The sequence below is a fragment of the Drosophila montana genome, unplaced genomic scaffold, assembly GCF_035044405.1.
Source record: "Drosophila montana isolate Dmon_TW-CO22-7 unplaced genomic scaffold, ASM3504440v1 contig_2669_1, whole genome shotgun sequence".
In the NCBI taxonomy this organism is placed as follows: Eukaryota; Metazoa; Arthropoda; class Insecta; order Diptera; family Drosophilidae; genus Drosophila; species Drosophila montana.
In genome coordinates this window covers 375,595-508,758 of record NW_026997536.1, presented here as the reverse complement: position 1 = coordinate 508,758, position 133,164 = coordinate 375,595, and the positions used below count along the sequence as shown (strand labels likewise).

The 133,164-nt window shown below is 41.2% G+C and overlaps 17 protein-coding genes and 1 non-coding gene across 27 annotated transcripts; 8 read left to right on the top strand and 10 right to left on the bottom strand.

Moving 5' to 3' along the window:
* The first annotated feature begins 224 nt into the window (after nt 1-224).
* LOC135429721 (major heat shock 70 kDa protein Ba-like) lies at nt 225-2,602 on the top strand. Its single transcript, XM_064684162.1, has one exon. The coding sequence runs from the start codon at nt 588-590 to the stop codon at nt 2,511-2,513; it is 1,926 nt and encodes a 641-aa protein (XP_064540232.1). The 5' UTR covers nt 225-587; the 3' UTR covers nt 2,514-2,602.
* Nucleotides 2,603-3,098: 496 nt separating this feature from the next.
* Nucleotides 3,099-9,472, bottom strand: LOC135429718 (dipeptidyl peptidase 9). Of its 2 annotated transcripts, XM_064684158.1 has the most exons (9): nt 8,301-9,472; nt 7,655-8,231; nt 7,355-7,586; nt 6,727-7,283; nt 5,973-6,588; nt 5,498-5,809; nt 5,210-5,432; nt 3,781-3,973; nt 3,099-3,719 (listed from the first exon to the last, which is right to left on the bottom strand). In XM_064684158.1, the coding sequence occupies exons 1-9, from the start codon at nt 8,692-8,694 to the stop codon at nt 3,518-3,520; spliced, it is 3,306 nt and encodes a 1,101-aa protein (XP_064540228.1). In that variant the 5' UTR covers nt 8,695-9,472; the 3' UTR covers nt 3,099-3,517. The 2 variants fall into 2 exon arrangements, with proteins under 2 accessions (XP_064540228.1, XP_064540227.1); XM_064684157.1 differs by having other exon boundaries at nt 7,655-9,472.
* Nucleotides 9,253-10,256, bottom strand: LOC135429727 (acylphosphatase-1). 2 transcript variants are annotated; one of them, XM_064684169.1, is made up of 5 exons: nt 10,231-10,256; nt 9,930-10,087; nt 9,848-9,864; nt 9,680-9,789; nt 9,253-9,625 (listed from the first exon to the last, which is right to left on the bottom strand). In XM_064684169.1, exons 1-5 carry the CDS (start codon nt 10,239-10,241, stop codon nt 9,502-9,504), a joined length of 420 nt encoding a protein of 139 aa, XP_064540239.1. In that variant the 5' UTR covers nt 10,242-10,256; the 3' UTR covers nt 9,253-9,501. The 2 variants fall into 2 exon arrangements, with proteins under 2 accessions (XP_064540239.1, XP_064540238.1); XM_064684168.1 differs by lacking the exon at nt 10,231-10,256 and having other exon boundaries at nt 9,930-10,116.
* A 30-nt stretch (nt 10,257-10,286) lies between these two features.
* LOC135429724 (uncharacterized) lies at nt 10,287-12,024 on the top strand. Its single transcript, XM_064684164.1, has 3 exons — nt 10,287-10,515; nt 10,599-11,015; nt 11,134-12,024. The coding sequence occupies exons 1-3, from the start codon at nt 10,362-10,364 to the stop codon at nt 11,805-11,807; spliced, it is 1,245 nt and encodes a 414-aa protein (XP_064540234.1). The 5' UTR covers nt 10,287-10,361; the 3' UTR covers nt 11,808-12,024.
* LOC135429723 (ubiquitin-associated protein 1) lies at nt 12,014-14,189 on the bottom strand. Its single transcript, XM_064684163.1, has 2 exons — nt 12,688-14,189; nt 12,014-12,228 (listed from the first exon to the last, which is right to left on the bottom strand). Exons 1-2 carry the CDS (start codon nt 14,035-14,037, stop codon nt 12,103-12,105), a joined length of 1,476 nt encoding a protein of 491 aa, XP_064540233.1. The 5' UTR covers nt 14,038-14,189; the 3' UTR covers nt 12,014-12,102.
* Nucleotides 14,190-14,484: 295 nt separating this feature from the next.
* On the top strand, nt 14,485-17,213 carry Pbp95 (proximal sequence element A Pbp95). The gene is made up of 3 exons (XM_064684161.1): nt 14,485-15,067; nt 15,138-15,702; nt 15,759-17,213. Exons 1-3 carry the CDS (start codon nt 14,606-14,608, stop codon nt 16,970-16,972), a joined length of 2,241 nt encoding a protein of 746 aa, XP_064540231.1. The 5' UTR covers nt 14,485-14,605; the 3' UTR covers nt 16,973-17,213.
* LOC135429717 (HEAT repeat-containing protein 5B) lies at nt 16,993-31,064 on the bottom strand. 5 transcript variants are annotated; one of them, XM_064684156.1, is made up of 8 exons: nt 30,922-31,064; nt 25,174-25,584; nt 23,462-25,114; nt 23,125-23,398; nt 22,973-23,005; nt 18,495-22,290; nt 17,861-17,875; nt 16,993-17,571 (listed from the first exon to the last, which is right to left on the bottom strand). In XM_064684156.1, exons 2-8 carry the CDS (start codon nt 25,509-25,511, stop codon nt 17,243-17,245), a joined length of 6,438 nt encoding a protein of 2,145 aa, XP_064540226.1. In that variant the 5' UTR covers nt 25,512-25,584; nt 30,922-31,064; the 3' UTR covers nt 16,993-17,242. The 5 variants fall into 5 exon arrangements, with proteins under 5 accessions (XP_064540226.1, XP_064540221.1, XP_064540223.1 ...); XM_064684151.1 differs by lacking the exon at nt 30,922-31,064 and adding an exon at nt 27,263-27,435; XM_064684153.1 differs by lacking the exons at nt 22,973-23,005; nt 30,922-31,064 and adding an exon at nt 27,263-27,430.
* ImpE3 (Ecdysone-inducible gene E3) lies at nt 28,427-30,223 on the bottom strand. The gene has a single exon (XM_064684103.1). The coding sequence runs from the start codon at nt 29,487-29,489 to the stop codon at nt 28,497-28,499; it is 993 nt and encodes a 330-aa protein (XP_064540173.1). The 5' UTR covers nt 29,490-30,223; the 3' UTR covers nt 28,427-28,496.
* A 101-nt stretch (nt 31,065-31,165) lies between the features above and the next one.
* Nucleotides 31,166-32,290, top strand: LOC135429725 (probable 18S rRNA (guanine-N(7))-methyltransferase). The gene is made up of 4 exons (XM_064684165.1): nt 31,166-31,298; nt 31,355-31,392; nt 31,450-32,015; nt 32,073-32,290. The coding sequence occupies exons 1-4, from the start codon at nt 31,260-31,262 to the stop codon at nt 32,258-32,260; spliced, it is 831 nt and encodes a 276-aa protein (XP_064540235.1). The 5' UTR covers nt 31,166-31,259; the 3' UTR covers nt 32,261-32,290.
* Nucleotides 32,280-33,210, bottom strand: LOC135429726 (dnaJ homolog subfamily C member 30, mitochondrial). Its single transcript, XM_064684167.1, has one exon. The coding sequence runs from the start codon at nt 33,051-33,053 to the stop codon at nt 32,358-32,360; it is 696 nt and encodes a 231-aa protein (XP_064540237.1). The 5' UTR covers nt 33,054-33,210; the 3' UTR covers nt 32,280-32,357.
* A 61-nt stretch (nt 33,211-33,271) lies between these two features.
* Nucleotides 33,272-36,568, top strand: unc-45 (unc-45 myosin chaperone). 2 transcript variants are annotated; one of them, XM_064684159.1, is made up of 3 exons: nt 33,272-33,434; nt 33,503-34,793; nt 34,856-36,568. In XM_064684159.1, the coding sequence occupies exons 2-3, from the start codon at nt 33,518-33,520 to the stop codon at nt 36,421-36,423; spliced, it is 2,844 nt and encodes a 947-aa protein (XP_064540229.1). In that variant the 5' UTR covers nt 33,272-33,434; nt 33,503-33,517; the 3' UTR covers nt 36,424-36,568. The 2 variants fall into 2 exon arrangements, with proteins under 2 accessions (XP_064540229.1, XP_064540230.1); XM_064684160.1 differs by having other exon boundaries at nt 33,491-34,793.
* A 20,025-nt stretch (nt 36,569-56,593) lies between these two features.
* Nucleotides 56,594-115,825, top strand: LOC135429674 (box A-binding factor). The gene is made up of 4 exons (XM_064684085.1): nt 56,594-56,717; nt 57,065-58,595; nt 114,651-115,073; nt 115,142-115,825. Exons 2-3 carry the CDS (start codon nt 57,505-57,507, stop codon nt 115,021-115,023), a joined length of 1,464 nt encoding a protein of 487 aa, XP_064540155.1. The 5' UTR covers nt 56,594-56,717; nt 57,065-57,504; the 3' UTR covers nt 115,024-115,073; nt 115,142-115,825.
* Nucleotides 115,826-116,822: 997 nt separating this feature from the next.
* On the top strand, nt 116,823-121,900 carry DNApol-alpha180 (DNA polymerase alpha catalytic subunit). Its single transcript, XM_064684082.1, has 7 exons — nt 116,823-116,967; nt 117,027-117,221; nt 117,279-118,276; nt 118,336-119,374; nt 119,436-120,960; nt 121,027-121,505; nt 121,572-121,900. The coding sequence occupies exons 1-7, from the start codon at nt 116,952-116,954 to the stop codon at nt 121,766-121,768; spliced, it is 4,449 nt and encodes a 1,482-aa protein (XP_064540152.1). The 5' UTR covers nt 116,823-116,951; the 3' UTR covers nt 121,769-121,900.
* Nucleotides 121,753-122,826, bottom strand: Jhbp16 (Juvenile hormone binding protein 16). Its single transcript, XM_064684084.1, has 3 exons — nt 122,587-122,826; nt 122,223-122,520; nt 121,753-122,144 (listed from the first exon to the last, which is right to left on the bottom strand). Exons 1-3 carry the CDS (start codon nt 122,807-122,809, stop codon nt 121,874-121,876), a joined length of 792 nt encoding a protein of 263 aa, XP_064540154.1. The 5' UTR covers nt 122,810-122,826; the 3' UTR covers nt 121,753-121,873.
* A 2,797-nt stretch (nt 122,827-125,623) lies between these two features.
* Nucleotides 125,624-125,730, bottom strand: LOC135429728 (U6 spliceosomal RNA). The gene has a single exon (XR_010436453.1). It is a non-coding gene; the product is annotated as a U6 spliceosomal RNA (small nuclear RNA).
* A 171-nt stretch (nt 125,731-125,901) lies between these two features.
* On the bottom strand, nt 125,902-126,695 carry LOC135429691 (uncharacterized). The gene is made up of 2 exons (XM_064684109.1): nt 126,429-126,695; nt 125,902-126,368 (listed from the first exon to the last, which is right to left on the bottom strand). Exons 1-2 carry the CDS (start codon nt 126,524-126,526, stop codon nt 126,008-126,010), a joined length of 459 nt encoding a protein of 152 aa, XP_064540179.1. The 5' UTR covers nt 126,527-126,695; the 3' UTR covers nt 125,902-126,007.
* Nucleotides 126,696-127,409: 714 nt separating this feature from the next.
* Nucleotides 127,410-132,964, bottom strand: LOC135429689 (terminal uridylyltransferase Tailor-like). Of its 3 annotated transcripts, none has more exons than XM_064684106.1 (7): nt 132,840-132,964; nt 129,132-129,422; nt 128,872-129,075; nt 128,557-128,796; nt 128,325-128,489; nt 127,726-127,924; nt 127,410-127,661 (listed from the first exon to the last, which is right to left on the bottom strand). In XM_064684106.1, the coding sequence occupies exons 2-7, from the start codon at nt 129,139-129,141 to the stop codon at nt 127,511-127,513; spliced, it is 969 nt and encodes a 322-aa protein (XP_064540176.1). In that variant the 5' UTR covers nt 129,142-129,422; nt 132,840-132,964; the 3' UTR covers nt 127,410-127,510. The 3 variants fall into 3 exon arrangements, with proteins under 3 accessions (XP_064540176.1, XP_064540177.1, XP_064540178.1); XM_064684107.1 differs by having other exon boundaries at nt 129,132-129,220; nt 132,840-132,858; XM_064684108.1 differs by lacking the exon at nt 127,410-127,661 and having other exon boundaries at nt 127,757-127,895.
* Nucleotides 130,737-132,250, top strand: Ass (argininosuccinate synthase). Its single transcript, XM_064684105.1, has 3 exons — nt 130,737-130,960; nt 131,026-131,271; nt 131,331-132,250. Exons 1-3 carry the CDS (start codon nt 130,790-130,792, stop codon nt 132,165-132,167), a joined length of 1,254 nt encoding a protein of 417 aa, XP_064540175.1. The 5' UTR covers nt 130,737-130,789; the 3' UTR covers nt 132,168-132,250.
* Nucleotides 132,965-133,164: the final 200 nt, after the last annotated feature.

The following is a 133,164-nucleotide window of genomic DNA, read 5'->3' as shown; positions in this document are numbered from 1 at the left end:
ATAAAATACATTTATTAATAGAAAATCGTTAAGTATAACAAAACAATTTATTTTGCCAACAATCTCTAAGTTCGTGTGAATTTTCTAGAATCGAAAAAAGGTAAATACCAATTGTTGCTGTAGGTCAAGTCGAACACACACAGCCGTTACTCTCAGTCCCTCTCGCTCTTTCTTCAAAACAATAACAAACCCAACCTACTAGAAAAATCGAAACATATTCGTGGTACAAGCTGTTCCGTCTCCCTCTCGCTCATAAGCAAACGCATCGAATGTACGCGTCGTTCGACGCGTTTCGAGAAGAGAGCGTCGAGAAATTTCGAAAAGAGAGCGCCGGGGTATAAATACGGCTGAAATTTTCTCTTCGCCACAATTGAATTCAAGCAAGCGACGTGATAACATCACAAACCAAAACAAGCGACTAGCTGAACAAGCTAAAAATACAAACTAAAGAGTTTTAACGATTTTCAACAACAGTTTAAATAAAATCCAAGTGAAAAGTAAAGTTTAAACAAATTAAGAAAGAGATTTCCACAACAACAACAAATAAAAGCGATTCATCTCGAGCGAAGAATCAGAGAACACACAGAATGCCAGCCATTGGTATTGATTTGGGCACCACGTACTCGTGCGTGGGTGTCTATCAGCATGGCAAGGTGGAGATAATTGCCAATGACCAGGGCAATAGGACGACGCCCAGCTATGTGGCTTTCACAGATTCGGAGCGTCTCATTGGCGACGCGGCCAAGAACCAGGTGGCGATGAACCCCAAGAACACAGTATTCGATGCGAAGCGTCTAATTGGACGCAGGTACGATGATCCCAAGATAGCGGAGGACATCAAGCACTGGCCCTTCAAGGTGGTCAGCGACGGAGGCAAGCCCAAGATTGGCGTCGAGTTCAAGGGGGAGCAGAAGCGTTTTGCGCCCGAGGAGATCAGCTCGATGGTGCTGGTGAAGATGAAGGAGACGGCGGAGGCGTACCTGGGCCAGAGCATCACGGACGCGGTCATCACAGTGCCCGCCTATTTCAACGACTCGCAGCGCCAGGCTACCAAAGATGCCGGCCACATAGCCGGCCTGAACGTGCTGAGGATCATCAACGAGCCGACGGCGGCGGCACTGGCCTATGGCCTGGACAAGAATCTGAAGGGCGAACGCAATGTGCTCATCTTCGATCTGGGCGGCGGCACCTTTGATGTCTCCATTCTAACCATCGACGAGGGCTCACTGTTCGAGGTGCGGTCAACGGCTGGAGACACACATTTGGGCGGCGAGGACTTTGACAACAGACTGGTAACCCATCTGGCGGAGGAGTTCAAGCGCAAGTACAAGAAGGATCTGCGCTCCAATCCTCGCGCCCTGCGCCGCCTGCGCACTGCGGCGGAGCGAGCCAAGCGCACGCTCTCGTCGAGCACAGAGGCTACCATTGAGGTGGACGCGCTGTTCGAGGGCCACGACTTCTACACGAAGGTGAGCCGTGCCCGGTTCGAGGAGCTGTGCGCCGATCTGTTCCGCAACACACTGGCGCCAGTGGAGAAGGCGCTCAACGATGCCAAGATGGACAAGCAGCAGATCCACGATATTGTGCTCGTCGGTGGCTCGACACGCATTCCCAAGGTGCAGAGCCTGCTTCAGCAGTTCTTCGGCGGCAAGAGCCTCAACCTTTCCATCAATCCCGACGAGGCGGTGGCCTATGGCGCCGCAGTCCAAGCAGCCATACTTAGCGGCGACCAGAGCGGCAAGATCCAGGACGTGCTCCTGGTGGACGTTGCGCCCCTTTCATTGGGCATCGAGACTGCCGGCGGCGTCATGACCAAGCTGATTGAACGAAACTCCCGAATCCCGTGCAAGCAGACGAAGACCTTCTCAACGTACTCTGACAACCAGCCGGGCGTCTCCATTCAGGTGTACGAGGGCGAGCGCGCCCTCACGCAGCACAACAATTCGCTGGGCACGTTCGATTTGTCTGGCATACCGCCGGCACCGCGTGGCGTGCCCCAGATCGAGGTCACCTTCGACATGGACGCCAATGGTATCCTGAACGTGACGGCCAAGGAGATGAGCACCGGCAAGGCCAAGAACATTACCATCAAGAACGACAAGGGCCGCCTGTCGCAGGCAGAGATCGACCGCATGGTGAACGAGGCCGAGCGCTACGCGGACGAGGATGAGAAGCACCGGGAGCGCATCACGGCTCGCAACAGCCTCGAGAGCTACGTCTTCGGCGTCAAGCAGGCCGTGGAGCAGGCCAGTCCCGACAAGCTGAGCGACAGCGACAAGTCCTCCGTGCTGGAGAAGTGCAGCGAGACCGTCAAGTGGCTCGACGCCAACACCACAGCCGACAAGGAGGAGTTCGAGTACAAACTGAAGGAGCTCACTCAGCACTGCTCCCCCATTATGACCAAGCTGCACCAGCAGGGACAGCCGCAGGGCAACGCCAACTGTGGTCAGCAGGCGGGCGGCTTCGGTGGTGCCGGTGGCTACCAAGGACCCACCGTGGAGGAAGTCGACTAAATGCATTCCCCCAGCTTTCTAGTATTTAGTTTTAGCTTTATGTTCTTCGGACTGATTAAGATTTTTGGTTGAGATATATCCATTAATTTTATGCCAAACACTCACTAGTTAAATTAAAACTAATTGTTAAACTAATCCTAAGTTAGCAACAAATTTTAGAATAAACCGATTATTTATTATTTGAAAAAGAAAGTCAATTGTCTTTGAATGGACCTTGCTGGAAAGGGCTAACTATGACTTAGGGGAAGGGTTAATATTGGGATATATATAAATGGGATATATTTAAATGGGAATTGCAATGAAATCCGACTTGAACCATACTGTTTTAAGATTTAGCTTTTCTTTTTATTTGTTGAACAAAATATAGCGATTTATTGTATTATTGTTTAAATGAAATGCACAAGCACAGTTCTAAAAGTATGTGTTTCAGCCAAAGGTTTCTGATTTTTTTGTTTTGTTTTTCATTCTATTTAAACTCATTAAAAATATACACATTGCAAGTTGTTTATCGATTATTAGGAGATATAAAAATTTGCATATATATATATATATATATATATATATATATAAAGAAACTATCATTATTTGATGGCTTGCAGGAGCAGCATGAGAGATTGTTGGTGCTTTTTGTGAGGAAGAGGACACTTCTTGGGTAGTGGAGAGGGGCATTTAAAAACGAAGACGAGAAATTTACGACTTAACTGGTTTTTTTTTTTCATTTTAAAAAATTTACAAATAAAAGTAAGAAGTGTGTGTGTTAAAAAATATAATAATAATAAAGATATAGATGATAAATGAATAGAAATAGTGAATTAAAAGTACTTACAATGAGTAGAAGAAGCATTGAACAGAGGCAGGCCAAAAGTTGATGTTGTTTCGTATGAAATATATTGCAAATTGTTTAAATATTGACGTTGACTTTGTAAAAAAAAAAAAAAACTAAACAAGAATTACGATACAGCAGGTAATTAGAATAGGGTGTGTTAGTGTCTGCTTGATGAATCTCATAAGTTTTGCAAGAACGATAATAATTTCGTTTCGTAGTTCTTGTTCGATTCCAAATTGCGCAACGAATGCCGCTCCTCCGGAAACAAATGCAACGCATACGGCTTGTTTGCCTTATTCAAAGCGCTGATCAGTCGTGAGGTGTGATTAAAGTGCACATTCTCATCGATCAGACCATGAATGAGCAGCAATCGATTATCCCTAGGGAAAGTAAGGAGTTTATTAATTACGCATATGATTAAAATTAATTTGTTGGACTCACTCATCGGGAAACGCATGCACATAGTTGAGCACCGAACCAGCCGTGTAGCCCGCCTCATTGGACTTGGGCAGATCCATATAACGTTCCGTATAGCCCGTATCATAGTATTCCCAATTTGTCACCGGTGCGCCCGCAATGGCCACCTTGAATATTTCCGGAAACTGCACCAAGCCCATCAAGCTCAAATAGCCACCTGCAGGCAAATGGTATTTAGGAATTAGGAATCGATATAATAGTAGCGGGCATTACCCGGTCTTGCTCGGGTAAAGTTTTTGCTTTCAATCTCTATATATAAAACTGTTTGTCCTGACTGACTGACTGACTGACTGACTGACTGATTGGTTATCAACGCACAGCCCAAACCGTAAGAGCTAGGAATCTGAAATTTTCACTGTAGCTACCTTATGTGATGTAGGTGCACGTTAAGACGGGGTTTCGGGAAATTCCACCCGCAAGTGTGGAAAAATCGCGAAAAACGTGTGTATGTAACTTTTTTGTTTACCATCCGATCGGCCCCAAACTTATTTTCAAAGATCTTTGTTCAAATTCATTTAAGGGGTGTTTCACACTTTTAGGAAAATCCGTTCCTCCTTGGTGGAAATGGAGGTCAAAGATTTGGTGAGTGACGTTTCGCGCTGAAATTCATTTCTAGAGATCTATAAGAAAAATCATTTGATACGCGTTTCACACTTTTCGCAGAATTCAAACTTCTTCGGGGGGAATGCGATTTAAAGATTTTTTGTGCGAAGTTTTAAGTTGTGTTCGATTTGCTTCAAACTTATTTTCAAAGCTCTATATAAGAATGTAATGAATACGTGTTTCACCGATTTGGGAAATTCCACTCGCAACAGTGGTAAATTGGCGGAAAACGTTTGTATGAAAGTTATTTGTTTACCGTCCGATCAGTTTCAAAATCATTTCAAATTTGTTTGAGAACATTGATTTTATAACATACGTGCCACGGGCAAGGCCGGGTTATACCCGCTAGTTTTAGATATAACTTAACAATTTGGATATTTAATTCTAACCATATTAACTTGAACTCCCCGACTCACTTTACATTTTACACAGATAAATGAGTTCGAAGTCCAACGACTTAAGTAACAAAAATTGAAAGTTGTTCGCCTATTTTAGTTTGTTGTGGTAAGCTTTAAACCGAAAAGCAAATCTGTGACCGCTATATCCACCAAGGAGGAGTGGATTTTGCGTATTGTGTGAAACACGTGCCAGTATAAAGGCAATCGGACTGTAAACAACAAATTTTGACAACCTTTTTCTGTGAATTTTCCACACATGTGGAAATCCCTCGCAGCGTGCACTTTTAAGTGCAATACAGCTTCCTAGCTCTTACGGCTTGGACGGTCCGTTGATCGCCAGTCAGTCAGTCAGGACAAAGAGTTTTATATATAGTTTAAAAAAAAAGACGCACCATAGGACCAGCCATGTATGGCTACGCGTTCCATATCAATATAGCCCAGCTGATCGGAGAGTATGCGCAGCGCATCCACCTGATCGGTCAGCTCTACCTGACCCATGCGACCGCGTATGTGACTCTCGAACCGTATGCCACGATGCCTGCTGCCACGCGAATCAATGCAGATCACACAATAGCCCTGAGCAGCCAGCATGTGCATGCGCAGCTGATGTTTGCCCTGTTTAGTTATAGAAACAAACAAGATTAGTTTTTATGGGATTGGTTAAAGGCCGCAGCACTTACCTTGAAGGTATTGTTTACGGTTTGCACCTCGGGTCCGCCGTACACATTAAGCACCGTCGGATACTTGACGCCCAGCTGGAAGTTATGCGGCTTAAAGACCATGGCATAGACTACTTCACCCGTTGGCAGCTGCGGCCGAAAGATTTGCGGGCAATATTGTGGCTCCGGTTTGCCGCCCTCATGCAGAAACCCAACCAACGAGATCTGTATGCCATTGACGCCGCCATTCTGGCAGGTTTGCGTCACACGCATTACCTTGCAGCTGGGCAGGCGTTGGATATTGCAATAGACGAGCAGCATCAGTTGACATTGCTGCAATAAAGTAGAGTTATTTGTGAAGACGGGCATATATAAACTGGCCTAACCCGTTATCTTGCAAGTTATCTTGCAAAGCAATTAAGTTTTTTAACAAGAACTTATTTTTAGGCCGATCGTTCCTTAAAGTTTTGTATAGCGAGCAAATTCTATTACTTACATCATCAAACTCCACCAGATAGGAATAGCCTGGCTCGGTTAGCAGGCGTATGTGCTCGGGTCGCTGCAGACTGACCACATAGAGATGCTTCTCCAGCGGCGTATCGCGCAGTCCCACAAAGTAAACCAGTTGATTAGCCTTGTCCACCCACAGATTGCGTGCCAGCACCTCCCACTCACCGCTCGTCAGGGCCACCTTGTTGACAATGCGCGGTTGAAGTGCTGCCGCTTCCACAAAACTGGGATGTTGAGCAGCTGCCAATGCGGCAATCGCATCCGTTTGACAGCCATTGACATGAGTCAGAAGCAAACTGGACGTGACTAGATATAAATGCCTGAAGCCCGTCTCCTCTGAGGCCCAGAGATAGGTGACAGTCAAATCGTTTAGCTCCAGAAAATATAGCATATCATGCACATTAATCCAGCTCTCCGATTGCTCCGTATAGATGACCTGCAGTGGGGTTATTGTGCGATTATATGGGCTACGCCAGCTATGATCCCCAATGGAATCTGTGGGCGTGGACACCTGACTGCTGTACGACTCGCAAAAGTTGTCCAGCGGTATGAGCATGACATCCAAGCGCTGCTGCTTGCGGTTGAGGCCCTGCAGCCAAACACTGAGAATTGAAAAAGGGAGTACTTTAGCATGGAATTTAAAAGATTTGAACTAGAGCCCTGCATCGCATCAAACGAAAAGCAATTTGGATACTCTAACAAATATTTCGAGCAAGTCAAAACTAAATTTGGGAGCTTACTAGTTGGCATCCGGTGTCCAGCCGACGCGTACAATGTACTCTAGCCAGGGAAATACAGCCGAAAGAGAATAGGGTAAATCCTTGATGCTAATCTCAGTAATAAGCAACGCCTCGTTGAGCACAAATTGTACAAGCTTTAGCTTGGATTTTGCGTTGGGCGTGCCGCTGCGTGGAAATCGATACTCATCCACCTCGCCCGGCACAGCCGTCGATGAGGGGAATGTGTATAGGGACACATCCGTTTCATCCACCTCCTCGTAGACAATGCGATAGACGCCATCATCCGAGTGCGGCTGCCACCAATAGCCCTGGTAACGACTGAACTCCTCCTGCATTACATACGAGGGCACACCCGCACTCAGGGCATCATCCGCAAACGTGCGACGACCGCTTCTAGTGTACGTTAAACGCTTCTCATGGCCGCTAAGCGTGTGCGTTACCCAGATATCACAGTCACTGATGTGTGCAATCAGATCCGAGTTCTGAGGGCAGATTTGCGGATCCAGTGCAGTCCACTCGGGGCACGTGCGCAGTTGCGTGGGAAACAGCAGGCCAGACTGTGCCAAAAGAAAGCAAAATTAATTAAGATTTGATTGATGCACAGGCTGACAGCATGTTCTATGCTCACATTGTAGCCCGTGTCCAAGCACTGATACAGATCGTTGAAGCAGGGAAAAACCAGTTTGCCGCTGGGCTTGTGCAACTCATATGAAGTAATGCCCCATGTGGGCAAACGCTTGCGCTCCTGCAGCAACTGAAACTCCCGGGCATATGGACAGGCGCTGCCATTGCCGCTGACAGTGCTCACGCTCACATGAGTGCTGGGTATGGGTTGCTGGAGCAGTGACTGCCAGGTCAGCCTGTTGATTCAAGAAATGATAGGAAGAAATTACTAATTGATGACAGCTAGACAAGCAGCTAATTCCACCTGGGCTTGGGCGGTGCACCAAAATGAAACGTTGGCAGGTTAATTGTGGGTGATGCGACGCCGCCGCTAGGACTGCCAACATTGACTGCTTCAATGTCGCCGCCACCGAGCTGCTGCTGCTGGTGCAGCTGCTGTTCGTCGTGCTGTCGCAGATTGATGTCCGCGAAGAGCAACGTTGTTTCCCACGTGTGCGGAGGGGTGCTCAGAAAATAGCAGCGGGCACGGCCATCGGACAGATGACGGAACTGCACATTGGTGGGCACCATCGTGGACAGATTAGACAGCTCTTTGCGTATCTCTTGCACAAAACATTTGATTTCGGCCCATGATTTGGAGGGTGTGGGCGCCGCCATATGCCCATCATTATCGACAGCATCATCCTCATCCTCCTCCTCATCGTTATCATCGCAGTCCTCATCATTGTTGCTCAGCAAGTGCGGCGGTGTACTGCCGCCGGTAGGTGAACTCAAATGATTTGTTATGGCCGATGCAGCGGCTACCACCACCTCCGTGGTTGTGGCTGTTGCCGCCGCCGCTGCTGCCGTTATGGGCGATGTTAGGGAATTGATAGCGCTGCCTATTGAGGAGTAAAATGCATTAGCTGTGGTACCCAGCGAGCCCATGCTCGTAAGACTAGCTATCGAACCGGCACCAATGCCGCCACCCACGCCCACTCCAATGCCAGAATGTGTAGAGCTGGGCGTGCTAGCTGCACTGTGACTGCGCTCCATGGCGGTGCTATTGATGCTGCTGGTGACGCTCACAGCTGTCGAAACACGCGAGGTGAATCCATCAAAGAGATTGACAAAGGATGTGGCCGCTGCGTTAGTTATGCTATGGCTGCGCTGATGTCCATTATTGTTTTTGTTTTTGCTATTGCGTTTGTTGTTGCTGCTGCCTCCCGCCGCGCCGCTGCTGTCCGTGGTTGATGGTGCGCTGGCTTCTGTGGAGCTATTGGCGTTTGGACCGCCTAGATTAACAACAAGCGGTGAGCTTCGCGATGTTTGTTGTTGTTGTGTCGTTTGTATTCTGCTGTCCATGTTGCTTATTTTGCTTACTTTTAGCGCGCAAATGCAACGCAGTTTTCGTTTTCACTCACAATTTCAAATTGACCCAAATTAGTACTCCACGTACGCACACATACACACACAGACAGACGAAGAAGGCAGACAGACAAATAGACAGTCAGCTTTTTGGTTAATTTCCTTTCCCTTTGCACACACTTGCACACACACACACGCACATACATGCCCAATCGCTCACTCACACAGCCATGCGATTAGTTTTGTTATTGTTGTTATCGCTGCTGCAGCTGCATTTCATTTGTTTATACGCAATTATTTACTATTTTTAACAAAATATCTATGTCGCCTCGTTTCCAGTGGGTTTGTCTAGCTTTGCTTTTGTCTGTCCGCTCGGATTTTCATTTTCCTCTTAGGTGCTGCTGCGCTCTCTTCGTGAGACGAAGTGTCGTTTGGTAATTGTTGTTGTTTTTCTATTTTTTTTATTCGTCTCTTTGCAAAAAAGTGAAAGTCTTGCGCGTGTTTCAACTGGCACCCAGCTCGCACATGTGCTGCATTTAATGCATCAGCGCACACTTAATTAAATGCCGTTTTATTTTTCTTCGTTTAGGTAAATAAATTTATTTAAATCAGTTGTTTTTATTGTTTGTCACGGGCCACAGTGAGTGATATGATTTCCACTGCAATGCCGTTTGTTTTACTTGATTGTGTACCACGCAGTGTTGCAGTTTAGCGAAACAGTGTCACCATCAGACGGTTTGTAATATGAAACGGTCACACTGCACAGATGTGTGATAAACCGGCTTTATTTATAGGACATTGGCATCAGGGCTTTTTTTTATATATGGTAAAGTCAGCGTAGGTAAAATTTTGCAACTCCTCGATTGGGCCAAAAACACATTTATCGATGCGGCTAGTGGGACTGCCAGTATATTTTAACCAAATACGCCTGAAAAATAAATTTTAATTCGAACCTCGGCTTGTTTTTTGTTTGACAACATACATAGCCTCGAAGCTTTTTTGGTATCCCTGAATTAATCCAATAACTGTGTTTCTATCAGTATACATGCACCAGCCACGAACCCCAAGTTTTTGAGCCCGTCGCAAGGTATACTAAATAAATTATCAACACCTAAAATGAAGTTTGCTTTAAGGAATAGGTAGTCCTTACATGTCGAAACGAAACGTCTGCAAAAGAATAATTTATTTTGAATTCCCTTTCACGAAATATACATACGTTGGCCATGACATACCTTGCACAATTCCAAATATTTCAAATTCACAGCCCTGAATAATTAATTTTAGGACGTCTTTGGGATTTTTAATTACCGAAGTTTGCTGAGCCACTGCTTTTACCTTGGATTTATTATAAAGCTTTCTTAAATGTGATCTATCCGTCTGGGTTTGGACACTTTGAGTACCCATTATCAAAAAAAAAAGAAGAAAAAAAAAGAAAACAAACAAAAAAAAACACAAATTTTGAAACTTCTTTGAAATCAGTTGATTACGACTTGGCTATTGTCAGGTTTAAAAAATAGAGCAACACTGGCCTACCTGGTAATCATATATATGGCTATCGTTAATCGTTAATCGCTACGCACTTTGTTTGCGAGACACAACGAGACGCAGTTGAAAATTAATTTCAAAACAAAATAGATAGAAAGCAAAAAAAAAAAAAGTACAACATGACTACGAATACTGTATACGCTGGCGTGCATGTTAAAAACAAACTAAGCGACTTTTATCCAGTCCACAACATTGATATGGAACAGAATGTGGCGTACTTGAAAAAAATCATTGCACAGCAGCTGCAGTTACAGTTCGATGCCGACGAACTTGGTGTGTATATTCGATATAGTATATACACATATTTGTTTATAGTATAGAAATAATGCCAACTCATTGTGCGCTCACCTATACAGATATATGCTATCTGGGCAAGGTGCTCAGCGACGACTCTAAGCTCTCCAGCGCTATGAAACCGAATGCAATCGTCCATTGTTTCCGCAAAATGAAGGGATATACTCCATACGAGCCGCCAGCTCCCAGCGACATTAATACCAAGCACATACAGGAGCTCTTTTCGTTGACCTCGCACTTGCAAATCAGCGTCACGTCACGTTTTAACATATTGCAAAAGATCTTAGCCGAGTATCCGGAATTCCGACGCAATTTGGGCGCACAGGCTCTGATACGTGACTCGGTGCTGTTCAATATGCTGCATGAACCGGAGGTGGTTCAGAATCTGGTGCGTGATTATCCCATAATATGCGAGGCAGCTTCATTTATAGTCGATACCATACGCAAGGAACTGGCACGCAATAGTTCTGCCACGCAATGTAAGTCTTATTCGTAGTGAAGATTAAATTGGAGCTGGGTGGGGAAATAAGCCCACCTAGCATACTCCTTGCTATGCCTTTGTTCATCAATGCATGATCTCATGATCTCTGCTTGCAGTTCAAGAGCAGGCTGCCTCGGAGTCAACGACCTCGTCGGAGGAGGAGAACTCTTTAGGCGCCGGCAGCAGCAGCAGTGGGGGTAGCAGCAGCACAGCAGCTGCCAATATGGCTGCCAATAGACGGGATGAGCTAGCCAACATACGGCAAATAAGTCGCCAGCAGCTGGCCAATGCATTGGCGCGCGTCGACATGAGCTCCTTCAACTCGCTATCCAACATAGCGCAGCGCAATGTGGACGAGGCTCTCAGCGATGAGCGACCACGCTCCAGCACATCATCTGCCGCCAGTAGCATAGCTGGAGCTGCCGCTGGAGGTGCTGGTAGTGCTGCTGCCATCTCTTCGGAGCTGTTGCGCAATGAGTTGGCGCGCGCTTTTCAGTCGCTGCAGCAACAGCCATCTGTGGAGAGCATGGAAGTGGAGTCAACGGCAACGAGTGCAGCGGCCAGTGAGGCGGCTGTTGTGGATGAGCCAGAGGATGATGATGACGATGCTGTTGCTGGCGATGATAGCGATGTTCTGCCGCGTTGCTATCGCAGGCACCGCTTTACCGAGCAGCTGCGCACCATGGCTGCCATGGGCTTTATAAATCACACCCAAAACGTTAACTACTTGACGCTGGCCGATGGCAATGTGGAGCATGCCATTAATCTGCTTATGTTGGGCATGAACTGAACGCGATGCGGAAGCAGCTTAGCACTAAGCACATGTATTTATTATGCTGCTGCGGCGGCTGTCGTCATATAAATATATGCATATATATAAATACTATATATACTTATGTACACGTAGGCGATTTAGCATTATGTTTTGTAGCTGCGTTCCTCAGCATATGCAAACACAATAAGCTCCAAGTTCTCATAGAAATAAACAAAAATATCTTTGCATGTAACGTGGGGCGCTTGTATTGGATATGCGCCTTTAGCAGCTTGGAGCGCCGGGGGCGGCCGACATATCATATTGAATTGCACTACTTAATTAAATAGTCTAGCGCTTTGTCCTTATTGTTATTAAATTTCAAAAGCGCCGCCGAGATTTTCGTTTCTTCAAATCCGAGATCCATTAGCTCGCCCAGTGGAATGAGATGCTCGATTATCTAATGGAGAGAAAATGACATTTAGATCTTAATCAAATCTTAAGCAAATCTTGGTTTAAAAACAAGTTCTCTATAGGTTTCCGTCCGTGACGAATACGTTAAACAAAAACAGGGAAGATTAAATACGCTGGATAAAATTTTGGCAAACAAAAACTTAATATTCGACCGATTATTCTTTGGCAGCTACATGATACAGTGGCACGGTTAAGCCGGATTCGACATGGGGAAGACAAGCCTAGGCCTTAAAGCCGAAATACTTGTGTCCATACATCCACTCGGCTATTGAAACTAATCAAGAATATATCTACTTTATAGGGTCGGAGATGTACTCCTTCTGCAAAGGCATAAAAATGGGTTATGCCGTTTACCTTTCACAGTTGGCGCTCATCAATCAGACAGTCAATCAATCAGTCAAGGCAAATAGTTAAATCTATATATTGTCAAAGCGTACTCACGCACCTTCTTGTCATCGACGCCACACAGGCTAACCACCTTGGCCACACGCTCCAGCGGAAAACCCATGCTGCTAATACGCTGCGCTAGTTTCTGTGCTGGCACAGCCAGCTCCTGGAATATGTTGGCATTGCTCGGCTGTTGGCTGTTGGGCTGATGTTGCTGTGGCAGGGTCAATGCTAACGTCTGCGATTCGTTCTCATTGTGGCTGTGCAGGCGGGTGCGACGCTTTTCCGCCTGCTGCAGCTCCGTTTTCAGTTCGCGTAGTATGTCAGGCACGCTCCTGGACTTGGCGTCAGCGTCCTGAGTGTTCGCTGACAGAAAACTAGTAGGCGGCAGCGGAGGCAATTGAGTGGGCGAGGCATAGCCATTGGCAAAGCTATGCTGCAAGTAATTATGATTTGGGTAAAGCTGCTGCTGGCTGGAAAGCTGAGGATAATAGTGCTGATTGTAGACCATGTGTGGATAAACGTGCTGCTGTGTTGGAGTGTTGTATAAGGGTGTTGGGTACATGGCTGGAATGTCTTGGGCATCATCACAGTGTACTTGAAAGTTGACGCTGTCAAGCGTCGCTTTGGTTTCCGCCAGCGTAGTAACAGCCAGCTCCAGTGCCGGCTGCTGCGACTGCTCCACTTTGTTCTCTGGCTCCCTCTCTGGCTCTGGCTCCGGCTCCGGCTCACTTGTTGCCTGGGCCGTTTGCGTCAACTGCGTCTGGTGCAGCACCTGCGCCAGTATATCCAAATCGTTAATAGTTTTCATCTCAATGTTATCGAATGGTGTCGAGTTCATATTATACTCGAAATCTGCATAGTTCAGTGAACTGTTCCGTTTATGGAGTGTAACCACCGGTGGCGCTGCTGCAATGCCACTCAAAATGGTGGGTTGCAGTATATTATAGAAATTGCATGAGTTTATTGACTTTGGTTCGAGTTGTTCACGTGACGCAGCGGCGTTAATTGATGTTGTTGTCGCTGCTGCTGATGCTGTTGTTGTTGTTGGTGACTCCACAGCTAACTGCTCATCATCGTCGCTATCGGAGGACAACTCTGCTGCACTAGGATATTCAACAGCGCCGAGCATCTCCTTTTGCTTTGCCTCCAGCGCACGCTGGCGTTCCTGTTTGCGCTGCTCCTGGCGCATCTGACGCGCCTGATGCTGCTGATGACGCATGCGACGCCAGTGCTGGCATTTGCTGAGCACACTACGCTCCAGTTGGTAGTCATAGTGATATGCCTGCTCTTCCGCATAGTAGTTGGGGCTATATTGGGCCAAACGGTTCGCAATAGTCGGGGGCAATTGGTAAACTAATGGTGGTGGTTTATAGCGTTCGACTATTTTGACGGGGACATCATCCATATTATTTGGCCAGCACTAGACATATGCGCATACACGACGAATTTTATTTATTATAACCTACGCACTTTTTATTTGTGACTATCCGTGTTTTAGTTGTTTTTGCTGTTCTTACTTCTCTTTTGTTTTTGCAAAACGATATTCAGCAAGCAGCAATCGATAAAAGCTTCTTTGTTGAGACATATTAGCCGTTTAAAATATGTGTGCACACTGATTAAGCCTATCGACTATGTCCGTTAGGAGTACCGTAATAATAGGAGTGTTTGAATAATAACATAAGCTTTATTAAGTATGAAATTACTTTAGCTTTTAATTTGGCTGAAAAATACTGCTAAAACAGGTGAAAACAATCAGGACCTAAAGAATGATGGTAACTGTCGATATATCACATTGTAAAAGTAAACTACTTCGATATCAAAGGCGATAAGTAAATAAATCGCTTGGATAGTGCCTAAATTTCGACAAACGCGTTTCGTTTTGTTATTTTTGTGGAAAAGGCATTTGCAAAATTCTTGAAGACATTTTGCATATGCAGGAGCTCAAAGAATAATTTTGCTTGATCAGCACCAAAATGTGCGATGTAGATAACCTAAAGCTGAGCCACCAACAACTGCTGCAGGAAATCACAACGCTGCTGGCAGCCAGCGCCGAGCCATGCGATACAATTGCCTTGAGACTGAACCAGGAGCTGCAACGGCGGCTGGAACAGGTGCGCCGACGTATGCTGGAGCTTTTGGAGCTAGTACGCGCTCGCTACAAACGCAACGAGCAGATACTAATACGCCGTCAGAAACCGCGCTCAGCGACCGGCGGTGAAAGCGTTGGCCAGAGCGGCGCAGTGCTGCGCGGCGGAACGTTTCGCTTCAAGGGCAATCTATATTTTCGGGATGTGGACGGTCGGAGTTGTCCCAACAATGAGGACTATGAGAGCCGCTGCGACACCGAAATGTTTCCCACTGATTTCGATATGCGCTCCAAGCACGTCTGGACGGTGCTGGACAAGAAAAACGTGGTTATGGGTATTAAGCAGCAGGTAAGTGGACACGCCTCTAGGAGCTGGCAGAAAATTTGATGACTTCCCATTTCCCATTCCAAACTAACAGCTGGTGGATCATGCTAACTATCAGACCAAGGCAGCGAAAGCCGCGTCCAGTCACGAGCGCAAACGCAGGGGCATCGATCTACACGTCCAAACGGTGGCCAGTTTGTTAGATGCCGCCGATAGCAGCTTCAGCATTGATTGGAATCAGATTAGCACACTGGATCTAGAGCATCGTCATTCGTCATACAGCTGTGAGGCCATGTGGTTGGTTTACTTGCAGCCACAGCTTAAGCGCGACGACTGGACGACCGAGGAGGACAATGCTTTGCTGTTGGCGGCCAAGGCCCATAAACTGCAAAACTGGCAAGCCATTGCTGCTACAGTGCATCAACGTTCCGACTATCAGTGCTTTGTGCGCATGCAGACAACGCTGCGCTTTCATATGGAACCAACGAACGCTCTCCGCTGGGGGCATGAGGATAATGCACGTTTGCGCGCCGTTGTCGCACAGAATACGGTGAACGGACTGACCGACTGGTCCCAGGTGGTTGAACATTTTCCGGGTAGATCACGATCCACACTAATTGGACGCTATATGTATGTGCTGCATCCCAGCATCAGTCACGGTACGCTCACAAACACAATTGCAACTTCATACAATTCATATTTTAATCCTTTCCAGCGCCCTTTACGCCTAGTGAGGATCTGATGCTATTCGCAGCCGTTGAGGAATATAATGGCAAATTTAATTGCTTTCCGCGCACATTGTTTCCCAATCGCTCACTGGCCCAGCTGCGCACACGCTATAACAATGTGCTGGCACAGCGCAATAAAACCGATCCTTGGTCCATGGAGGATGACACAAAATTGATGAGCTTCGTTACCGAGCACGGCACTTCGCAGTGGGTTAAGTGCGCCAGCCATTTGGGCAATCATACGCGCACCAGCTGCCGCACACGCTTTCTGGTCATCAAGCGGTTTCTCGAGCAGAATCCGCAGGCGACAGTGGCTGACATACCACGTCGCAAAACCCACAAAAAGACTCAAGTAACCGCCGAGAATTGGGCGCAACGTTTGCAGGAATGGCAAGCGGATCCGGATTCACTGCTTATCAATCCCACCCAGAAGCCAAAGCCAAAGAAACCCAAACTGGACTCGAACGTCAATGGCAATTGTTTGGTGCCATTGCACGGCATGGATTTACACGTCTACGAGTATTTTAAGTATTCCTATAATCTGCAACTGGATGCGCCACAGGTGCCAATGCCGCTGCCACGCAATGAACGTAATTTGTATGTGGTGGCCAATGCCCTGCGCTTCAAGCGCCCAGCGGATGCTGTCCTGCTCGTTCAGAGCATTGCACTCACCAAGCAGCTGAATCGATGCTATAGCAAAATGTTCCGTCAATTGCCGGCATTGGAGGCAAGTGAATCGGCTGGGCAACCATTGATGCTCCTGCCACCCAACTGGTCCACAATGATGGGCTTTCGAGCTATATGCATCCTGTCCGTGCATTGTCGCAATCATGCCAAGATTGCGACCGACCTGAAGCCTGCCATCAGCTATGACGAATCTCAGCCGGCGGTCCAGCTGTTTCGGCAACGCTTACGCACTCTCTTCTATTACACAACGCTTCTCAGCCGCCTGGAGCCGCCATCGTTCGAACAGCTGCCAACTGCATTAACGTCAATGCCGCGTCCAATTGTTAATTATGGGTCCTCGAAGAGCTCAGTGCCGCCGCCGCCGCAGCCAGCCAAAGAGTTGAGCGGCCTGAGCATTCAAGAATTGGCGCGTAGACAAATTGAGGAATTGGATGGCATAAAGCAGTCGAGGCATCGTTTGAAAACAGTGTTTAAAGATGAGCTAAATGTTAAACAGGAGCTAAATTTCGATTAGAGAAGTCAACAATATTAACATTGTTTTAAATAGCTTTTATAACTTATATCGTTTTTGTGTATATATAATAATAATAACTAACAATATGTTGCATTCCCAACAAAACCAGAAATCGTGTGTTGGAGTACCCCTTATAATTTATATACGTATTTTAGATTAGGTTCTTTAGGTACTTTTTACGTTTATAGCAATAAAAGCAGTTTCTAATAAATCACGCTATTAGCAGCATTATATATATGTATACGTATGTGTGTGACGGTTTATATTTATTTATTGGAAGTTGCTAAAGTCCGTTTTCAACTTGATCGTCGGCTTCTGCGGCTTGGCCAGCAAACCACTGCGCTGCGCCTCGCTGGCCTTCTGGGCGAGATTAATTGACTGCTGCTGGCTGCGAATGGCCCCTTCCAGTTTCTGGCGCAATTCCGGCTTTTGGCACATCAACGCCTTGAACTCCTGCGGATATTTGGGTCCGATCTTGAGCAGCCAGTTAAGGGATTGCTCATGCAGTTGGCGCTGGTATTTGGGCAACGCACGCAACTTGCTTGGCTCGGCCAGGTACCCAATGAGCACCGGCACCAGCAGCGTTAGCATTTGTATATCTGTGAAATGTGCAAAGAAAAATTGATATATGCAAATTCAAAATTTGCAGACAGGACAATTAACGTAGCATAAGGGTGTGTAAACACTGTTGCGTACTTGTTATCGATATCGATGACAGCAACAGTAATTGCATGCAGTGTGCAACGACATTTAAAGCGCAATTATGCAAATTTGCAGCTACAGCTATTATCTACAACGCTTTAATGTACATATTTAACAAATGCATATTGAGGTGCTTAAACATTGAGAGTGCAAACAAGAAACAGGTGAATGGGCGCATCTATTTACCTTGTAGCAAGTTTCCTAACGATATTTTTATTTTAAAATTATGTGTGTGTAATGAATGAGTTAAGCAATTGAAAGAGAAGAGACGTAGAGAAAAAGAGCAGAATATAATAATAAAAAAACGGTACTATTTGACGACGCTTACAAACTGTGCGCCATGTTTGGCAGCTCTATATAATATTTGGAAACGGACTGTGTGTAGCTGGGTAAAGGAACGCACTAGTTGCGCTTTTTACAGGTCTGTCCCGAATATTGGACAATGCTATTTTCATAAACATATGTGTAACTACTTATCAATTTCAGATGAAATCTTTTAGATGGTCTGCTTAAATATATGTTTTTTAAATTATGTAGTTTTTTGAAACTTGGAGAACCGGTTTAGATTTCAGCTAGTTGAGCTGAATCTTTTTAGCCTATTTAGGAACTTCTGGAATGAAACATTCTTCCTAACCTTCAAATTTGTAAGCTTAATTTTATCACCGATATTCTTAAATGTAATAAGTTCTCAAAAATGCTAAAATGCTTGGAATGGGCTTCTATTTTCTGGAGTGGAACCTTCAACCCAACCTAAAACTGTTAGTAGACCAATTCGGAACAGACCTGACATTTGAAATAACTGTATATGACTGCTACTTACGATGCTGCGGCTCGGCAAGCTCAATGAGCTGTTCCACGGTCACAATGCTCTCGAGGGTCACCTGAAGCTCCAGTTCGCTGGTTGGCATCTTGCTGGACTCGGCATAAAGGGATTCAATAATGCGCGGCGCCAGCGCATGGATGTAGGGCGTGGCCGTCTTTAAGTCCGCCTGTGTGAAAATGGAACGCGTCGTCTCGATGCACTTTAATTTTACAGACAAGTGTTCCGATTGCAGGCACTGCCGAAAATGATTGATGCACGGATATTGCAGGGAGGGCGTGGCCACCACGGAGGCGGGCGTATGTAATATGAATACAGCAATGGCCAGCAACATGGTGACCTCGTCCACCTTACGCTCCTCATTATCGCCAGCGGTCTTGGTCATGTCAATAATAGTGGCCAGAGCGCTTTGGAGCAGCTGCTGCCAATCCTCCTGGGTGGCCGCTTGGTGTGCCCAGCGATGCACACAGACAGAGCGCAGACACTTCAGCGCTGCCTGCACGGCACAGGTGTTGGCCAGTATGCTGCTGTCGATGGCCGACTTGTTGGCTATCTCCCGCATAATGCTCGTGGTCATGTAGAGTATGGTGGGCAGTATGGTCAGTGCGCCACTGGGCGTGCACAGCTCCAGCAGCTGTTCGACGCACTGCAGCCCGCTGGCGACCAGGCGACCATTGTCATCGCCAAGCACTGAGAAGAAGGAGGCGGCATTCCGGGCATACGCATAGTCCATCTGTAGGCTGCTCTGCTTGCTGGGATTCAGGCTGGGTATTTGTCGCACGAAAAGGCACAGACACACCTCCAGCACGGCATATACATGCGAGCTGCCCGGCTGCATGACGCTACCCTCGCCCATCTCCAGTTTCTCACTTTCATTCTGATTTTCATTGGCATTGTCTGCGGGCTGCTGCTTTTGCTGTTGGGTGTCGCGTCTTCTTTCTAAATCTTCGCGTGCCGCCTGTATGGTTTGCTTGAGTATCTCCACGCACAGCATCTGGACGAGCAGCTCATCGCGTGTGAGTATCTGGCGATGCAGCACGTGGCATAGCTCAATGGTCAAGGCACGATCCTTGATCAGCTGCCGGCGCGCCCAATCCGAATCAAAGATGCTGTGCAGCGCCCGCAGGCAGCTAACAATGTTCCGGGGCTTATCCGAGCTGCGCATGCTGCACAGTGCCTCCATGCAAATGCCGAAAATCATGTGGAAACGATCTGCCGAGAGCGAGCCATGGGTGATGTGATTATTATTATTTGACTCGGGCTCGGGCTGCGTGCTGCTCGGTTCCACTTGGCTTTGAGTGTCCACATGCTTGGCAAAGCCCTCGTCGCGTAGCCAGAGTGCAGCTGCATATAGTATGGGCGGCCAGCTGGTCATGTAGTGCGGCTTGGACGAGTTGATGGTGTCTGTGGTGTAAAAGGAGCCTCCATCGCGAGGCAATTGTGACTGAAACTCGACAGGCAGCAGCAGCAGCGCATGATCCTTCATGGCTGCCAGCCAGTGATTGGATAGATTATGCAGCTCCGGCTGCACCAGACCCAATAGACTCTCGCCACGATTATCCGTATCCAATTCAAGCCCGGTGACCAGTTCTGTGGCTGCACCCGTAGGCGCAATGGTTAGCAGCGAGGCGGGCGCCTTGCCGTTGCCCAGCATGGCCACAATGTAGACCTCCGCCCAGGCCTTGAGTATGCTGAGCTTTTCCAGCGTTGCCATCGACTCGTTATACAGCTGAGTGCTGCTGTTTGTCTTCGTGTAAAGCTTGTTCAGCGAGCTGACCAGCAGCTGATGCACCCGCCGCAAATCGCTAATGTCACGCGCAACACCAGAGCCAATCCAGGCGGAGCACACCTCACAGGCGGCGGCGGTCACATGGGAGGGCGTGTCGGGCGCAAAAGCCGGACGTAGAGCAGCGCCGACCTGTGCCTGATACTGTTCGAGCAGCAAATGACCAGGAAACTCGGGCTCCGGCACATTTGCAAATCGATCTATTATCTCCTGCAGCGTGCGCAAGCCCTCCAGCCGCAGCTGATCCGAATCTGAGGTAGCGGCCATAAAGGACATGCGTATAAGCTCCGCCAGATGCAGAATGAGATAATCGCCGCTGCGCGACTTGATCAGCTGCTGCTCCTTGGCCTGCAGCAGATCGAAATGCAGCGCATTGGCCGCCTCACAGCTGGCAATGATGCGGCGCACACATTGGGCGGCAAAGACACGGGTGGGCCACCGTGGCTGTACGGCTGGATGCGTGGAGGTGTTCTCCTCGGCACGATATTCGGTCACATCGTCGGCATACTCCTCTTCCTCATCATCGTCGTCGTCGGTTTGCGTTGACTCGCCTGTGCCGGATTTGCTGCCGGCATCCCCAGAGCCGCCAGCCTGTGCTCCAGTTTGCTCCTCGCTGGATGACCCAGTCTCCACGGCGACGGTTAGCACCTTCTTGCAGAGACTTAGCCAGTTGCTCAGGTTATCAGCTGCCAGCATTTGCAGCATTGAAGTCAGCGTATCGTGTATGTTCTTGAGCATCTCCGCGTCCGTTTCCGTGTCCAGCATGGAGTAGAGCAGTCCGGGCAGCCCATACTCTGTAATGACCAAATCCGGACATTGCTCAGGCGTAATGGCCAGCGCCAGTTCGCACACCTCACGCGCCTCTCGATGCGCCAGCTGACGCAGACAGGCGACAGCCGCTTTGCGTAATATAAAATAATTACTGGCCAGCATCTTGACCAGCGTCGGGACGAGCGTATCCAGCTGCAGAGATTTGCAGGCAAACAGATGCAGCTGCTGCAGGCAGCCAATGGCCTCGGCTTGCACCAGGGGATCGGCGTGCGCTTGCAGCAGTGCCGCAGCGCACAGAAAAGAGCTGCGCATAGCACTTACGGCCGTATTGTTGCCCTGGAGTTCCGGTCCGACGGTGGTGATCAGTGCGTTGACCACACGGCCCACACACTGATGCACATCCACATGGGCATGCGGCACGCTCAGTAGCAGCTTCAGCGAGAGCGTCAACGTGGCCTCCACATAGCCACGGAACATGGGACCGCCGGAGTCGGCAATCTGTGCCAGCGCATAGAGCGACCAGACCTGCACCACCGGCGAGGCGCTGTCCTGACCAAGAGCAAGCAATATCGAGACACTGGTATTCAGATGCTGTGAGCTGCCCATGCCGCCCACATAGCGATGCAAACAGCCCAGGGCATGCGAGTGCCCGGTGCGTGTGACCACATCCCGGGCCGACTTCAGCTTGTCGAAACTGTTCTGTGCCAGCTCGGCCGTAAAGTGGGAATCGGCAACCACCTGGGCCAAACGGCCGAGTGCTTCGCCGGCGGCGCAGCGTATGGTTGAATTGGTACTGGTCAGCGAGGCGACTATCAGGCTGGTGGCACTCTTCTTGACATCCTCCTGGCCAATGGTCGTCTTGCTGTCCGTCAGATTCTTCAGCGCGTAGAGCAGCGCGGTAAATATGTTCATCTGGATTGCCTCCTGGCGGTTGCTCTTTGCCTGCTTGATGCACTCGGCAAAATGGTCGAGCATTTGCAGCCGATGCTTATTGGCCACCTTGGGGAAAATGGTGCCGTACAGCGTCACGGACATATCGATCACGGCCACGCCCAGGGGCAAAGGTCCCGGGCATTGTTGCGCCTTGTTAATCAGCTGTATGTTGTTGTTGTTGCTGTTGCTCGAAGTGCTCGAGTTTGAGCTGGCATTGCTGCTATACTGGGCCGACCAGTTGGGGCGATACAAGCAGCAGGGATCGTGCTCCAGGGCGCCGGAGCCAGCAGCGCTATTCGGCTGAAGCTATGCATTGAACGGAGAGTGGGATACTAGTTAGTAAATGTTAAAAGCTATAGTGAAATATAAGAAACTAACGAGTAAATAATTAAAAGAGTAACGAATAACAAGTCAAGAGTAGACAACAGTCGAACTATCGCTGTATTTGTTTCAAAAGCAGACAACGAGAAAGAAATTAAAAGAGACGAACAACAGGCAAATAACAGATTAATCGCTGTATTGCAACGAGTAAAACACATGCTCGCTGGTACTCAATTAGCATTGTGAAACAGAACAGAAATAAACAACGGTCTTTTATATATCTGCTTTAAATCGAAGTTAAAAAGTAACGAGTATAATTTAAAACCCAACGATATAAAAAGAAACGAGTAAAAAGTATAGAAGTTCGACAAAGGTAACAACAATATGAAAATAGCTACTCGCTAATGCTTGAAATTATCAACGATCATCTATCTGGTTTAACTCGAACGATTAAGCTAAAATGTAGCGAGTTATCCAATAAAATGAATAGCAAACAATAGATTATTTGTAGCAAAGGGTAACGAATAATAATAGCAGAATAACGAATGGAAGAGCTACTCGCTTGTTTAGCAGCGAGTGGGTAAGGTTACGAGTTATTGCGCATGCAAACCAAAATCGTCAACGAAATATATTTTTATCGTTTAAGGGGCACAGGGGCAACACTTACATGCTCGCCATCGACTTTGCGATTGGGCTCCATCTGATTAATGGGGGAATAGTTTAAGAGGTAGAAGATAGTTTCGGTTATACAATTATAGAGCTATTGAAAATTACCCTAGCCTAACCCTAGCTTTTTTAAGTATTGGGTTCGGAGCATACCTGATCCTCGATGGTGCGGTGATTGGTCTCCTGAAGCCAAGTGCCCAAAATAATGGAATCATCGCCATGGCAGAGCGTGCGCAGCAGAGAATTCGTCGTATTGGCCGCATTATCCGACAAAGTAAACTCCGAGACGAGCATGCGCAAAAGATGCGTATAGGAAGCCTCCATAGCAGTGGGCGGCAACAGGGTCAGTGTCCCAAAGAGACGCAAACGCACCATGGCAGCAGGTGCCTTCAGCTGTGTGCCATAGCTCTTGAGCACAGTGGCCAAGCTGGCAGCGAAAAATAAAACAACAGTTAATATAAAGATTGAGTAAGAACCACATTTGACTCACTTGACCAACATGGCGAGGGCGCTTTCGATGGGCGTGAGCAGACGCCGCGTGATGTCCTCACTGACCAGATCCGGGCAATTGAGCAGAAAACTATGCATGACCGACAGAGCGCCAGCACGTCCCTCGAGAGTCACCTGCCAGGTGAAAGCATCGCCGCGCGCCTTCTCCGATTCGAGCTCCTTGTTGGAGCGCGGAAAGGAGTTGCGCCATAGCAGTAGCATGCGCGGCAACAGGCCCTTGACCACCGGCGATCCAAGCGTCATGATGGCGCCAATTAACAGCCAGCCGGCCTGGGTGCGATGCAGCGACATGCGGCTATTCTGGGAAGCGGAGCGTAACAGCTCCTCGGCACAATTAAACACCACCTTGCCCTTGGTGTGCGGTATGCCCAGGGGTGAGTGGCGAGCGCTACCCAAAATGGCCGCCAAGGCGCAGCTATAGCCCGCAATGGCCTCCGGCGAGGAGCGCATCTGCTCAATGGCATCAATAAAGCGATCGATGAGCGGCGTTATTTGGCTGGGCACCGCAATGCAGCAGCTGCGCAGACACCAGGCGGCGGCCAGACGCGCCGCAGCACACGGATGCACCAGCACCGCGCAGGTGGCATCGATGGCATTCAGGGATTGATCTGTCAGCAAATTTTGGGCCGTTGTGCCCAGTCCAATAAACAGAGAGCTGAGCTCCTGCAGGGCGCATACCAGCAGGTGCTGACTGAACAGTGTCTCCTGGTTCGAGTCCTTGGCATTCTCCGGATTAAAGTCAATTGAGTTCATTTGCTTGGCCACCAAATGGATGAGCTCTTTGCAGGCGGCGCTTTGCGCCTTCTCACCCAGCATCTTGCCAATGGTGGAGCGCAATATAAAGTTGATGCACTTGCGTGAATAGACGGCATCCACATGCGAACAAGCCGCCTTCGGATTGGCCACCAGATCCAGCACATGGGCAAGGAATGTGCCCAGCTGTCGCTCCAGCCAAACGCTGCCCATGAACTGCACGAATACCACATAAGCATGGGTAACGCCAACGCGCACCTCACGATTGACGCCGGAGCTGCCCTTGATTATTTCGCCAGTGCCCTTCAGAAAGGAGGCGCCACCACGCAAAAAGCCAGACATAAGTATGCCCAGCGCCTCGTCCAGTGAGACCAGACGCAATGCGCCGCCTTTAGCAGCTTGCAATGCGGCGGCCGCAGCTTGGGCTTGAGCGGACTTCTTGTTGCTCGCCGCTAGCTCGGCCAGCTGCTGTGTGTAGGCGAGCAGTGTGCCCAGCAGCTGGGCAACGGCGCAGCGCACTTCATAGTTGCTGCCGTCAAAGGCGCGAAAGCACAACGTGCCCAGGTTCTCCAGTTCCGTCTGGTACAGAAACGACGCACTGTAGATCATCTTGAGTATGCAACGAGCGGCAGCAACGCGTACCGCCATCACGCGATCCAGCAGGCAATGCTTGGCCGCCTTGTATATATCTTTGTGCACATTGGCGATGGCGGTGCCCATGCCAGCGCTAACCTTTTCCAGCGTGTGCATGATCTCGATGCGTGCCTGCGACTCGGCGTTACGCAGCGTACGTATAAGGATTTGCACGGTGTCCTCATAGGTGCGACCCATCATGCGTCCGAGCTTCTCGTACATGGAGCCCAGCACGCAAATGGCGGCACTACAAATGAAAGAATTGGATGGGCTGCTTGGGATTGGATATTTATTATAGCTACTTACAGCTTTGTGGGCAAATAGCTGGGCGAATCATCCTTGTTCTTCAGTATATCATTACAAGCGTTGACCGAATCGAAGAGCATAAAGGTATCGCCCACGGAGAACAGTGTGGCCAGTGCGCTGGCTATCAACTTGCGCATGGGCGGACCTGGAGCGCCCTGTATACGCTCCAAGAGCTGATGCACGAGCTTCTTCTGTCCCGTCTTAATCTCATGCTTGGGCATGTGTGGCAGCGACTTCTCCAGATAACGCAACCATTCCAGCTCAAAAACTGCACGCTTATGTTCCGGCAGCTGCTTCACTGCTTCCTCGTTGAGTGTCAAACTGTGGGCGAGCTCCATTTCGTCGCGTGCCGCTGTTGTGTCTTCTGTTGGCTTGCCGGCTGCTGCGGTGTCGTCACTGTGTATAAATGATCTGCAATGCGAATGGAATGTTTTTAATTAATTAAAATACATGTAGACGTATATAGAATTGTGAGTGTGCACACATGGTGTGGGAATGATGATCAGCAGCCGTTGATCTCATTTCAAATGCGTGCTTCTCAATTTCGACAAGAGTTGATCAACATTGGCGTGACAGTGACTGACGAATATGTATATTGTGACTTATACCGATATCGGTAAGTTCCCATCTGATTGACAGACCGATTGACTGATTGGTGATTAGCGTACAGCCCAAACCGTAAGAGCTAAAAATCTAAAATTTCTTTAGTAGCTAGCGTATGTGAGGTAAGTTCCCAATAAGATGAGGTCATGGAATATTCCTTGTGAAATCGGCAGCATATAGCCACTGTGTATATTGTTTTTTTTTTTTAGATGTGAGTGTTCATTAAAAGTGCATTTCATGATTTTCAACTAATCCACCAAGTTGAGAATAAAATTGAAGACCAAAATTAAACGGAAGTTACTTCTCGTTTGAGCGGTTTTTAACATGTTTTGAAAATCTAATAGAATATTTTAAAGTATTCTACGTAGTTATGTGTTTTACTAATTTTGGACATTATCGTCCAACATATTTATAATAAACTCAAAATACATAATACACACAGTCGCAGTCACTGACATTTTGAAGTCACAGTCACAATATCGCTCATAACTGCTTCCCACTCACTCAATCGCCCACTCAAACATTTCGAAATCCGTGCGATCAATTTTCATTGGCTGCTTATCGATAAATTGCAGCCTATGTTTGCCATTGACCTTGTGCCAACTGTCATAAAAAAATCTGACAAGGTCACACTGGCGCACTAGTCGACCAATTGAAAATGTTATGCATCACTTAAGCTAAATAAATGCGATGACTCTTGCTAAATATTATATTATAGAAACACATAAAGGGAAGCTGTAGATAAACCCACACAATCACAAGTACAGCAATATATGTATGTACATACAATGTACATATAAAATGGATAAGTGTGCGCTATCGCCTTTGGCGCGATAAAAAGCAACCGTTGACATACATAGCGCACATCCTACACAAACACACATACACACACACATATATATATATTTATGCATTGTACATATGAAAAGTCAAGAGGAGCCAAATTCTAAAGAGGGTGTCGGCTCAAAACAAAGACATGAAACGGCAACCCCTTTGTCTTGTTCTGTACAAAATTATGTTCACGCCGGTTGTGGGGCAATGGTTATGGCTATAGATATGGCTGCTGCTGCTTAAAGTTGCAACACAATGGGGCTAACGGTTTAAGGACTGCTTTTGTTCGCAAATGTTGCATATACAAAAAGAAAAAAAATCAAAGCCATGCAGAACAATTGGCTACGCCAGGCTCGGGTTACATAAGACGCCTTGCAACTGTAAGTGCCGCCACTGGGTTTGAGGTCGTGCGGCTGGCGTCAGTTGAGCGTAAAAGGAAACAAGTAAAACCTGTAAGGTGCAGCAGGAAAATAAATATACGAAAAAAAAAACTTAGAACTGCAGCACAGACAATTACAAACTCCCCACACACACAGCCCACCCCAAATTTATCCCGTTTCAGCTCGTCCCGTACAGACTGCAGACTTGAGTGTGTTATTGTTGTTGGTGGTGGGTTTTGTTTTTATTGTTGTCCGTTGCGGGCAAATTTATTTACCTGCGCGCCTCGTTGATGACTTTGCGCAGAAACTGCGGCGTGCGTGCAAAGTTTAAGTTTTCCATTGTGCAATTTACAACTTTGATTTAAAAAAACTTTCTTTTGGCCAATTATTTTGAGCAGCGGCGCCGCCACCGCTTGCAACTTTCACACAAATCGATAAATTTTGTTCATGCCACAACTATTTGAGTACAAAAGATGAGCATTATTTTAACTTGCTTTTTTTCTTTACTACACAGATTACAAGTGGTTAATGTTAATTGGTTGTCTTTTATTGACTGTAAAATAATTGCAAATTTATTTTACTACTTAATGCAAATTAATTGGAGGCAACAACGCAAAAAACGGCACTTGCTACGCGCTCCAAATACAAACGGCAACTGGAACCAAACAGCGGCAGCAGAGAGCGGCATAGCCAACGGCAAGCACAACGCCGCTTGGGCATCACAACGAGAGAAAGAGATAGAAAGAGACAGATTTGCGAAATGTTATGTGGTGAGCACAAGTGTGTGACGTCACATGCGTTATTTTGAATATGCATTTTCTAAAATTTTGATAGGTCTTAGCAAAAATACATATTTATAGAATAAAAATTCCGTTTTTTATTGCTAAAAATTTGTGGGTATAGCGTTCACTTGTAAATTGGAATGCCGTAAATTCAGAGGACTTTGTATATTGAAGTTTACTTTATATAAATTCTTGGCGAATATTTTAATGGAATATATATTAAGCAGATATTATATGTATTATCATATAGTTAGTGTTATGTTAAATAATAAAAATCTAGACTGCTTTATGTTTGACATATTTCAATTAATGTTCAAAACTTTGAGACGTTATAAGCGCGATTTCGTGCGTAACCTTTTAATTACGACAAGCTCGGGGCATACACGACGCGCGGACTGCTAACTAAAATAAAATAAAACAAGAGAGCGAAGAGCGCGCCTACGTGCTTCTCTTGCGGAGGGTCTTATATACATACATATATGTGCGTGTATGTGTGTGTGGGCAAGGTTTATTGATGACGTCGTCACAGCTGTTGACAGCCGCCGTTCGTGCAACAAATTGGCCAGTCGTTATCGATAACTCACACACACACGCACACGAACATATCGAAGTTGGTGGGCGGGCTGTCCGAACTGTGTCAATGTGTCAAACGCGCGATTTGAAATGAATATATTATGAATTAAGAATTTATTATGTGCTCGATGAATGGACAAAAAACCCTTAAGAACTAGGGCAAAAACTGCATGCTGGGTATGTGAACGAGCGCCTTGGACGTGGGGCTATTCGGATTGCCCAGATCCTTAAGAATGCCCTGAACACGGGCCACCACATCGCTGCGCTGTATATCGCCACGGTCCAGCATGCGCTGGAACAGGGTGTGCAACTGCCGCGTGGAAGAGGCATTCGACAGCTCGAACAGCTGCTGCAGCAAATCGTCTGAGTAGCCCTCGTATTTGCTCAAATTCGCCGCTTTGGCATCACGCTTGAGCAGATCGTAGACAAGCAGAAAGTCCACATAGGGCTTGGTGGGCGGCACACGTTTCTTGCCCGCCGTCGATGTGCTGCTCCAGCGATCCATGGCCGACTCAACGTCAAAAGCGGCACGCCCATAATTATCATCATATAGACGCAAGAAGTTATCCAATGATTCCACATCGTTGGTGAAGTCATCGTGCAGCGCCTCCGTCTGTATATCACGGATCAGCGAGAGCGGCAGCCTATCAAAGTCCGTATCATCGTGAATCTCATCGAACAGCGCCTGACCCTCCAGCGGCACAGGTGCTCGCCTGCCTCCAGGTGGTGCATACAGCGCAGGTCCATGTGGCGGCGTTGGCGCTGCTGACGGTTTTGCCGTGGTTGTGGTGCGTTGCGGCGTCTCCCACCAGCTAGGCGGCTGCCACCAGCCGCTGGTGCTGCCGGTGGGACGACGCGTTGTGCTTTCGGGTCTAGCAGCAGCAGCAGCAGCAGCTGGCTTTGAAGTGGAACTGGGCGGTGGCAGCGGGCTGGTGCTCGCATCCTGCTGACCCTCAGCACTGAACGGCGGCTCCGCCGTGGTGCTGGACAGCGGCTCGTATTGCAGCAGATCGATGTAGTAGGCCAGCGCCTGCATGGAGGCGGGCAGATAGCTGTTCAGCAGATTCGCCGGCTGGCCGGGCGAAAGCAGACCAAGCAGCAGCAGCAGCTCCAGCCGCAGACATTTTCGCGTAAAACAACTGCGCATTTTAACGAAAGATTTTTATGTTTTATTTGAGTTTTTTAGTCGGGGTTTTTCAAGCGATTTGCGCGGCAGAGAGACAGTTTGGTAACTGAAAGTTGGCAGACGACAGCAAGAATCTTCAAGAGACTGAAGCTGGTTTTACGAATTGGATGCTCAGTTAAAATTTTTTTCTAATACCCTGTAGCCAAAGAAATGGCCAAAAAGTGTTTGATGCAAGACTTTTGTAGACGGTATAAAGTAAAATATAAAAGCTTTAGAGCTTCTTTAAAACATATAAGGCGATAGTTATGATCATGTAAAGTATGTATATATATATCGTTGCTGAGGTAGGTGGAGAATAAATCCAGAAGCTACAGTTTTAATAGAACTGTCTTTCTGATGAGCTGAACAGTACAATGGAAGCTATTCTGATGGACAGCTTTCTTGGCTTAATCTTTTAATCCATATCTTAATCCTTTGTCTTTTTTTAGCTACAAATGTATGGAAGTAGAAAATCTGGAAACTGGAAAGTTTGTGAATTTTTTAAACCAAAACCGTAAAATGCCAATTTCAACCCTTTGGAAAAGAGCAAGACATAAATTTGAAGCAGTCATTTACAGGGTATCTTGCTGTCGTTTACTGTGTATTTTAATGTTTTTTTTTGTGTGGCAAACTTGTTAAACAGAGGCCAGCGACCGCATTTGTGTTGCGTCAAAAATATGTATTTTTTTTGGTAATCGTCGTTGTCCTCACGCTTTGTTCTTGGAAAGAGTGAAAGATTTTTGAGTATGCGCCATAAACCAGTTTCAGCATGGGCGAAGGCAGCTGTTAAATATTCATAAGCCGCAAACATATAAACCTGAATATCCATATATACATGTATAAATTTTTTTTTGGTAAATCACGAGAATCACATTACATCAAAGTGCAGTTTGAACTGAACTGCATGGTTGGGGAGCAATTGATAAATGCATACGCATCCGTTATCGATCAATTTAATCGAGAGCAGGAACCGCAGCAGCAGCAGCTGTTGGCTGGCAAGAGAGCGAGAGAGCGCAAACCTGTTGAGGCGGCCGTCGTACTCTCCTGTTGTTGTTTTTGTTGTTCTTGTCTAGGCTGTGTTTTCGCTTTCTCAAGCAACAACAACAACTAATATTGGGACAAGGTAAACAGGCCAACATCAGTCAATAAACCGGCGGAACATAACGGTTAAGCAGGCCGACACCGAATTATATATAATTATGCAGAGTATATTAGCACACAAAGGTTTTACTGTTCTTAGCACTCGTGTGGTACAAAAACCTATAATTAATGCTGTCGTGTCGTGTTGTCGCAGTCTCAAATGACAGCGCAGCACCCACACCCGCAGTCATACACACACGCACACACACGTTGCGTGCAAGCACAAATGTTTGCATTGCACTTAATTAATAAGCGTATCGTAATGCAAACTTACCGTTAGATAGTTTGCGAGAACTTTAGTACACTTAAATAGCCACTATCACATGTTTATTGCTTTTAATTTAAACAAATAAGTCGATTTTTCACCAAATTTAATGCAGATACCACTACGCGTTGATATGTGTTTGTGTATGCGTCAAATCGATAACTGGACCTATTAGTCGTTGCTAGGCAAAACGATAGTAGGCACGATATATCGAAAGCGAACAGCTGTTTTTAACTATATGCACATCGATAACATTTGATTGCACGTGTTGCAATGTTTGGTTTTGTTTGATAGTTTGATTTTTATATATTTCTATTACGCTCAGATAAATTAGAAAAAAAAAAACAATGGCACGCAGACCAGAGCACTCGGCACCGCCAGAGATCGTAAGTCCAACGTTTATAAAATTAACATTTAAAATTACTTTTACTCTGTTTTACAGTTCTACAATGACGATGAAGCCAAGAAGTATTCTACAAAGTGAGTTTCGGTACTTTTTTTATCTGCGAGTCATTTGTTTATTTGTTTCCTTATTAGCACACGCATTATTGAAATCCAGGTGGAAATGGCAGAACGTGCACTGGAGCTGCTGGCGCTGCCGGATGATGATGAACCCCGTCTTATTTTAGACATTGGCTGTGGCTCTGGACTCTCGGGCAGCGTGCTCGAGGACAGCGAACACATCTGGATTGGCATTGATATATCCAAATCTATGCTGGATATTGCCGTCGAGCGCGAGGTAGCCGGCGATGTTATATTGGGTGATATGGGCGAGGGCATGCCCTTTAGGCCAGGCACCTTCGATGGCGCCATATCCATATCGGCTCTGCAGTGGCTCTGCAATGCCGACAAATCCTATCACAATCCACACAAGCGCCTATTGAAATTCTTTAGCACATTATTCTCCTGCCTGACGCGCACGGCACGCGCTGTCTTTCAGTTTTATCCCGAGAATTCGGATCAAATTGAAATGGTGACAGCGCAGGCCATGAAGGCGGGCTTCTATGGCGGCCTAGTGGTTGACTATCCTAATTCGGCTAAGGCCAAGAAATACTATTTGGTGCTGATGACGGGCGGCTCAGCGGAACTGCCGAAGGCTTTAGGTAAATCGATATCCCTTCAGAATGAGTCATTTGTTTCATTTGTAATTTCATTGTCAGGCTCGGCGGAGGAGGAGCGCCGCATTAACTACATAAAGAAGCGTGATGCTTGCCGCGATGCACGCGGCAAGGCGCCCAAGAAATCACGCGATTGGATACTGGCTAAAAAGGAGCGTCGCCGTCGACAGGGCCTGGAGACGCGTCCAGATACCAAGTACACGGCGCGTAAGCGCAGCGGGCGATTCTGAGGATTGTTAAATATACAGCTTAATGTACAATTTGCGTATTTATTTTTAACAGTTAAGCTTAAACCTATGTTAAAGTGAACTAGACTCTGCTTTTTGGCTACACCTCGTCAGTTGATGTGGCAACTGGTACTGCCTTCTGATCCTGATCGGACTTGTAACGCTCCTCTGCCCTGCGCTTGGGCGTATCATATGATGTCTCAGCCACAAACATCAGGTACACGGCTATGCCCGCAAATATAAAGGCAAACATAACTAGATCATTTTCAATAGATATTCTACTCTGCTCCTTTTGCATACGTAATCGCTCGTGCTTGGCCTGTGTCGCCTGGCGTCGTTCAAAGCTTTTGCCATAGTGTGCCCGACTCCATTCATCGAAATCGTAGATGGGCGTGCGTCCTTCAGCATCGGCAACCTTGGACTTCTTGAAGCGAGACTTATAGAATTTCGTCTCTGCGTCATCTTCGACATTCACTTCCACATCGGGTATATCCTGCGCGTACTGGGACCCGGCTGTGTGCACAATGCCTTTGTCGTAAAGGCGTCGCAGCCGAAAATTGCCCAACACCTCATAGGCCTGGCTGATCTCACGAAACTTTTTGGCCGCGCTTTCGCTGCCCTTGTTGCGATCTGGATGGTAGATCATGGAAAGCTTATAGTAAGCCGCCTTAATTTCGTTCTGTGTGGACCGTTTGCCAATGCCAAGGGCATCGTAATGGTTGAGCTGCCATTGAGCGTGATTTGTGTGCAGGCAGCGCGTTAGCAGGCGGCACAGCAGCTGGCCATGATGCAGCATGACTTGTAGGGACGCACGATAATAACTTGTTATTACTTGTTATATCACATTATTTTGGTCAGCCAAACAAATACACAGCTGTTTGCACCTCCGCTCGATAGGTCCTATCGATTAACGATAAAGCACGATAACAGCTGTTTTTGCGGCGTAAACAGGCGAATGGCAATTTGAAAACTGTTGCTGCCGCTCGGTTCGTTTTTTTTTTGGTTTTTCCTTTTGGACGTTATTTATATATAGAACGTTGGAGAGGTTGCTTGAAATTTTCAATACAGCGTGCTTGTTTTTCACATGTTTGTGTGTGTGTATGTGTGATCGAGAAGTTTCTGCAGCAATTGATTTGAGGCCAAACGGTATAAAAGAAGCGCAAAACAACCGAAAATTGTGAGTCACTCGCATTGCTATTAAAGCATCTGCACTGTGCATAGCTAAAATAATAGTTTTTCATTTAGAAATATTGTATAATCATGACCACAGACGATACCACCGCTGCCGCCGATGCCATTAGTCACAAAGATAAAGGTAATGAGGCTTTCAAAGCCGAAAAATGGACGGATGCAGTGCAGGAATACAGCGCCGCCATCAAGCTAGGCGCCAAGCATAAGGAGCTGCCTGTGTTCTATAAGAATCGTGCGGCTGCATATTTAAAGCTAGAGAAGTACACGGAGGCTGTAGAAGATTGCACCGAGTCTTTGCGTCTGGGACCCAATGATCCCAAGGCGTTGTTCCGGCGCGCACAGGCGTACGAGGCATTGAACAAACCCGAGGAGGCCTACAAGGATGCGACGGCGCTGTTCAAAGCCGATCCAGGCAACAAATCTGTGCAGCCCATGCTGCAGCGCCTGCATCTGATTGTACAGGAGAATGCGGCGCGTAATGCACAAACTGCAACAAAGGTGAAGCAAATGATGGATTTGGCCTTTGACTTTGCTGCGCCCATCGAGAAGCGGCGCTCGGGCGCCAATAATTTGGTAGTTCTGGCCAAAGAGCCCGCAGGCGCCGATTTGCTGTACAAGGAGCAGTGTATCTCAAAGATAGCCACGCTGGCCAAAGTGGAGAAGGACGAGGAGATCTACTTGAATATGGTGCGCGTGGTGGCCTCGCTGTGCGAGAACAGCGTGGAGCGCACCAAGGGCGTGCTCACGGAATTGGGCATACCCTGGTTTATGCGTGTGCTCGACCAGAAGCACGAGGATTGCGTCAGTACCGCACAGTTCTGTTTGCAGACCATCATCAACTCGCTGTCCGGCCTCAAGAATAAACCGGACGCCAAGCCAAACAAGGAACTGTGTCAGCGGCATAACCGTGAGATTGATACGCTGCTCACGTGCCTGGTTTACAGTATTACGGATCGCACCATTTCGGGCAAGGCGCGAGATGCAGTCATTGAGCTGCTCACACGAAATGTCCACTACACGGCCCTGGAATGGGCAGAGCGTTTGGTGGAGATTCGCGGCCTGTGTCGCCTGCTGGAGGTGTGTTCCGAGCTACAGGACTACAAGTACGAGAGCGCCATGGATATTACGGCCTCTTCGAGCACGATTGCCTCGGTGTGTCTGGCCCGCATATATGAGAACATGTACTATGATGAGGCCAAGCTGCGTTTCACCGAACAAATTGATGAGTTTGTTAAGGATAAGCTGCTCTCGCCCGACATGGAGTCCAAGGTGCGCGTGACCGTGGCCATTACAGCGCTGCTCAATGGTCCACTCGATGTGGGAAATCAAATTGTGGCCAGAGAAGGTGCGTATACCACCTCTTACTACTCTTTATTTGATATTCAAAAATGTCTTTTTTTCTTTTAGGAATTCTGCAAATGATCTTGGCAATGGCTACCACGGATGATTTGCTACAGCAGCGCGTAGCGTGTGAATGCCTTATAGCAGCCTCCTCGAAGAAGGACAAGGCGAAGGCCCTGTGCGAACAGGGCGTGGATATCCTCAAGGGATTGTATCACTCCAAGAACGATGCCATACGCGTGCGCGCTTTGGTCGGACTGTGCAAGCTGGGCAGCTATGGAGGTCAGGATGCGGCCATAAGGCCATTTGGCGATGGCGCCGCTTTGAAGCTGGCCGAGGCCTGTCGCCGCTTTCTCATCAAACCGGGCAAGGATAAGGACATACGACGCTGGGCTGCCGATGGCTTGGCCTATCTCACGCTCGATGCGGAGTGCAAGGAGAAGCTGATCGAGGACAATGCATCCATACACGCGCTCATGGACTTGGCTCGCGCTGGTGATCAGTCGTGTCTCTACGGCGTCGTTACCACCTTTGTGAATCTGTGCAATGCCTACGAGAAGCAGGAGCTGGTGCCCGAAATGGTGGAGCTGGCAAAGTTTGCCAAACATCACATACCCGAGGAGCATGAGCTGGACGATGTGGATTTTGTGAACAAGCGTATAACAGTGCTGGCCAATGAGGGCATTACCACAGCGCTCTGTGCCCTGGCCAAGACCGAGAGCCACAATTCGCAGGAGCTGATTGCGCGTGTGCTGAACGCCGTCTGCGGTCTGCAGGAGCTGCGCGGCAAGGTGGTGCAGGATGGCGGTGTGAAGGCACTTCTGCGCATGGCGCTGGAGGGCACAGATAAGGGCAAACGGCATGCCAGCCAAGCGCTGGCACGCATCGGCATCACCATTAACCCGGAGGTGGCATTTAGCGGTCAACGTTCTCTTGATGTCATACGGCCGCTGTTGAATCTGCTGTATCAGGATTTTACGGCGTTGGAGAACTTTGAGGCACTGATGGCGCTCACCAATTTGGCCAGCATGAATGAGAGCGTTCGTCAGCGCATTATCAAGGAGCAGGGCGTCTCCAAGATCGAGTTCTATTTAATGGAGGATCATTTGTATCTGACACGGGCCGCTGCCCAGTGCATATGCAACCTGGTCATGTCCGATGATGTGGTGAAAATGTTTGAGGGCGAGAACGATCGTGTCAAATTTCTGGCACTGCTCTGCGAGGATGAGGACGAGGAAACGGCCATGGCCTGCGCCGGCGCTCTGGCCATGCTCACCTCCGTCTCTACCAAATGTTGCGCCAAGGTACTAAACATTGCCAGCTGGCTAAATATCCTGCACACGCTCATCGCCAATCCCAGTCCGTCCGTGCAGCATCGCGGCGTTGTTATTATACTCAATATGATCAATGCGGGCGCCGAGATCGCCGCGAAACTCTTTGAGACGGACATCATGGAGCTGCTCAGCGGTCTCAGCCAGCTGCCCGATGACGCTCGTGCCAAGGCGCGTGAGGTGGCCACGCAATGCCTGGCGGCTGCCGAACGCCAACGCCTCATCGAGCGTTCCGATGATGCCGAAATTCCGGACGTATTTGCCGAGAGTGCCAAAATCACCGAAATCGTGGATGAAGATTGAGTTGCCTTTTACAGTAGCTTTTAAATCTCATCTACTCTTTCATCTAACACTTCACCAGCGAGTCTTTCACTGTGTCATTTTATTTATTTTCGAATCACTTTCTTATAGTGTACTTAAGCTTAACGTGTTTTTAATTCTGTACGAATTTATAATAAATTCAAAAAAAATTTTCGTTTAAAAAAAATGTTTTTTTTTAGACGGACTGGCAACAGGTTCTGTACTGAATCGGTTCGAATTCGGAATCACAAATATTTTATGTAAACATTTTATTTAAATATAAATATTTAAAGAAATTAATGATAATTTTTATTTATTTTCAAGTAGAACCTTTTTTGAAGCTGCGACAAGTTTTAACGACTTTCTGAAATTAAGGAAAAATGTTTAAACTATTCACAAACAGGTTTTGTACTGTACACTGGCTCGAGCTTGGAACAACAAATATTTGATTTAAAAAAAAAAATTAATTAAATATTACAAATTTAAAGTAATTTCTGATTATTTTTTTATTTTAAACACGAACTTTTTCTAAAGCTGTGACAAGTTTTAACGACTTTCTAAAATTAAGAAAAATGTTTAGTCTATTTCTATACGTTGACAGTCCCAACGATCTCAATTTGGTATGTAGGCTCTTTTATGTATAAAGACACATAATATAGTATACTCTGCCAGTTAAACAATCTTAATATTATTATTATTTCTACATGATCAAAATGTAGTTTTATTGTGTACATACTTGAAATTCATATTTAATTTACTTGCCATAAATGTTAATCACAATTTAGTTGAACACAATTTTTGGGCAGACACTTTATAAATACTGTTAGATAGCAGCCCTCCCCGCAAGCTGTAGAGCACTTGCTCCAAACATTTTGGTTTGCTTTTTTTGGCTCCATTGAGCAACTGCCGCTGCGTGGGCTGCCATTTTGGGGCAGGCGGCTGTTTTAATTTGATTTAATATCGACAAAGCCCCACCACGCCGCCAACGTACATATATTATATGCACTTAAGGACTTGGTGCGCATTTTATGCATTGTTAATGGCTGTAAGTCTTAAAGCAATAGCGATCCATGTGAGTTCAGTTTGAATTGAGTTAAGAGCTCTTCAGATATTTTCCCACATTGCAGCTGGCTGACTGTCTGTCTGACTGTCTGTCTGACTGGCTGGCTGGCTGGCTGGCTGGCACTTGGCTGTATTCATTCCAACACTTAAACTGACATTAGCCAGCCAGACTCGGAAGAAGTTCTAATGCAGAAATAATTGCACTGGCTGCCGCCAGTAGCTGCATCCTCCAGCCAGCAGGCATTCAGTACTTTTGTACTCTCAGCACTTGGTTCTTTTCAAAATTGCTCAATTTCAATGAAATATTATTAAATAAATTAATGTAGCGTTAATTCATTTTGCTTTTCAAAAGAAAATAGCTGTAGATCTAGCTGCCTGCTGTGCAGCAGCATCCCCAATCCCAAGCCCAATTCCCAATCTGGGCATTAAGTTGTTAACTCAACTTGGGCTTAACGGCACTTAGCCATTGTATACTATATACATATATACATATATAGGCCCATATGACTTGGCACTTGGCCACACAGCGCCTGTCAATGGGATGAGTCCATGTCAAGCAAGTTGACGGATCTATTGCAGAATGCCGGACTAGGCGATACCCTGCACCCAGCGTCGTTTCTTACTAACTTCGGTGTTTGTAGCTCGATCTTTATGACATTTTCAGGGCATAAAAGTGACATCAAAGAGTGTGTAAATATCAAAGCTCAAGAATATAGCTCCATAAATTTTTATAAATTGCTGAACGGGTTTAGGTATAGCAAAAGTAAAATATTCCAGATACAAAAGCTCTGAGTTATGCTCATTAAACAGGATTTCAATATCGATACTTATCGATTTCTTGGAAACATGGGACAAACAGTCGGTATTCTGACACGAACTTGATTTGATTTTGTTATTTCTCCTGCTATTATAGCCTCTAAGAAGAACGGACGTACAGACAGACAGACATGGCTAGTGCCAGAATATATATACCTACTTAATGAGGTATTCTGCCTGTTACATGCAGTTGCACAAAACCAATATACCCTTTATAACCATATGCAATGGGTTCAGGGTATTAAAAGAGATTGGCAGACAGGTGCCGCATTAACCCAATTGGACCTTTTGTTTGGCTCTGAGCCCTGGCTTGCCATGTGACAACTGATGGACTTGATATGCTCCTCTAGGCGTGCCACACAATGCAAATGAAAGTGCAGCAAAGAAACCAGAAACCGTTTTAGCAAATCACACAGAGCACGTACTTTGATTGGCAGATTGTCATATCTAGGCTATGGAAGATATAATAGATATGGGTTCTACTTAAGTAATTCGATTGAATACTGAAAAACACAAATGTGGAGAGTAAAGCATCAAATTCTAGAGTTAACTCAGCCATATTTAATTATGATCAAATTCCAATTTCCAACCGCATGTGTGGAAAAGTCGCTGAAAACAATTTCAGAAAAAGATCCATAAAGACTTTATAGAAATATAGAAATTTCACCCGCAACTATGCAAAATTGGTGGATTAAGAAACATATTTTCAAAAATCTTTACGAAAATTCGCTTTTAATTAAACTGACCCTGTTTCAGTAAGATCTCTTGACACATCTTATTGGTCTACTTTCAGCTATCCTTTAGATCTTTCTCCGCATCTCTTGCGTGCTCTCCACCTCTCGGCAAGGTGTCAGTGCACTCATATTACCATGCTATTCTCGTCGGCGATTGGGTGTCAACAGGCCGCACTCCCCGATAATTAGCATGTGTTTAGTTTGACGGTGAACAAAAACGAAGGAGAGTGATACCCATTAAGATGCTGGTGATATCAGCGCCCAGCTCCATAACGATCTTACATCAATTGAGCGTTCCGGGGGCGATCGATTGGACCGGACCACTTGCACTTTCAGCCCGTGTGCGCTGGAAAAGCATTCTACTCGAACAACTTTCATCATGGTCTGGGCCACACTTTCGTCTTCCAATCGGTCAGCCAGCCAGTCAGTCAGTCAGCCGTTCGCCCCGGGGCCTGGCCAGACGATGCAGCTCACTCTGGCTTTGGCTTTGTAATTTGCATATTTTCCGCATCGCGCAGACGCGGCAACTACAACAACGTCGGGCAGTTTATTAAACAAAATATTGACATGAAAATCGGCTTTCGATTTTTCATGCGGAGCGTGCGACAAATTGTGCGTCGGAGCTGCACAAAAAAATTAAATAAAAAACTAAACAACAAAAACGAGATTAAATGGAAAGTGAAGTTGCGGCGCGCATGCGTCGCCAATCAAGCGCAGCATCAGGTTGCCATCTCTCAATCTCTCAATCAGGCCATCTCTCAATATATATATATATACCATATATATATATAGTCTTAGCCTGTCTCAGTTTGTCTGCGTAATTAGGACAAAATGTCTAATAGTTGACCAAGCCAAAAAGCAAATACGAGTCCAACGTCTGGCTTCGTTGTTTATAACTCGAACCCATTGAAAATGTGCATGGAGGGGTATGTTGGTTTTTGTGCAAGCGTATGTAACAGGCAGAAGGAAACATTTCTGACTGCATTCAGCAAATATGTTTTTGAACATCAGCAACTGGCGTGCGAACTAGTCATTTCTTTGAAATGATCGATAACTTACTCTGCTTTCAAGAAATCGATAAGTATCGATTATCCAAATAGTATATAACAATATATCTCGCAGCTAGAGAGTCCAAATCTCGTATGCAGTCTTTCATCTAGCATACATATTTCCATAATAATCCATTTTATGAACACCTACCCCCTTTGTCTTTTTTGGAGGTATACCCTTCGGCCTTGGTATTTACACAAATTTGGATGTCATATATACATATGTCCTGAGAGTTTTAGAAAGTTCGCATAGTAAACAGCCAAGTTATTATAGAGCATTTTGGATAACTTGGAGTTGCCTGAAGAAGAAGCATATCGCGTGTGCATAACAGAAAGTTCGAGTGGGAACAGGCTATCTCCTAGTCGTGCACGCCCGACTAGAGCACGCTTTTTATTTTTTGGCTTACGCACCTAATGATCATTTACAGCTAAATGCAACTGGCTTATGATATGTGTTGTTGTTGTTGTTGTTGTCACTGGACTTAAGCCGATCCATTTGGCCAGTTGCGCGTTGAACGCAACTTTTACTCAGGTGGAAAGTTCTTCTGTCAACGCTTTGATTTGATTAGCGGCAGATGCGCAAGCAGCGCATATGGCCAAGAGCAGGAGAGGTTGTGTGTGGGGGGGGGGTTGGGTGCTTGGGGTATGATGCCGTTTTGGTCTGGTCTAGTGCAGTATGTTCAATCGGCTTTTGGGAAAGTCGCAACACTTGGCTGAAACCGAAAGTTGAGCCAACTTATGCGCCCAACTCAATTAAGCATTTGTCAATTTGAGCAAAACAAATTCAAGTGAAAAATGGAAAATCGGAAATGGGAATAATGGGAAAAATTTGTGACCGCTTGGAAATCAATAAATTGATATACTTATTGGATTAAAATTGTGTCTTGTGGGTGTTGTTAATTAGATTTTGCTTTCGTTTTGGGAGGAGGAAACTTCTCTAGAGCAGCGATGGCTATTGCTTGACTATGAGATACCCTGTAATTGGTTTCTGTGATAGCTAGTTAATGTTGTGTTAAAAGTTTATTTAACATTAAATTTAATAAAATATATAAAGGGACCTGTCCCAGGTAGCTGTTGAAGCTAACAAATGATAGAGCTTGACCAGAAGATACCCTTTACTAAATTCTGGTTACGTTTGTTTTAGGGAAAACGTGAATAATACACGAGAATTAACAGCTATTGTAACTAGCGAGGGGTCCAGAATAGGAGATGGCCTGTAGTTATATTTAATAACAATATAACAACAAAAATCCTAATATGCAAGGGTCTCCTAATTAGGCTGTAATTCCAGGTAAGGAGCACGTTTTTGTGCTTTGCTGCGGGTAGACTGAGCGGAAGTAAAAAATTACTTTATTTAAACTTGATTTCAAAATATATAACATACGAGGCAACTTATCTTATTTTAAGCTATTGATTGCGGACAAGAAAAAAAATAAGAGAAATTGAGCGTGAAGGTAGTTATAAATTAATTGTAAATAAATACATCTATAAGTATATACTACCACTAATCACAAATATGTCAGAGTTTGTAAATCGATATATATTTAAAGTATGAAGAATTTATGTGTTATATCGACGCAGCCTTGCATGTAATAAAATGGCAATTGTGGTAATAAATAAAATTAATATTAAGTTAAAAAAATAAATTTAATCAAAACACACAAACTACCATCTACTGAAAGTTATATAGGGTATACATTAAACAATGCAAGATAACGAGCTAGGAAGATTCGCCATGGTTGGCAGAAACTGGCTGCTCTGAAACAGCCTGACAAGTGAAAGCTGTCAGCTATAAAACCGCAATATATTAAGCGATTGGTAAAAGGGATTTCATGCTCATCTCTCGCTGTTAAACAATTATAAAACATTTTTCCGCACATTTTCACTGTGAAAATGCGCAAGTAGAAAGTTTTGCAATAGAAACAATTAAGGCAAAAATTAAATGAAAAAATTAAAAGGAAAAAAAAAAACTGCAAGCAAAGTTGGCGCAATGAAAGCTGAAAATATTACCGACAAATCTGATGCCTTAGCCTTAATGAGCGCGGGATGAGTCCACAGTTTTGTGGCGGCGGCTGCAGTTTGAGAGCAATTGGAGTGACTGTGGCCTGTGTGGTCAACGGCCACGGCGATGGCGGCTGAAATCGCTTGACAAATGCCAACAGCAATTCGCATAAACTTGGTCACCGCCACGGAGTGCTGCCAAGGCCTAATTATGTCTGCGATTTCGATCAACTGCATCTTCCTCTTGCCACACTTCACACAATGATCTCTTTTGCTACGCCCCATTTTGCTCCATTTGCAGCATTTCAAATGGCCGGCAATCTTTTCAATTATTGCTTATCATTGCGAATGTGGCATGGCCAATGGTCGATGGTCGATGGGCAGACCGAATGTCATTAGTGCAGGGCACCAAATGCAGCAACAATGTTGCCAGCAGCAGCAGCAGCAGCAGCAGCGGCATCAGCACATTGCCACATGTTGCACGCTCGCCATGCTTAGCATATTTTGCGTCTAGCTGACTATCTTAACAGCCCCGTGACCAATTGATGATATAAATTCAAAAAAAATTTTACCTATCTGCCGCATGCTACAATTTCAGCGATACATTTCGCGTGCGCTTTGACTTTGTTGTTGCCACTTTGCCGACGTCTTGCGGCGTCTCGTCTCGTCGCGTCGCGTCGCGATGCATGCTGCAGCATGTGGCCAATTTTTCGGCTTTTCAATGGCTTTTTCTTTGCCACTTGTTGGCAGTTGTTTGATTAATTGCCTTGCCAGCGCCAACGGAAAATGTTTTACAAATTGATTAGGGGTAGTGAAGGGGGGGGGGGGGGGGCGAGGAGGTACGGAACGGCAGGGGAATTGAGGGAAGTTATGCACCCAGTTCCGGCGCAAACTTGTTGACAAATGTTTGCAAATTAATGGCTGAAATTTGAAACCGAATCTGAACAGAAGGCGAAAGTTTTGCGAATTGTGTGTTTGGCCTCTGATTGGAGAAGGAGATGGGCGAGATAGAGAGAAGGAGAGAGAAAAAAAAACAAACGTTTGCTAGGTCTTTTATTTTTGGACTATTCTAGATCTTCTTTCCGAAACATTTTTAAAGAATCTTACAAGATTTGTTCTTTTCGGAATATTATAGATCTTTATTCCTTAGCAATATATTTTTTTTTTCGGAGTATGCTTGAAATTTTTTATTTCGAAATATTTGTACATTTAAAATTCTTTTTTTTCTCAAATTGTTCTAGATTTTCATGCCAAAACAACTTCAAATAACTTTCCATACTAAATATTTCAGATCTTCTTTCCCAAACATATTCAAAAAATCTTACAAGATATTTTCTTTTCGGAATATTAATACATAAGGGTTCTTTTCCCAACATATTTAAATAATTTTCTATAATTTTTGCTCACTCATTCTAAATTTATTTGGTCTCTCTTCGTACTTCAGTTCCTTGTTCTCCTATATATTTATTCGATATTTCTTGAATTTAAAGAAATTTTTTTACTTATTTAGCTTTTTTTCTTCCTTTTTCTTCCGCACTTTTATAACATCTGAAGAGCAAAAGAATTTCATAATTATCGCATGCCAGCAGCCCAGCGTGTGCTACCTGCTTCAAAAATATTTACTGCCGCCTTGTTTTGCACTTTAATTATGCAGTTGGAGAACCCTTTTTTGTTGTTTTTGTTATCGTTTTTTAGTGGATGTGCAAACTTTGGCGCATTTTATGGGCCGCTCATTAGATGCGGCCAGAGAGAGAGAGATTGTGATAGGGACTTTGGGGCCGCTCCTTTATGAGTTGGAATAATATCAACAGACGTTAACAACGCGCACGGCTCATTATAATGGGCGGCACTTTATTTAAATGCGCGCACGGCACATCATTAACAAGGCAAACGGGGCAACTGGCCAGCCGGAGAGGAGGCCACAGGCAGGATGGAGGATGCGTCTCTATTAGCGGACGACCGCACGCACCGACAGCGACCGAAACGATTTCATAATATCTCAATTGAGGCTTGCAGCGGGCAGCGGCAGGCGGTCAGCAGCCAGTTCCATTGGCCATCGCCCCATCAAAACATTGTCCAGTGCACAGTTGTGCAGGCATATACAAAACTGCAGCGAAATTTTGACATGCATGTTAGAAATAAAATTATAATATCGATTGATTAAAAAGATAATATGTTGGCTAAATTTTAAATATTAATATTAATGTCTATGAACAAGCAAAACTGCAACTAAAAAAAATTAAAATATATAATGTTAAGATTTAAATACAGAGAGCATTAGGGCTAAGCACAACTGCAGCGAACGTGTAACATGCATGTTAAAATTAAAAAAAAATTATATCCAATGTTATGATCTAAATAGTGATAACATTAGGGCTAAAGACAGAAAAGTATCTTATGGGTCCACAACCGCAGCTTAGGTATTCATATCTGTGGACTGTCAAAGCTGCAATAAAAATTTATCGTGCATTTTAAACATCTAATGTTTAGAACTGAGGCTGGCCAAAAAGGGAAAAACTCATTAGTGGCTTGTAGCATGAACAGTTTATATTTATGGGCATGTAAAGCTGCAATGAACAATTTAAAATGCATGTTAAATATATAGGTTTTTTTTAATTCTTATAATATCTAAAATAAAGATCTGTTACAGCTTGAGGTGTGCATATATGTAGATGCCCAGAGGTTTTTCTTGAGCCATTGTAAATAGACTTTAATATGAATGATAATCTTTTTATTTTGGAATATATCAGCTAAAATATTTAATCTTTCATATGTTTCTAATAGGAATTTATCTATTATATTTTTCAACAGTGCGTAACAGTGTGCAGCAGCTTGCGCCTTAATTGGTTTCTAAGAACTGGCATCTGGCCCTTCCTTTGGATCTTTGGTACCGTTCTGGTTCTGGTTCTGGTTGTGTTGGCTCTGGCTGCGCTTCTACTTGCTGTTCTATGTGCGTTTGCCTATTACCAGTCGGTTTCTTGGCTGTGCCCGCTAATTAAGGTCGTCAGCGGCCTGCGCTTTTGTGCGTTTGCAAATTACCCCGCAATTGGCTAAAGGCAGCCACCAAGTGGCCACAGCGGGTGCGGCGAAGGACGGAGGGGGTCGCCGTGGCGGGCGGGGCGGGGCAGTTAGTGTTTTGCCTCACCTGGTAATTGCGTGCAATGCCTGCTGGGCACACCAGTGCCTGCTAAACTGTGATTCAAATGATTGGCTTTGGTGCAAATGTCGCCTTCGGTGTTGTTTTCCGATTTATTGGCGAAATTTCATAATCTTGGGAACATATAGAAAGAAATCAATTTTTTTGAATTTGCAATAGAATGAGCTATGGGAAATTTCAAAATTTTAGATTCATCTAGATAAGAAAACATTCAAAAAAATTGAATTTGCATATTTCTGTTAATTTTGAAGTTGATGCATCGCTTCTATATTTAATTTAACTTCGATTCATCTTTAGTCAACTTTAATTTTTTCAAATCCATATTTACAAATATTGAAATATATATTTATTATTTTTATTTAAATTTTGCCTTTCTTTTTATCATAGTTTGTCTACTAAATAGATTCTATAGATTGTATTCAAATCGTCTAATTTTTAGCATATTTTGTCTTCTAAATAGGTTCTGCATTAGAATAATTCTGCATTTAAGCTTGATTCAACGTTTTTTAAAACCATATTTACAAATATTAAAATATATATGTATTATTTTTATTTAAATTGTTCCTATCTTTTTATCATAGTTTGTTTCTGAACTTAAATTTTATTTATTTCGTATTATTATAGTGATACAATTCTAATTTTTATAAGATTTTGAGCTTTTATTGTCCTTATTATTTTGTGCTTTAATTAAAATAATTTATCGCTTAGATTTGAAACATATTTTGATTGTCCTTGAGCTCCTGCGAAATTATTGTTATTATTATTAATATTAATATTTTTTTTACTAATATTATTATTATTATTCTTATTAATAAAATTTTTTTTTTAAATATAATTATTATCATATTTGTTATTATTTTATTATTAACCTTAAATGCTTTTACTAATCAAGCTTATAAACGCGTTGCTTCTGGGTATTTTTATTGCAGCATTCGATGGATTGAATATTGAGAAAGAAGCTGATGATTGTTTTGCTTGCAATTAAACGCCCATTAAGACATCATTGGATCAATCAATCAATCAATTGGAGCCTGTTTAACTACTGAAATAACGATATTTTATTTTTTTGGCAGCATTTCCGCTCATCCTTGACACAAATATGAAAATATTTATGTGTAATTATCACAGCAAATGGGCATCAAAGTCGAAAGTCAAATCAAAAACCCAATAAGCAAGAGAGTAGATTGGAGAAAAAATATGAATAAATGGATAAGGAAAAAACAAAAAACAAAAGCAGCCCACCATGGATTGTTTATAGTTACAAATCATTTGCCATTATTTGTGGGTTGTTTTTATTGTTTTCGTTGTTTTTGTTTTTGGCATGAAATGCGGCGCACTTTATGTGATTTATCTGTCAGCCTTCGCCCACAAGAGCTACAGCAATGGATCGCGTATCTGCTAGATACGTATGTGACTGTGAGTGTGTGTGTGTGTGTGTGTATCTCTCAAGTGGTTAATTACACGCGTGTATCTGTCAGATACATGCGCCAATCTTTTGCCAACGCTGGCGGCCTTAATGCCACGAACAAAGCTAATCAACTGGCTGGCAAATTGTGCGACCCCAAACGAAGTGATATCGAAAGAGGAAAACCAAGAGGAAAAACTCTAAAATCAAAAGCAAAAAATAAATTAATTTAAATGCAAATCGTTTAGTTCAGAGCCAAAGCTTGGTTTACCTTTTGGGCTAGAGACGCCTCGTCGCCGAGACTATCCCCAGAGTTTTTATTGATGGGCCTCTTGGCCGTAATGTTACGCCGAAATTATTAGCACTTTGTTATTTTTGGCTGCCACGCCTCTTTCTTGTACGCATTAGCACTAAATTCCAATACAGCTAGACAGAGAAGGAGAGAGAGAGAGAGACAGCTAGTGAGAGAGAGGGTGAGACTTCCAGTTAAATTCAATTTGTTGGCTGCCGCGGCCTGCCTGGTTTATCATGATAAATATTTAGTTTGGAGTGCCTTGATAATGGTTGACTGCTCATCACATCCTCCATGGTCACTTGATGCGTAACTCGTATTAGCTAACGCTTTTTATGATTTGTTTTACAATATTTAAAAGTCGTTGAACATGTATTATCTCTAAGATTATCTTTTCCTCTAGCTATAGTAATTATTTTCGTCAATAATGTGTACTTTTTGGGTATTTTTTTGTATTGAAATATACTTAGCTTAAAATTCTGCCATGATCTGTTCTCATGCATCTTATATGTATAGCAAATTTGTTTATGCCTTGAAGCGTATGATGTATACGTTGTTCTCTCGATATAATATACTGCTACTACTTTGATAGGGTGACCTACATGGTCAATTAAGTTGACCACTGCAATATATTATAAGCATTCGTCTTTCTCATTTGTATGCCCTTTCGAGGGGTAAATATAATTAACATCGGATTACTTTATCATCTAACTTCTATCTCTATATATAAAACTGTTTGTCCTGACTGACTGACTGACTGACTGACTGATTGGTGATCAACGCACAGCCCAAACCGTAAGAGCTAGAAAGCTGAAATTTTCACTGTAGCTACCTTATGTGATGTAAGTGCACGTTAAGACGGGGTTTCGGGAAATTCCACCCACAAGTGTGGAAAAATCGCGAAAAACGTTTGTATGTAACTTTTTTGTTTACCATCCGATCGGCCTCAAACTTATGTTCAAAGATCTTTGTTCAAATTCATTTGAGGGGTGTTTCACACTTTTAGGAAAATCCGTTCCTCCTTGGTGGAAATGGAGGTCAAAGATTTGGTGGGTGACGTTTCGCGCTCAAATTCGTTTTCAAAGATCTATAAGAAAAATCATTTGATACGTGTTTCACACTTTTCGCAGAATCCAAACTTTTTCGGGTGGAATGCGACTCAAAGATTTTTTGTGCGAAGTTTTAAGTTGTGTCCGATTTGCTTCAAACTTATTTTCAAAGCTCTACATAAGAATATAATGAATACGTGTTTCAGCGATTTGGGAAATTCCACTCGCAACATTGGTAAATTGGCGGAAAACGTTTCTATGAAAATTGTTTGTTTACCGTCCGATAAGTTTCAAAATCATTTTCAAAGCTTTTTGAGAACGTTGATTTTTAACATACGTTCCACGGGCAAGGCCGGGTTATACCCGCTAGTAGTAAATATATGAAATATTTGTATGTCTTCGAATAATTTTAAGGTGTACACTTAAAATAAAAAATAAATAAAATAAAATAAAAATAAAGATTTATTTTGCTCTCATCTCAGACAAAATATTTGTTTCCTCTAGAGTCTAACAAACTCTTACTTCGTCACTTTCCTATTTATATGCCTTTATTGAGGCCCAATATATATTTTTATTACGTACCCTTAGTTGAAATCGTATATATAATTTTCTTTTCCCCTTGAAAAAAAGTTTTTTTTATCCTCCAGATACTTGCATTATCGTAACGACGATTACATCCGTATTTATATGCCTACATTTTTTTGAGAAAAATAAATATTTTACCTGGCGGTTGTCGAGGTCCAGATCGCCTTCCAGTCAAGCCAAAACAACGATCGACTGTTAATCCACAGCAATCGCTTGGCCAGATCCCTGGTTACAGGTACACCTATCCGGCGGCTTAAAAGGCGTCACTTTTTCCTTCTCCCACGAGGGAGTTCACGGCGCAGAAGGCGTCCAGGAGGTCACCTAAGACCGTAATTCAATGCGACTTTAACTAAGTTTTTATTAAGTTATCTATTTAGTTATTTATTTTTCTCTTATTCTTAATACTGTTTACTAAACAAACCTGGCGACAACAATCTTGATTCTAAGAGCATTATAGAACACACTTGAGCTCTGATTGGCACTTATTAATATAAAAAAAAAAAAATTAAAAAAAAAATATCCTACCAATTTCTTAATTTAATTTTCATAATTTAAACAATTTTATTTCTTCTCAACCTTGAAAAAAACGAATTCTTTATTCCAGCAGACTTTTGCATACTTTCAACGACGATTTCTTCCTCATTTCTATGCCTATATTTGACATCCAATTGCGGCCAAAGATTAATAGATTATTCAAGCTGTCGACATCTTCCTGACACTTGGCTCATCTCTTGGCTATTGAGGAAGTTGTGTGTGGCCAATAGACGACGCATCAACACTTGCGTAATTTGTTGTCAGTTGTGATATTTCCAGGTGTCGCTTGACGTCTATTCACAACTTGACCATAAAATATGCGGCTGACAATTGCTGACCGCTGTGAACCCGCGAACCCTGGGCCAGGCTATGGCTAGGTGGGCTGGCATCTTCACCTTTGCCACGTCGTTGTTGTTGCTGTTGTTGTGCTTGCTGTTGTCGACTTTCCACGCTTTTCACTTTCTTTGCACGACGAAACTTGCCACATGACAGACGAATTTTCGTGGCTAACACAAAAAAAAAAGAAATGAGAAAGAAAAAGAAAATGGATATAGGAAAACTAAGAAATAAATGCAAATTGCCAGCGTGTGTCGCGACTTCCTTGCAGCATCACGTAATTAACATTAAAGTTGTCTTTTGTTGCTGCGGCTGGTGAAATTTTGCGCGCCGCTTTCGTAATGAGGAAATAAATGTGGCCAAATGCGTCGGCGTTAGCTGCGGCTGCGGCAGACGTCCGATAAGCCGCAAGCGGAGACGCGTTGCAGCTGTTGGGTGTCATTGCACCCGCCATATGCAACAGTTATCGCCTGCGTATCGCTGGGCTGATAAAAAGCATTGCTGTCAAGTTCGTGTCCTAAGTCTTTTGTTTTGCAACCATGTGAAATCAGCTGCATATCTTATCTTTATTTGCCTGAGCTTTTATTATTATTGCCACTCTGCAAACTAACTACCAGCCAACATTATCAACGTCCACTGGCCACAAAAAATATAAAGTTTGTTGCATTAGAACTCATGATTTATTATCACACGCCCCGCTGGCGTAAACGCCCCATCATATTGCAAATGTCAATTGCACAGCTCATTCAGCTAAATGGATGCTACGTGTTGCAATTTTAATGCTCGAGATACCGCAAATAAAAGTCAAGGCCTGCTCCGAACAGCCCTCCCCACCGCTCTCCCTCTCGCTCTTAGCTGATGTGGTTCCCATGTGAGCTTCTGTTGTTGTTGTTGTTGTTTAAGCCAAACGCTTGTGGCGTTTGTTCCCATAGCATTTTGAGGCAGATTTAGATTAGAAATATAAAACGCAGCATAATTAAAAAACGTAAATGCAACGATTATTGTCTCTCAAGGTTGGCTCTAATGAAAAGTTTTGTTCATCAACTATTGCTGCATCATCAAATTTATAATTAGATTTTTTTCCTAATTAACTAGAGTATTTAGATTATTTATGACAATATTGTTTTTTGAATTTCATAAAATATTAATCATAGAATTTTTTAGTAGCATTATATTGTATATTATAATCCATGAAAACATGTTTAATAGAAAAATATCTTAAATTTTTTTTTTAAATAGTAAAAACGTATTAAGACTTGCTTTCTACTAAGCAGATAATTGTGTTATATTTTTAGCTATTATTTTGATTATTTAAATTTAATTAAAAAAATACTTTTTTCATTTTGTATTCAGTTTTATTGATTAATTTTGATTTCTTTATATTGTAATAGCCTTTATTAAAATGAAATTTAAAATTTTATTATTGTGTTTTTTCATATTTAAATACAGTGTACTAAATACGTGCTAAATTAATTTCTGAAAGCCGGAAGTGTCTGCAACAATGAAAATTGTAAGAAAAATAAGAGAAGAAAAAAAAGAACCCATAAAACTCCCATGTGCATGTTAAGGTTTGCCACTTAGCTGGGGATACAAGTTCGAGTCCGTTGGCTAATTTGTTGGTTTCTTGGAAGCGCTAATCAAAAGTTTAATGCCCAGCGTAGGGTACAGGGCTAGAGCTGAGAGGCAGCGCCAGAGGGAGACACAGTGCAAGTGGCATGCAAAAAGTAAAGCGAAAAGCAAACAAAATATCGACAACAGACGCAAGTGCGCAGCCAGCAAAGGCGCAACTCCATGGAGTCGTTCGACAATTATGCAGCAAAATCCACTCGAGGCGTTGCCCGAACCGGCGCTGCCAAGTGATTCTAATGATGCTTCTAATGATATAGTCAAAAGCGAAGCGCGCGCCCGCTCCCGGCCGGCGTCAGAGGAGTTGCTGCCCAGAGACAGGCGACGGTAGCAATTGCAACTGCCATGAGCGGGGAGCCAACCTCAGTCGAAGCCAAGGCCCACTGCGCCCAGGCGAATAGCCAACTTGCATGTGCTTAAGCTTAAACCTTAAGTGAGCAACGGGGCTTGATTGCGCCCGAAGATTTCTTTGCTGTGCGAATTTTTAGCTCCAATTGAAATGTGTAAGGAATATTAGAAAAGTAGTATAGCAGAGTTTAGAATTAGTATCTAGTACTAAAAGCCGAAGGGCATCAATTATGTTGTCTTCTTGGGGGGCGATCTTAGAGAAATAACGCTATCATATCGTTCCAAACGTAACAAACTTAACTCTTTAAATTGCCCTCATCGACTAAACCAAGTTTCTTCTGCCCAGCTTCACATAAGGGTTAATTAAATGTTCTAGCTTGAAGTCTATAGCACAGTCGCCGCTGCCGCTGCTGCTGCCACATCGCTGGCAACGTCAGTTTTTCCGCTTTGATTTTGCGTTAATCTTGGCTTGCACCTGTTGGTGGCACTGGTGTTGCCCGTTTTGTGGTGCCCGCTGCCGCTGCCTCTGCTGGCTGCTGGCTGGTGGTTCCTTCTGGTTCCCGTCGATGCCGTTGTTCAATTTTGCGTGCCGTTGCCGCCTCTGTTATTTTAACAATCTGCCATTTAAGCGTAAAAAATGTTGCCTCGTTTCGTGCCGCAGCGTTTTGGGCTATTTGATTTGGCAATCATGGCCAGCGATGGCGCTTTGCCCACTTGGCTCTGGTGCACTGTGCTGCGTTCTGCGTTGATTTTGTCTCAGTTTGATTCGGTTCGCGGTTTGCTTTAGTTTTTGGGCGCTGGGGTCTGTGGCTGGGGCTGGGGCTGAGGCTGGTGAAGCTGGTCGGTTGCAAGCCTGGGCGGCGGCATTGCGTTTGTCTTTTGGCCGCCTTTTTGGGCGAACATTTGAGTTTGGGCCACATTCGCTGGGGCAAGTTTGTGTGCAATGCGGCGCTAAACCGAAAAGAATTAACTATGTGGATTAGCCAAGAGCTTGTAGTGGTGCGTGTTTGTGGTATGATGGATCTTAAATGGTATTTCATAGCAATTCATAATGCAATAAAAAGGTATTTGCTTATTGTTCAGGGCTTAAGCTAGCAGACTGTAGATCTTTCCCCAAATATACCTGTCTTATTAAATAATTCCGTACGACTACTAAATACCCTTAACAAATATTAAAATATTAAAATATTAAACAGCCTATTAACAGAGCACAGTAACAGTAACAGCGCAGCTCGCACTAACATGTGTTACGCTTATGCCTATGTTATTTACAGGGTATCATAAGTGATCACAATATGCTAATATTATAAATGCCCAACCTGGGCGTCATGGGCCATTACTCAAGCCATTTCTTTTAATGCCAATTCCTGCCTAATGTCCAATGGCCAGCGGCAAGATTGTTTAGGGAAACAGCCCACAGCGATCCTCGGCCCATGCGTCGAGTATCCATTGCCATTGATCAATCGCATCCCCATACTAACATTCGCATCTTTGTAGTCAATTTGATAACTGCCTTGGCTCTTTTTCCCCATTTTATCGTGCGATCGTTAGTCGATATAAAATTTTAAACGGCAGCAAGGAAATCAGCTCAAACTTCCAACAATCAGCTACTAGATTACAGCACAACCAAAGTCAGCAGCAGCAACAACTGCAAACTGTGGCAATTGCGTAAATGATGTTCTAATACAACATCAATTACAATGGCAAGCGGCCCATGGCCAAACGGTAATGATGTTACAGCCTCCAAGATGCGTTTGCACAGTGGTTCAGATATAAATCAAAATGTTATAAATATTAAATAACAATATAATGCCAAAACAATCATAAGCATAACATAAAAAACATAACATAATATGGGATCCATTTTGCATGACATAACATAGCATTGTCATAACACAGCATAACATACACATAAAGAAGAATTGATTTATTTTGAACTTACGGTTAACATGAGAATTTTTACTTTATATATGTAATTGAAAGACTGTGTACATATCATAACATAACATAAAATACAATAACAAGCCATAAAATAACATAACATGTCTTAACTTGATATATCATAATATAACATAGCATAACATAAAATAACATAACTGGCATAAAAAATCCTTACATAACAATAACATACAATTAACATATATGTGAAAAACACGCCATAGTTAATAATAATGTTATTAGCCACAACTTCTTTTAATTGACAATCTTGGCCAATCAACCACCATCGCCTTGGGGCAGTTGAAAAGTGTTTCATATCTATCCTTGGGGCCATTTGCACTTTTCCTTTTACTCCACTCCCAAAGCACTGTGCGTGTGCGTTTGGGCAACGACTTGGGGATCTGAGTGGAGCTTACGGCATTCACGCCTTGTTGCTGGCTGGTCGTGTAGCTGTTATCGTTGTCGCTGGCAACGGGCAACTCTGGCAACTGGCAGAACATGTCCCCGGCTCTCTGGGTCTTTCGTCGCGCGTTTCTTCTCTGCGCCAAGCAAACAATTTCATGCATGTTGCTGCCGTTGCAACAGCAACAACAACAGCAACAACAACAGCTAACAACCGTTTTACGCATGCGTGTGCCACAGACTTTGAGTCAGGCCTCGCAGCCACTCAGCCTCAGCCTGTTTCACCTGTTGCCAAAGTGTCTGCCGCACCGCCCATCCCCCGTCGAACCCTGAAAACCTCAGACCGCCAGCAGCTGCGGCTGCATTGCTTCAGTTTATGCTTTAATTGTGGAAATTATGTGACATTTGTTGCTGTTGCCCGCGTCTGTCATAACTAGTAAAGTCGTAATTAAACTGGTGCTGCCACTGCCTTCTATTTGCCGCAACCCATCCCCCACACACGCGCCTGTTGCCTCGTGGCGTTGTTGTTGCCGCCCATGTTGGCAATCCTCGGAGACAGTTTTGTGGGTTTTACGCTGGCTGTAAACATTTGACGGTTGTTTATTGCCAACAATTGATGCATGGGTGCCTGTGGATGACGAATACCGAGCCAGAAGAACAAATAGAAGTTGCAACAGGAACAACAACAACAACAACGGCAACAACAGAGCTAAAAAAACATTAAACATTTAAAATAAACCACGTTTGTTCGTTGCGAGATGGCCCATGGTGTGGACTTGCTTAATAGAGATTTTATTTCGCCCAATTTCACAAATTAAATCCTACTCCCAACACTAAGAACTTAATGGAACTGGTCTTAATTAGTGGAGGATTTGGTTCCCTACATTTTGAAACTATACAGTGCAAATTTTCCAGACAGACTTTACTTTTACCTCCTTTTACTTTATCTCTGTGTAGGAAATTCTCTCTCTCTATTAGGCGGAGGCTACTCTTGAGCGGACAATAATTACCAGACAGTCGCTCTCGACCCAAGGGAGTTCTTAACTGTACCAAATTTCATTTATATTATTTATCATATGAGTTATTTTCTTTACCTACTTTAATCTTTGCAACAAACCCAATATAAATTATTTTGTGGTTATTTAATCATCTAATCCTTGAGATACTTAAATCGAAGCCAAATTAAATTACTTTGATCTGTTGTTAAATGTGATTAAAGTGCGCTCGTCAAATTCAAGAACCCAGCTTTGATATAATACCGAACTAGTCTAACTGCACTTTGATTGATTTATTGCTTCTTGCTGTTGAAGTTGTAGTTGCTGTTGCCTGCTCATTAACAGACAAGTTTTGTGGCTGCGCTTGAGTCTTGAACCCGGTTGAACTTGGGCCGCCAACCGCAAACGAATCGCAGCAACAACAACAGCAACAACAATAAAACACCCACAGCCATCATAAAGCATTATACGACCATCTAACTTCCAGTTTCTAGCTCACTCTCTCACACACACTCCCGCTCTCCCCCCCCCCCCCGCCCTCTCTCTCTCTCTCTCTCTCTCTCTCTCACTCTCTGTAATGTAATATTATGGAGTGTTGAGTGCATTACGCGTGAGCTGAACTTTATGGGGTGTTTGTAATTGGAATTGTTGCCTAACTATAACGGTAAGCATTGAGGTCCAGGTCCAGCTAGATCTAATTCAAAGTGCAGGTCAGCCACATTTAGTGGGGCATGCTGTTAAAATCAAAATACCGGCACGTAATCCTATAACAAGCAACAGCACCGAAACACAATTAAGATCTACATTTTTATGGTGTTCAAACTATAAAATTTATATTATTAAATTGCTGTTATAACAGCTACAACAACTGTTGCTGGCTGTCAAAATACAGGAGTGAAAAAAAAATTAAAGATATACTCAAGCTTTATTATAATTTACTTATAAATGAACGCATAAAAGAAAAGCGAAAATCAATGCAGCAGCAAAAACAACAACAACTACAATAAGTAGGCTGCACCAGCAATAGTTATGTTTATCGCTATCGGAAGCCAGCGCAAAAGAAAACAAGAGCAACAAGAAGGGAAGCGAAACAATAGCTTGCACAACAGCGAAATGTGGTATACACTATAAGCAACAATTTTAATTGAATTGACATTTGTAAAAAGATATCTTATTACAAATGCGCAACAATTATTTAAAGCTATTTAATAATGGGCTCTACACATTGAGCTGCGCTTATAAAGCTTTATTAATTCCATGGATGCTGACTGTGTCGGCCTCCTTTACAAACAGCTTAACATAAGCATGATACCCTCCCTCAGCCAGTTGGCTGCTGTTATTGCCAATTGCAATTTCTCCATTGTCTCGGTCACTTTTTCTTTTTCGATGGCGAAAAATGAAACCGCTGCCGCTGCCAACGCAGCCGTCAACGTCAACGTCGCAGCACCCGGAAATCAATCAAAGTAAGGGCATTCCACTTCAACATCGATTGCTTGACGGCATCAAATTGCAATGGCCGACTGCAGTTGTTGTTGTTGTTATTGTAATAGGCCGCAAGCGCAGCGGCCACTTAGAGCACAAAACAAAAAACCAACAGCAAACGGGAGATGAAATGGCAGCGACAGCAACATCAGCAGTAATAAGAAAAACAATAAACTCGAGCGCCAGCGTAGGCAGCCACCAAATTTGGTCACTCTCTCACTCTCTCATTCATACTCTCTGGTACTCGCAATGCAGCTGTGCAGCAGGTGCCAAAAGCTTTTCGAAGCTGTTGCGCGAGCTTTCAGCTGTTTGTTTGTTTGCGGCAGTCTTGTGCCGGTCGTTGTTGCTGTAGTGTCGGTTTTCATTGATAAAAATGTTATGGCGCGAATAAACTGCGAGAGACTGGTTATGTGTGAGAGAGCCAGAGCTTGAGGTGATCGCACAGTGACGGCTGGAAAAGTTGGCACGGTGTAGCGTAGCTAGTCTGTGAGTGTTGACTGCGTAGTGTACATTATTTTGTGTAGGCTATTAAGTTCCTATTACACTTTAACTATCTAAATGACATTTCCTTAACGCTGTTGCGGAATAGCTTTACATTTTTAATTCCCTTTTTACAGTAGCGTAAACAACTGTAAAATGTCAAAGACAACACAATTGCGCCCAAAAGTCAAAGCTTGAGCTTTGCCATGTTAACGGTACCCTCTCCCAGTCCCGTTGCATGCGTGTTCAACCTTCACAGCCTGCCGCTCAACGCTCAGAAATTTCGCGAATACCTAAGCAGCCAACAGCTGTTTGCAGCGCGTGCTCTCTCTTACTCTCTCTCTCTGGACTAGCGCTCTCTCACTACGAACGAACGCAGCAGGTGCAGCAGCAGCAACAACTACAACAACAACGAATCGTAACAAGTGCCGAGTGCGAAGCTTTCGTCTGCTGCTGGCCGTCGACGACAGTTTGCGCCGTTGCCGCTTAACAGTTAGTGAACGACTCTCGTGCGAGACAGACGTGAGCGGCAGCTTAGAGCTTGTTATAAAAACCAATTTAATTTCGAATTTCGAACTTTGGCGCGAATTTCGCAGACAACAAACGTAGTGAAAAAAGCGACAAAAAATTAAAAAACAAGTTAAATTGTAAAGTGCATGGCAAATTAAAAGCAACTGCAACGGCAACTGCAACTGCAACAAGTGCAAAATTGTGCATAGTTTTTTTATAACAAAGTGTTGCCAAGTGTAACACACATAATAACACACACACAGACACACAGCTCGAAGTGGACATGTCGGCGTCTACTAAACTGGAGCAGCACTCCAAGCCCATACTGAGTCCAACACGATCCCTTGACGAAGGTTTCGAAAGTGATCCGGATCGGGTTTCAACCGATTCAGAGCATCAAATAAATAACAGCAACAGCAACAGCAATAACAATGCCAGCAAGCTGGCGCAGCTGAGTTCGGCGGCAACGGGCGGTGCCAGCAGTAACAGCAGCAGCAGCAGCAATAACAACAACAGCAACAACCTGACAGAGAAGCGCGGCGCACTTAGTCTGGCCGCGCCGCAGCTGCAGCGACGCGATTATTACAAGGATCAACTGCAGCAGCAGCAACACCAACAACAACAGCAACAGCAGCAGCAACAGCTCAAGCATCAACACCAACAACACCAACAACAACAACAGCAGCAACAGCAGCGCCTGCAATATCAAAAACAACGCCAACCGCTGGTCGCCAGCGCTGCCGCTGCCAGCATTCACAATCATCGCTTGACCAACGGCCTCAGCGTTGGCGCCGGCGCTGCAGCTGCTGCTGCCGCAGGCTATAGGCGCGGACGGCGCCTGCACGTGACGCCGCCAGCGCGCCATGCGCTGCGTTCGCATTCAGTGGACGCTATTGGCAGGCAGCGACACGGCTACGATCCAAGCAGCCTCATCCTCAAGCACGACGGTAACGGCAACGTCAGCAGCAGCAGCAGCGTCAGCGTCGGCGGAGGCGGCGGCGGCGGCAGCGCCAACAGTCGCATGCTCAACTACAAGAGCAGCGCGACTGGCACAGGCTCGGCGGCGGCAGCGGCCGCTGCAGCAGCAGCGGCGGGTGGACAGGCAGCGCTGCTGGTGCAGCCAATCTCGAGTGCCACGCTGTCGCCGCTCGCGGGCGTTGGGGTGGACGGTGTGGGTGTCGAGGGCGGCGGCGGCGCATCGCCCGTTATAGCCTCCGCTACGCACAGCCTGTACACGTTTTACCCGGCCGAGGGCAATCTGCAGGTGTGGCAAACAGAGTGCGGGGATCTGACCTACAAATCGTCGAGGAATATGCATCAGCTGCATAAGGCGCCCGTGTGCTGGACACAGTCCATACCCAGGCAGGCAAGACGGTGAGTCCTTGAAAAGCCTTACGCATATTATCAGATATATTAAGATACGAATTTTCTAGAATTAGCATGAGTTGTTGCTTAACAGAAAAAGTTTTTGAAGGAAAAGAGGAATTCGGGAAATTTCACTTTGATTTAGGCCAAGCTCTCAGTACTAGAAAACTCCATATAAAATCTCAATTCAGGTTAACCGATATCCCTTCTCGATATATCTACAAAATAAATTGTGTTAACATTAATGATATATTTGTAGCTAACTAAACATGATTTGTATGCAAAAATATTAATAATAATAAGAAATGACAAGAAAGTGCTTAACCAAGAAATTTTTTATTAAAAAACGTTATACAGAGAAGAAAGTACTTAGATCAAGAAATTCATTTTTAAAAAGAGACAGAAAATTTCTTTTATTATTTATATTATTGGGATATAAAAGAGTTGTAAACTAATATCGCTTTTAATAATGAAGATTTGAAAGGCTTTGCCCTCTCTTGCTTTTTAAAAAGAAAGGTTCAATTATAGAGGATCACACACCTTAGATGGTTCAAGTAACAGATTGAATGTGCACTAATCTAATTAATTAATTGAAATTTAATATATATACATATTAAATTATCGAAATTCGCGATCAAACCCTTTTAATGTAGTTCCCCAGATTTTGGGATATTTTCAGTATATCTTGCTAATATATCTGCTTAAGCTATAGATAGCTTTATTTTTGGAGCTTAATTGAATAATGTTTCTTAATTAAAGATTTTAAAAACGTTATTTATGCTTTCCAAATATAAGAATACATAATATTATTATTTGATGTATTTCCAAAATATATCTTCAGGTTTTTGCTCTCTAATCGACGAAAATTTCTAGTTAAATTTAGCAAACTGTTGTGCTCCGGCTGTGTTTTTTTTTTGTCGAGCTATTTCAAAGTGTACGCTAATGGGTTAATTGGTTCGTTTTTATTTTCGGCCAAAAAGAGTCAATAGCCATTTCATCTCTGTGCGGCAAAGTGAAAGTCTTCAAAAGCCGCAGCAGCAGCAATAACAACAACAACAAAGTGGCCGCGGCCAAGTTGAGCGCTGGCTTTGGCCAAGCGCATGTGTCATTTAACTTGGCCGCGGGGGCTGCAATTAAAATGCCTTCAAAACTGTAACAGCCAAAAAACAGTAATTGCTTTACAACGGCCATTGCGTCCTTTAACAGAGTCTTGGCTAACTGTTATGTTTGCTTTGCATAACATGGCGCTGTTAAGTGTGACCCCAAATAAAATGAAGTAATTGCTTTACAGCATCCTTTCACAGCGCCTTTACTATTCGCTGTTAAGTTAACTTTGCACAACATGGCGCTGTTAAGTGTGACCCCAAATTAAACGCAATATTGCAATTTTTTCGCTATGCACATAAAATTTGGCAATTTCTGCGCACTTTTTATTATCTATTCCAACTGCTTTTTAGCTTCGCTTCGGTTTGGCTTTTTTTCTCTGTTACAATTCGCAGCTGCTGAAATGTGTTTAAAATTTGAAATTTGCTTCGCATTTGGCTAATTTTTATGAGTCTGCGCATTTCGTGTGCAGCATTTTTGGCGTGTGATGCAAAAGCACGTGGGCGTGGTCACAGGCTGAAGGGCAATACGCTAATAAATTAAAAAAAAAAAACTGAAAAAATGTGTTAAAGAGTTGGAATGGAAGATAGTATAAATTGTTAAGTGGAGAAAATTGGGTTTGAGAGTGTTGCCAGGTATTAAAGGATTTTTTTGAGAAAGTAAAATAATTTTATATTAGATTCAAAAGGGCACTGGATGGTTTAAAAATACTAAAAATATATGTCTATTGCCTAGAATAAAATGAAAGGTCAATATAGAGGTTAAACAAGTAGTAGAAAAACTACTCGTAGGGTAGAAAGTTTCGATTATGAACATGAAAACTAAGTGAATAAAAATTAACGATGTTCTTTTTTAGAAGGTCCACCAGAGTAAGGGAGAAGAGAGAAATGTATTACGGATCGAGAAAAAATGAAATTGAAATCATTTAAATTTTATAAATTTGTATTTATTCGAAATTGACATTTGCCATGAAAATACCTGATGTAAACATAATTCTTATAATTTACTTTTACTTCCAATAAACAATCGAAAATAAAACTTGTGTTTTTGAACGCCGGACTTAACCTTCGGGTTTCAATGCATACACAAACTTCTAGTGTTATAGGGCTCAAATCAGGAGATCTATTTTAATATCTACCCAAGGGTTTTTGGTTTTCATTATGAAGATGACATCTAAAACCTTCGTACTTAGAAAATACATTCAAATGGAGCATACTTTCTTTTATTTTCAATTTATATATTATCGTATTCATGTTAGATGAAACGATGATAGATTGGGTAGGTTTTCGACTCTCCCCTTGTAGAAAACATTCTTATAATCATTTTAAAAGGGAACACCCTCACTTTTAAGGCACTCAAGCACTTTACAGCACATTCGCATATCGAAACATTAAAATTCCCCGCATTTGTGCAATAGACATGCAAATAAACAGATATTTACTTTCAATTTTGTCGGCTCTTTGAGCAGCGGCCAATGTATTGGGCTAAGTAGGCGGCGTCGTTTAGGCCATTGCATAAGGCCGGCAGGCTAAATTGTTTTTGATGTTATTTAAAAGCCTTTTACTTGGATGCAACCACCCACACGCCAGCCATGCACAAATTTCAATCAAATTGTAATCAAAACACGGCAAAAAGTGCTGCAAAATGCATTTTTGATGCGCAAAAAAATCAAAATCAATCAAAAGACTTAGGCAACAAACTTGATTAGTTCAACACACTCGTGAGCTGATATTGTTGCTATTACTATTGCTATTGTGGTTGCTGTTGTTGTTGTTGTTGTTGATTGAAACGCACTCAAAAAATACATCTGGCATGTTACGAGTATTGCCTGCAAATCAAATTGCATGATGCGCAAAAATGTTTTTACGCTTATTTGAAAAGTAAAAGTTTTTTGCAAATTTTTGTACAATGTGTGTGGCGTCTTATTGTTGTTGTTTGTTTTTTTTCTTGCCTGTATCATCTTCTCTCTCTCCCGCTACGCGCTTATGTGTCATATTTTGTATACACTTTTGCTTTTCATGAGTGTGTTTTTGCGCCTGACTCTAATTTGTTTGTGTATGGCCATGTCGGAGGCTGCGACTGCGTCTCCAATTGAGGCGTAGGCGTCCGAGTCGCTTGTCGCCTGTCAATTTGAGGCGCCTCGCGGACATTTGAAAGTGTTGCGCAGTTTATTTTCGCATGTGAATTTGGATGCTGCACAGATCGTTTTATTGTCTGCGTATGCGAAAGTTTTATGTTATTTGTTTTTGATTATTGCCGCGCTTCCGTTTAATGAGGGGCGTAAGCTGGGGGCGTGGTTGTGAATATTTGTATTTGCAATTAAAGATATTTTGTACATATTTGTAAAGAGCTGAATGAATGATTGATTTCCATAGCAGGGGAAATTGTGTAAGACATCAATTTAATTATGCAATTGTCTTAAGTGTTTAGAAATGGGTGTGGCTTGTGTAAAGGGTGAGAGATAGCTAGGAAATTTCATTTAATACATAAGGTACATTTCTCATAATTGCAACCGTTTGACTGACAACTCTTCGAAAATTATTTCAAGACAATTAATTATTAAATATATATATACTAAGACATATAAATATAAATATATGATAAACATTGATTGAGGCAGATCTTAAAATATCAGAGCATATTTAATTCAGTTAATTTGTTTTTTTTTTTAATACCTATAGCTTTCGAATTTTAAAGGTATTTCAAGTTTTTATGTTAATGCTAAATTATATATATACTTTTCTTTTATTGATAAATTATATATATTTATGTTAAACAAAACAGCAAAAAATGGGAGAAGTAGAAGAAAAATGAATGGCTGGCTGACTTGTCTCGAGGTCTACATGTTGGCGTAATGGGGTTTACTTTTTGAAGAAATGGATACAACATGTAGAAATCTGTTATGTTAAGGTAGCTTATATTGTTCCTACTAATTGTCCTTAATTTGGGATTATCATACGCTTGATAGCTTCAGCAGGAACTGAATATTGTCAGCGAGTAAACCTCAAGCCGGTTAGTCGCTATCAGCGCTAGTTGCAAGGTATTTAGTTTACAGGGTATTTGCCTAAATTAACCCCATAGAACTTTCGAAAAGTTTCATGACTCTTACAATGTTTTCTCCTTTATTGAAAAGTGTGTATGTAAGGGCAACCCTTATAGCTTCCTTATTTAAACTTCCCAACTCCTGTCGCTGCATTGCATTCCCATGCTCAAGTTGGCGAACTGAGTCAGCCCTAGCTCTAACCCCAAATTTGCATGGCACGCACACTCACACACATGCATCATTACCATAACATGCAGACGCACAAAAGCCGCAGTCATGAAACGAAAATTTCATTACATTTGCTGGCCTTTTTGGCTTAACTGAGCTGAGGGCCGGGTAACAAGCTCTTCGCCTCAACCCGCTTCACATATGAGTTCACATTTTTGGCCCGTGACCCAAGCGGGTGCGCAGGTGTCGACATCCGAGACCCGCGACACCAAACTGACGGCTGACTCAGAGGCTAACAGTTAAAGTGTAGGGAAAGGGGGGGGGGGGGGAACTGAGCGAGGGGTCCCACATTGTGTTTGTTTTCATTTTCGCATAATTACAATGAAAAAAAGGCACTCGAAATGCCAACGAAAAATGTAACAAAAGCTGTGTGACAGACCGGCGCATGGAAACCCTAAACGACAGAGCGGGCGAGCGGTGCGGAGGGATTGTGTATGGGGTTGCACTGTGAGAGTTTTGTTATTGTTGCTACGCTGCATTTCCGGCTCGCCCTTTGTCCGTATCGCACTGGCGGCCTCTGATGTCATTGACAACTCAATTATGGTGCGGCCGACCCGGCTCCACTTCACTGGCGAGCGTTTAGAACGAGTGCCACAAAATGCTGTAGAGCCCGCATTTATTCTTTTGTTTCATGACTTGCCGAAAAAGGTGTTAAAGCAGACGTCACACGGAACGCTACGAAAAGCCCCGAATCGAAGAACTCGAAATGGGAGCAGAAACACGGCAAGCGAACTACGTATGCACTGCAAGTTAGTGATATGGAAGCTAAGGTTTTGGTGGGAACTAAGCAGAAAGAGTAATAAAAGTAACAATAAATAAATAAGAAATTACCTCTCAGATAAATTATATGGTGTGCTCAAATATTTCGGATTGCTATGATCAAATGTTTTTTTTAAGAAATGTTGGATTTTAGAAAACCCTTTTCTAAAATTCCTATATGGCATATCGATCCAATTTTCCAACTCTGACAGATGCACTGCCTGCTTTCAAGCTGGCTATATAGACTATCCTGTTGATACTGATCAAGTATATATATACTTAACTGTATTATACTAACTTCTTCTGTAAGTTACAGAGGGCATATTAATATCATAGCACCCTCTGCAAGTGTATAGCGAATAAAACTTTAATAGGAATTCTCTTAATTACTTTCAAGTGGCAAAGCTCTTAATTGTGTTCATGGAGCTCGCAACAATTGTGGTAAAAATAAAACTAAGCCAAAAATTTGAATGTTTTCAACTCTTTTTAAGTTGATTTATAAACGTTGCGCTGAAATGTGGGTGCACTCCAAGCCAAAAAAAAAGAAGGAAAACAAAACTTAAAAATAAATCAAAAAATGAGTATTTGGTTTTTTTGTTTTTGTGAAAAGCAATTACAACTTTGACATTGAAATGGCTATTGTCAGGTGTTACACAGGTGAGTGTGTGTGTGTGTGTGTGCGTCATAATACAATGCACAAACAAATGAGCCAAATGAAACAAATGATTCATTTATTTTTTGTGTCTGGCCAAATATTGCATTCAGTCGCGAGTTCGTTGCTTAAGTCATTTGTTTTCGCGTGTGACAACAACAACAACAGCAGCGAGTAATTTTAGCAGGCGTATTTACACTCGTGTGCGCTCGCCGGACCTATTATGTAAAAGAAGTTTGTTGCCTCAGTCATTTGTTTAGTGCCGCAACTTCCTCAGTTCCTCGCGCACAGACCAAATATTGACACCAAAAATTGTTCATTGAGCAGCCATAATGGATACTCTTAACGTTTTTGTTTTCTTTCGTTTTTGCCAAAAATAAAAGCAAATTAACAATAAATAAAAAAGAACAAAAAACCGAATTTTTTATACGAATACAAATGCGGAAGATTCAACTTGTTTGATTTTGATTCTTTCGGCTGATCTCGGTCATTTTATAATTTGTTGTTGATGTTGTTGTTGCCTGTTGCAAATAAGGTGCCTAATTAAAAATATGAAGAACTGGCAGCAGCAACAAAAAACAAGATGAGCAATCGGAGCTCTAAAAAGTCCGAAACATGTTCATCAAGCTGAACTAACGCAGCTTTTTATAACTTGGCTTCTTTTTGGCATTTCCATCAAATGGCTTTAAGTGATTGGCAAATACTCGCACCGCAATCAGAAAGCTAAAGCCAGCCTAGCATTGTTGTTGTTGTTGTTTTTGTTTCTATATTTACGTTTTGTTGAAATAAGTTTTCTTGGCATTTTGGGCGCTTATAAATAGTCAACAATTATGGCCCCAAACTGGGCACAAGCCGCATAAGAAGCTGTCTCAGCCGCTGTGGTAAAGAGGTGCTGGGGGCTTGTTTGGTGGAGCAATTAGCGGCTTTGTTTACAAACTTAAGTGACAAATTTATGGGGATTCTTAATGGTAATCGCATTGCTGTGCCAGTTGGCATAGCCTTGAGGGCACATTGATAGCTCATCAAACAGACAAAAGATTATAAAAATAGTTATTCAATTTGAATATTCAATCTTTGTATTTGTGTTTGTATTTGATGCATATGTGGAAGTGAGCAAACATATTGCAAAATAAACTTCTTGTAATTCTTCGGGTAGGATCAGGTATTGGTATTGGTCTACCAAATGTTATAGGTCTTCATTGCCATATTATTGTAATTTGTTTATGTTTATTTTAATTTGCTTGCTAGATGAAAAACAACAATTTGTAGTTATTCTTTACCATTCGCTTTCCAGTTCTTTATTTCATGTTTATTATTTCTTTATTATTCTCTGTAGGTTTTTTTAAGAACTATCATTAAGGGATTTTTATTTGTATTTCAATATTTTAATTATTTGTTTTTTATTCTCTGTGAAGTAGAACCAGCGACTTCTCGCTTGTGTAATTTCTCTGTTGGATTTCTTTAAGAACTATCATTAAGAGATTTCTATTTATGTTTCAATATTTTTATTATCTCTTTTTTATTCTCTGTAAATTCGAACCAGTGACCTCTCAAAACTTTCATTAAGCGATTTTTATTTATATATTTCAATACTTTCCCAGCTGTGCGTGACCCCAAATGACACGCTCATTAACGTGTGAACGATACGCGTAGATATTCTAATTTCAGCTAATATTCCGCTTTTACTTTTGCTGCCCACATAAAATAGCCGCTGTTTCTCCTTCTTCTTCTTGCGGCTCTCAGCTGGCCAATTTCCCTTCGGACTTTAACCATAAATTGCCGCGTGTGTCTGGCTAATTAACATATTTCGTATATTGTATTTTGTTTTGTTTTTCTCATTTCGTGAATTTCTGTAATTAAAAGCGCGCAAATTGTTTTGCATTTTGTCCTAGAATTTCGCGTCGTATTTCAAATGGCAAACACAAATGAAAGTTTTTGCAGATATTATTTTTAACGCTGTTCTAATATTTAATTATATTTTACGAAATTGTTTTCGGCGCAGTCCTTAAATACCTTTAAGTCTACCAGGGACCAGGCTTTGGACATGGCTTATTAACTTTTAATGTGGCTTTTATCTTTAGGCTTTACTGCATTGCATAATTTTTATAGGCGCCGTATCGGATTTCATTATTTTTATTGCGCGCCTGCTTTTTAAATATTTATAGCTTGTTTTTAATTACTTTTAACGAAAGCGAAAATATTTTGGCTTTTGTGAAATATTCCTCCTCGCAATTTCCTAAATATAAAACTTATGAATTCTTCAGTTTGTCTATTGTCATGTAAATTATAAAATTTTAAATGCAAATCTTTGCATGATAGAAATTCTAAAATAAAACTAAAAAAAAAACCGGCTGAGCTGTGGTCAGCGGGGGGCTTGACCACAAATTTGTAAACACGCTTCAGACTGTTATTTTTAATACCCTCAACTCAAAGAGAATGGACAAAAGGGTATAGTGTTTTTGTGCAAGTGGATGTAACAGGCGGAAGAAGTCATCTTCCAAGCCATAGTAAATATATATATGTATATATATAAATATATATTTGGTCATAAGCTGGACTCGTTTCCTCGAAATCAATATAAATGGATATCGAATTTCTGAACATATCTCTCGTCGCGTGTATCTAGATTATTTATGGATGCCTCCGCCTGTTTCCCCTAAAATTGTAAAATGGGCATTTTGTTTTGAGCTATATCCCTTGGCTTTGGTATTTACACTCATTTGGAATTTCCTCATTTTAATGAGTTTCCTTTAATATCGGACAAGCAATCCCAATGTTAATCAAGAAAGCATATTCTATTAAATGGGTCTGCCGCGTACAGAAGCACAGTCGCTACACAAACTGTATAGTTCATGCAGCAGAGGGTATTTTCCAGTCGAGCACTCCCGGCTAGAGCACTCTAAGCTGTGTAGCAGGCGATTTGCGTACGCGTACATCTGCGTATTTGGAAGACAACCAAAATATTTGTAATGGCAGCTCGGCGCTGTGTTGAGGGTATTTACTAGTCGAGCTCACCCGACTAGAGCACTCTTATTTGTCTTTCGCTGTCGTCGCCTTTCTGCCAATTACTGTGCAAACAAAACTTTTCTCTAATTTGCTGACACGGACACGTTAAGCGCACAGTTTCGGCCAGGCTCGCATGTCATGGCCAGGTTCTAATCAAAATCCCACTGCCAGCAGCCAGCAGAGTGCTGGACGTGGTCCATTGATGCACTGGCTGCGATAAACGTCAGGCGATGTTGGTTTTTTTCTTCTACTTGTTTTGTTTTGGGCTGGCATTTATTTTTTTTCGGGCGCACAACAATTATTTTTTCTAATTAATAATAATAACAATTGAAGCGCAGTTGCAGTTCCGCATCAGCTAACGGCACTCCAATGCCCACGACAACAACAACAACAATAACAACAAGAAGTAGAAAAACGCGGTATGTGGAGCAAAAGGTGTTGAAAATGTATTTCACTCTTTTCCACTGCTTCTTCTTTGCGGTTTTTCCGTCTTTCGTTGGCTTTGCTCGCTTTTCAGCCCAAATCAAAGCGGTTCATCAAAATTGCTCACAAACTTGGCTAAATTGCATTTGTTTTAATTAAAACTGAGGCTTGCGGTTTGCAGCCAAGCTTTTCCCACCAGCTGATATAATGCAATTTTTATAAATTAAAAAAATATAAAATGACTGAGGGTTAAGGGTTGAGTTTTTCAATTTAATTTCTTATATATATCATTAAAAAATATTTCAAAAAAATAATATTAAAAATAATTTTATACCACATTTTAAAGAATATTTCTACCTATCAAAAATTGCTTATAATGTTTAAGAGACAAATCTCTTTAGAGTTTATTCAAATAATTTTTTAACAAATTTGAAATTATAATTCTTTCTATAAAAAAAAATTCAAAGTAATTTTATAGAGACAAATATCAGTTTAATATGTTTAAAAATGTTTGAAATAAATTCTAAGCTGAAAAGTATAACTTTTTCTTTTATTTAACTAAATTATAAATTTTTATTTTATGAGTACTCTAAATAATTAAAATTTGTTTTTCTTGATGCATCTAGTTTTATCCTTTCATTTACGCTTTTAAAATATATTTGATGCGACAGAAAATAAAATATATTTATTACAAATGTTTTTTTTTTTAATTTTAAAAATAAATCTTTAAACAAAATAAAACTATAAATTTTAAAATGGACACAAATTATTTTCAGAATTAATTGAAAAAATTAAAAAAAAAATTTAAAGTGTTAATTCTCTCAACAACGAACAATATAAAAATTTGTATGGAGACAAATATCAGTTTTTATCACTTTAAGAAAGTTAAACTAACTATCAACTCAAAATATTGAACATAATATTCCTTATCAATGCACCTAGAGTTGACCTTTTATTTACGTTTCTTACATATGTTTGATCGGAAACAAAATAAAATAAGGTTTATTTCTCAGATCATACGTATAAGGAAACTTCCTTTTGTTAATGATTTTTTATAGTTAACAAGGCTTTTAAACCAATTCAGTTCACTTTTAGCCAGCAGGCTTTGCACATAAACAAATTTTATTGCCCATTTAGATAACTAGCAATAGCATTAGCGATTAGTTCCGTTAACAAGAGACAATTACGGAGCCGCACATAAAAGTGCGCTAACTTAAAGGTATCTAAGTTAACTTAGACTTATCTCTCACATCTAAACCAAGTTTCGTATTCGATTCTAGCGCCTGCGGCAATTAAAAGCGATTTAAAATAATTACAGAGCCGAAAACGAAACGACGTAATTAGAGAAAACAACAAAAGAACGCAACGTGAATTAAATAAATTGCTATACAAATTCATTTTATCGACTCGCGTGTGTGCCAAGTGGAAGAAACAAAAAAAAAAAAATAAATAAAAATAAAACTTAATAAAAACAAAAGACGATCGTAAAGTTTAAGCATTTCGAGCAAAAATAAAAGCAAATTAGCGCTTAACTTCGAAAACGAGAACCAGAACCGGGGGCCAAGTGAATGCTTTGGATTGGCAACAATCAAGATGAACAGACGTTGACATTTATGGCGCAGATTACGCAATGGTCAGACGCTGGGAAAGGGTCTGTCTGTTCTTGTGAATTGTATGTAAAACGAGGGAAATGGCTTTAGAACAATGCCCAAAAGAGCTGACTCTTAATTTGAAAGCAACTGAAAGTTCTTTGACTTGGCTGCCCTCGGGAATTATTTTGACTGCTAGTCGCTTTACCTTTTTCACTTGCCTCTAACATTCTATTCGCTTAATTGTTTACACTCATATATATATATATATATATAAATAACTCCGAAATTTGTTTTTCACACGCTGCCAGAAAACAGAATATAAAATTTTTGTTGGCTAGCCCACGCCGCAACTATATTCAAATATCTCGAAAAACTGAAACTGTTCCACGCGCTTTGCTATAAAGTTGTTTGTTTGTCTTTTGCTCGCTGATTAATTTTAATTTTCATGTTTTGTTTACTCGCCTGCCTGCTCAGCTGCCTGATGGATACATTTGGGCTCTTGCCCTGGCACTAAGTAGCAATTTAACACACACACAGAGATTCGACTCGTCTCCGTGGTGGGCGTTAGCTGTGTCTCAGTCCCCCATTTTACTTCACTCCATGCAAATGAGGCGCTCAGCACCAAAGTGACAGGCAAATCCCCGGTAAATTGTGTGGGCGTGTTTTATTTAAGACCTGCTCAGTCGACGGGCATTTAAAATATTTGTTAATTTGCCAAGAAGAGCAAGAGACTGTGAACAACGCACTTTAAAAATTAGAATAGAATTTTGGGAATTATATTTAAAACAGGAAAGAACGACACGATGAAGTTAAAATACCCTTATAAATTTATGGCTAATGATTTTGCAGCTTGAGGTAAAAAACAAAAAATTCCCATGCAAAAACTCATTTTTCGATTGGTTCTTCCCATGGAGCAAAATTATATAGTATTAAATAAGATTTCGCTCATGTGTGTGCAGCATGATAGAGATATATTTCAGTCAAGAACTAAGTTCTGATAAACTATGGCAGCTATATGATATAGTGGTTCGATCCTGTTCCGACATATGAACTGCCTGCAATATAAGTATGGAAAGTTGCATGAGGATAACTTCATGACTGAGAGACAAGTTTGCATAAGAACACACGAAATGACAGACGGACTTCGGAATATTGACTGGGCTTTTGATACTGATAATACATATATACATATATGTATCTTCTTCTATACAAAATACAATTGGAGTTTAATAATAGGTTATGAAGACTTCTTTTTTACCGATGATAGTTGCCCATATTGAAATTTAAGTCAATTTAGGCTCGCATATTTGTTTAAGAGCTGACAATATTTAAATTGATTTAAAAGGTTGTTTAAATATTATAATAATATAATATTTGAATTGATTTGAAAGGTTGTTTAAATATTATAATAATATAATATTTAAATTGAATATTAATAAGAGGTTCACTTCATTGCTTAGGATCTTTAACCCCCCCTCTCCATAGCCCAGTAACCCAAAATCCTCATTTGATGCAGCAGCTGCTGCTGCTGATGCACTTTGCTGTTGTTGGTGCAGCGACACCCTAACAAATTTTAGCTGACGGCGGCATATTTTCAACACCTGCCTCGCTGTCGCCATGGCTGGCAGGCTAGCTGGCAGACAGGCAGGCAGGCAGGCAACCTTTGTGCCACTTTGCCAGTTCCCAAAACTCACTTTTGTGTCATTTGCAGAGAGCGAGACAGCAGCAGAAAAATGCGAGAAGCAGAGAGATAAGGCAACAAATTGTTGTCGTTGCAGTAGGTGCAGCAGGAGATGGCAGTCGGCGGCTGGCAGACAATGCGGCTGTTGCATGCATTAGAGCAAGTTCGAGGCAGGCAGCAAATTAACTTGGCCAAGACTCAGGCAGAGGCTGGTGCAGAGGCTGCGGCAGAGACTGGGGCAGAGGCTGGGACAGAGGCTGGGACAGAGGCTGGGGCAGCAGCAGACGCATCGCGAGCTGCGAACTGCGCATCTTATTAAGAAAGAAAGTACTTTCAGTCAGGCAGCTGCTGCTGCTGCTGTTGTCGCTGCATTTCTTTAGCTATTTTCCACCCATACAATATGTTATTTATTTTTATTTTTTCTGCTGCTTCTTTTCTTTTTTTTTTATTTTGCATTTTGCAAGTGCCGTGCGAACTTCAACTTGAGTTGTTGAAGCCAAGCCACACAAGATGACTCCACTTCAGCTCTGCTGCAGGCTACAGCCACAGCCACAGCTTCAGTTGGCTGAGCTCTGGAGTGCGCGACAGGCACACACAGAAAAAAAGCCAACAACCAACTGGTTCCACTAGTTTGAGCATTTTCGAATTTGGTTTTTTATTTATATATTTTTCTAATCATTTCAAATGCGTTTCAATTGCCTGCAAATTGGCTGCTCGCAAGCCAAAAACAAAAAATTCGTTTGGGCCTGGTCAAGTTGCTTGGCCAAGTTTTTAGTGTCTCTCGGCTAACAAGCCTTTTTTTTTAATTGCTGCCCATAATGCAATTAAACACAAATATTTCTAGCTTGTATTTAATTTGTGTGCAAATATTTGCACAGTTTTTGTTGTCAGCCAAGTTTGTTGCCCAAGTCTTTTGTTTATATATATAGTTTTTTGGACTTTGCACAAATGTAATTACAATAATTGTTTGGCTATTGCAAAAATGTAATGCAATTAGGCTAAATAAAAAGAAAAAAAAAAAAAATGGCGACAAAATATTTCCGAATTTTTGTGGCATACATTAATTTTTGTTTTATTAGATTAAGTTTGAAAGAGAAATTTTTAGCAACTTTCTTAGTTGTTTATGTCTCTATAGATTAACTGCTAAAGATGTGTAAATTCTTGTACACATTTAAGCCCAACTTAGTGGCTTTGTCTCCTCAGGATGATAGATAAATGTGCGCAAATTCTTGTATACATTTTAAGTCCAACTCCAATCAAGCAGCTTCGGCTATGCGCCTCAGTGCACTAGAATCGTTTCAAATCGGCGTTTGTTTTTTGTCGTTCAGACTGTGACTTCCCTCTTAGCATTTCCGCATTTTTATTTCGATAGCTAATTAAGTTATATAAGAGCTGTGGAATCATAAAGCCAGCCAGCCAGCACACATTCAGGCACTCACTCACTCGCCCAACGGGCGTGTCAACATTCACAAGATCTACACATAAATCCATTTCGCAGTTCCAGTAGCATGCACAGCTTGCAGAAGAAGAAGAAGAAGAAGAAGAGGCAGAGGAATAAGCAGAAAAGCTGGTTAGATAGAAGAGCTGTTGATCTTATGACAGCGCCACTTTCCTATGATGTAATATCTTTTTTAATTAAGTCACGCAAATTTTGCGTTAATTTGCACGAATTCTATTTTCTATTTCTGCTTCTAATTGGTGCGCCCAAAGAGTCCAGAGGCAAATGAAAGGGCTCCGAGAGTCCATTGCCCCAAGGGCCATATAATTATGTAAACAAGGAAACAACAGCTCGAACTTGGTTAGCTTTATGTGTGCGTAATTGCTTAGAGACCCCATTGACGGGTACTTTTACTTGCTGGGCCGTTTCCTACGGAAATTGCCAGGAGCAGATGCAGCGGGCTGTGAAGGGGTGCGGTGTAAATGTGTGTGTGTGTGTATGTGTGTGTGGCAATCGGCAGTCAAATTGACGCCTTAACATTCACAACAGGCAACAGCTAGACTTGATTATTTTCATTCGCATTTCCACAACAACAACAATAACAACAAAGATTGCCACAACTGGCCAGCGAGTTTGTTGCCTAAGTCTTTTGTTTTTACTTTGCTCACTTGTCGCGCGCGCTGTGTTAATTGAAAATGAAAGTGCAAACACCCCGAATGAAGAAAAATACATATATATAAGGCTGCAATGAAAATGTTTAGACAGTCGCCGTCGATAATCAAATGACAAAACGCCCCTTCGAAAACTTTCTTTGCTCTCTTTTGGTTTTCGCTTCCCCCCGTTTTATTTGCTTTGCATGCCACACTTCTGATTTCCGCATCATCGGCTGCTGTTTTTGTGAGTGTATGCATTGAAGCGCTTGGTGCAGCCGCCTAAATTGGCTGCTGATATTGCTGAAGGTCTGATCTGGTCTGGTCCACTTCGTGCTGACCACGTTCAATTAACATGGAAAGTGACTGCAAATGAAACTGAAAACTTAGTCTAATAGAGAAATGCAGCAAGCCGCCAATGGATTGATGATCTTGGTGGTCTTTATTGAGTACTTTTATCTTGGTTTTTGATGGGCGTAAATATATACTATAAATAATGAACGGCAAAACGATTTTTCAGGCGTCTGATATTAATAACAGACAAAATGTTGTATCAAATGTCATTTATATGTTAAGACTAATGTCAATCAATATTTTATTTAGTTAGACAATCTACTGATATCTCGATATTAACATAACCTAGTGATATCTAGCTTAATATAATATTGATATTAATAATTATTATCTTTAGATATATATTTATTTTCTCTGAAATCTTTAAACTTAATTGACCAATTCTCAAATAATTTTATGTTTTTGTAGAAGAAATGAAGAAAGCGAATATCGGTTTACAAATAAAATAATTTACATATCATTGTTTTTTCACAGCTGCAAATTAGGCTAATTTCATTAGCGAACATTTATTTTTTTATTTTATTTATTTATTTTAATTAACAAAAAAAAATATATTAATTTGATGATTCTTTTTATTGAAGAATAAAATCATGATTAAGTTATATTTTAAATTATTTACGTTCTATGTCTATGTACTATATATTTTAGTTCTATGTCAAATTCTATTTATAAATATATTATTAATTAAGCTTTAGATAACAGAGACCTTATCTTAAGAAGAGAAGCGTAAATGTTGATTAATTACAATCTTCTTCTTTGTAAAATGTCATTTTTGTAAATATTTATACTAAAGACGTTGAAGCCCAAAATAACACAACTATAGATAGTTATCTTAGACTTAATACTCTTAAACCAAGTTGGTTTAGATTGCCGAATTTCGACTAGATTATCATAAATAAATAAAATGTTCATTTTATGGCATAATTATTAGAGTAGAGCTTTCGATAGGAGAAACGTTCTTATTAATGACCTGCAAAACGATCTGCCCAGTTGCTTCGCATTTCAAATGTTATTTATATTATTTGAAGATAAGAGTATTAAGTCACAGAGGAGAGATTTTGTATATTAATGATCTTTAGCTTAGCTAGATCAAATTTTCTCAGATCTTGCAGCTTATACTTACCATAAATCAGCAGCTCTTCAACTTGTCAATTCGCTTTCAAAACTCATAATACGCAGACTGCGGGTCTACAGTTGACGTCGCCCCTCCCCACCCGCTCTTCTCCCTTTCTCTGTAGAAAATGTAAATGCGGCAAGTTGAGCTGCGTTGCCACGATTTTTGTTGCTGGTTTTGTCGATCGCCAATCGCCGATCGACTTGGCAATAACAATAATTTCCTGCTAAAGAAAAATTGCAAGTTGGCTAATTTGCTGCAAATAAACGACGCGCAAATAATATACAATTAATTGCCAGACGCAGTTGGAGTCGTCGCCGTCGCCGTTGTTGTTGCTGCTGCGGCTGCCAATGTTGCACTTAAAGTCGTTTGGCGGTCAAATGCATTTGGCCAGCATTTAATGCAGCATTGCGCCAAACAAAAAACTCTCCGTTTCTGTGTTGGTATCTGCCGTCTTGCATCTTGCATCTACAGCTCTCCGGGCAGCTGGACATCTAGGCATGTAGGCAACTGGGCGCTGGGCAACGCCCACACGCAGATTTTTTTGCTGCTGCTGCTGCTGGGTAAATTGCAATTTGGCGCTGTGATCGGCAAATTATGAAGTGCCAGGAAAGCCATTTAAACGATTTAATGGCACGCTGCAGATACACAGCACTCGTAAATAAACAGAGCACAGTTGCAGAGCACACCACACAGCCGGCTCCATTTATAAAGAAGCCCCTTGGTGGTCCGAGAAAATAATAAAAAAAAAAAAATAAATAAAAAAAAACACACTGCTCTCGTAATTCGTGAAAAATTAATGTGCTACATTTTAAATAAAATATTTTAAGAATATCGAAGTTTTAAAAACTTATAAATTTTACAAGATTTACTTTTAAACTTTTTGCAATTAATAATTTATTAATTAAATAATACAAATTTATTTTTTATTTAAAATATTATAGATTATTATTATTATTATTATTATTATTATTATTATTATTATTATTATTTTCATTTTTTTTATAAATGCTTGAACTTTCAAAAATTGCTTGGTTAATGTTAACTCAAAATTTTGCATGTGGTTTTCATAACCTTTGAACCACTGTGCACTCTACAAAAAGATGCTGCTCCTCGCATTGGAACTGAAATTTGCAACAATGTTGCCCGCTTACTTGTTGTATTTTGTTATTTTTGCTGTAGCGGAAGTTGTTGGCGGCATGTTGTATTGTTGTTAATGTTGTTTTTGTTGTTGCTGTTCTTGTTGTTGTCGGCAGCTGCCTGAACAGCGAGATGAACTTGAAGATCAGCTGTGCGCAGCGTTGCGCTGGGTCGTCATCACCAAAGTCGCCGTCATCATTTGATTAATTTGTTGTGTTGGAAAGTTTTGTTGCAAAGTGAAATCAACTTGTGTTTGTTTCGCCGACTTGCCTTGTGGCCCAGGCCCGACCACGGTAACGGGCCCAGGCACCGTCAACTCCCATTTCAATTCAATTTTCCACGTCGCGTTCGCATTCTATTATTATCGGATCTCTGTGTGGGTATATAGAGTAGTAGCTAATGCAAAAGGTCTTTTTAGCGCCCCGGCTGCATGCCAAATCAATTGTGTCTGTTGTCGCTGCGCTTGTCGCTGGATAATAATAATAATAGTAATAATATTTCTGTAAGTTTTTCTCTCTATTTTCTCCCTCCATCTGTTTCTATTTCGTTTTCTATGGATGTTTGTCAAGTGTTTCGAATGGCGGCACGTATGAAAACATTTCGTCTGCTTTCTTTTCAAAATCTTCGACGGCTGCTGAGTGTTAAAAATCAGTTTTTTAGCTTTTTGACTTTGGCTCTGGAACTGTGTGTTGCCCCGCCCCTTTTTGTATGCCCCACGGGCGCTAATTACGCAAGCACATAGTTAGGAGCTCAGAAATGAAAGCCCAACCAACCATCCATCAGAGAAATGAGCTCAGTTCCAATATGCCCAATGTCTGGTTTCAGTTCAGGCGATTTTCATTTAGCGCTCCATATTGTTTTCCTATGCAAATCAGTTATTAAGCGCATCTTAATTGAATTAACACCATTTCTGAATCGCCAGAGAGTCTCTTTTTCGCTCTCCCTCTAGATATCTGTTTGTGGCACGGGTCGTCAGCTGTGACGCTCGCCGAACAAGTGCTAAAAAGTTTGCGAAAAGCAAAAAAATTAACAGAGTCTGAGCAGAATAAAATAAAATAACTGAAGATGTGCCCAGTACAAGAACTTTGCGATTCTATAGAAAATCGGTGCTTGGTACGGAATCCGTTGAATATTTATTAATGTTTCAATACATTTATTTATTTCTCTAGATTGCTATTCCCATTGATAGTTCTTTAGCTACGCCTATATGCTTTGATAACAGTAATATTATAACAGTACGCTGTTAAAGGCATGTAACGTTAAAGACAGTAACAACCTGCGCTGTTATTAACATATTAGCATACATACATACATTTTAGGATAAAAATATTTTATTTTAAATAAATTTATTGTGCAAATTAAGTGTCAGCTCTAGAAATTGTCTTCTCATGCAAATGAAATGTAATGTTTACGGGCACTCAGAACATTTTTAAGAGAGATATCCACTTATTATTGAGATTAGTAATTCGTTTGTACACTTAACTATCGAAATAAAGATTGAAATATAGATATATAGGACAGATAGAAATTTGCGCTTATTATTAAGATTATTATCGTCGGCACATACAAAACTGCTCTTTGATATTAAATAAGTAAATAATAATTTATTGATGATATTAATATTCTATATTTGTAATCTATTATAATGATGTCTTAGTTCAACTCCCGCTCTTCGCCTCAATCATACAGATTGAGCCATCAGTTCAGCTTCTTCGGGCACATGAAATCTAATGCAATAAATTCCACGAAAAATGCTCTGTGCAAATGTATGTGACTCGAACACACACACGAACGCACTTCGCTTGGCTGCGCCACGCACACATGCCACAAATAGAGGCAAGCTGATTACTCATACGCCACGTTGTTGCATGACAGCACCAAACGAAGTCGGCGTCTACGCCGCATTTCAATTACATTTTCAATTTTGTTGCTCATTAAACTGCCTGCAAATGTTGATAAACATTTTACGGCTTAAGCTCTTGTTGTAATTGTTTTTGTATGTGTGTGTGTGTGTGTTATGTAAGCGGCACGCGCTTAAGTCCGAAAAGTGTTTCGTAGTTGTTTTAGTCATTATGTTTGAAATACTTTAGTTTTTCTAGTATTGTTTTAAGCGTCAGTCAGTTGCCTGGCATTGCATTTCCTCATGTTATGCATAAAAGTCTTGAAGCAGACAATTTTTAACTGTATTTTTTTTTCTCTTTATGATATGATGATGGCCCTTTTCTCGTTGTATAATAGAGTAAAAGTTGCCCACGTGGCTCTTCCGCTTGTGGCAGGCAGGCGGGCAGCATCCTCCGGCGTTTCGTTGTCTTTCTCACGCACTTTAACACCATTTAGTTGATAACAATCGCAAATGTTTTTTTTCTGTTTTTTTTTGTTGTTTTTAGTGTTTTTTTTTTGGGGCCCGATTCGTGCAATGCCACTTGCCGCCGTAAAGCAAGTTGTGTAGCTGAAGATGCAGTTGAAGCTGCCGCTTTCCCAATACTTAAGATAAGCAAAGTCCAAAAGCGAGCGGTGAAGGTGGCTCTGGACCTGCACCCAACCAGTTGCCGAGCTGTAATAAAAATGCAGGAAAAAGTACACATCGAAGGAGAAAGTAAACGTTAACGTTTCGGCTTGCTGCAATGTTGAAATGTTGTTGCAAAGAAAGCAGCGAGCCGGCAAAAGGCAACAAAAACATTGCCAAGCTTCAGGGGGAAGTGGTGCCGGCTATGGGGCACGGCTGACGGGGGGTTGAAGGGGCGACATTTTCAGGTAGTTGTAACGGAGGAGGGGTTACGGGTCCAGACGTTCGGCAAGTGAATGCGTCTGGCATTAATACGTACTTATATGTAATAACACGTATTGCAACCCCTGAGAACTGGTAATTCGAATTTGTACTGAGCCTTAATGGGCTGAAATCTTTCCAGTAGATATATCAAAAGTATATGTATATACATTTTTAGTTTTTTTTAGGAGATTAACACAATATACAAAACAGGGTATTTAAATTTAAAATTTTATTTGAATTTGCCAATTTTATATACATATGTGTTGGTTTGGAGGATGAGATTGTCTTGCATTTTCGTTGTGTGAAGTTTTGGGATTATATTTCTCTTGGGATATGTGACGACTTTGTTTTATATATTTTATTAGCAAACAAATAAAAAATAATACAAAAATTATAAGTTTAAAGACACCGTTAGATTACCTGGAGTTTCAAAGAAATAAGCTAAGCAATTTTTTTAATATGTTTTAGAATTTGAATTTGAATTTCTGTCATTAATTGTATTTAAGGTGTTTATTGTATTTTTATTTATTATTTATTTATTTATTTTTTTTCAAATTTAAATAAATTTGCACTTAAGTAGCTTGCTATATTTAAAATTCAAAGACATTTGCACCTTTAGTTACATAAGATATTAAAAACCAGAACAAAAATAAAACTTTCTAAAATAAGAATTTAAATTTTATTGCAATGATATTGTTTATTTTATTATTTCTAAATTGCAATACGTTTTTTCCATTTTAAAAAATTGTCCTCAACAACTTGCATTTCTTTTGTTATGTCTGCTTTGTCAGCCCTTTCGGGGGTCATTGCACCTGCCGCTAGCCACAAATTTGTATTTGTTGCAAGACCTTAAGTGACTTGCCGCACCAATTGCCAGCACAGGCACACACAAACAGACACATTCCAGGCAAATGTGGTATGAAATCAATAAAGCATTGAAATGCATTTGCAGACGAAGCAGCTGCTTTCCAGCTTTTCGCTCGCATCTGCATGCACTTCGGCACTTTGGCTACCACTTGTTGCACCTTTCTCCTGCCGCTGCCGCAATTCGTTGCACACACGGCTACACTTGCCAGGTTGATAAATTTCTGCAGCCATAACGGCCACATATGCCGTTGCCAACGCCGCCCACCCCCTGCCGCCAGTCTCCCGCCCGACCGCTTCTGCTGGCCAACTTATGCGCATAATTTTGACTTGATTTCATTTTTCTCGCTGCGCGTATTTTTCAATTTCAAATGCAGCCAAGAGATTGGAACTGCGAGCATACGATGGATGGGCTTTAGCCAGCTGGCTATTTATTACCTCACCGGGAATGCAAATTTACAACGTTTAAGATTTTGATTTAGTTGTTGTTGCTGTAGCTGTGCCTGATTATGCGGCTACTGCCTCGCATTTGGCAACTGAAAGTTTTATTTATTTTCGGCAACGGAAAAGCACAAATAATGCCTCCAAAGAAAGGTTCAATGCACCCAGTAGGCTAGCCGCTAAATAAGGCGCGCGCGTGCCGTGCCAAAAAAAAAGAAGAAAAAAACAAAAAACCAGTTAACAGCATTTGTTTTTTTTATTTCTTAGCCAGTTGCCAATCCATGGACAAGGTCACTTCCGTCACATGCGCCGCGGCGCAGCGTTGTGGGTGTTATTCACCTTTTAGATACATTTTGCTCGAGTTGTTGTGACTTAATTGTTTTGTCAAGGCGCTGCGGCGCGTTGCCTGTCACAATTTGCAAACTTCCCCTCTCCCAACGCTGACTAACTGGGTCAGCTTGGTTCTCCAAGCCTAATGGGCCGCCGCTCCACTTCACTCTGACCCACAACTGAGACTTGGCGGCGACGTTTCAAGTTTGGCCGAGCTGCAAACAGTTTTTGCTTGCCTTGGGCCATTTAAGCCAAGCATTGAGAGACGCCTTGAATGGAGACGTTTCGGCTGAAGATGACACTGGCAATGAAATTGGAGTCGCTTAGGATCTTGACGACATGTTATACATATATTTTTATCCCCCTCTCATTTTAATGAGGCATGCACCCGCTTGCGGCACATATTGATGCCGCACTAACTGTAACTGTAGCGGATGTGAGTGTTTGGATATATTTTTAAGCTGGGATTATGCTGAAACGGTTCAAAAGCGTTAGCAACTTAATTGGGCTAGAAAAATTAGCTAAAAGTTAATGGCACAAATTTACAAGAAACTTAAAATGTGAGCAGAATAATAGCTACATTATCTAAAGCAAACTTGAAGCTTATAGGAATATAGCCAAAGAATATGAAGTCAATCTTGTTTTAATATAATAATATAAAATATTACATATTTAAATTTTTTTTATAAAGGTTTAGTCAACTAACATAAAATATAGAAAGTATTTTATTCTAGGCAAAGTTTTTAGTTTAATTTTTTTTTAATTTCGCCGTTTTTTTGAGTCTTTTTAAAATATGGCTAAATATATGTACGCATTAAATTAAATGTAGATTTTTTTTAGCCATTTTTAAATTTAACTAAAATTATGTAAACATAACTTGCGCAAATCGTAAGTAATCGAAAACGTTATTGCTTGTAAAAATCTATCAATAATCGACTAAATTATAGACCTTGAAGCCAATATGCCAAAAATACAAGAACTTCTTACAAGAACTTAATGATTGATCTTTAATATAGATGCTATATTTGATATCCTAAAAATATTTCTTATATGTAAATTCTGACATACAATAGTAGAGTAATTATAATTTCCCACTTTAACTGATAAATGGAATGCCTAAAATTAATTATTATTTATTTTGTTCGCTTTCAGGTATGTATTAAGACATTTGCTGCAAATACATTTTGATATACTTAAGAGGTAAACAAGGCAAACTATACAACCCCACTTGAAATTCATCTGGGTAAGTCCAAGGTAATCAAAATTTCACTTTAAGTGCCCGACTGACTCACAAGCGCTCAATCTATCTCGCTAGGCATTCGGCTTGAGGTAGATATATAATAAAAGATAGGCCCCCAACGATTGTTGTTGCTGTCAGCCGCTCTCACTCAGTGTTCTAATGATTCGCATTGGTTTATCAGCCAAGCGGCATCGGCAAATAACAAGAAAGAGTCTACAGAGTCTAAGAGAATTCACGACAAAGGGCAGTTTAATTATGCGCAATTAGTGGGCACTCGCAAAATAACGAAGAAAGATACAATCGTATCTGACAGTTGCGGTCTGGCCGAGTTTATGACTTCATTTGTAAACGAAAGCGAAAACAAGGCACAGAAAAAAAAAATAAAAAATGAAAATGAGTCGTATTTCCATTAGGTTTTTCTATTACCTTCACTTTTGTTTTTTTTTCGACTTCTTTTTTGGGCGTGCGAAATATATTTGTACTTTTACTTGTTGATTCTACGGTCAAAAGAAATGTATAATTAAAGTTGGCTTTAATTACATATTTTTTGTCTGGCAATAATTAAAGTTTGCAAATGTGGTTAAGGGTTTTTTGTGAATATATTGTATGTATATATATTATTTTTATAAATTTCAAGCATTTTATCAATTACAAAACAATCGCATCGTTTCTTTAAAAACTTTCTCAAGTGTTTGGCTATCGATCGATTGAAGCGATTTAACAAAAGATACGCTGAAATAATTACAAAAGGCAGCCACAAGTTTATGAAATACAAACCTCGAATACATAACCCCACACTCACCTGAGTACCCTTAGTTATAAGTGTAACCCACAATTATTGTCAAGTAATTTGAATTTTGGAAAGTAAAACTCAGAAGTGTGCGTGTGCGTGTGTGTATGTTGCACTGTCAACTGTTGGGGCCAGCCTCCTCGCCGTTACTCTCAGTTGACTTGGCCTCCACATATGCTTATTAAGTTTTTGTCGAGACTTGTTTGTCATGTAATCAAAATCACTCGCATGCATCAATTGTTCAATTAGTCGGTTCAATCATGCAATCGACTGAAGCCAACGCATGCGATTCGCCCCTCGGCCCAAAGGCAGCGACAGTAGACGCTGAAAATAGAGCACGAATGTGGCTTATAGCGGTTTCTTCTAGTCCATGGACTCGTTTAATCATAGAGTGTGCCTTGTTCTTATTGTGTTGACAATTCAATTATTGTTTTGCCAGTAAGCCAGCCATAAAAGTATCTTTTTATATATTGAATACTTTTTTTAATGATAATGCATTAATAATTATTTCTGATTGGCTTTCATCATTTGTAACATGTGCCTCTTTTATATTAATTATGTATGCCATAAGGTTGATGCTTTAATTAATTATCTAATATTTTTCATAATGTTTAAAATTATAATTAAGGCACTTAATCAACGTGTCAAGCCTAAATAATGCGTATATATCGTATACTTATTATTCAAATTGTTTAAATAAGGCTTAACTAACTTTTATTATATATATAAATATTATGCATATAATATATTATGTATATAAATATTATGTATATATATATATATATGTTTAAATATTATATATTAATTAACACAACCCATAATATATTTATCTATTACATTTTTTTCATTTAAAATATAATTTATTTATGTTTTAAAAACAAATTTAAATTTTCATATTTCAACATATTGCATCACATTGATATATATTGAATTTAAATAATTTCAAAATTTTGTTAATATAAATAAATATTAAACTAATTAAAAATCCTTTGAAGCTATTAAATTTAAATTTATTAAATAATTTAATATGTTTTTTTGTCATTCACTCTTTTTTTAATCTTTAAATATTTTTGTTGTTCTATTTTATATAAATATGTTTTTTATTGTTTTTTATTGATTTAATATTAAATTAAAATTTTAAATTAATTTATAATAATGTAATATAATAATATCAATACTTATTTCTTTGAATATTGATTACATATGCCTTCACCTTAATCTTTACACCATTCACAGCCCATAATTTTGATATTTCAATTAACTTACCACAAAATAATTGTCTTTGCATGCATGCATTGCATAAATCTAAATATCTAGTTGTATATCAACCAATTAAACCTCGCTCTCTTGGTAAATTGCCGCCTCAATCAACTCAACTCATCTCAGCCTCAATCTCATCTCAATTCAACGGTATTTCCATGTCGAATTTGGATACATTTCCTGGCTGCGGCTCATTAAAGGCCGCTGGCTGCACCCGCACCATGCATGCACCTCTAACCCGCCCCTCTGCCCGAAACGAAATCAATGAAACTGTCCATTGGCTGGTAAAATATGCAACGGGTTTTTTTATTTTTGTTATTTTTTGGCCATCCAATAACAAGGCAAACAGGCACAACGACAGTATGCCATAATTTCTGTCGAGGCTCTGACTAAAATACTTGCCAGAGTATTTTGTATTTTATGAAAGTGAAATTTCTCGTCTCTCTGGCCGTTGCCTATGGCCGCGGGGCCAGCATCAGTTAACCAAGTTAACAACCAGCCAGCCAACCAGCCAACCAGCCAACCAGTCAAGCATCCAGCTATCCAACTGGATGCTGTGCTTGACTCTGACGCTGACGCTGATGATGACGTTGATGAATAAACAAACAAAGCAAGCAACATGTGAGTTCCTCACCCCGCAACTTCATTGCCTCCTCCTCTCCCTCTCTCTCTCACTCTGCTAGTCTCTTGGCCACTTGACGACGATGTCTGTCAACGGCAAATGAAAGTGTTTGTTATGTGTGTGTGTGCGTGTGTGTGGGGGGCGATGAAAAGGGGCTCGATGTGGCGCGGTGATTGCGGGTGCCACTCATAAGTTTTATTACCACACACAAAAGCTCATGATTTTTCATATTTCTTCAAAAGAAGAAAGTACATAAAGCTCGCCCAGCCACTGCGCCGACACGGACCTGACACCGTCACACGGCGGGCACTGTCTTCTCGAGTGGCAGTTTTTATTGAAGACTGGCGCTTGAATCCCACGCTCCGATATGAAACGGTCAGCAAATTAATTGCCAATTAAACGGCTTGATAATCATATTTGATTTGCCTTTTTGCGAAAGCCGGAGATATCTAAATAATATGTGAGAAATCATGAAAATATCTATCTATATCTATATCATCGATTGAGCTATAGCCAAAGCTGATTTGTTGCTGCAAAGTTCAAGTAAAATTTATTTTCTTGAAGCCAGAATCAATCAATCATAGAAATCAGTTCAGTTTTTATATTGTTATAGGAGTAAGAAGTCTCTGGAGTTGAATACTGTATAAATCAAAATACTTTTAATATTAAGCATAAGTCTTAACTGCAAAATAGACCCTCCCAAAATCGTATTAATATTGCCTTTTGTTTTAATTTCAATTGTTATAATAAATAGAAAGACGAAGTTTAAGATTTTAAATTGAGAAAGATTATATTTTTCCAAAGTAAATGCATGAAATCTCTACCCAACAAAAAGAATGAAAATATGTAGAAAAGATGTACAACTAAAGCAACTGTCAAATCAAAATCAAAACCAAAAAGCGAACCCTTGACCCTTAGACTATTCAATTTGGCCTAGTTCTGAAAGCAAAAATATGATCCATGATCTTTCTAGCTTGCTTATTTAACAAACTTCGCTGCTCTTCAACACCCATAAAAGTACTTATTGTATGTCTAGGCAGCACCCATAGAGCTCACTCCAGCACGAGCAGCAGCTGTCAATCGTCCAGCAACAGCTGCTTCCACTTTCCTTTCGGCACTCGCTTAACAATTTCACAGCTTTTGCTTTTTTGACCCTTGCGGGCCGCGCAAAAACTGGTGCAAAAAATAAAAAAAAAAAACTAAAAAAAAGCCGTAGCCAATCCGGCTGAATGACAGCGTAAAGACAAAAGTTGTGGCGACGAGGACGCGAGGCAAATTACATGCTCGCAGTGCGCTCGACTGTAGTATTCAAGTGAAACAAATAGAACAAAACTTTTGCTTTCACCTTTGCAGTATTCAAGGCGGGCAGCCGCTCAACCCGCTAACAAGTACCCGGCAAAGGGGGCAACTGTTGAGGCAGATGCCAAGAGCCACTCAACGACAGTTCCGGGCAAACGTTTTGCATGTTTTTTGTATGCCAAAAAGGCGGCATAGGCGCGCAGGGTAAGAGGGAGTTGTAGCCTAGCACAACAATAGATGAGGCCCAGCTTTCCGGGCAGAGCTGTTGTTGTTGTTGTTGCTGTTTGTTTGGTGTTGCTGCTGTTGTTGCGTTGGCGTCTGGCGCGCAATTTGCATGCCAAAAGCAGCAGCGAAGCGAGGTGAATTGTTGTTTTTGTTGTTGTGGGTCTAGGCAATTTGTTATTTGCCTTTTGAGGCGCACGCGCTGCCTTTTCAATTTGCGGTCGGGCCTGCCCTACACGAACTGCACTTGGGAGAGAGAACTGTGGAACTGTGGAGCTGCTGCTGCTGCTGCCCTAGTGACCAAATGAACCACATTGGACAAAAGAGTAGATTCCAGGTATTTAGATATTCTAAACATGAGCTAGACGCAAAAATTTGCGCATCCAAAAAGATAAACGAAATGCGCAACGCATGCAAATGCGCTGCATGAAAGTTTTGTTGTCAACTTTCTATGCTCTATCTGAAGAAACAAAAAAAAAAGAAAAAAAAAACAAATATGTTACTGGTGTTATTTTACGAGAGTTACGAGCAGCAGCTGACAGGTGGCTGGGAAAGTTTTAGAGTGAGCCCTATCTATGTTGAATCTTAGCACTTGCCAAAAAACCATAGTCAAAGGCAGCTCGAATTCAAAAGACAGGTAACGAACTTGACAAATTGGGTGCGAAACCAAATGCATTTTTGTGGCTTTCAGCGATGATTTAGTTATTTCTTAGTTAATTTATAGGATTGCTTTAATCAGTACACTAGTCACTAAATTATTTTTTAATATTTCTTCTTTTTTTTTGTGTTATTTTGTTTGCTTATTTTGCCCTTTTGAAAGTGTTTGGTGAGCAAATGTCAAGGCTTTGTCAAGCTTTTTAGCCAGCTTGTTTGATCAGCTTAGCCCAGTTGGCCAATAAACTTCAACTGGACAACATGCGTGCGTCTTATGCATATATCACTTATTATTTTCAATTTTATCTTCATCAAAATAATTTGGAGCCTCATTCAGGCCAACTCAAACTGCAAACCGTCTGTGTAAATGTGAAGGTTAGGCCCGTCGAGCGCCTGCCATTTAAGTTAATTTTTAATTTACGTATTTATATCAAGAGTTTAATTTTACAAGAGCCTTTTTTTTACTTTTTTTGGACTTTGCGTGCTATGAAATGATTTTTTTATATTTTTCTTGCATATTTTTGCTTAATGCAAACACGTTTATAGTTTGTATCGTATGGAAACTAGTTTTAAATATGATCTGTACGCATTTGTTTTTGTTGTTGCGTTTGCTGCTCCCCCGGGCAATTTACAGCCTGATAAGCCTAGCCGGTTTTTTCGGCCATTTTTGACGTCGGCCAGACGCACAGACGACACAGGCGATGATTTATAAATATTTATGAAACAATTTTTATGGCTGAAGTCTTTTTTTTGTTAATTTTTTTTGAAGACATTTATGTGCTAATCAAATGATTTGTGCAGAGATAAAATTAAGTTTTTATTGGCTTTTGCCAGCTTCAAGTGTTCCAAACTTGAGATGAGCTTCAAATAAGAGCAGGCTGTTATATTTCTAAATATATAACCAAAGTGCAGGAAGTGACATAAATCAGTTGAGCGTACCAAGATTTATAGCTGCGTGCATAAATTCTAAACAATATGGGCAATATGTTTAAAGCTTAATGCATCAGATTATATATTAATATGAGCACAGCGAATATTCTGCTGCGCCTTAAAAATAAATATATATATATATATATATATATATATAAATTGCTTCCTTACAACTTTCTTTACTTAATGCGCTTAAATAAATCACTTTTGCTAAGTTAATTGCTGCCGCCTTTTGCTTTTGATGAGCTGTCAAAATTTGCAATTACCATTATATAACAAAAAGACGTCAGTAAAAAGATTTGTGATTTATTTGTCATGTATGAAAAACAAGCAACAGAGAAAAAATGCACACAAAAACGTTTCGATGACTGTCGCTTAAAGTTTAAGTCATAAATTTTCTGCTCATTACATTTTGATAATGTTATTTGGCACGCCGCGTGTCACGTAATCGTAAATGGAGCCCCAAAATCTGAAACCCCCCAAAACTCGGAGCCCGGAGTTGTGCGAGTTGTCAGCTTGGAAGCTGCGCTAATGACAGAAGCGCAACAAAACAAAAAGCGGTTGCAGTTGTTACAGCAATAATAATGATAACTAAAAGTCTTTGGCTTTAATATATAATTTATAGTCATTGGTAAGCGTTACGAATCGAGTTAAAGTTAAAAATAAAGTTGAAAATATTTTGCGCAAGCGCGCCAGAGCGAGACTTTTCATTTTAATGAGCCTCAACACTCTCACTTTTTTCTCTCGAGGGCCTATAATTAAAAATTACACATATATATACCATGTGTGAAGTGCTGATTACTTAATTAAACTGTAGCGCATCGGCTTATATAAGCTGTAAAACTTATCGATGCGTTGTTGATGTTGACTTGTTGTTTAACCTACAAAGCAAATATATTTCATTAAAGTGCACGCCTCGTTGCAGCACACACACTGACACACACACTGTTGCCTGCTGCACACCCACATTTCACTAACTAAACCAATTGGTCAGGCTTCGGTTTTGGGTTGGTCCCTGACCGCAAACGAGAACGCCTCACAGTTATAATAACATTGCGCATACGCCACCTACAACGTCAGCCAGCTAGCCCTGGGCCTGGCCTGGCCTGGTCAGGCTAGGCAGCAGCCAACTCCTCTTTGCTGTTGTTGCCTGGACTATCAACAGCAACAACAATAACAACTACAATATATAATAACAATATTTTTCAAACAACAAAAGAAATCAACTAGAAGCGCCCTAAGCCTAACTCAAACCAAAAACCAAACCCATTTTAACCGTTAAGCACATTTGACTAAAGCTGCTACACATGGCAGCCCATAGGCGCAGGTTCAGGTGAATGGAATTGCGGCACGGCTGCATTGGCTTCGCATAACAGCGGTTAAGGTGGGTCAGCAGGGGGAAACGGGCAGAGGGGGTGTGCAGATGAAGCGGCTGCATTTGCTGCAGGAAATGCGCAGAACATGCGCGAGCTTCATCTGGAATGGTCTAAAGTTTTTTGTTTTTGTTTTATTTTTTTCGGCTAGATAGCAGATCGCTATACTAACAACAATAGATAACAAGAATTAGTTGGCATGAAAAGTCTGAAACCGACAGCGGAAATACGCTAAGAGCTGTCAGTTTTAAGGAAAGTTAATTACTTTTGGGCGGGTGAATAAACAAAAATATAATATGAATATAACATAGATTAAGAGTTGTAGGAGTCAGCTCCTGGCGCATTTAATATTATTTTTAATTCAATATAATATATTCTACTTTAATAAATAATAAATCAAGTATAATATCAATAATATATTTATAATATATTTCATATAGCTAAGGCTTAAGACTAAGATATATATTTATTATATTTAAAATCGGGAACAGTTAAAAAAAATAAAACTATTTTAAATATTTAATTAATCTTAATTATTTATAAAAATGAATTATTAGGTATTATTTTTATTATTATTATTATAAATATTTTCATTATTATTTTTAATATTATTATTAGAATATTTTTATAAAATTTAAAAAAGAAATTATTATTATTATCCGCCACATCTCACATCTATTTGTGAGGCTCAAGGCTATGGTCCTGACCTCAGAATTATTTCTCAACAACTCTCAACAAACCTTAAAACCAAAAAATTCACAAAAAAAATATATAAAGTTTTTTATACTTTAAATTTAAATCTATGCAATTTTATCAATTTTATCAATGAAATTCTAAAAATTAAAAACACAAACTAATAATTAAATGCAAAAAATTCTATATAAATTATACCCAATGCAAATTTTCTGCTGCTTAAGCCACAATTCAAAGTCCAACCATAAGCAATTTGTCATAGTTAACATGCCCATCCGCTAGTGTATTAAAAAGGTAGCACGAACGCAGGTCACTTGTTGCTGCAGGAAGCCAACAGCAGAGCTGGCAGAGCGGGGCACGACGACGGCGGCAGCTGACAAGAGGAAGAGTAACAGAAAACAGCCCACATGCTGCACACACGAGGCGAGTGAAAACAGTTAAGACAACAACAGCAACAATAATAGCAACAACTGCAAAACTGCAAACTGCCAACTGGCAACAGGAAGACCTTAAACTTGGCCTCAACGGCAGCAGCAGCAGCAGCGACGACGGCAGCAACATCGTGAACAGCAGCAACAACAACAACAGCAGCAACAACGAAAGCAACAACTGCTGCACAGTCAAACACACAATTCAATTTTATTTCATTTACGTTGTGCTTGCTGCTGCTTAGCTTGTTGTTGTTGTTGCTGTTGTTGTTGCCAGTCGCTGGCTCGTTTGGCTGCCTGGCTGGCAGCTTGTGTGTGGGCCGGTGCCTGTCTGCCTGCTCCTCGGTTCGTTTGGATTGCACAGCTCCTCGAGCGCCAGTCTCATGAATGGGAGCCGCAGTTAGCCGCTGCTTCTAACTCATTTCTACTCTTTGTTGCTGTTGTCTTCGGTTTGCTTTTTTGTGAATTGGCGTAAAAATGTTGTGAGAACAAATGGTTGTTAACTTTTGCACATTTTTTTCGCTCGCAACTTGGTTTTTGTTTTTTCTTCATTTTATTAGTTTTTGTGTTGATTTTGTGTTTGCAGCAGCTGTTGTTGTTCTTGTTGTTGGCGTTAGATTGCGTTTAACTGTTAAGCGAATGAACGGCAAGTTCGTTGCCTAAATCTTTCGTTTATTATTAGCGTTTTTTTGGGGGGTTTTTGCGCGTGATTTTATTGCCCATGCCGGATTTTGTTGTTGTTCTAATAATAATAATCATAGTTAATCTGTGCAATGGAGTCCATGTGATTGAAGCGGCTGCGGCTGCGCCTGCGCCGTTAGGGTTACCTAATTTTTTATGTTTCCTTTTTATTTTATTTATTTTTAGTTTTTTTTTTGGGTAGGGCGCTGAATGCAGCGCAGGAGGCTATGGATTAGTGGGACACACTGGTGGGCATTGAGCTCATAAATTGAAATCATAAAGTGTGGGCGTTTGCTTAGTTAGCAGAGACAGTTGAAGGGGCGTGGCAGGCAGAAGGGTGGGAAGGTAGATGAGAGGGAGTGGGATGGGCAAGAGAATAAATGGAATGTAGGGAAAAATGTAGAAAGAGAAATGGGGAGAAAGAGAGAGATAGCAAAATAGAGAGAGGATAAGCAAAAGAGAAAGAGAGTCAGAGGAAAAAGAGAGTCCAGGAGATATCGCATCCTACGATGTAACATATTTGTGTTATTGAATACGTTTTGAATATTGAATGTTGAGAGAGGGAGAGAAAGAGCGTGTGTGACTGTGTGAGAGAGCGCAAAGTTGCAGCATCTCAATCTGTGATATATGCCTTTCCTGGATATGTTTTGAATATCTTAAAGAGAGGCTCTTTTAGAGAGGTTGAGAGGGACAGAGCGAAAAAGTGATCCCGGAAAGTATCGAATTTTTTGATATGATATCTTTTATTGAAAAAGTTTCTATAAAAAGCGAGGGAAAAAATTAAATAATAGGAGGAGTATTTAGGAGGAAGTCGCCTTTGTTTATTCTTACTTCAAAAGAGTGTGTTTAATGCCCCTGTGGAATAAAGAACTCTTTGATTTGTTTCGTTTTATTGAATATACATACAAAGAGATGTTAATATATTCTAGAAAGCGAAGCTTATTCAACACTTAGTTATATTGAGAACAAATTTCCATTTCTAAACACAATCTTTCCTTTTGTAGCTCCCCGCCTGGGAGCTCTTTAAACTTGTGTCAAGCACACTTCAAGCTTCTCATAGCTCAAACTAAAGCCGCCCAAAAGCATTCACCCAAAACAATGAGCCGCAACCTTGAAAACTCCACACCAAATTTATCACAGATGAGCGCCATTAGCCATTAGCTGAGAAAGATAAAACATTTACATATAGTATTATGACATCAAAGATAAAGATTGCTTATTGTGCAGAACAAACAAAGCAGAAACAAAAAGTCAAGCCATAAAAACAAACCGATTGTAGAATAGCCATAAAGCAGCACATGTAAGCAACAGGAGATACACGAACTATTGGAAAAAAAACAAACTTTGTAAATCACACAAAAACTTGCCTTTCATATGCAAAAAGAAAAAAGCAACATATATATATATTATAAAAAATTCATTTAGTCTTTTGATGGCTGTGTGACAAAAAACGCGAGACGGGCTTCAACTGGGTTTTGTTTTTTTTCTTTCGGGTCTGGCTAAACCAGATATTTGAAGGTCAGCGCGTTTAGCACCTCTGTCTTGAGGGGGTAAAGTTTAAGTTGACTTCCTCAGGCAGCATATGCCGCTCCCATCTCTCTCTCTCTCTCTCTTTCTCTCTATCTCCTATTTTGTTGCAACTACGTCAACTTTAATTGCGTGTCAAGTGCTCATTTGGCCAATAAATCAGGCGGGCAGCTTTGCATCCAAATATTACATTGGGTCAGAGCAGTGACTCGGAGTTTTGGGCTGGGGTCTCTCTCTCTCTCTGCCCTGCCATTGCCTCGCAATTAGCGTAGCTCATGAGCGGCGTTGAATTTATATTATTAGACACGTTTACAGTTATGCCAACTGATTTGTGGCTGTCGCTGCCTTTCCTTTCCAACAGCATTTAGTCAAAGTCACACCAAAAAGCATAAAGTCGCAGTCTCTGTGGCTCAGCCTCAGACTCAGTCCCAGCCTCAGTCACCGTCATCGTCATCATTCTCATCTCGTGGTGTTGCGGAGTAGGTTAATAGTGCCAAAACGTTGCGACGAGTCATTGCAGCAGCAGCAGCAGCAACTACAACAACAACAACAACATTTATTGCATTGACTCTTAGAACAAACGTTGCGCCATTTCTTTTGTGGCACAGCAGTTGCACCCTTTCCTTCGCTTAGACACTTTTCCCAAGTACCTCGTCAACCGCCTGCACTTCCAACCCGCTGCCCTAACGCCAAATATCATTATTATGCGCCCAGGCCCGAATCGTAGCATTGCCAAACGCGAGTGCAGCATATTTATGCAGCATTATTATTTATTTTATTGACAGCTTTTCTTTTTGTAGAGTATACATAGCTGATTGAGAGTCCTTTGCATGTGACAGCCAGCTCAAGCATTTTATCAATAAAACTTCAGCTCCAGCTGAACCAAAGATGATCTTTGCTCTTTGCTCTAAGCTATATATGCCAGCCTTATGCAAAGAATCTGAAATCAAGAATCGGGGTAAAGGCTCAGCTAAGATGTTCGTTGAGCTCAATAGAGGTAATGGAGTTTCTCTTGTGGGCATAAACAAAAAAAGATGTGAATATATCCAGACAAAGGGTCTAGAAATTAAAGAAAGGTTGGGGTGAAAATAAATTTTAGGTAAACTATGCAACAAAGGGATCCAATTTCTTGTTCATAGTCAAAAACTGCCCACCTGTTGCAATATCATCCTTTAGCTACGAGAGTCTTATGCTTATATTTAGCTGGTCAGCCAACATACAAAAAGACGAATGACCTTGTTCTCAGACATTTTCAAGAAACTCGAGTCTTTAATATTGACTCTAGGATTGCAAACGCCTTGTCGCCCTTCGAAGCTTTAACTTATCCATTTTATGTTTGGCATTGTTTTCGGTATGATATGGCATTCCATATTCTCTCTATAGAGTATTCGAGCAACTTGGCAGCCACTTTGCTCTTTCCATACTTGCCCTGTTGTCTTACTTAATGCCTTGTGATCGACACAAGCTCAAACTGAATGCCCCAATCGAAGGCAACATGAAGTTGCAGGCATCAGCAGTCAGTCCAAATCGGCAACGACTGCTGCTGCTGATGCTGCTGCTGCAGTCCAAGTGCCAATAATTTCCAGCTGTCCAGAACGAACCTTTTACTTTGCGCTAATAAATTGCCACTAAACGACTTGGACGGGTGAGCACTACGGCTGCGTCTCCTTGGCTTTGGTTTTGGCTTGGGTTTGGGATTTGGAGTCTGTGCGCTACAATTGTTGCGCCATAATTTCCCATCAAATTTTTCACACTCGGCTGCGGCAGCGGCTGCATTTGCGATAATCAAATATTTGACCTCTGCAGCAAATAAATTTCAATGCAATCGCAACAGCTAAGAACCGAAAAAAATGCCCGGCAAACGTGAAAGCGCATTGCCAGCGCCAAAGCCTCTGTCGCTGTCGCTGTCGACGTCACCGTCGCCGTCGCTGCCGACGTTGCGTGTTAAACACAATTCAAAGTCTATAATTATTGTAGAATTGCCAGCAGAGCCAACACGGGACACAGCACAGAGCACGGAGTGCGGGCACGTTTCCCGAAACCCAGCCAAGAGGCTGCCAGCTGCAAGCGGCGCGCTGCACATGGAACATGAAAATTGTAGCGTGTTGCTCCGGCAGCAGCATCAGCGGTGGCAGCGGCAGCACAAGAAAAATTCCAAACACACATTCTAATTCCACATTCGCCGCGACTTGACACACTGCTAGCAGAGGGAGCTGAGGCACTGGATCGCAATCTCAACTCAGCTGGTTGTGATTCAGTTGGGGCGCCTGTGAGAATCGCTAGCTTAACTGTTCACAGATCTACGAGATGCTGTGTGTATACGTGTGTGTGTGTATGCAATTAATGCCCAGAACTGTGAGCTGCCATTTGTGTTTGCCTTTTTCGGGGAAGCGGAAGCATTGCACACGCCCACTTGTCGCTCGCTAACTGGCATTGCAGCAGTTGGCAGCGTTTGATGTTGTCTCTCACTCCATGGGCCATGGGACGTGCCATACCGCAGCAGGATCTGGCGGCACGCCCACACACACACACGTACACACAGCATTTGAGCTTTTGCCGCGGCGGGCAGTTGAAAGTTCTTTCAAACTAATTGTAAACTGTTGTTAGCCAGTTGCTTAACTGTTTGCTTGTTAGCCGCTTGTTTATTAACAATTTAACGCTCCGCACGAGATTCGTAACAGACGCGTTGCTCTCTCTTAACTCAACTCTCCAACTGCAGGGACGGGGGAGTGGGGCTGGACTGGCAGTTAGGGGCGTTACTTATCAACTGGCCAGTCCACTAGCAAAATTTATGCACTGTAAACTGTTTTGGCAGCACATAAACTGCGGCGTTTTATGCGCTGACCGTTTGACCTTTTGCATGTGTTAAGTTCTTCACGCCTGTTGTGCCTGCCTGGTGTTCGTTGTGTGTGTTGGTTGTGTGTGTTCATAACTGTCACAGGACGGCAAATGGGGCGTGCTGGGTGGCTAGGCAACTGGTGGGCGTTTAAAACGTTCAAACAGTTAAGGCTTGGGGGCACATTTCGAGCAATGCAAAAACAAAAGACTTAGGCAACGAACTTGATACCAGTTTTTTGTTAACTGAGAAAAAAATATGCAAAAGAGCACACAATAAATAAAGATAAACTTTTACAGATGACATAAACTAGTTTTAGGACCTGATTTAAATAAATATATATGTATATAATATATATATGTATATAGGTGGATGTATATATTGTGGAGAGCAGATAGGCATTAAACCCAAAAAATATGCAGAGACAAAACTCTTTATTTGCATACAGAACCATATTAGAGAGCCAAAGAGAGGGTAGTCTTTGGTATGGACATCATTTACTAGACAGCATTTACACATTCCCATGCTGCCTTTATTATAAAAACTGTCACAAAAATAAGGATTTCATTGTCTTAAAAATATTAAACAAATTCTTTGATATCTATTCTTGCCTTTTTAAATGATTAATATTTGAATGTAATTAATCTTAAACAAAGATGAATTTTGTTCAAAATTGCCTGTTTAATAGTTTAGTTTATTTATTTTATATATTTGATTTAAATATGCTTTGAAAATGTTAATTTAAGAGCAAATTTTATAATTTTATATGTTGTATATTTTATTTAAATGCAACGTGATTAGATATTCGAAAATGTTTATTTATCAGTTGAGTTAAGTTTTTATATATATATTTATATATTTTTTATATGTATTTTTTTTTTATTTTTATATTTTGGTTTAAATTTTACTAAAATAAATATTAATATGCTTAGGAAATGTTAATTAATAGTTAAGGTTTTTTTTATTATATGGTAAATATTTTTTTTAAGATAAACTTAAATAATGATTTATGCTTAAAAGATGTATATTTATCACATGGAGATATTTATTTTTATTTCATATATTTGATTACAATAAAACTTAAAAAATTTCATTGTGTTTATTTATTAGGTTAGGCTATTTATTTATACTTTTTGCTATTGTCATAGCCCTGCAACTAACTATTGTTATGTTTTTCTATTGTACTTACAGGTAAGTTGTTCACATCGAACAATCGTTATACGATCTCCGGCTGTGCATAGTACACCCTGAAGTTATGTAAGTGGGCAACAGCTAATGCAAATAATTGGCCAGTTAGTGGAATGGGCCAGACCAACGCCCTGGTCGACCCAGCGTAAAGTAAACAAAACTAAAGCGAAATTGTAACAAAAGCCAAAACCAATTTTAATTTCAAATGTTAACGATTTTCGTGTAACTCTCGAGTGTGTATGTGTGTGTGCGTGTGTGTGTGTATTATTGTGGGACTTGCATAAGTTGCAATTTGAGCTAAATAGAAGCCAGAGTCAGCAAAATAATAACGGGCCGACCAGAGCTAATGATGCGACATGTAAGCCACATGTGGGGCAGGTGGGTTGCTGGGTCGGGGGCGCGTGCAACGGGCGGTGGCTGATTTGAAAAGAGTAAAAATGCGTCATGCTTACCGTTAGAGCACGCACGCAGCATGCAAGCAGCTCCCCATGGGAGCGCGCTTTGCCGCATCCCAAAAGTTCAAATCCAAATGCGAAACCCATGGCTGGTTGCCCCAACTACTCCGCCTGCCCAGCATGTGGCGCGCTCCCTTTTTGGCAAATTTGGTGCAGCAGCCTCGCGTCGTCGTAGTTGGCATCGTCGTCGTCGACGCAGCGCCTTTCACAAAATCTAATCAGCAAACGGGCGGCCGGTCGGCCATTCCGATTCGGATTCGGATTGGATAGCAGCAATTTACTCAAGCGAAAAATTAGCAACTAACTTGGCGCACAGTTTGAAGCTGATTTACAGCCCCAGCCAGGAGCTGCAGCAGGCTAGCGGTTGCGGGGGAGAGCTCTGCCTCAAAATAGTTAACTTTTACCCTATACACACGATACGTGCAAAATCTAAACATGGAAATCTTGTTAGCTTCGCCAGACAGACTGCCTGGCATCCTGTGGGGGGGCATTCTAATTGAAATTCCGGGCGATGCCGCAAAAGATGACGTGCCAGGAGTGTGTGTCCGGGGGCAAATTCAGGCGCTGCTCGCATGCGGCAATGATGCAAATTTGATGCCATCTGTGCACAATTAGTTGTCAATATTGCGCATACGACATGTATGCAAAAAGCAACATCACACACACACAGAAAGCAAACAAACAAAACAAACAAAAAACTCAATGACTGACTCATTTGGCAGCGTTTTGCAACACGCAACAAAAATCAACACACGCAACTGACCAGCCGCACAGTGGGGCAAAAGCTGTGATTTAAAAATAGACAGTTTATAAAATGAAAGAGGAATTAAACTGAATCGTAATCCAAAACTATATTATTCATAAGAGAATATAATAATTATTGCTCAGTTATTTAGGTTCATCTAGTTTAGTTTCAGTTTGCACTTTTGAGCATAACTTGTGCTACTGTGCAGTAGCAGCCAATGGCGTCCAGTCGAACGTGGCTAGGCATGAGCTTGACTGGCGTCGACACCTCTAAGAGCGGCTCTGGCTTACCATATTTAACGCACAGAGGCCATCAAGAGCAGCGGCCATTTGCATAAAGACACCAAACCCACTAAAAAAAAAATAGGAAAAAAAACCCCGCCCTGTTTTTAGGCGCAACCACTTTGAGCATTTATCGTGCGCTCAATTTGGTGCGTTGGGCAACGCTCGAGAGTCGTCGATAAAGACCCCAACGCAAAGTCCGATGCAATTCCCATGTGTGACACAAATATATTTCGTGTGTGGAACGGTAACAAGTAACAGGTGAAACACTGCTCCGAGTGAGTCAGAATCGAATATGTACATACATAGACTACATATGCAGATCGTGTGTGTATATGTCTGTGTGGGGCAATCGGTGACGGGGCGTTCCGTTAAGCTGCGATTTTTGCAGTCTCCAAATTGTGCTGAGCAGCCAGAATTTATGTTATGCATATGCCATGGCACGCTCTGGGCCACTCTCGAGTGCAGCCGACGGCAGGCACCTTGCGGGCACTTAAACCACACTCGCACCTAGCTAAATCAATGTAAAGTGTGTCAGCCATAAGGCTTAAAGACGTTAACTACTCCCAGCCTGGGTCACATATATTAATATGGCCAACTGGAAGTCTGATGTGTTTGCCTTGGGGCGTAAAGGGGAGAAAAACTGTTGCTTGGATTGGTAATTAGTCGAGAACTCTTGCAGAGATCTTAACGATCTTGTGAACTTGTGGAATCGGAGGTTGGAAAATTATGTTTAATTTAATCTAATATGTTTCTGGTCTTTATGTTTATGGTTTTTTCTGAAGTTTAATATTGAGGCTGCATATTTAGAAACAAGTTTAAACTGGAGCAGTAATTATAATGAAATACTGCTAACAAGATTTTAGAAGCTTACATTTTAAATTATTTCAAAAGTATTGAATTTAGATTTAACAATTATATTTATTAATTATTTATTTGTTTTTGTTTATTTATTAGGCTAAGCCTAGGGCTTTTATATTCATTTAGTTTATATCTATGCATTTATTTATATGCTAGAAGCAATTAACCGGCGTCGTCCGAATCGAATGAATAAAGCTGAAAACTCAAGTAGTACCAATAAATGTTTATCTAATTCGCATTAGGTTCAGTCAGATAGAAAGCCACTCAATATAACTCTACAAGTCTTTCCCAAAAAAAAAAGAATCATATATAATAAAAATTGCTGCTACATTTTAACCTGCGACCTGCCGCTAGTTAGTCCGATGCCCAGAAACCTATGTCTTAGTGATTAAATTTTTGCTACCTTGCATTTTCTGGGATAATCATTAGTCAGTTAGTCAGGATATTCTCTCTTATTTATATAGATATATATTTAATTTTTAAATGGTAACAACCTTCAGTTCTAGTATTTATTATCTAACATGGCACTTTAAGTGTGGTCTCCAGATTTTTTTATTTTTGACTACATTTCAGTGATATATATTACAAAAATGTATCATAATTAAAGAATCATTTTGTCGGCAGCTTCACAACAGATACTGTAATAATAATTATCATAGAGCCGCGGTGAACAAAAAGTTCTTTCAGCTCTATAAATCAAATGTGGCCTTCTGCCGCTTCTGCTCAAATTCCTCGGCAGCTTTGGAGTTTAATAGCTTAAGAACTTACCGTGGGTGGTCCATAAGTATTAAGTACCCAGAGCACAATGCACCTAGATAGAACACACACACACGTACATGAACATAACTGCTCATAAGCACTCATAACTCAATAGCTCAGACTCATTAGCAGCACACGCAGCCAAAAATACCGCAGCTATTAGTCCCAAGAGGCTTGTGGAGGTTGAGTGGGGGGAAGGGCTTGATATGTTGGGGGTGCTGCAGGTCTCAGCCTAAGTGGCAACTTTAGCCTGAAACCCATGCCTGCACACATTGTATGCTACAGTAGCCTCAATTTGTAGGAGTTGTGTTCCAGCAAGTAGAAGCATTCTAGCTAATAGCCAAGAGAGTGGGCGACAGAGAGAAAAAGAGAGAGGCTGGGAGGAGCGGCACAGCAAAGGGGCAGATTGCCATAAAAAGTGGAGCTCAATTTCCTAGCTGCCCACGAAGTCAACGTCGTCATCGTCATCGTCGTCGTCGTCGTCGTCGTCTTCGGCGTCGCCGCTGGTCACGTCAAGACGTGCGCGTAATGAGCGTTAAATTTGTGGCCCGCTTTTGTTGGCATTTCTTTTGGCCATTTTTGTTGTTGTGTTTTCTTTGGTTTTTGGGCAAGTTCTAATCACCGCAGAACACGCTTCGTTATTAGTTAAATTAGTCACAAAACGGTTTCCAAAAACATTTTCAGGCAAACTTTAATTATTGCAAATTTTTCAGCTGTTGCTGCCTCTAATGAAAACTCATTAAACGCTTTTGCAACAACAACCGCAACAACAACAAAGTTGTTGTTTTTTTATAGCCTTTTATAGTCGTTGTTCTTTGATGGGCTGATCGCCAAATGTGGGTCAGCATAAATTATGAAAGATATAAATTATGTTTGGGCACAACAGCCAAAGTACAAGGTACTTCGGCCTCCATGCCGCATCCAGTTCTCAGTTTCTCAGTCTCAGCCTTTCACTGCTATCGATAAATATTTTCGTTTCGCTCGGTGCGATGTGCCTGCGATAAAGACAAACGGCCTGCCAATATGAATTAGCTAAGCGAATTGGCCATTTGGCCAGTTTGGTAAACAACTTCAGCAACAACTGCTCGTTGCTCGTTGCCCGTGCTCTGCTCTCTCTCTCTCCCTCTCTCTCCCTCTCTCCCTCTCTCTGCTCTCTCTCGTTCTGCTGCCAGCTGCCAGTTGGCAGCGTGCTGCTCCAATATCATCATTATCATTAGCACAGGCTTGCGCCCAGAAAGCAGCCAGCAAAACTGTAGCAGTTGATAAATGTTAATGTTGATAGCCAGCGAAAACCAAAAAAAAAATAAGAAACACTCTACCATGGACTGAGCATCGAATTTAATTGAAGTTTAGATGCTCTTCTAAAAAGTTTGAGTTCAATTTGCTTGGCCGAAAGCTAATTGAATTAAAAAATAATAATATGATGAACTATATCCCAAAATAATATTGATAATAAAAAATAATAATAAAAATATAAAAAATATAAATTATTTCAATAAAAATAATGATAATTATAATAATCATAATAATTGTATTTTACTTAAAGAAAACATAATTCCAAATTCTAAATTCCATTAAAAACTATGAAAAAACTAAAAATATATCTTATAATTAATATAATAGAAATTGGTTATTACTTATATAATAGACAATGGATTTTCTTGAAATTACAAAAAATAATAATGTAAAAATCTTTTTTATCAAAAAATTACTGAGCTTCATTAAAATATATTGAATTTATTTGAATGCATCCTAAAATAGTAAAATAATTATAATTGAGTTTAACTTAAATAATTTATAAATGGATTGTCTTAATATATAATACTCTTTTGGATCAAAAAATATCTGAATTCTATTCAAAAATATTAATTAAATTTAAATATAACTCAAGAATATATAATAATAAAATAATGGTATAATTATTTTTTAATGAAAAATTATACTTTAATCCAACAATAAAATATTTAATATATTACATTTGAAGACTAATTTTTCAACCTTTTTTAAAAATTTAAATGCTGATCAGCTGAATAATTCTTATTGATACACAAATTTTAAATACAGAAATAATTGACTTTGCTACCATAAAGTAAAAGGCCGTAAATATAAATCAGCTTTATTTAAACGATGCAAATGTATTTTGTTGGTCGGGAGTTCGATTCCTAAAGTTATTGCTTAGCCAATGAAATATCGTTCAACAGTCTCTCAGAGGCTCAATTAGACTTTCTACACCTCAGAAAATAGCCCGTTGAATAACATACTTAGCTAGCTATAAATGCATAAATATCTTTGATTGCTTAATGCCCAATGGTATACAGTTACATTTTGGCCTAGTTCATTTGTCAAATGTCGTGATACCCTTACGGGTAAGTGTATAAAATGTGCTTTAGCTTCCTGCTAGCCGAAGGTTAACAAAGTTCAGCCACAAATTCCATTCATTCGCCTGCAACTGAAGCTGCACTCATTGACGACGACAACGTTGTTGCTTCTTGTTCTTGTTGTTCTTGTTGTTGCTGTTCTTGCTGTTGTTGTTGGCTTTCAACACGCTCTGCCAATAAATTTGCAGCACTTGTTACTCTTTTAACGGTCTTGGGGCCGCTCACCAAACATTCCTTGGCATTGGCATTACCGCCAGAGATCTATTTTTGCTTAACAACAAATATTTTCTTGTACATTTTACTCAATGTTGTTGTTGTCGTTGTTGTTGATATTGTTTCTGTTGTTGTTTTTTTTTTTTTGCCATGCAGGAAACCGAAATTGCGCTGCATTAAATGCTGGGCAGCCGAAAAACTTGTTGAAATTTTGCTTGGCCAACTGCGCGATGCGGCTCATTCGATTAGAGCTGATTTAGCCAAAAGGTTAAGCAGCCGCCCAAAAGTTGTTCCATGGAATTTCCGTTCGTGATGTTTTCCGCTTTGATTTTTTCTTGAGATTTTTTCGTTTTTTTGTTGTGGAACGTTTATTTGATTGCATCGCTTTGTCATGGCTTAATATATGGGCTACTGTGGCTGGCATGAGCATTTTCAGGTTGTTGTTGTTGTTTTGTTTTGTAAGTATTTTACTTAATTTGTCAAATCACCTTCGGCAGCACGTAGTGGACTCGAGCTAGTGTCCATGCCCAATGATTTGCATAAACACTATGGCTAAAAGTATTTGCCCACAGGCAATGTGTGCTATTAGCCTAGAAAGCATGCAAACAAACTTGTATATATACATATACCATAGACCATGCTGCAGAGCTGTAGCTAAGCGCCAGTGTTTGATAATAATGTAAATGATAATGAAGTTCATCTTTTTGGCAGCTTTTTGTTTTTATAATTGCCCAGGTTCAGGTGCCTCTACGTCTGGCTGTTTTTTTTTTTATTTTTCAACATTTTGTGCTAATCACTTTAACATTTTGCAGCCGCTTTTTGACCCGCTTTTTCATTCAGAATCGTTGCTATTTTTGTTGTTGCTGTTGTAATTATATACTGCCAAGTAAGCATTTACAGTTTGAGAGGCGTTGCGTGTCTCTAATGATGCCCGATCTATGCGAATACGAATGCTGACCGCCCGCCAAAAGATGTCTTCGATTGGGCAACAGTCACGTCACGTCACGCATAGATCATATGCAAATGCAGAAATCTTTATAAAAAGAATGATAGATTGTTATTTTTATTATTAGCATTGGGCACAGTGGCTTTTAGCTTGGCCAAAAATTTGCATATAAGGAAAGTGTGCAAATATTTTTGCAGAAGGTTTTATAACCTGTGCTCAATGATTTTTCAAATACGTAAAAAGATGAATGAGGAAACGGTTCTTATGTTGATAATAGCGCATTAAGATATCAACCCTTTAATTGCCTTTGATTGACATAAAAGCTTTATTGAAGAAGCATAATAATTTAATTTTAATAATATAACATGGTTCTATTAGATTTATTAGTAGACTGTTAGATGAAGAGATTGTTTTAGAAAAAAAATGTATACATTTTTAAATTAAAGCAAGTTTAATATTCCGTTAATCAGGCATGAAAAGCAACTATACAAAAACATATTTTATTAAAAGTAAAAAGTAAAAAGCTCCAAGTTCTATCATCAAAAGGTTTTACCATAGACTCTAGGATTACAAACGCCTTGTTCCCTCTTCGAAGCTTTAACCTGTTGAGAAGTAAAAGCATCGGTATATATCTTTGCATGACAAGCTCTTTTCCCAATTCGCATTTAAATAAACGCAGCTCACATTTCATCATGAATATCTTAAATTTCTTAAGTAGTTGGACTTATTTTTCAATTGTTTGTTAATCTTTACATAATTTTGTAGGCGCCTTTGTATTTAACTTTTGAGTAGCTTATCTAATTTACACACTATAACTTTTAACATATATTTGTACAGTTCGGCCGCCTTTATTTATAGTTGTGCATTATTTCAGCTGCTCGCTATGGGTGAGAGAGGGCTGGATGCGGGGTGTGTAGCTAGCAAACATTTAGTTTGGCCAGATCACGACACTATCAATTAGAGGCGGCGGAACGAGAGACAATTGTTTAGGACTCTCAAGACTGGTGCGGGGCTCGTTAGCAGGGCGTGTCAGCCGTTTATCATTTCTGCAGGTTTCGTAATGGAAAACAAAACTAAAACCAAACAATAAAAACATTTCGTGAGCTGTGCTTTTCTTTACTTTTGGGCGGCATTATATTACAACAATTGCTCTGCATTTGTTTGGGAACTTTCGGAACAGCGCCTAATTATGCAAGTGGCCAACACCCATAGAAGAAAATAGTAGCAAAAAATAAATACATTTGCGTTGACCATTTGCATAAAATTAGTTTCAAGTGTGCCGTTTATAAGAAGACTCAAGGTCTCTGCCTTTTTAAGTTTTTGATTATATTTAAATTTTTTAACTGCATTTGTATTTTATCCAATTAAGGCCAAAGTCCACAAAACCCTTTTGATGCGTTTCGCTAATGAATGCAGCAGCAGCTCACCTAAAAACTTTGCTTTTGTATACATATATAGTAGATATATATATATTTATTTTTATAGGGTTTCAGTTTCGCCAGCGCCGCTTGAAGGCCCTTAAAAGGAAATGTTGTTTGTCACACTGACTTATTTTTCCACTGCCACTTGACCAACTGAGACGACGACAACGACAGACAGACACTCTGCACTTGTGGTCAGCGTTCGGTCTGCGTTGTCATCTTTTGCCTCTTGTGATGCTGCCCTCAAAACGAGCTCTTCGCGTGAGCATGTGTGTGTGTATCGGTGTGTGTGTGTGTGAGGTTGGTTGGTTCGTTGAGACGGTGCCTAGCTTATAGATTAAACTGTTAGTAGGTGCAACCAGGCAGACAGACACGCTAACAGACAGACAGACAGCCAGCAACAGGGACGGTTAGACGACACTTGACGCTGACTCGTCGTGGCCGTTGTTTGGCTTCCTGCTCAGAAAGTCTAAACATGTCGCTGACTTCGCCAGCGGCTGCCTTTCCCAAAGAGTTTTGCGGTTTCTGTTTTGCGTAAAGACGGAAAGTGTTTCTTTTTTCGTTGATTTGAAATGTATTCTTTTTGCAAACAGAACTGCATGAATTAAAAATGGATAAAAGACACTTAAGGCGTCTTTAGTCTAGGTATTCAGTTAATCAACTTAAGTTTCTCAGAGTATGTTATATATAGTTTTATAGATAATATATAGCATAAAAAAGGGTAAGGTTCTTAAATCAGATCTAAATTAAGGATATATAAAGGAAATTTTATGAATATTTTTGGTCTTGGCCCACAAACTAAACTTTTCTCCCAACGAGTTCTCTATATATAGCAAACACAACTTTTTACAGGGTATCCTTATAGTAGAGCAGCTCAGTTATAGAGCACTTGTTGCCTCTGCAGCATATCAAATGCAACAACAACATCGACAACATCGAAACATGTCAGGGCGACACTTTGACCATGCTGCAATTGCCGTTTAGTTGCAGGCTGCATCGAAAAGCAACAGCAACAGCAATAACAACGACAACAACTCAATGTCAAAAGTGCATTGAAGACTAAAGTCAGGGTTAACAGGTAGTCAAGCTCTGCCAGGCGGCAGTCAGCCCAAAAGACAGACAGACAATGCCGGCCAGAAAAGTCAGTAAGTCAGACAGTTTGCACAGTTTTCCAGCTGGCTGTTTGTTGTTGCTGTGTTTGTGTTTGCTGTGATATTGTGTGCAAAAGTTCAAGTTGGCTGGCCCAAGGCAGACAACAAACAATGTGGGCGTGACAGCAGCAGCTGAGTCAATAGTTCGGCTGCACTTTAACGGATGTTTCTTGCCCACTAAACTTGGCCAGAAATGTGCCTAACATGAAAATGCAATTATAAAAAAAAATGCAAAATAACAATTAATTGTAAATTTATAAAAAATGATTTTGTCGGCGATGAACGTGTAAGCATTTTATAAATTACCTGGAAGTAAAAAACGTTTCATTTATGAAAAAAAACCGGCATTTCCCGCTTCAGACAGGGCCCATCACGAATCTATGAATCTTATTGTTTTTGTAACACACATAGATTTTCCTTTTGTTTTTATCAGTTTTTGATTTATCTTGAGAATAATAACAAACTTATTAAAATATTAACAAATTGCTGCTAAATTTGAGCCAGCGCCTTTCCGCTAGTGAGTTCAAACTCAGATACCAAAGCTGCGCAGGCTTATGATGTTATGTTTGCTCGTTTTGCTGTTTAAGTTTTTCATGCAAACTTTTATCAACATTTTCCCCCCCTTAGAGCAACAGCCAGAAAAAACTATTATTAGATGGTAATAATATTGATCATTTACACCTATTTTTTCAACATTTATTTTCTATGCTTTTCTGCTTCTCATTTGCAATGTTTAAGATTTCCTAAGGCGCGCATCTTTATCTAAAAAATGACATCAACTGTGAGCATCACTTTCTGAGTCATTTGTTCAAGTCTTTCGAATCAAGATTGTCTCATGATTTAATTTATAATATATACGCATATATCGATTACTACTGCTCAACAGCTGAGATCATGCAAATACATATTAGCATTTATTTAAAAGCAATATAAACTGGAACTCAAGCTTATAAGAGAAGAAAACAACAAACTAAAAATATGTGCTATAATAACAATAAAAAAACCATTAAAAGGTATTTAGAATAATGCTCATTGATATTGTATTTATAAGGTTCTTTGGCCCATAGATGGCCCTTTGGTGTAATTTAGAACATTTAGTTAAATACGATTGCTTGTAATGAAGTCTGCATAAATCCCTCTCGTTTCTCTCTATGTATATTTAATTTATCTATACATCTATATTTAATATCTGTATATATCCTGTCTGCATCATAAAGCAGAAAAACATTGTCACATCTCAGAGAAATCGAAAACGAAACGAAAACAAGTCAAGTTGTTGAAACTTATGGCGCATTTAAGATGTCATATTAATATGCCACTTGCTGTGACAGAGTTTGGAGTGTGGTATCCATGCGCTCGGCTCCCCCACTCGTAAACTATGAAAATAGTCTTGATTGCGTAGTGTAGAAACTGTCAATTGTTAATTGTGTTTTATGGACTTTTCGGATTTTTCATCAGCATTTTCATTAGACAGGCAAATGGAGAAGATAAAGCATACAATAAATAGACATCGCTTCCTTATGCCACAAGTGCCGGGTACTTCCGCCTGGCCATAAAACTAATCGACAGCTCCAATCGAAACGATCCATCGATATGCTTGACCGTCTCTGTCTCAAGTCTTGATTTGTATTGACTTTCAATTTCACTGCACACACTCACATACGACAGGTGCGCGCTGCAATTGTCGGCATTTATTTTTCTTGATTTATAATTATGGAAAATGTTTAACAACTTTTACTTCTTCCGCTTGTCTGAAAGCCTCTGCCAGCTCTCTAGATATGCCATATACATAGTTAAGAGTAGAATAAACATTTGAGAGCCTCTGCAAGTGCACGCTGATGTTGTTGTTGTTGTTGCTGTTGTTGTTGCACTCTTTGGAAATTTGAAAGTGCTAAACGTTGTCCGCTGTGGCATCCACACGTGACAACTGCGGAAGTTGTTGGGATTTGGGGCTGTGCGATAGCAGCATAAAAGTAAACTCTCCGAAATGTTGGGACTGTTCAACGTTGAGCTCGTGCTGGTCAGACTTGTATAACATGGGCAAGCGTTTATATATAATTAATTCTTAGAGCTGTTATTTTATAAAAAGGAATTATATAACATTAAAGGGCTATATAATTGTTAATATTTTTGAAGTGTTCAAGAGTGTTTTTTTGAAAATTTTTTTTATAAATTTAATTTTTACAATATACGTGCGTAATTGTTAAACAATTTGCCTCAAAGAAATAGTTACAACATTTTCTTTATGGTGTTTAAGGAAGTGTAGACAATTATTTTTGTAACATATAACAAAGCACATTTCAATATCTCCGAACTCATCAGAATATAAACTTAATTGAGAAAATAAATGACATATAGTATGCATTTGCACATTCATATTAAATACATATTTATGTGGGATATGTGAATGTTTCTTTTCATTGTTTACGTAGTCAATATGTTGTTCCTAGATCAATTTATCATGTAAGTTATTCAGGCATGAAATACGCCAATAAGTAAATATCTAAATGGATTATTCAATCCCACCCGACAAGTATATTGGGTAATGACAGAATTTCTTTTGAATAACATAATAATTTGTTGCTCTTATTGCCCTGCTACGGCCTCTTATTTGCAAACGTATATCGATTTTACAGCTCCTTAAACATAATTTTATCATTAATATGTTATCAGAAATTCTAGGCTGTCCGTCTAGTATGTAATACTTTTCAATGATGAAATATATATCACATATATATACAAATGTATATCACAATATTTGCCAGCTAAAATTAGAACAGTTTTTGTTGACAATTCGCTGGCACCTTTGAATTTCTCACGTAAACTCTAGTTCTATAAATAGCAACAGCTATTTGTATGCAAATAAAAACACCTCATGTATTCAATTTAGCTATTTTTAGCAAATAACTAAAAGTTTTTCCAATTGTTACAAATCAGCTTTCAGCTTAGATCAAATTTTGCAGCCAAGTTACTTTTATTATTTCTTTTTGTAGCAGGTTTCTAAGGTGTACAGCCTAGGGGCCTGTTGTTCATCTGGCTGGGCTTATCTATGCATCTTTTGGCACAGTAGCTGCAAATGCAGTCAAATTGCAGCTTTTTAACGGCAACTGACGGCTAACATTGGCGCTGGTTAGCCAGCGCTTTGGGTCAGTAATTAATTCACATCATGAGCACATTCATGACTTCCAGACTTCAAAAATGCCTTGGGGCTCTGGCACTTTTGGCTTGTCTTGGACAATTGGCCAATTCATGCGCTTTAATTACTTCATAAAAGCCAAGACATGGCGGGCCATGGCCCTTAGCCAACAAAGTTGGCCTAACTGTTCTCCGATTTTTGCGCGCTTTTTTATTTTGTATTGTGCCTGTTGTTGTTGTTGCTGCTGCCTTTTGTTGTTGTTTAATGATAGACCTTAAAGTTTTTCTTGTTGTTATTACTTATTATTCTCTCGTCTGTCTCTCTCTACCTCTCTCTTCGCTCCATTAGTGTGTGCGTTTTTCTTTATGCTCATCAATTGTTTGAACATTTTCAAGGTTCGATCAACTTTCCGAGACGCTGTCTTTGGACTTTCATTGATGGTAACTGGAGTGTAAAGCTTTTGGTATATTATGCTATATGCTGTGGCACGCTTCAATGGCTTTTCTGGGCGTCCATTTCACACCATTAAACGCCTGCATCTGTTTAAACTAGTTGCCAGTGCTCATTAGCGGGCAGTGTTAATCACTCGCTTATCAAAACAACGCCCCGCTTTTATATCTATTGTAAAGCTTCAAATGGGAAGCGGAGCTTTCTCTGTCCAACGGAATGTTTTTGTTTATTGTTACACATTTTTTTCGTGTTTTGTTTTTTTTTTTAATTTTTTTATGATTTAATTAAGTTGTACAGTTTGAAGGGCATATTTGCTTGTTTGTATGCTTGTGCAGTTCATGACCTTTTGACTTTACAGTTTGACAGTTATCAAGCAGTTTTGAAGCTACTGAAAACAAAACACTTAGACAACGAACATGCAGTTGCATATGCTGAAGTCAGGCAAATAATAGAGAGTTACTAAGCAGCAAAAAATTTGATACAGTTTTACAGTAATTGGAGACATGAAAAGTAAAATTCATAGAAATTGCAAAAATTGCAAAAAAAAAAAAACGCGAGAGTGAGGGAGAAAAGCGCAATGAGAGCTCAATAGAAATTGCGCAGAAAGCTGAAATATAAAGCACACACTGCCGTGTGTCTAGCAAAAACAATTTGTAAATTGCTTCCGACAGCAAATTCAATAATAACAACGTACCAACAACAACAACAAAAAGAAGAAAAAGAAGAAGAACAACAACAACAACAACAAGCAAGCCGGCAACTAATAGTTACTTTCAATCATTCATCATCGATTTCAATAAACAATTTCAATGGGCAGCTGGGCAGACAACACGAAAGGCAGACGACGCACAATGGCTCTGGCACTTGCTACATGTTGAGAGAATGTGGCCGCATGCGTCCAACCACCCCCCCAACCCTCTCGTGAGCCGCTCTGTCTGCCTATCAATAGACTGCCCCGCGCTTTGGCGCATTTTGAACGTGTGAAAGATTTGTTTTTCATTTGCCAAGCTGTTGTTGTGTAGCGTATATGTGTGTGTGTGTGTGTGTGTGAGTGTGTGTGTGTGTGTGTGTGGGGCAGTTGAACTTTCGGTCAACCTGTGCATGACTAGCCGCAGACAGACGGGCAGCGATTCTGTTACTTGGCTTTAGGCTCATATTCAATAATAATTAGAAATTGTGTTTAGCTTGTTGCAAATTGCTTTTGCTGTTATTTGTTGTTGTTGTGGTTGTTGCTGCTGCTTGTTGTTGTTGTTGTTGTTGTTGTTGTCGGAACCTTGACATTTTTAGGCAATAAGAACTTTGTGGCGAACACCCATGCTTAATAACAACAAATTATTGTGATATTAATTTGGTCAAATCGCAAACCCGTTTAAAAAAGCAAATGTCAAGAGTTAAGCATGTCTAATGATAATGAGTATATATTTTATATATGTCTCTAATAAGGCGGCGACAACAATAAGCAATCGAAACCAATAACAACAACATTCATAATACTTTTCCTGTTGCAAGATGCCAATAAAAAATCAACTGGGCAACAGTTTAAAATCGACTTGGCACAATGCTTGTCAAACCTGCATTTGTAGGTGCTTTATAGATATCAAATGGCATTTTGCATAGCATTTATTAACTTTTAGGCAGCACTGCCTGCGAAGCTTCACAATGCTTGTCAAACTGCACACAATTTCTATCAAACTGTGGCAGGCTGAGCAGCACTGTTATTACAAGGCATTTTAAGGAGCACCTGGCTGCTGCTGCGCTTGTATCTGCTACTATCTTTGACACTGGCTGCCAACATTTTTGTCATATGCAAAACAAAAGACTCAAGCAACGAACTTGCTGCAGCACAACAGAATGCTGCGCCTGGCAGCCAGGCACACATAATTGCTGCATCAAAATTGCTTTTCATTTGCTCAAAATGAAGCAATTGTTGGGGCATGCAGCAAGCAGCAAGCAGCATTGGGCAGGCAGCAGCGCAGCCAACAGTCAGCGATGCGGATGTGAAGCTGCGCTTGTGCGGCGCTTCTTTTGTCTTTGCCTTTTTGCCACTATGTGTGCCCCAGCTCCACACAGACACACACAGCTGCTTAACATGCCACACAGTCGGCCAGCAACGAGTGCAACTGCAACCGGCATGTAAGCGAAATATGTAATTATGCTTAGAAGCAAGTGCAACGGCTGATCTGCGTCTGCCGCGCTGTCGCTTGTTTATTGCAATGCCTTGCGTATTTATTATGCAAGTTTTTTGCCTGGCCTCCACTGTGTTGGGCTATTGATTTTCTATCCGAATGCATTGATGGATTTATGTCAGTCGCGTATTGACAAATTGCGATGCTGCGCTTGCCATTTGCTTTTTAGCAGCTGCCAATTGCCAATAGACGAATGGGCAAACAAAAGACTTGGGCAACAAACTGGCTGGGACAAGACGGCACTTGTAAAGCAATTTGTCAAATTTTTGTTGACGACTTAATAAGCCAAACAAACAAATTCGTGACACAATACACACACACACACATATATTGACAAAGAGCATTTCAACACGCTGCTTGTTTACAAACAAAAATTTACAACATAAGCCCTATTTATTAATTTCCTCGATTAGCGAGGCAGCAAAAGGGTTGCCCCGCTTTAAAATAAGTCTATTTCGCGCGGGTTCAATTTCAAATTTATAAACTTGAAAAGCGACAGCAACAACAACGAAAGACTTAGGCAACAAACGCGACATTGATTTATAATCAAATTGAAAGAAGACGTTTAAGGAAAACAAGCTGTGACAGCCGCTGAGAATTGGGCCGAAATTAGCAAGAGCTTTAAATTGAGTTAAAGATAAAATTTTGCTTTAATGTAAAGCATTAGAATATGTGTAAAAGAAGCTGACAGCTTCAGGAAATGGACAAAAAAATACTTAGAAAATTAAAATAAATAATTTATTCATAAATATAAAATACATTTCATTTTCTGAATAAAATTTTTGTTGGACTTTATATGAAAATATATATTTTATTAAAATAAAAAAAATAAATAAATATAAAACAAATTTAAAAAATTCCTTACCTTTCGTTTGAATACAATTCTTGAAGGATTCGGTAGGAAAACTAAATATATACAATGAAAAAAAAAATAATGAAACAAAAAATTATAAAAAATAATGCAAACATGTATAAATTATTTTCTATAAAATTATTAATGTAATATGCATAATACTTAAAAATTAAACGAACTTTAATCTTTCCATACACGTTAATTAGAGAATACCTCGTAAAGATTATAGAGATCAAACTTTCGCTGACATTGCCACAAAATGCACGCTCTAAATATCAACTGAGGAGCGTAAATTGTGTGAAAAATGTACAAAATGGAATTTTCTCACACATGCACACATGCCCCTTAACAATATGGAAGATGTTTATAATATAATAATTAATTAGGATTTCTTGAACACTTTCAAAAGCACCAGACTCAAAGTCAAAGCAAAGTTCAATGCCAAAAACCAACAAACAAATGAAGATACAAAAGCAAAAAGGCATTTATATTGTATGCAAGTCAAAGGTATGCCTCCCATCTGGCATCTGCTGTTTTCCATTCGCCGCTGATAATGCTTAATTATATATACATAAGCCGCGGCAACAAGACAATGCAACAATAGCAACAACAATGAAGCGTACAAATCTGACTGCCTGATAATGTAAAACGAATTCACACGGCTTGGCATTCAGCTACAAAAGTACAATAATAATAAAATAAAATTAAAATGCGCATTGAAGGTACTCGTGCGAGCCGCAACATTACGATTAAGTGGCCGGCGCACTAGTTCAATTTAATTGAAGTAAAGCATTTCGAATGATGCGTCGTCTAGCTGAGATTTTTGTCTATGGAGATGACCCACAGAGCCGCAGCATTGGCTTAATTAATGCTCGCCCCAGACGTGTATTGTGCGATAAATTATATCAAGACTCAAAATCAAGTGAAGTTCGGCGGCAAAAAGTCAAATATAATAAATTAAAATAAAGAAACACATTTAACACGGTTTATTTTTTAATTTATTTATGCATTAAGCGCCTGTCGCTCAACTCTGCGACTGACGCTCGGTGAATGCCAATTGCTTGGCCAACAACAACAATAACAATGACGACGAAATATATAAATGAATTGACATTAAATTGTTGACATTATGAGGAAGTAAAGCACGCGGCAGTTTATGCTAATTATGCTTAAAGGCAAGGCTGCCAAAATAAAAAATTGCAATCCAATTGCAATGCGTATTACAAAATTAACAAAAGCAAAACAACAACAAAAGCTAACAATAATTACACAACTTTTAAAAATACACAAACAGCTTAATAAGTGCAAGCGGCTTAATACGAAAATTGATTTGATAATAAATATATATATAAACATGATACACATGATGATACAAACATATGTTAATTCATAAATAATACATAAGGAACTAAGACAACTTTAAACATTTTCTAAAGCATAAGTTTAAGCAATATAAAAGGACTGCAAACCAAGATAAATGCAATGGTTCGATTTACGGTTCGAGTCAACTTGCTGTCCTTAGTTTTGGCTCAGGAACCCGCCTTTATACATACTTGTACCCAGCCCTTGGTTCCAGCCTTAGTTTTACATAAAACAATTAAATTTTCCACTTATAATTGCTTGTTCTACTACAATTATTGCAAGCCGTAGTCCAAGTTTTTTGATTTCATCCCAAAAATTGGCACCTACAAAATATGTTACATTAAATCCAAAACTTGATGTGCAAGTTATTTATGCTTTAGCGCCGAGCTTTGCCTCAAATAGTTTAAAAATATGAAATCAAATTATTTAAATTATAAAAAATGAAAATGATTATATATATAAAAACATTTATTACAATTACAATTTTTATTAAAGATAGTTTTTCTTTAAAAAAAAAGATAGTTCGGTGAAAGGCCGTAAGCAATCTATTAAAAAAAATATATATATATTTAATACACATATTAAATACACAAATATTTTATGATTAATATTGGCCGCGAGATGTCCAATTTAAAATATAAAAAAATATAAAATATATTAACATATATTTAAAAAAATAAGAAAAAATATAACATATGCTCGACAAATATGAATCTAGCAGAGGATTTAGAGTGTGCATACTTGTAAATATGCAAAGTATATCTAAGCCAAGCTCTCAGCTCAAAACTAGTTCACAAGACAAGTTGTCGCTTCACGCTCATCAATTTAATTTCAATTAATTTTCTTTAGCAAACAATTTGAGTTGCGAATAAACAATTAACTTTGCAGCTGCCGTTGCGCATCTACTCAGCTTGAACTCATTTGCATATACTTTATTGTTGTATTGCGTGAGTTCAACAATAATAAAATAAAAATATAAACAAATAAAACAGAAAAACTAGGCGAAAAAAGCCTTAAACCCACAAAATCTATATCTGTATATGTGTATACAATATGTATATTGGTAAATGGTTGGCCAAAAGTAGCGCAGCATCAGCTCAAAGATCGATTGCCTGAGCACGAATCGCATAAACAAATTAATTAGCATCTATAAGGTCGAAACAACATTGAAAATTGCAGCAGTGTATGAAAATAAACAGCACGCTTCGTGGATGCTGTTTAAGTTAGTTGTATATCAAAAAAAAATATATGATATATATATTTATCGAATAACACACGGATCTGAATGCAAGATCTTAAGTTCAGTGGCTTGTTGCCGGGCGGGTCTTGTTGTGGTAGCCAACCCACTTTATGGCATGTTTGCCACATGCCAATTCGCTGGCCAGTTCGCAGTTGTGTGCGACTCATCTTTCCGATTATCGATCAGATTATTTGTGAACGCTGTTCACACCCCAAAGTTTTTGGCAAATAAAAAATAAATCAATTAGCGCAACGACTGACTAATTCAATTTTCCACTGTCTCTCTTTTTTTGCAGCTACATCACGCCAGCCGCCGCAGCGACAACAACAACAGCAGCTGGGGGCAGCAATTGCGGCACGACGGGCGGCACTAGTCTGGCGGTATATCCCACGGCCACGGCGCAGGTCTATCGCTCCAACAATGGACTCGATGTCCTCGACTGCGCCGGCCTGGAGCATCATAGTGCAGCAGCGACAACAGCAAACGGCAGCAATTCCAGCGGCAGCGGCTTCTCCCAGCGACTACGCGAACTTGCCGCATCCGCCGGACTCCTGTCGCTGAAGCCACGCCAGCCGCTGAAACCCGTTATCAAGACACGTGGCTCGCCGGGTCCCGAATTTCCCAAGAAGGTCACGTTCAGCGCCTTTGCCACGGTTCAGGTGGTGTGATTGTCCACCACGGGGCGTGCCAGCTGTGTGGGCGCAAGCACTGTGGCTAGGTAAATATTGAGCTCGAAATCAACATTTTATACATTTATCTAATATTGTGATTTAACTCTCATTGCAGTTGCCGCGTGTTTTGCATTGTTAACCGTTATTGTTGTTTTGTTGCTGTTGTTAAATGTTTAGCATTACTATCGGATCGGCATCTGGCAGACTTGGAAACATTTGCTTAAGTTTAAATTTATATTTGTGCCATGTCTTTGGCTTGAATCTGTTATGAAATATGTACCAATATATGTATACTCCATAGCTGAAAATACCTCAAAGACCCTACACCCTTCTAAAGCATGAATCTGAATTTCCAGCACAATTTTAAAATTCGTTTTCATTATCTGCACCCATTCCTCTCTCTCTATCTCTCTCTCTAAATTTTCACATTATCTAAATGCTTTTCCTGGAAGACTGACATTTTCAATTTCACAGTTCCTTTCACTATGTATTTCACTGTTCGCAATACTATTTTCCCAAATTCCAAAACAGTATTCTTCGCATCTTTATATATCTGGCAAATCTGCTTTTTAATCACAACCCCAAATTGAAGACTACACACAAAAATTCTAATATTTTCTATCAAATTGTAAATATGTATGAATTTTTGCATAGTCATAAATATGTATGTGGCGTATATATGTGTAATATGTAAGTCTGCTTGAGTGTATGTGTATACATACCAGAACTTTACATATGTATTGTAATAATACGATATAAGAGTAAAATGAAAGATAATTATGTATGTAACTGCCTTCTATAAACACGAAATATAAACGCAATTGCTGTATATTGTATTTTAAAGATATTATTAAAAATATTATTTTAAGCTTAATATTATGCATGATCAAATAAAATATAAAAACGAGAAAACAACAAATAAGCAAGTCTTTCATTTTGTTAAATATTTACTTTCAATTTTCGCGCTCTTTGATTGAAGTCGGTAGTGTGAGGAGTGAGTCTGTTAACAGTAACAGTAACAATAGCAGCTGTACAAGTGAGGAGTAGTGCTCATTTTTCAAGTGATTCTGTTAGCCAAACTGTTAGCCATTGAGTAAATATGTTAATTTTTTGTAAGCATAAATTCACACGGTGACTGTTAAATTTCAGGAGGAGTAATAGGTCTACAGTAAAAGAAAAGCAAGAGTAACAGGTGAATTTATCGATTAGCGAGAGCGAAGTCTGTTAACCGTGAAAGGCGCTATGTTAACTCATACAATTTGACAATGGGGCAACGCCAATATCGGACCATTTGAGCTCGTTGCTTCGGAGTGTACACACTGATCAGTTTCGCGGCATTTTCTGAAAAATATCGGTCTTTAGTAACTTCTTAAATTATATGCATATATTAGTATGCGGATTATACATAGTATATGTAACCACATATATTTACACAATACGGTTTCCCTAATAGCTGGGCCGCGTGTCTATTGGCAGTGCATTGAACAAAACGGGACACTTTGGAACCATAAAATAAAATACAAAAGGCGGGAGGTGACGTAGGGGCAAAATCTGCTAATATGGTTTGTGCTTACAATATACATATTTGGCTGTTAATATGAAGAAGAAGTCGTATGGCTTCGTAGCTTTATAGCGCCTAAAAGTAAAAGATTTAAGGGGGTGCTGACGCGGAATCACAGCTCGTTAACAGGATGACTAAACTATTTATATGAGGAGCAATTTGCGCACATCACAGAGAGCCTGAACGCTATCTGTGTATTGGAGGAGTAGTTCTGTTAACGAAGTGCTTATCGATGGGGCAACGCCAGGGCTAAGCAAGTTTGCTGCGATGCTTTCATGTGTGCACACTGACACTTTCCCGCCTTTTCTGAAAAGATTTCAGACTGCGTAAATTGATAGAATCTAATTAATTTGCGGCGTTCCAAATGGCAGATTCACCCTGTAAGTAGTCAAACTATAGTGTTAAAAATGTTTATAATTGATGAGAGTTGCCCACATAGCTGGTCCGCGTGTCAAGCGTCAGCGAATTGACAAAACGGGCCGCTTCGCAGCCTTGGAGCGCCTCCGAGGCCTGAAGGGTACCAAAAACAAATGTGAGGTGGAAGAAAAAGTGGACGATGTATATGAAGTTGTGGACGAGCGCGAATATGCGAAGCGTGCAAATGAAAAATACGGCGGCGATTGGATTGAAGATGGTAAGTCATAGAAATACCCATTTCCATGCCACCAACCAAATATAATGCCGTCCACAGACGGCACTGGCTACGCGGAGGATGGTCGCGATTTCTTCGAGGATGAAGATGACTATTCTGACGGTGAGCAGGGTCAGAGCGATGCCAAGAAAAAGAAAGCTGGAAACGGAAAGAAACGAGCACGCGACAGCGACACAGGCCCTGCCAAGGGCAAAGCATCCATACGCAATCTTTTCAGCAATGCGCTGCCAAAGAAGACAGACATCAAAAACAGTGTCAAAGATGATGATATCCTGGCCGATATACTGGGCGAAATCAAAGAAGAGCCAGCTGGCGACGCGGCGTCAAGGCCGCAGCAGCATAAAGTGATTGCACCTGCCAAAATTATGGCCGCCACACGCAAGTCCGATGCAGCCGCTGCCAAGGAGTACATGAATAGCTTTCTGAGCAACATCAAAAAGCAGGAGCAACAGCAGCGCAAAAAAGACGCCGGCAACGATGATGAAATGCTGGACCGCATCTTGCAGCCAAAGTCAGCTATGCTGCCCAACAAAAAGGCAACGCCAGTTGCTCCAGCTGCAATCAAAGTGAAGCAGGAGCGAGTCGCTGAAACAGCTGCTGAGCAGCCCAGAACGAAGGCAAAAGAAGCTACGCCTGAGCTCTGCCCTGACAATGACTTGGACTTCAGTTGCCTGGACGACGATGAGAACCAGTTTGAGCTGGCAGCGTCCAAAGCGCAGCCAGAGCTTCAGCCCCCTTCAGCTGTAACTGCAAAACAAGAGGCCGACGATATGAGCAAGCTGCTCAGCAACTGGGAGTCCATCTGCCAAATGGACGATGATTTTGAGAAATCAGTGCTGGCCACCGAGGCCGAGACAGCCCTGGGGAGCGATCCTGTGGATGTCGAGCAGTTGCGCTTCTGGTACTGGGAGGCCTGGGAGGATGCAATCAAGCTGCCCGGCGAGGTGTTTCTCTTTGGGCGCACACCCGACGGTAAGTCCATATGCGTGCGCGTGCAGAACATTAATCGTGTGCTATATCTCCTGCCCAGACAATATGTAAGTATAAAGCCAAACTTGCGCTAATGCAACTCTTGATTAATCTGCGACACAAACAGTTACTAGATCCCATAACCAAGGAGCCAACCAAGCAAAAGGTTACCGCTGCGGACATGTACAAGGAGTTTGACACGCACATTGCCACCGAACTGAAGCTGGACACGTTTCGTTCGCGCAAGGTGAGCAAAAGCTTTGCAAATCACGCAATTGGCATCGAAGTGCCGCAGACCTGTGACTACCTGGAGGTGCACTACGATGGCAAGAAGCCGGCGCCGAACATGCTTAACAAGAAATATGACTCCATAGCGCACATCTTTGGCGCCAGCACCAATGCACTGGAACGTTTTCTGCTGGAGCGCAAGATCAAGGGTCCCTGTTGGCTGCAGATAAGCGGCTTTAATGTCAATCCGGCACCAATTAGCTGGTGCAAAACGGATGTGACAGTCAGCGAGTCCAAGAACGTGGAGCTAGTGCCCGTGGAACAGGGTAAAGCAGCGCCGCCGCCTGCCCTAACGCTGCTCACACTCAACGTGCGCACCTCCATGAATCCAAAGACACTGAAGAACGAGATCTGCATGATATCCATGCTCACCCACAATCGTTTTCACATTGACAGGCCGGCGCCGCAGCCGGCATTCAATCGTCACATGTGCGCACTCACGCGACCCGCTGTCTCCAGCTGGCCCTTTGACCTGAATCTGCAGCTGACCAAGTACAAGTCGACAAAGATCTACAAACATGACTCGGAGCGTGCGCTGCTCAGCTGGTTTCTGGCGCAATATCAGCAAATCGATGCGGATCTCATAGTCACCTTTGATGCCATGGATTGCCAGCTAAATGTGATTACAGATCAGATAGTGGCCCTCAAGATACCGCAGTGGTCACGCATGGGTCGGCTGCGTTTCTCGCAAACATTTGGCAAAAGGCTGCTGGATCATTTTGTGGGTCGCATGGTTTGTGATGTGAAGAGGTCGGCCGAGGAGTGCATCAGAGCCAGATCCTATGATCTGCAGACGCTGTGCCAGCAGGTGCTCAAATTGCAGGAATCGGAGCGCATGGAGGTCAATGCTGATGATCTGCTCGAGATGTATGAGAAGGGTAAGTGCTTGCCACTCTCTGTTCAGGTTTTCGATTTATAAGTACCACTCTTCTTCGGCAGGCGAGAACGTCACCAAGCTGATCTCGCTGACCATGCAGGACGCATCCTATATGTTGCGTCTCATGTGCGAGCTGAACATCATGCCGCTGGCGCTGCAGATAACCAACATTTGCGGCAATACAATGACCCGCACACTCCAGGGCGGTCGCTCCGAGCGCAATGAGTACCTGCTGCTGCACGCCTTCCACGAGAAGAACTACATAGTGCCTGACAAGCTGCCAGCGCGACGTGTCGCTGCTGCTGCTGACCCCGATGCCACGAGCCAGGACACAACAGTGGCAGCGGGCGCTGGTGCGGCGCGTAAAAAGGCCGCCTATGCGGGAGGCTTGGTGCTGGAACCCATGCGTGGCCTCTACGAGAAGTATGTGCTGCTCATGGATTTCAATTCGCTATATCCGAGCATTATACAGGAGTATAATATATGCTTCACCACGGTGCAGCAGCCACATGATGCGGAGCAGCTGCCTATACTGCCGGACTCCAGTGCGGAGCCGGGCATTTTGCCGCTGCAGCTTCGCCGTCTGGTGGAGTCGCGTCGCGAGGTCAAGAAGCTAATGGCTGCGCCGGATCTAGCGCCGGAGCTGCATATGCAGTACCACATTCGACAAATGGCGCTCAAGCTGACCGCGAACTCCATGTACGGCTGTCTGGGATTTGCGCATTCGCGTTTCTTTGCGCAGCATCTCGCGGCGCTGGTGACGCACAAGGGACGCGAGATTCTGGTTAACACACAGCAGCTCGTGCAAAAGCTCAACTATGATGTGGTCTATGGCGACACGGATTCGCTGATGATAAACACAAATATAACCGACTATGATCAGGTCTACAAGATTGGGCACACCATCAAGCAGAGCGTGAATAAGCTCTACAAACAACTGGAGCTGGACATTGATGGCGTCTTTGCATGTTTGCTGCTGCTCAAGAAGAAGAAATATGCCGCCGTCAAGTTGAGCAAGAATGCCAAGGGCGTGCTGCTACGCGAACAGGAGCACAAGGGTCTTGACATTGTGCGTCGCGATTGGTCACAGTTGGCCGTCATGGTGGGCAAGGCGGTGCTAGATGAAGTCCTGGCCGACAAGCCGCTGGAAGATAAACTTGAGGCTGTGCACGCCCAGCTCGGACGCATCAAGGAGCAAATAACACAGTCGGCTGTGCCCCTACCGCTGTATGTCATCACCAAGCAGCTGACACGTGCGCCCCAAGAGTATGCCAACAGCTCCTCGCTGCCCCATGTTCAGGTGGCGTTGCGCATGAATCGCGAACGCAATCGACGATATAAAAAGGGCGACATGGTGGACTATGTGATCTGTTTGGATGGCACCACAAATGCGGCCATGCAGCGTGCCTATCATCTGGAGGAGCTGAAGGGCAGCGAATCCTTGAAGCTCGACACCAACTACTATCTGAGTCATCAGATTCATCCGGTGGTCACGCGCATGGTGGAGGTGCTCGAGGGCACCGATGCGAGTCGCATTGCCGAGTGCCTAGGCATGGATGCCAGCAAATACAGGCAGAATGCACAGCGGTAAGTGCCAGCCGAAAGTTAATTATTAACCAATTGATGTTTACGCTTCATTCCCTCCACACACAGCATTCAGCGGGAGCGCACAGAGGAAGCCGAGGGTGAATCGCTGCAGAAAACCACGTTGCAGCTGTATCGGCTCTGCGAGCCATTCCGCTTCAAGTGCGTGGCTTGCAAAGCGGAGCAGCTTATGGCCAGCGCCTATAGACCGGGCTCCAACAGCAGTCATGTGCCCGTGCTGCAGCAGTGCGTCAATCCGGAATGCCAGACATCGCCGCTGCAGTATCTGGTCAGCATACGCAATCAGCTGCAGCTCTGCATGCGCGGCTATGTGCAGCGCTTCTACCGGAATTGGCTAGTGTGCGATCATCCTGATTGCAACTACAATACCCGAAGCTATTCCATACGTCTCGAGATGCGTCGCCCGCTCTGCCTCAAGTGCAACAGCGGTGCCATGCTGCGTCAATACTCCGAGCGCGATCTCTACAATCAGCTGTGCTACCTGCGCTTCATGTTTGATCTGAACAAACAGCAGCTCCAACAGAAACGTATGTTCAACCCCATTGTAAATTTAACATGAACTATAAATGTACTATTTCTTTCTCTTCACACAGCTACGCTAACGCCCGAGCTCGAGCAAGCCTATCAGCTGCTCTATGACACCGTGGAGCAGCAATTCCAATGCTCCAGCTATGTTGTCATCTCGCTAGGCAACATATTTGCGCGCAGCCTGGCGCTGTCGTCGCTACAGCCGCCCAAGAAGGCACAGCGGGATGATTATGCGATAGCCAGCAGTCTGGCCGATGTTTAGTTAATGCACAATCGGAGCACTTTTATTAGATCTACACACAGTCAACCCAAACACACACACACACAGATAGATATGGTTAAATAACATATACAAATCTTTGATAAACTAGCTGAGAAACTTATCAAGCGGAAAGTGCCGAAAGGACTCATTGAATATATCCGTAAATGCCGTGCTCACCAGCTCATTGATCATGGGCCGGACAAATGGCAAACCCACCTGCCACATGCTGTTGATGACGCCATCGGCCAGTTGATTCAAAGGTTGACCCTGCAACAGATTGCCTATATGCAGCTCCATGCCGCCAATGCGATCCACCTCCACATGCACCTTCAGCAGTGAGCCAGGTGGGCCCACGCGCCGCACGCTCGTCGTTTGACTGTCAGTTGGACAAGTCAGCATTAGGAATAGGAATATATATATATGTGTATATACACTGTAATTGGGAGCTGCTCACCTGTAGTCGTAGAGCGTCAGATTCCAGTGGCCCTGTCGTCGCAGCTCTGTGCCCAGCATTTTGGCCACGAACTCGTACTCGCCCTCCAAGCTCTTCTCGGGAAAGTATTGCGCATAGACAATGCGCTGATCTTCGGCATGGCTATGAAATTTGGTCACCTCGGAGCGCGACCAACCGTATTCGGAGACGTTGCGTAAAATGAGTTTAAAGCTGCCGGGGCCATGCGGATCGCCGCGACGCAGCTCCACAAACGACGAGTGATGCGGGTCAAATGGCTGGATGTTGTAACCGGGCACACCTGTTTGTTCGTTGGGTAGAGAATGTGTCATGAGTCCACCTGACCCCCACCTTAACAGTGGCTCACCTGTTGTAAAATAGGCGCGCAAATCGTTGAACACCTCTTTCATGCAATCGTTGTACGCCTCGAGATTTGCTTCATCTCGGTGACAACGACCGATCAAGTGCTTTAAATCCTCGTCCACATCTATTTGGCCAGAGGCTTCAGTTAGTCCCGCAAAAACAACAACAACAACAACAAACGCGACTAAACAGTGGGTGTTACAGTTTCTGAGCAACTGGTGCGACATTGTGTTGTTGGTTTTACCAGACCCTGTTGAATACAAGTGCATATTTGTATTGGTAAGTGCTAAGTATTTACGTGTTTTGTTCATACATTTGAAGCGGGTGCGAAGCGTAAAACTGTCGACAATTGTAAAGCATATAAATATGTTTAGGCTTAACTACAGTTTGGGATGTACTGCAGCGTTATAACGGTTCTTGTTGGTCTAAGAATTTGAACTGCTTGGCGTTCTGGCCAAAATTCCTTGTCGGCTAGAGTCAGAACTTGCCTTGCGAGCAGTTTATATTTACTAGAAATGATCAAATTGAATATCTATGTATGTGGGAATTATACTAAACCTTAGCGGTTCATAAAGGTAAATTTGCACAGTTTGACATTTTGATTCAGAATGTGCTTGGTATGGCCAAGCAGTTTACATGGACTGTAAATAACCAAAATTTAAGATTGGTATTTTTTAGGATTATTATCGAAACTGCTTAAAAGTTCCTTACGGTAATTTGGAACTGTTGCGCACTCATACGCACAATATTCCTTGCAGCGGGCAAGCAGTTTTAATTAACTTCCAAAATGACCAAAATTTAAATTTTATCTTACGATTTGTTTATGTGGTAACTGCATAACAGTTCTTAAGGGTATATTTGAACTGCTGGGTATCTGAGCAGAATGTGCCTTGCGAAGGCAAAGCTGTTTAAATACCATAAATACCAAATTTCAGTGTTTTCGAAATGAGTTTGGTATTTAATAGCAGTTTAAAATAAGTTTTAATATTTTCGGTTTTTTGAGTTTTTTTTATTAGCGGAAGCAAGCAGATCTATGTAAATTTTAAACGCCTTACTTTTCTATATTCACGTGCTCAACTATTTTATTTTAAAAATCTGCATTTTTTGGCTAAAACGTTAATAGTCAAGCCATGTTTTATTTACAAGCAATTTTAGGCCAAATTGCTTTTTTAAGTCTTTTTCTGTAATTTAAGCTACTTTATGACACAGTTTAATTGTTGGGAAACTGTTACCGCCAACAGTTTGAGCCGCACACCGAACTTGTTTTACAGTTTTAACTGCACTTGTTTAAATTTGTTATCTTGGAGGGCTGTCAATGCCTGACAGACTTATCACGACTCTCAGGGCCAATACGAAGTACACGCAAACTCTTTGCCAAAGCAATTTGAGAAACATTTTTTCAGCTGCTCATCAGTTTTTTTTTTTTTTTTTTGTTTAATGTAATCTTCGTTGCACTTGACCCCTTTTTATGTGCTTAAGAGCAGACAAGCTGCTGAGTTTGCCTATATTTTAGTTCATTTGGTTTGTCATTAACGAGCGCTCGAGCGAGGAGAAACATTAAATGTAAACAAAAGACTTGTACAAGACACAAACTTGCGGGTGTGCAATCCAATCGTCTATGCGCAACTAAAGCTTTTCAGACATGTATAACTCGCCTGACATGCAACAAAAACAACAATAACAACGACAACAACAACAGGCGGCAATTGTGTGAATTGTGCAGCTTGGCGCCGGCACTGACCAAAACTTCAGCTGACCAAAGCAACAACTAAAAGTTAGTCAGTCATTTAGTTGTTGTTGTTAGTTGCAAATTGTGTAATTTCTTTTGCCACTTGAAACAGCGAAACTTGCGCATTGCTTGTGTGTGTGTGTGTGTGTGTGTGTGTGGGAGAGTGTGGCAAGCTACAGTTTGAGCTGCGCCACCCGCTTAGCACAAATATTTACTTTTCTTTTTTAATTTGGGTGCTATTTTTGGCACATCAACTAGTTGACCAAATAAATGCTTCCTGATATTTGGGTTGTACCAAACTAATATTTAAAAACTCCTGCGCTTCGTATGCAGCACCAGCACTCAAGTTTACAGTTAACTGTGCCGAATACGCGACGCGATTTATATTTTATATTTCTTTGCGTGTGAATCATGCGAGCGTCAACTGGCAACTGGCTTCAAATTTCAGGCCGGCAACCAAATAAGTGAGTGGAAATGCGACTGGGAGAGCCCAGCTGCAAAGACGGCATAGTTCAGGCACAGCCACACTCTTTGATTGAATTGCGATTTAATTTCCTTATTTACTTTGCGACAAACCCACCCAAATGAGTACTGTGTGCTCATTTGTCTTGAAGTGGCCGAGCTGAATGTAATTAGGCAAAAATCGTGCCGTTTGGCATTTATTGTTGTCAAGTTCATGGTATTGAATATTTTAGGGCTTTTGTGCGTGCCTTGCAGACTAAAACTGTAAACAGGCAATATGTCTATTTATTTTTTGATGTTTCATGCGATTACTAAGCCATCTCAGCTGGTTGAACAAGTGCTGAGTGAAGGCGGTTTGTTAATAATTGCACGTGAATTGAAGCGAGGTCAATTTGAATTCAAATCTGGCGTGGGGCCGCGCGCGTACTGCACTGGCGCCATTTGTGGCGCGGCGTTGGCAACATGCATTAAAGTAGCATCAGTTGAGTCACACTCCTTTCGTTAGGCTAACATTCGTTAAGTTCAGGCAGCTGTTAAATTCAAATTTTAAAATATACTTTTGGGCGGGTTGCACATTTTTGGTGTCCATTTTTAGGTCGTCTTGTTTAACGAGTTTTGCCATATTCCGGAGATGCTATTTGCATTAGTTTCCGTCCTTTTTTTTGTAATTTTGAAAAGCGAGTTTTTGTCATATTTATTAATTAGGGCATATGCCATATGCCTTACGCCTAATCCGGTTTGTAGCCTGTGTTTTTTTTGTTTTTATTTTCACAAATGCTAGGATATCTTCGGATATGAAAATATGTTCATATAATTCGTATGGCAGCATGCGCGGCGTTGGGGTTTGCAAAAAAATGTGGAACGCTTCACGATTTTGCGTGTCATCCTTGCGCAGGGGCCATGCTAATCTTCTCTGTATCGTTCCAATTTTAGTATATGTTCTGCCGAAGCAAGAACGAAAAATACTGCATTATATAAGTTATTTATATTGCGGTGCAGCCCAACTACAAGTTGAGAATTACAAGCCATTTGTGGTATCGCTCAGGCAGCGCGCGCGAATGAGGGTTGGTTTCTACCCAAACTCAAGATTGTTGAATCCAAGCATATTATGTATGCAGTGCTCAACTAGATTTTAATTTATTAACTACATTTTTTTATTCGTATAAATATGTTCTAAATATGTGTATAGCGCGTACGTATCAGAGTATTTGTCAATTATCGTAGAAGTCTTCATTTAATCCTCGTAATTGGGTCTGGTAAATTTCTGCAAGAAGCTGTACCAACGTGCACGATCAAACCAAGGCAGCAAACGGTTTGGCAAACGTTTCTTATAATTTGAATTTGAATAATTGGGACAGTTATCCATGAAACATTCGTTAGTTTCATGAACGCAGTTCATGCATCTGTTACAGCTGCACGTAAGATGCTGGGCACATGCTTTTGTGTCATCGTCTGGATCACATTTCTCACCCTGACGGCGGTAGCAGAATTTTTTGGGACAGCTGTTTATCATCACGTCATGATGACCCTCCGGCCCACAATTATCGAGTTCTGCAGCATCGTCGGGACTGCATATCTTCTCATAGCCGAAATCGCTGCGTTCAAGTAGAACAAATGAATATATAGCGAAAGCGAGAGCTGCTTTGAATACTTACATGGCGCAACATTGATGCCAAATCGCGAGAAATATAACAAGATCAAGCAGCAGCCGGATTCTGCCGAGTCCATGTCGCATTCTTTGTGGATTGGGCATTGTCAGTGTTTAGCTTGTGCTCAGATAACTGCTTCTGCTGGCCAACATGTTTATTGGCACGCTTTTATACAAGAACTTCGTCCAGGACTACTTAATTAGATTCAAATCTATGTGAATAATTCGTTGATTAAATAATCAACTGTTTCAATTAAGTGCTTTTTATGTCCTGAACCCTATTGGAAATGGTTAAAAAGGGTAGATAGACATATTTAATAGGCAGAAGAAATCTCCCGTTCTCTAAAGTATATATCCTTGATCAGGACGTCGAGTGATTAATCTAGCCATGCTCATTTAGGAAACTACAAAATCTATAGATATCAATTAATTTGAACGTGCATTTGCAGAACGTGCTTAATATTTTTTACATATATATCGTTACATTTTCATGACATCTATTTTCGGACATGATTTTAAAAACAAACCTCAAAAATGATAAGAACTACATGCAACAAACTTGGTATGTAGGTTGTCGTTAAATTAAAAAAAATATAATAAATATTAAAATTTTTGAATACTTCCTCGCATTCCTCACGAACTCATTTCATATTGTGTGTCATTTCCTGCTTGTGGCGCGCGACCTCGGGTATAATGTAGAATATATCTGGAATGTATATAGAAAAAATCTAGAATGTTTGCGACGGCATCTGTGTTCAGGGTATACCCTATTCGGACACTCGACTGAAAGCCTCTTGTGTTCAATTGAAAATCAATTTTCCACACAATTGTGCAGCGAAGCATGCGATCTAAATAGTTCAATGCCAATGCCAGGAGACAAAGATTTTAATTATACATGGATTTTCAGAGTGACAGCTTCACTAATTGATGGGTCAAGTCTAAACGGAATTATGAATATTGATGCCTGGTGAAAAATAACTAAAGTACATAAGCTGGTTTATGAATTTAATGAATTATGAATTAAAAAATTATATTAAATATTATTTATAATAATATATAAATGCATATAGTATATATAGTAATCGTCCATTATTCAAGTTCTTTTCGGCATTTATATTGGAGTGCACGAACATGCATTCCCTTTATTTGCCAACCCTTGTTGAAGTCAAGAAATATGAAATCTTGAATGGCCGTGGTAAACCGTGTAAATTTGTTATCTCTACAGCGCAATTGAGTATATCTAAATAATTTAAAAAGAAAACCTAAGCAATAATCAGAGTGTTATAAATACATTTTTACATTACCTTTGGGGCATATGTCTGTCAAATGATACACGTTCCACATACCTTCCCAAATAAGGGCAAATTGCATACTTGGCAAAGTTAAAGTTGGCGTAGAACTGAAAGAATTGCTTAAGAACTGAACGCGTACTATCCTCATCGACTTCTAATTTGCTCATCTTAAAGTCTGATAACTTCAATTGATTGAACGTAGTAACCCATGCTGAAATATATTTAGTTTTAAGTTTTGCGGAATTGGTATATATACACAGTACGACCTCGCTCAACGCAACCCTCGTTACACGCAACTCCTCGATAATTGCAACACCCGATTTCTTAACATTGTAGAAACAGCTGTTCAGAAAAGTATAAATTGTAAAAGGGTACAGACCACAATTACTCAACTTTTCAAAAAATAAATAAAGTAAAATGAAATCCTTGCTTTGAACACAGAATTATTCGACTTACTTAAATTTTAATGGTAAGCAAAGGTATATCTTTTTGGAAATAGGTTTTTGCAACCACCTCACTTTTCGCAATTTGCCGAATTTTAATAGGTTGCGTTGAGCGAGGTCGTACTGTATATATATATATTCATATCTTCATGCGTTGTATGTACATACGTCCAACAGTTGGTTCTAGATTTTTCTGAAGCCCATCAATCCCAGGCAGATGGTTATGTAGTTGCAAAAAGAATATGACCATTAGTATGAGTATATGGCTACGAAAAGATGTTTGCAGACCAATACTTTGTATCCAGCCTCGTAAATAGATCACCATATAGCGAGCTGCTTGTGAAATTCAATTTTATATTAATTGTTATAAAATATAAATGAATTTTGCACATTTACTTACCTATAGGCTGTATTTCAAAGAGATACATGACCAGTTTATTTTGTCTATAGGTCAGCCCGTTCAAGCAACTTATGTCGCACTGCAAGCCAGTCGTATGCTTGACCGTCACGATGGGACATCTTCCGCCATAGGTGGCAATACGCTTCCAACTTGACTCTGAGTTAAAAGCATTTGACAAAATTCGTTGTCGTTTCAAGACTTCCATAGTGGGTGATTCACTGTATTCGTAGAAGCTGTTGTCTAAGTTCAGATAAAAAACATACCACTTTGAACATTGTATATGTACATGCAGCAGCCGCTCGTTTCAATACTAACCCAACTCAACGTAAACATCCAAATCTGAAGTTTCCTGTCCAACTCCCATTATACGCGAGCCAAAGGGATAAATTCCTATTGAGTTGCTTAGCAACTTTGATTTCAATAATGTCTCCAATTCAAGCTGAGCGTCGTCCCTTTTATTTTTTATATCATCGGCAATGAGAACTTTTTCCAAGAGTTCCGACCAAAATGTAACGCGATCTTTATAAAATTTAAATTAAATCAATTCAATATTAACATATGAAATTTAAGCTTACGCAAAGACATCTTTCCGATCAATATGCGGCAAGCGAGGCAGTTTCAAGTTCTAAGTACTGTGAGACTTTCTGGTAATTTACCAAATTAACTGTAAGTAAAGTGTGACCAAAGCGACACAATTTGTCAAAATTTTCCACCACACAAAAATACCAGGTCATTCAATTGATTTTGGTACGAATGTACTTTGGACCGATTCTTTTCACTAAATCTCGAATTATCACTTTTTCCGCCTCGAACATTTTTAAAATATATTTAAGCCCTGATATTTTGAATAGAACGCTCGGCTGTTGCTAGAAGTACAAATTAGATTAACAAAAAATGTATAATAGTATTAATAATATTTGTATATATTTTGTTATTCAAAATGTCAACTGCATATTTATTACACTCTGTTGTCTGTAAAGCTGTGCATCGAACATAAAATCAACACATCAATCAATACCATTTAGTTTTGAAATTTTTTCAAAGCGTGGCCACTTTACAAGGCAGCCCTTACAATCGTTTAGATGCTTGAAATCTTAGAAAACAAACTAAAGTTCCATTGCATTATATTTTAAAAGATTTTAAATTGTAAATTGTCAAAAAATTCCTTTAATAATTCATTCAGTTCGTTATTTATCTGAGGCATAAATAAATCTCAACTTTTTCATTGCCACTCCCATATATGTAAGTCAAAATTGCGTACAGGTACAGTTTAATATTGAATATTAATTTTTAAAAAATGTTTAAACATTTACGTTTTTTATCTTCTTCGAGCATCAATAAGTTGAGTGTGGTTACCAAAGCTGCAACTTATAAAAGTTGAACAAAATATTTATAGTCTCTTTGCACAATCGGCATATAATTACATACGTCCAACTGATAGGAAAAGAGGCACATTAAGTCCAAAATGTGAAATGAATTATAATTATGCGGCTACGAAATTGTTTTTGTACCCAGCCTCGCAAAAGGATCTTTTTATAGCGAGCTATTCGATATTAACAATATTAATATTATTGCATAATAAGGCGGGCTTTTGGTAAATCCCGCTCCGAACTGTGGAAAATTGGCGGAAACCGTAGCAACTTTTTTGCTTACCATTCGAACGGTTGTAAACTTATTTTCAAAGATCTTTGTGCAAATTCATTTGAACCGCAACATTTACGGCTTTTGGAAGCAATCTGCGGGTCAAAAGCTGCATGAATGAAAGCATATCCATTTGGCAAGAGGTTCTTAGTTCGATAGATTTTAAACTCGTTTTCAAATATCTGAGCGTAGATTTTAATTATCCACGGGCGAAGAAAGGATGGAAAATTGATGTCTAAAAGCAAAAATGTTGCATACATATGAAAATTATAATCGATAAAGATTAAGTCAGTAAGTTAAGTATATTTAGTCTGAAAAGAACCGTGTATAAGACAACCGAGGGAAAACACACATGATTATGCTTGAGCATTTCAAAAAATATTTACCCAAAGCTTTTGCCAGGTTGAGAGCGAGCGAGACTCATCTGTTATCATAAGCTAACAAACAGTGTTATCAACCTGAACAGCGTCGGGGTTGAAGTGGAAACGCGAGAGGGTCGCTTGGTACCGCCGATAGGGAAAAGCAAGCAAACAGCTTTGTTTTTAGTATTCCAATTGGCAGCGCGCGTTGAGGAACGCTGACTCGTTTAAAAATGGTTGTCGAGAAAGTGATTTTGGCCTATTCGGGTGGCTTGGATACGAGCTGCATACTGAAGTGGCTGCTGGAGCAGCGTTATGAGGTCATCTGCGTGCTGGCCGATGTGGGCCAGCAGGAGGACTTTGAGGCAGCGCGTCAAAAGGCGCTCAAGATAGGCGCCAAGGAGGTGGCTAGAGTGCAACGCATGCCAGCTAATCACATCTAATCTCAAGTCAATATACAATGTTCCAGGTGATTGTGGCTGATATCAAGCAGAATTTCGCTGAGCAATACATATGGCCAGCCATCCAAATGGGCCTTATCTATGAGGAGAGCTATCTGCTGGGCACCTCGCTGGCGCGACCCTGCATAAGTGTGGCCCTGATCGAGGCCGCCAGGCGGCATGGCGCCAAGTATTTGGCGCATGGTGCCACCGGCAAGGGCAACGATCAGGTGCGCTTTGAGCTATGCGCTTATGCGCTGCAGCCGGAACTGAAGGTGACTATGCCGCAGTTGGAATAGGAATAGCATCTAGAGTTTCTTCATTTCATCTATAGATCATTGCACCCTGGCGCGACGCGGAGTTTTGTCGCCAGTTTCAGGGTCGTCAGGATCTGATTGCCTATGCCAAAGCCCATGGCATTGAGGTGACAGCCAAGCCAGCGACGCCCTGGAGCACCGATGGCAACTTGCTGCACATTAGCTACGAGTCGGGCGTGCTCGAGGATCCAAACACTGTGGCGCCCAGCACACTTTACGAGCTGACCCGCGATCCGTTCACACAGGCGCCACAGAAGCCCCACCGCGTGTGCGTCCACTTTGAACAGGGACTGCCCAGCAGCGTTGAGGATCTGTCGAGTCGTCAAGTGTATAGCACGCCCATGGATATGCTTAAGTTTCTAAATGATCTGGGCGGCGCCTACGGCATCGGACGCATTGACATTGTGGAGAATCGTTATGTGGGGCTCAAGTCACGCGGCGTCTATGAGACGCCAGGCGGAACCATACTCTATACAGCGCACCAGGACTTGGAGGTGTTTGCTTTGGATCGCGAGGTGCTGCGCACCAAGCAATTGCTGCGCGATCGCATGTCCGACTATGTGTACAATGGCTTCTGGTTCAGTCCCGAGGCGCTCTATGTGCGACGCTGCATTCAGCTGGCCCAGGAGCATGTCACCGGGCAGGTGACAGTGGAGCTGTCGCCTGGCTATTGTCGCGCCATTGCCCGCAGGGCTGGCGACAAAGTGGGCGCGCTCTATAACCAGCAGCTGGTCTCGATGGATGTGCATGGCGGTTATGTGCCCCAGGATGCAGGCGGTTTCATAGCCATCAAGGCGGTGCGCATTCGGGAGCATGTGCGCGCCTTCGGTCCCTACAAGACTGACCAGAACTAGCTCAACCTCGAGTAAACAACAAGAAAGGCATGTTAGATAAATAAATGATTACAAACCCGACTAAAATTTGGGTAAAAGGCGAACTGCGTAATTGGCAGCTCATGTCTGAGACGAATTAAGTAGCTCCAAGCTGATAAGTTGCAGAGGCAGCGTATTACAAGCGATTAGCTGATAATAGAATATATATTACTCGAACTGTGCAAACGAATCGTTCGAGAATATATTTATAAAATATACACTGTAAGCTTCAAAAGCTTTCTCAAAGAACAAAGCATAAAACGCGCAACCGGTGTGTCATACACTGTACGTGACTTAGCTGCCAGAGAAGTCACTGGTTCTAATTCGACAGCAGTTTACTGTTTTATGATATTCTAAGATGTCAAACTGACGACTTCTTCACTTTTATACTTTAACCAAGAACTTAACACTTGCTTTCTGTGTTATACACGAGTTTATATTTTAAGTTTCGAGCCTCTAGCTTCAAGACATTGCACATAACCAATAAGCCCATTTTTCACCATGCGCACAGAGCAATAAAAATGCTTTGCCTTTCATTTTCAATTTGTGTCAATTTTTTAAACTCTATAACACATACATATGTATATATGCATACTTTTTTCATCTAATATGAACGTTTCACAACTATTTTTATTAAGTCCACGCTTTACTCACTGCACTCAAACGTTGAATAAGCAAATTGGCCGCTGAAGAGTTGATATATGTATACAAACAAATCAATCTTTGTTTATAGAAACCAATATACAAAAAAACCTCAACCTCGAAGCGTCGCCGCAAGCTGCTTTCAGCTGATAAACTACCGTTCATTTATCGAACATCTTAGTCACAGCTATCGATGACAAGTATCGATAGTTTTGCATATATTATATATTCATTTAAAAAAAATGTGTGGATTTCATTTTAGTAAAACAATGGTTAAATATGAACTACATTTTCTGGCTACACTTTCTTATATACTTGATTCATTTTGATTTATTAT

Bases quoted from the DNA above. Each gene is read 5' to 3' on its own strand.
- LOC135429727 (XM_064684168.1), bottom strand. From the start codon at position 10,101: ATGGGTACTCAAAGTGTCCAAACCCAGACGGATAGATCACATTTAAGA. The intron at 9,626-9,679 runs GTATGTTGTCAA...TTTATTTTTCAG, and splicing joins CAAAAAAGCTTCGAGGCTAT to GCGTATTTGGTTAAAATATA.
- unc-45 (XM_064684159.1), top strand. From the start codon at position 33,518: ATGACCACAGACGATACCACCGCTGCCGCCGATGCCATTAGTCACAAA. The intron at 34,794-34,855 runs GTGCGTATACCA...TTTTTCTTTTAG, and splicing joins TCAAATTGTGGCCAGAGAAG to GAATTCTGCAAATGATCTTG.
- LOC135429726 (XM_064684167.1), bottom strand. From the start codon at position 33,053: ATGCTGCATCATGGCCAGCTGCTGTGCCGCCTGCTAACGCGCTGCCTG.
- DNApol-alpha180 (XM_064684082.1), top strand. The intron at 117,222-117,278 runs GTAAGTCATAGA...TGCCGTCCACAG, and splicing joins CGGCGATTGGATTGAAGATG to ACGGCACTGGCTACGCGGAG. The intron at 121,506-121,571 runs GTATGTTCAACC...CTCTTCACACAG, and splicing joins ACAGCAGCTCCAACAGAAAC to CTACGCTAACGCCCGAGCTC.
- LOC135429723 (XM_064684163.1), bottom strand. From the start codon at position 14,037: ATGGATGATGTCCCCGTCAAAATAGTCGAACGCTATAAACCACCACCA. The intron at 12,229-12,687 runs GTGCGTGAGTAC...TCTCTCCATTAG, and splicing joins GTGGCGTCGATGACAAGAAG to ATAATCGAGCATCTCATTCC.
- LOC135429717 (XM_064684151.1), bottom strand. From the start codon at position 27,327: ATGGAAAACTTAAACTTTGCACGCACGCCGCAGTTTCTGCGCAAAGTC. The intron at 25,585-27,262 runs GTAAATAAATTT...TTCGCATTGCAG, and splicing joins GTCATCAACGAGGCGCGCAG to ATCATTTATACACAGTGACG. The intron at 23,399-23,461 runs GTGAGTCAAATG...TTTCGCTGCCAG, and splicing joins GCCCTCGCCATGTTGGTCAA to CTTGGCCACTGTGCTCAAGA.
- LOC135429721 (XM_064684162.1), top strand. From the start codon at position 588: ATGCCAGCCATTGGTATTGATTTGGGCACCACGTACTCGTGCGTGGGT.
- Ass (XM_064684105.1), top strand. From the start codon at position 130,790: ATGGTTGTCGAGAAAGTGATTTTGGCCTATTCGGGTGGCTTGGATACG. The intron at 130,961-131,025 runs GTGGCTAGAGTG...ACAATGTTCCAG, and splicing joins TCAAGATAGGCGCCAAGGAG to GTGATTGTGGCTGATATCAA. The intron at 131,272-131,330 runs GTGACTATGCCG...TTTCATCTATAG, and splicing joins CGCTGCAGCCGGAACTGAAG to ATCATTGCACCCTGGCGCGA.
- LOC135429674 (XM_064684085.1), top strand. From the start codon at position 57,505: ATGTCGGCGTCTACTAAACTGGAGCAGCACTCCAAGCCCATACTGAGT. The intron at 58,596-114,650 runs GTGAGTCCTTGA...CTTTTTTTGCAG, and splicing joins ATACCCAGGCAGGCAAGACG to CTACATCACGCCAGCCGCCG.
- Pbp95 (XM_064684161.1), top strand. From the start codon at position 14,606: ATGTGCGATGTAGATAACCTAAAGCTGAGCCACCAACAACTGCTGCAG. The intron at 15,068-15,137 runs GTAAGTGGACAC...CCAAACTAACAG, and splicing joins TTATGGGTATTAAGCAGCAG to CTGGTGGATCATGCTAACTA. The intron at 15,703-15,758 runs GTACGCTCACAA...AATCCTTTCCAG, and splicing joins GCATCCCAGCATCAGTCACG to CGCCCTTTACGCCTAGTGAG.
- ImpE3 (XM_064684103.1), bottom strand. From the start codon at position 29,489: ATGCGCAGTTGTTTTACGCGAAAATGTCTGCGGCTGGAGCTGCTGCTG.
- LOC135429724 (XM_064684164.1), top strand. From the start codon at position 10,362: ATGACTACGAATACTGTATACGCTGGCGTGCATGTTAAAAACAAACTA. The intron at 10,516-10,598 runs GTGTGTATATTC...TCACCTATACAG, and splicing joins GTTCGATGCCGACGAACTTG to ATATATGCTATCTGGGCAAG. The intron at 11,016-11,133 runs GTAAGTCTTATT...CTCTGCTTGCAG, and splicing joins CAATAGTTCTGCCACGCAAT to TTCAAGAGCAGGCTGCCTCG.
- LOC135429725 (XM_064684165.1), top strand. From the start codon at position 31,260: ATGGCACGCAGACCAGAGCACTCGGCACCGCCAGAGATC. The intron at 31,299-31,354 runs GTAAGTCCAACG...TCTGTTTTACAG, and splicing joins ACTCGGCACCGCCAGAGATC to TTCTACAATGACGATGAAGC. The intron at 31,393-31,449 runs GTGAGTTTCGGT...TTTCCTTATTAG, and splicing joins GCCAAGAAGTATTCTACAAA to CACACGCATTATTGAAATCC.
- LOC135429691 (XM_064684109.1), bottom strand. From the start codon at position 126,526: ATGCCCAATCCACAAAGAATGCGACATGGACTCGGCAGAATCCGGCTG. The intron at 126,369-126,428 runs GTAAGTATTCAA...ACTTGAACGCAG, and splicing joins TGGCATCAATGTTGCGCCAT to CGATTTCGGCTATGAGAAGA.
- LOC135429689 (XM_064684106.1), bottom strand. The intron at 128,797-128,871 runs GTTAGTATTGAA...ATCTGAACTTAG, and splicing joins GGATGTTTACGTTGAGTTGG to ACAACAGCTTCTACGAATAC. The intron at 127,662-127,725 runs GTAATGTAAAAA...TAAATTATTTAG, and splicing joins GACAGACATATGCCCCAAAG to ATATACTCAATTGCGCTGTA.
- LOC135429718 (XM_064684157.1), bottom strand. From the start codon at position 8,694: ATGGACAGCAGAATACAAACGACACAACAACAACAAACATCGCGAAGC. The intron at 7,587-7,654 runs GTGGAATTAGCT...TTGAATCAACAG, and splicing joins GGTGCACCGCCCAAGCCCAG to GCTGACCTGGCAGTCACTGC. The intron at 3,974-5,209 runs GTGCGTCTTTTT...ATTTGCCTGCAG, and splicing joins CATACATGGCTGGTCCTATG to GTGGCTATTTGAGCTTGATG.
- Jhbp16 (XM_064684084.1), bottom strand. From the start codon at position 122,809: ATGTCGCACCAGTTGCTCAGAAACTGTAACACCCACTGTTTAGTCGCG. The intron at 122,521-122,586 runs GTGAGCCACTGT...ACGAACAAACAG, and splicing joins GCGCGCCTATTTTACAACAG to GTGTGCCCGGTTACAACATC. The intron at 122,145-122,222 runs GTGAGCAGCTCC...TCCAACTGACAG, and splicing joins CTGACGCTCTACGACTACAG to TCAAACGACGAGCGTGCGGC.